This window comes from Chiloscyllium punctatum, chromosome 26 (assembly GCF_047496795.1).
Source record: "Chiloscyllium punctatum isolate Juve2018m chromosome 26, sChiPun1.3, whole genome shotgun sequence".
Taxonomy (NCBI): Eukaryota; Metazoa; Chordata; class Chondrichthyes; order Orectolobiformes; family Hemiscylliidae; genus Chiloscyllium; species Chiloscyllium punctatum.
In genome coordinates this window covers 80104828-80249006 of record NC_092764.1, presented here as the reverse complement: position 1 = coordinate 80249006, position 144179 = coordinate 80104828, and the positions used below count along the sequence as shown (strand labels likewise).

Sequence of the window (144179 nt, the reverse complement as noted above, 5' to 3'; positions counted from 1 at the left end):
CAATACATTACAAAGCCAACCATAGGAGCGATACTGACTGTTTCATGTCTTTTAGCCGACAGTCCATGCTCTCCTGGTGACCTCGCATCAGCTGCATGTCGTAAAGCAGTTTGCTGACATCTTCCTGACGTACTTTGGTTTCCTCACTCTTCATAACTGACACCTAGTGATGGAGAAAGCAGAGACAGAGCTGGTGATGATCTGAACCAAGAAGCAGGAGAAAGTGAGGACTGCAGATGCTGGAGATCAGAGCTTAAAAATGTGTTGCTGGAAAGGTGCAGCAGATCAGGCAGCATCCAAGGAGCAGGAGAATCGATGTATGAGGTATGAGGAGGGTGTGCCAAGCAGGCGAAGATAAAAGGTAAGGAGGAGGGACTTGGGGGAGGGGCGTTGGGAATACGATAGGTGGAAGGAGGTTAAGTTGAGGGTGATAGGCTGGAGAGGGGGTGGGGCAGAGAGGTCGGGAAGAAGATTGCAGGTCAAGAAGGCGGTGCTGAATCTGAGGGCTGGGACTGAGATAAGGTGGGGGGAGGGAAAATGAGAAAGCTGGAGAAATCTGCATTCATCCCTTGTGGTTGGAGGGTTACTTGGCGGAAGATGAGGCGCTCTTCCTCCAGGCGTCGTGTTGCCATGGTCTGGCGATGGAGGAGGCCAAAGACCTGCATGTCCTTGCGGAGTGGGAGGGGGAGTTGAAGTGTTGAGCCACGGGGTGATTGGGTTGGTTGGTGCAGGTGTCCCAGAGGTGTTCTCTGAAACGTTCCACAAGTAGGCGGCCTGTCTCCCCAATGTATAGGAGGCCACATCAGGTGCAGCGGATGCAGTAAATGATGTGTGTGGAGGTGCAGGTGAATTTGTGGCGGATATGGAAGGATCCCTTGGGGCCTTGGAGGGAAGTGAGGGGGAGGTGTGGGCGCAAGTTTTGCATTTCTTGCGGTTGCAGGGGAAGGTGCCGGGAGTGGAGGTTGGGTTGGTGGGGGGTGTGGACCTGACGAGGGAGTCACGGAGGGAGTGGTCTTTCTGGAACGCTGATAGGGGTGGGGAGGGAAATATATCCTTGGGGTGCGGTCTGTGTGGAGGTGGCGGAAATGACAAAGGATGATATGATGTATCTGGAGATTGGTGGGGTGGTAGGTGAGGACCAGTGGGGTTCTGTCCTGGTGGCGATTGGAGGGGCGGGGTGGAAGGTATTAGTAAAGTTCAAAGATGGAGGAGCGGGAAGTTGAGGAGATGCGGAGGAGAGCATTGTCAACCACGTCTGAGGGGAAATTGCGGTCTTTGAGGAAGGGTTCATCTGGGTTGTTCGGTATTGGAATTGGTCCTCCTGGGAGCAGATGCGGCGGAGGCGAAGAAATTGGGAATATGGGATGGCGTTTTTACAGGGGGCGGGGTGGGAGGAGGTGTAGTCTAAGTAGCTGTGGGAGTCGGTCGGTTTATAGTAAACGTCCGTGTTGAGTCGATCGTCCGAGATAGAAATGGAGAGGTCTAGGAAGGGGAGGGAGGAGTCTGAGACGGTCCAGGTAAATTTGAGGTCGGGGTGGAAGGTGTTGGTAAAGTGGATGAACTGTTCAACCTCCTCGTGGGAGCACGAGGCATCGCCGATACAGTCATCGAAGTAACGGAGGAAAAGTTGAGGGGTGGGGCCAGTGTAGCTGCGGAAGATGGACTGTTCCACATATCCAACGAAGAGGCAGGCATAGCTGGGGCCCATGCAGGTGCCCATGGCTACTCCTTTGGTTTGGAGGAAGTGGGAGGATTGGAAAGAGAAGTTGTTCAGAGTGAGGACCAGTTCAGTCAGTCGAAGGAAGGTGTCAGTGGAAGGGTACTGGTTGGGTCGGTGGGAAAGGAAGAAGGGGAGGGTTTTGAGTCCTTCGTGATGGGGGATGGAGGTGTACAGGGACTGGATGTGCATGGTGAAGATAAGGCGTTAGGGACCGGGGAAGCAAAAATCATGGAGGAGGTGGAGGGCGTGGGGGGTGTCCCGAACGTTAGTGGGGAGTTCTTGGACTAAGGGGGACACCACCATGTCGAGGTATGCAGAGATGAGTTCGGTGGGGCAGGAGCAGGCTGAGACAATGGGTCGGCCGGGGCAGTCAGGTTTGTGTGTTTTGGGCAGGAGGTAGAAATGGGCGGTGCGGGGTTGTGGGACTGTGACGTGGGAGGTGGTGGATGGGAGATCCCCTGAGGTGATGAGGTTATGGATGATCTGGGAGATGATGGTTTGGTGGTGGGAGGTGGGGTCATGGTCAAGGGGGCAGTAGGAGGAGGTGTCCGCATTTGGAGGTGCACCAAACTACCACCGCGTCTCCCTTGTCTGCCGGTTTGATGGTGACGTGCAGCCCTCCGCTCCAACCCCAACCTCACCACCAAACCGGCAGACAAAGGAGGCGCGGTGATAGTTTGGCGCACTGATGTATATTGCTGAGGCTAAACGCCAGCTCGTGGACACCTCCTCCTACTGCCCTCTTGACCATGACCCCACCTCCCACCACCAAACCATCATCTCCTGAGGAAGGGCTTATGCCCGAAACATCGATTCTCCTGTTCCTTTGATGCTGCCTGACCTGCTGTGCTTTTCCAGCAACACATTTTTAAGCTCTGAACCAAGGAGCAGCCAACATTTTGAAATGACAGCCACCTTGAGACAAAATATTCATTAAACACAACCCATCCTGACCCAAAAAATGTTGTTTGAATTCTGCTTTTCATTTAAAGCCTGACAAAATACTTCTTCATTTGCTTTGCTCTCCGTAAATGGTGTCTTTTCTTTAAAATAACAACCTGTATTGTAGGGTTGTTCAATTGCAATCAGAGCTGCACTTTGGGTACACCTGCACTTGATCAGTATTTTTGTAATTCATTAATTGTTCGGTGCAGGCTTTAATTGTTGCCCCTCTTCTCATGAAGGCTCCCAACATTCTAAGAAAGACAGAGTCATAGAATCATACAAACCTTTCGGTCCAACCAGTCCATGCCAAATATGATCCCAAACAGAACCTGTTGCTCCTGGCTCATATCCCTTCAAACCTTTCCTATTCATGTACCCTTATCCAAATGTCTTTCAAACTTTAATTGTGCCCACATCCACCATTTTCTCAGTAAGTTCATTCCAACATGAACCACCCCTGTGTAAAACATTTGCCCTTCAGGTTGTCTTTTACATTTCTCTCCTCTCACCTTAAAAATGTGTCCCCTGGTCTTGAAATACTCCTTCCTAGGGCAAATACAACTAACATCTATACACCTCATTATTTTGTAAACTTCTATAAGGTCACCTCTCATCCTCTTATGCTCCAGTGAAAATGCCTTTCTTTACAACTCAAACCTTCTATACCTGACAACATCCTGGTAACTCTTTCCTGAACCCTCTCCAGTTTAATAATATCCTTACTATGACTGGGCTACCAGAATTTGACACAGCATTCCAAAAGAGGCCTCACCAACATTCTGTACAACCTCAACATGACTTCCCAACTCCTATACTCAAAGCACCGAACAATGAAGTGTGTCAAACATCTTTTTAACCATTCTATCTATATGTGACACAAACTTCATTATTTATACAATGTGCACAGTCCACTCAGATATTCCAAAAAGAGTTTTAAAATCAATGAAGTATTTGGAAAGTCAATTGTTACACACTTCAAGGTCCAACAATGAAATAAATATAATATTTGTAATAATGAATTTGTAATTTGAAACAAACATTATGTTGAAATAAACATAAGCATGAATAAAAAGCTCCTGCAGTGACATCAGTGGGTACTACCTGCACTACCTGCCTCTGATGTGCACTCAGGATTATGAAACTTCACACTGTATTCAAACATTAATCTTTTCCTGCAGGGTTAAGGTATTGTCTGCCTTGGGTGCCATATAGTACTCACAGGGTGTCTGTCTCAGTGCCTGATCAAACTAAACTGGATTAAGCCAACCTATTTACACAACAAATGGTGTCAAAGTCACCATCAGACATTTCCCTAAGAGCAATGAGTTCTCCTTCAGTGGCTTCATACAATAACCTCCAATCAGGTATTGCACAAGCCAAAGAGAGCATGGAACTCCCTTTGTCCAGTCTGTCTGTCTTGTATCCAATCCCTGCACACATTCTGGCAATTTCCAATTACCGTAGCTGAATGCCTTCATTGCCATCTTCAGGAGATCACCCCAACCCCACTAATTGCGTTCGCCTCCCCAACATCCCCCACAGCCCTCCCCCCCTCCCCCCCTCCCCCCCCCCCCCCGCCGCCCCAGCGCCCTACTTCTCAATCCCATCCCAATATCACAGTCTCTGTGGGCTCACACCAAGTTCAAACTGCATTTAAATCTTTCATTCCTTCATCTGGAGATTATTCTAACTCATATTTTGGTTCTTCCACCTATCAGTTGAAGAATATCCATGTGTACCCTCTCCCACAACACATTGTACAAGAGCTTGATGCTGGTCTAATACGAATGCAAACTGAGTACTGATTGCTGTTGCTCTGGGGGGTGGGGAGGATTTGGGAGTGAGGGAAATGTCCCACCTTTCTCTTGATGTGTTCCAGTAGGTGCTCCTGACCCCGCAGGAAATACAAGTGCTGGAATTCAGTGTCATCGCGTTCCGGCTTCACCAAACCACTTTGTTCAATATTCACCACCTTCCGGAAACCATCTGGCCAAACACAAGAATAAGAGAATTAAAATTCTACTTAAATGAAATGGCTTTGAGTCTTTAAATCATTTTGTTACTGTTATCTCAAAGGACGAGCAACTCTGCTCCACCGTCCTGTGTCAGTCTGTAATCACTTGCAATGATCAATGCAGTGGAATGACCCAAGGGGTTTTACCTTCTGACTCTGAATCGTGAACAGTTAAGAACCTCAATTTAACCCTGCCCAGACTGTACAATAGTGACGCTGTGTGAAAAATCACTGGCAAATATCTCACTCCAGAATGTAACCATTGGATCAACTTCTAAACTATTGCACATTCGCCTATCATCATTCACTTTCTTTAATTCAATGTGGGGATAAAAATGTTAGATTAGATTAGATTTCCTACAGTGCAGAAACAGGCCCTTCGGCCCAACAAATCCACACCGACCCTCCGAAGAATAACCCACCCAGACCCACTGACCTACTCCCTACTAATGCACTTATCACTACGGGCAATTTAGCATGGCCAATTCACCTGACCCGCACATCTTTGAACTGTGGGAGGAAACCGAAGCACCCGGGGGAAACTCACGCAGACACGGGGAGAATGTGCAAACTCCACACAGACAGTCGCCTGAGGTTGGAATCGAACCTGGGTCCTTGGTGCTGCAAGGCAGCAGTGCTAACCACTGTGAAACTTGAAAGGGTGCAGAAGAGATTCTTAAGGATCTTGCCAAGGTTGAAGAATTCGAGCTAAATGGAGAGGCTGAAAAGGCTGGGGCTATTTTCCCTGGAGCATCGGAGGCCAAGGGGTGACCTTACAGAGGTTTATAAAATCATGAGGGGCATGGATAGGGTAAATATCCAACGTCTTTTTCCCAGGGTAGAGGAGTCCAAAACTAAGGGGCATAGGTGAAAGGTGAGAAGGGAAAGATTTAAAAGGGACTTAAGGGGCAACTTTCTCATGAAGAGAATAGTGTGTGTATGGAGCCAGAGGAAGTGATGGAGATGGGTACAATTACAACATTTAAAAGACATTTGGATGGGTATATGAATAGGAAGGGTTCAGAGGGATATGGGCCAAATGCTGACAAATGGGACAAGATTAGGTTAGGATATCTGGTCAGCATGGATGAGTTGAACCACAGGGTCTCTATCCACGCAGTACATCTATATCTCTACAGGTTTCAAAATTTAACTACAGCTTTAGAGTTAGGCCTTTTAGGAAGTTGCCCAAATTAACTTTTTGTAAAATACTATTTGAACTGTAATTTAAATCCATTCTTAATGTGAATGGGTCCTGGTTGGTGGAGTAAGGAAAGAACTGCGACAGGACACAAAGCACCAAGTATAACAGGAAAGCATATAGAGAGAACATGAAGGATGATGGGACAGACCTTTCCTTGTTTGAAAACAGAAGGATAAATAAACCGAGTGATTAGATGTGGATACAGTTCAGTTTTGATTGACTGAAGGTGAAGAATTAAATACGCTGAAGGTTTTCTGACACAGGGACCATGGTTACCAATTTCAAAATGGTTTTTTTTCAGCCTCACTGAAGCAGGAAAATAGCTTTACCTTGGTACGTTGGCAAACAGAACTTTCTACTCCTGACATCAATCATTTCTCGAGGAAAGAAATATTGTAATGGACTTGTGCAGTACAACTATTACCATGCTGAAAAATCACTTGTTTAACACACACATGGGATGCGGGTATCACAGGCAAGGCTAGCATGGAACTGCTTGGCTCTCTGAGCCAATGTAGAATGCAGTTAAGATTCAAATCACATGATAATGAGCTAGACTGAACTTTTTACAATCATCGACAATACTGAATTTGGTCCTGCCTTTTAATTCTAGGATTTTACTGGATTCCAATTTCACCAACGACCATGATAGGATTCAAACCCATATAGAGTCAAAGAGATGTACAGCACTGAAACAGATCCTTCGGTCCATCCAACCAGATATCCTAATCTAATCTAATCCCATTTGCCAGCACTTGGCCCAAATCCCCCTCAACCCTTCATATTCATATACCCATCCAGATGCCTTTTAAATGTTGCAATTGTACCAGCCTCCACCATTTACTCTAGCAGCTCATTCCATGCACACGCCACCCTCTGTGTGAAAATGTTGCCCCTTAGTTCCCTCTTATATCTTTTCCCTCTCACCTGAAACCTATGCCGTCTAGTTATCCCAGGGAAAATACCTTGTCTGCTTATCCTATCCGGGCCTCTCCTGATTTTATAAACCTCTATAAGGTCACCCCACAGCCTCTGATGCTCCAGGGAAAGCAGTCCCAGCCTATTCAGCCTCTTCCTATAGCTCAAATCCTTGATCATGACTGTAATTGCTATGAGGTCAGCCAGGTGGACCTTACAGAAAATGAGTTCCCTGATTGGACAAGGTTAACAGCTCCAATCAGGGAGACCTGACTGACAGATATAAACAGGAATTAGCAAATTTTGACAAGAGTTGTATCTCAGGTTGAGGTTCTGGATGTAGATTAGATTAGATTCCCTACAGTGTGGAAACAGGCCCTTCGGCCCAACAGGTCCACACCGACCCTCCGAAGAGCAATCCACCCAGACCCATTTCCCTCTGACTAATGCACCTAACACTACGGGCAATTTAGCATGGCCAATTCACCTGACCTACATATCTTTGGATTATGGGAAGAAACTGCAGCACCCGGAGGAAACCCACGCAGACACGGGAGAATGTGCAAACTCCACACAGACATTCGACTGGAATTGAACCTGGGACCCTGGTGCTGTGAGGCAGCAGTGCTAACCACTGAGTGTAGGTTTGCTTGCTCAGCTGGAAGGTTCATTTTCAGATGTTTTGTCACTAGGTAACATCAGTGAGCCTCCGGATGAAGCACTGGTGGTATGACCCGCTTTCTATTTATGTGTTTAGGTTTCCTTGGGTTGATGATATCATTTCCTGTGCTGCCATCATTTGCTATGGTGATGTGATTTCCTGTTATTTTTCTCAGGGGGTGGTAAATGGGATCCAAGTCAATGTGTTTGTTGATGGAGCTCTGGTTGGAATGCCATGCTTCTAGAAATTCCCATGTGTGTCTCTGTTTGACTCGTCCTAGGATGGATGTGTTGTCCCAGTCAAAGTGGTGTCCTTCCTCATCTGTATGTAAGGATACTAATGAGAGTGGGTCATGTCTTTTTGTGGCTAGTTTTCTGCCTGTTTGTTGAAGGTAGTATTTGTTACAGTTCTCGCAAGGTATTTGTAAATGACATTAGTTTTGCTTCTTGTCTGTGTAGGGTATAGAACAGGCATCCTGTTCACTCTGACAACTGGTTCTGTGTCAAGGACTTCCATCATGTAAATAAAGGGTGACTTGGTGATGGGATACTGGTCTCTGTGGAGTTATTTCACTGGCAATGAGAGTGACGGACGATCCTGAGGAAATTCACCCAAACAAAAGTCATCTAGGTTGGGGAAAGCATTTCTGGCATTGTGCCATTAGTTGGGAAACTTGACTTGTTTGATCCTGCTATCAAAGACTAGGCCCAGTACATGGAAAGAATGTCTTACCTTTTTTCTGGGCAAATGGCTTTCGGGCAGATAAAAAGCAATGGGTAATTCTCCTGACAGCTTGTGGGCCCACAGCCCTTTCAGTTATTAGAAACCTAACTTTCCCAGAGGCACCAGAAACTAAAACCATTCAACAGTTGATGGAATGACTTAAGGAATATTACAACCCGGTGGCACAGTGGTTAGCACTGCAACCTCACAGCGCCAGAGACCCGGGTTCAATTCCCGCCTCAGGCGACTGACTCTGTGGTGTTTGCACATTCTCCCCGTGTCTGCGTGGGTTTCCTCCGGGTGCTCCGGTTTCCTCCCACAGTCCAAAGATGTGCAGGTCAGGTGAATTGGCCATGCTAAATTGCCCGTTTCTAATTAGATTAGATTAGATTACTTACAGCGTGGAAACAGGCCCTTCGGCCCAACAAGTCCACACCGCCCCGCCGAAGCGCAACCCACCCATACCCCTACATTTACCCCTTACCTAACACTACGGGCAATTTAGCATGGCCAATTCACCTGACCTGCACATCTTTGGACTGTGGGAGGAAACCGGAGCACCTGGAGGATGTGCAAACTCCACACAGTCAGTCGCCTGAGGCGGGAATTGAACCCGGGTCTCTGGCGCTGTGAGGCAGCAGTGCTAAACACTGTGCCACCGTGCCGCCAATTCTGATACACTATTGATTACACCCGGCAATTTGAGAACTAGGGGAATCAGAATTGGGATTTTTGACTCGGTTAAGATGACTAGCAGAGGCATGTGACTACAGTGTAACCCTTAATGAGGTGCTGAGACCCTGTTTGATATGTGAAATTAATGATACAACCATGAAAAAGTGCCTACTAGCTGAAGTCCAGCTGAACTTCAGACAGGCACTACAACTGGCTTTATCATTGGAGTACGTGGAGCATGTGAGTTGCAGGGTATTCTGACAGAAATGGACATCCTCACCAGTCTGAGTGAGCTTGGGGAAAAGCACTTCTGTAAAGGCAATTGCACAGCCTCACTCAAGACACATCCTGACCGCAGGGACTCTAGGTTAACCCATTGAAAACCCCAAAACAAAGCCAAGCGTTTGGCCAAACAGTTAAAATCTTCTTCAGGATTCAGGCTGACAAGCCATTGTAGTTGCTTCAAATTATGTGGACTCAAGCCAGCAAAAGGGTCCAACTGGACCTGAATTAAGAGAACTCAAGAGGTCAGTATCCAGTTGAGTGCACACCCTGAAAAGCCCTGGTTTGGAACATTTACATTTTATAGCAACATCCAAATCAGAACCAAAACGTTTGGTTGGATGGCCACCCAGTTCAGTGTGGTGGTTACTAGTGCATCTGTTTCAGAGATCGCAGAATGAGTGTTTAACAAAATTCACTCTGGACGCCAACCCTTAAGTTTGTGCGAGACTGAGTATCTAAACCAAGGAACATTTACAGATTAAAGGTACACCTTCAGTTCCAGTCTCAAGTGAGAAGCAGCTGTTTTGGATACCACTGATTGCTGTAAAAGGCTTGGACCCAAGCTTAATAGGGCAAAACCGGTTGAGAGACATTAACTAGACAGGGTCAACATTTATTGACTAGGAAAAGTCTGCCTGACTGAAGTCCTAATTAAGTACCCAGACATTTTTCAGGAAGGTCTGGGGACTATCAAAGGAGCCAAGGCCACCTTGCACATTGACCAGGAAGCAATCCTATGATTCTGCACGGCCCGCTCAGTGCCATTTGCCTCACAGGAAAAAGTAGAGGCAGAAATCAAAGGCTGGAAAGTGTATGAAATTGTACCGATTGTGAAGCCCGACAGTTTGCCTTTGTGGCGATTTTGAACAAACAGTAAACAGATTTTCACAACTGGATAAACACTGACCCTTGCATAAAGGAATTATACGCAAAACCCACAGGCAGGCCTGTCCTTCACGAAGCTGGACATAAGCCATGCGTAGCTGCAACTACGGTTGGATGAGGATTCCCATAAGTATGCTACAATTAATACCCAAAAGGGTTTGTACCAATGTTAAAGACTGCTATTTTGGTGCCAGCCCGTGCAATGTTTCAGCAGACGATGGAGAAAAGTTTACAATGTCACCAATTATCTCGGTGATAAGCTAATAATAGGGAAGACCAATAAAGGAGGACTGAGAGAACATAGACATTGAGCTTAAACGTTTCTCCCAGGCAGGAATATGCCTTAGAACGTAAAATGCATTTTCCAGGCATGCCAGGTGACCTACAAGGGCTACAGAGTCAATCAGAGCAGGTTACACCTACTGGGAGATAAAGTGAGGGTGAGCGAAGGTGCCCCAGCTCCCATGTCTGTACTGGAGCTGGTGAGGTATTATGGAAAGCTCATACATAACCTGGCTTCCATCCTGACACGTTTGCATCAACTCCTAAAAAAGGGGCTTGGAAATATGCGCGTATCCGAACCCTATCTTTCAGGGAAGTGAAGAAACAACTATCCATCTTCAGGCTTCACCATTGGTACGACCCATTCCACAAACTTTCCAGCCTTCTGATTTCTGCCTCTACTTTTTCCCGTAAGGCAAATGACACTGAGCAGTCCTTGCAGAATCGTGGAACAGCTATGAAAGGTGTTGGCACACTGTGATCCCAAGCGAGATCTGGTATTGACATGCAATCCCTCCCTGCATAGTGTCCAGGTAGTATTAGCTCATAGGTGGCCCAGTGGAGAGGAACACCCAATAGCATATACATTAGGCACTTTGGCTGATATATTCAGATAGAGAAGGAAGGTAGGCAGTCATATTTACAGTCAGAAAGTTCCTTTACAGATGTAAATTTGTAATAACAGACCAAAAACTCCTGTTAGGTCGTTAAAGAGGACAGGGGCACACTACCTAAAGCTTCAGGCTGAATTCAGCAATGAGTTTGAATACTAACAGCATGTGATTACAAGTTGGAACACCGTTCGGGAAGCCGAGTAGTGAATGCGGATGTGTTGAGCCACCTTCCGCTGGCAGAAAAACCACCACTGGAAGAGTCTGTAATGGTTTTAAATTTTCTGAAGACTCGTCCAGTCACAGCTGACAATATCAGACATTGCAGAAAGATCCGGACCTGGTAAAACTGAAACAGCTGGTGGCGACGGGGGAAACCAAAGGACCTTTTTGGACCTGGAGAGACCAGGTCACCGTACAGGATGACATTTATTATGTGTGGAAAGAGTGATTGTCCTGAGCAAAGGTCACCTCCACAGACTGGCTGAATTCCACTAGTGTCATCGAGGGGTTTCCAAATTGAAGATGTTGATGACAAGTTATGTCTGGTGGCAGGATTGGACGCAGACATAGGCAGTGCCCAGAGTGCCAACAGGGAATGGCCGGGTAAACCCTACGCCAGTTCTTCCATGGTCTCAATGTTCTTAGTCATTGTGGAAACCCACTGAAAGTGGCTGGATGTGCATAGAGTTCCTTCAAACACTGGGTTAATGACAGAAAGACTGCGCACGTCTTTGCGGATACACACAGACTCCCGGATGTCCAGGCCATCATTTACCAGCAGGGAATTTGCATATTTCCTAAATTTGAATGGCATGCGACACGTTAGGACAGCTCCATCCCATCCATCATCTAATGGTCTGGCAGAAAGAGCAGTCCAAACATTGAAGGCAGGCTTAAAGAAACAGTCGACAGCTTCACTAGATACCAAACTATCCTACTTCTGGATTGGTGGTGCTGGAAGAGCACAGCAGTTCAGGCAGCATCCGAGGAGCAGTAAAATTGACGTTTCGGGTAAAAGCCCTTCATCAGGGATAGAGGCAGAGAGCCTGAAGGGTGGAGAGATAAGCTAGAGGAGGGTGGGGAGGTGGAGAAAGTAGCATAGAGTACAATAGGTGAGTGGGGGAGGGGATGAAGGTGATAGGTCAAGGAGGAGAGGGTGGAGTGGATAGGTGGAAAAGAAGATAGGCAGGTAGGACAAGTCATGGGGACGGTGCTGAGCTGGAAGTTTGGAACTGGGGTGAGGTGGGGGAAGGGGAAATGAGGAAACTGTTGAAGTCCACATTGATGCCCTGGGGTTGAAGTGTTCCGAGGCGGAAGATGAGGCGTTCTTCCTCCAGGCGTCTGGTAGTGAGGGAGCGGCGGTGAAGGAGGCCCAGGACCTCCATGTCCTCGGCAGAGTGGGAGGGGGAGTTGAAATGTTGGGCCACGGGGCGGTTTGGTTGATTGGTGCGGGTGTCTCGGAGATGTTCCCTAAAGTGTTCTACTAGGAGGCGTCCAGTCTCCCCAACGTAGAGGAGACCACATCGGGAGCAACGGATACAATAAATGATATTGGTGGATGTGCAGGTAAAACTTTGATGGATGTGGAAGGCTCCTTTAGGGCCTTGGATGGAGGTGAGGGAGGAAGTATGGGCGCAGGTTTACCCAAACTATCCTAGTTCCTACTTGATTATAGGATACTCCTCAGGCAACTACAGGGATAGCTCCAGCAGTGTTGTTAATGGGAAGAAGACACTGCGCCAGTTTAAATCTGATGTTCACAGACCTGGGCGTGTGACATGTGTGCATGAAAGAAATAGCATCAGGAACACCAGTGTGGGACAGCGGACTCCACGAAGTGACAGAGAGAGTTTATTTCAAGGGACCAAATCTGGTATAGGAACCATGGGAATGGCCATGCATGGGTAAGACACATGGTTGACGTAAAGACAGGTCCAGTGATATCTAAATTTTGGGTCAGTGTGTTGGTCCTGAACAAAGACATGGACCATATGAAAGCTGCAAACTCGCAAATGGAGCAAGAGGGGAGCTAACAGGCTAGTGGGCAGCACGGTGGCACAGTGGTTAACACTGCTGCCTCACAGCGCCAGAGACCCGGGTTCAATTCCCGCCTCAGGCGACTGACTGTGTGGAGTTTGCACATTCTCCCCGTGTCTGGGTGGGTTTCCTCTGGGTGCTCCGGTTTCCTCCATAGTCCAAAGACCTGCAAGTCAGGTGAATTGGCCATGCTAAATTGCCCGTAGTTTTAGGCAAGGGGTAAATGTAGGGGTATGGGTGGGTTGCGCTTCGGCAGGTCGATGTGGACTTGTTGGGCCGAAGGGCCTGTTTCCACACTCTAATGTAATGTAATCTAATCTAATCTAATCTAATCTAACGTGCACTACATGCTGCCTGTTATCCGAGGCAGAGTTGGAGAAACCTGATCCAGGGCTAAAACATCCCAGGAAAAGCTACAGAACAAAAAAAAAGGACCAGCCCACATCCTCAGACTCAGGGTGTGGGGTGAATTAGTGATTGGAACGTCGTCAGCCAAGTGGGCCTAAGAATAGGAGTTCCCTGACTGGGCCTGTTAATCTGGTCCCATCAGAGAACCCTGGCTGACTGATTTAAAGAAGATTGTCAAACATCCTGACACAGAGCTGTCTCCGAGGGAGCTGGACTTTACACGTGTTAAATAAAGGGTTTCTTGGTGACGGGATGCCAGTCAGTTACTTCAAATCAATATATTTCTCCAGTACAGGAGTCAATGATTTTGATCTCCTGTAAGTAGATTTGTCCAGCTCTAATAGGTGATGGTTTCTAGTGGACACAGGTGGCTCTGTTTCAGCAGACAAGTGTCCTTGAGATGGATAGAGGCTGAAGGTAATCACTGTAGAAGGGAAGGGAAAGATCACGGAGGGATTTATAATGGGAATGATCATTTAAAAATTGGAGGCTTTTGAAAACTGGGAGTCAATGCAGTTCAGAATGTGAAGGCATGATGTTTGATGAGAGTTGATACAGAATAGCAGCAAAGAAGTGAAGGGTGAGCTGAAGCCTTCAGCACGTAGACAATAACAGGCCAACCAGGAGACCTTGGGAGGAGATGAGTCAGGAACAGACAAAACAAAGTCTCACTGGTGAATTAACTGAGTGACTGGTGGGAGCAAAAGCTTTACTAGTTAGCTTGGACTCTCATCTTCTGGAAATACATCCTACTTCATCTCAATGCATTGTACCTTATGATTTGCCACAGCCCTGCAAACCCTACTGAGCCAAAACTAGTAAACAGAAGATCAACGCATCACTAAAGAGAAGATTTAGGGTCATGACCTCTCACTCAAAAGGTTCAGAAACACATCCTTATTTGTCCTGATCATCAACCAAAACTCATCCATTGTACATATATTCAAAACCTATTTGTAGGAAGAATGTCATAGTTGGGTCCAACTAATAATTTGGCTATAAATTATAAATATGGAAATGTATGCAAATTATCCCTTTATTGCATAGTACTTAAGCAAACAATATTGGTTCAATGTGAAACATAAGATACATGACAGTCAAAAGACTTTCTCTTCTCATACATCTCATTCGTCCCACATAAGAATTTGTCATTTAGAGTCAAAATCATTGAGATGTACAGCACAGAAACAGACCCTTCATTCCAACTTGTCCATGTTGACCAATTATCCTAAAATTAATCTAGTCCCATTTGTCAGCACTTGACCCATATCCCTTTAAACCCTTCCTATTCATGTACCCATCCAAATGCCTTTTTAAATGCTGTAAATGTATCAGCCTCCATCACTTCCTCTGGCAGCTCATTCTGTACATGCACCACCCTCTGCGTGAAAAGATTGCACCTTAGGTCCCATTTTTAACTTCTTCCCTCTCACCCTAAACCTAAGCCCCCCCAGTTCTGGTCTCCCCCACCCCAGGGAAAAGACCGGTCTATTTATCCTATCCATACTTCTCATGATTTTATAAACCTTGGTAAGGTCTCTCCTCAGCCTCTGACATACCAGGGAAAACACCCCCAAGCCTATTCAGTCTCTCCCCACAGCTGAGGCATTTTAACTTCCATGTAAAATTGGCCTTTTTTTTTGACACATGGTTTTTGAAATTATTTCAGTACGTTTGATGACAAAGATTAAAAATTTTACACTGCAATGAAAGCTCTTTCTCAGTACCAATGCTTGTCCTCAGCAACAGCTGTCTTTATCTGACAAACAGGTTTCATACAATTGGTATTGGCAACTTAATCTCAAAGTGTCTTCGGAGTGAAGTACTGACATTATTGAGCAGATAGAATAACTGCCATGATTAAGACTCATTCAGGTCGTGGGGCATAGTTTTGTTCTTAGAAGGTGAGGCCATTTTACATGGGATATGATGTCACAAGTGTACAAATGAAATTGTGGTGGTGGATTGAGAGCAGTGAGAGAGCCAGCTATGTTTCAAAACAAAAACAAGCAAGAAAGAGGAGTTTGAAACTCTGAATTACTGGGTGAGTCAGGATGGTAGGGACCACATTGCTGTGGAAATCAAGGGAGGTATGAGTCAGAATTTGAACTTCTTCCAGTCTCAAACTTCCAGACAAAAGTTATTCCCACCCACAGTGCGAAAGATGATAACTAGCAAGCGAAGCTGGATGAAAGTGATGTAACTACATTCTGGATGCCGTTCAGGAGACACAAATGGACACAAATGGCAATTCCATTTCACCAGAAGAGTGTCAACACAGACAGCATGAGACAGTGATGAAATCTGGACAGCCTGTCAGAGTGCAAACATTCAACATGCTCAACAACAGACAGCCATATAGCAATTTGTCTCACCTCAATTGTATGTAGTGAATATGGATAACCAGCGATATTGTCACAATCTTAAACATATATGTAGACCCTGCTCCTTCACTGCAGAGAGCTGATGAGGAAGATGTGATGCCCCCAACTGAACCAGAAAACATATCAGCCATCCATCTCTGGTTCACGGTGGGAAGCACGGTGGCCAAGTGGTTAGCACTGCCGCCTCACAGCGCCAGGGACCCAGGTTCAATTCCAGCCATGGGCAGACTATCTGTGTGGAGTTTGCACATTCTCCCCGAGTCTGTGTGAGCTCCCTCCGGGAGCTCCGGTTTCCTCCCACAATCCAAAGATGTGCAGATTGTGAGAATTGGCCATGCTAAATTGTCCATAGTGTTCAAGGATGTGTAGGTTAGGTGCATTAGTCAGGGGTAAGTGGACTGTAATAGGGTAGGGAATGGGTCTGGGTGGGATACCGTTCGGAGGATCGGTGTGGACTTGTCGGGCCAAATGGTCTGCTTTCACACTGTAAGGGATTCTATGATTCATGTTCCACAAAAAGGACAACAGATCAACATCAACAGTTACAATGGTATTAACATTCACCAAAGGAATTACATTCCCCTGTTACAAGAAAATTATCTCCAGAATAGTCAGATATCAGGTCAACAGCCAATAACAATGCACATGCATTCCACCAGAATATCTGCATGATTTAAAGATAGTGTACGTACCCATTGCAGGTGCAGAGATGAAAGAAAGAATGGCAAACAAGAGTTAAAACACTGTTTTGGTTATAAATGATCATTTTTGTTATTGGCCATGTATACTGGGTAACTTGAAATCACAAATGTAAGTACATACAACAAGTTATGTTAAAAAAGGGTGATGTTTAGAAAAAATGCATTGTATCCTCTGATTTTTCCATAGTCATGTGACCCCCGGGGTAAGTTTCGAAGGAGAAAACATCAAAAGCTTCCAATGCAGCAATGACCAGATGAAGGTGCCCAATCTGTGTTCCGTAAATAATCAAAGAATTCTGGGGCCAAACAATAAATACAAGTAGTTCTTATGGAAAAATGAATTTCTTGGACAAGACAGATTATCAAGACATATTAGCAATGCTGCTTATTCCGTTAACTAATCTCTGAAGTATCTCTCTCTCTCTCTCTTTCTCTCACACCAATCCATCTCTCTTCATAAGTCGCCTTTAATTCTCTTCAATTTCATGGTCCTCTCTGTGGACAGTGCAATGCAATCCAAAGTTGTTGTTGAGCACCGAGTCACAAGTAACAAAATTCAGAGTCAGAAGTAGAAAGGAAGATCAGGCAGAAGATCTTGGGCTGGGACAGCAGCTAAGGATTGATCAGAATCAGATGTCATGATCAATAGGAAAGGAGTGAAGACATTTGAATCAAAGAGGTTGTCCAGTAAAACTAGAAGAGGAACTGAGATCAAGCCGCATGAACCTGAAGGAATAATGAACTAGAGTTACAAAATAGCAGATGTGTAACTATGAAAGCAAAGCAGTAAAATCAGTTCCTTAAAGAGGAAATTAAGCTTGTCAGGGGTCAATGAAACCTAACTTGCCAGGTGCAAAGAGAAAGCACGACCACCAATAAACGCAAAGGCTGGGAAGAGCAAACAACTTTGAACTCTGGAAACATATGACGGTGATGATGAAAAGTAAGTAATGCACTACAACCACTAAAGTGGTTGATCAGTTCCAGTTAAAAATAGTCTAGATTCTTGCAGCAACTCTTCACAGGATCAAAGACAACAGCCAAAACATCATCTGCTCTCTTCCACAGAAACTAGCTTCCAGCACAGCCAAAATACTGTAACACCAGTTGCATGCTTCAGAAAAGTACACACTTTCCAACTTAAAATAGTATTTTGAGTAGATCCAGTATGGCAGTGATCTAGGAGGATCACATTGCAGAGCTCTGCACTACAGTGCAAGCAAGATGAACTTCTAACCCGCCCAACCCGGACCATTGTGATACCCTGGAACCCTGGAAAGGTCATGGAGTCCCAGGAAACCGTGGAAAATTAGTTTACTGCGTTTTTGCAGTCCAGAGATACCAAAGAAGGGTGGAGGAACATCCAGCCTGGAGGAGCCTCAGACTTGATTACTTACTGGGCCCTGGTGAATGAGCTCACGAAATCTCACGAGATGTTGGGTGAGCAGATAGAGGAGAAGCTGGCTCTGATCTCTATCATGCTGCAGGAACATGAACAGCAGCTGGGAAACCTGGTACAAAGGGCAGATGAGGTTGAACACAGAGTCACAGCAGTGGAAGCTGATACCAGTTCCTCCAAGGATAGGAGCCAAGCCCCACAGACGCAAGTTCATAATTAGCGTGACCAAGTGGATGATCTTGAGAACAGGGGCAGGAGAAAAAAATAATTGGATCGTCAGTCTGCCTGAGGGTAAGGAAGGTGAGCAGCTGGAGGAATTTGAGGACTGGTTGCCGAAATTCCTTAACTTGGAGGCTGGTTTAAGAGGCTTGAATATCAAGGGGGATCACCGGGTCATGGCGTGGAGGTCAGGTCTGGGTCAATGTCCTCATCCTCTCAGTGCGGTTTCATCATTATAGAGATAAGGAGAAAATCATGAAAGCTTCCAGGATCCAGGGGAAGGATCTGAAGGCCCTAATGTACAAAGGTTCTAAGATCATGTTCTTCCAGGACTTTTCAGTGGCAGTGATCCAGAAAAGAAAACCCTTTGATAGTGTCAAGAGAAGACTGAGGGAGCTCGAGATCCGTACTCTCAGAGGTATCCAGCAGTGCTTCAGATCCCCTTAGATGGATCCGTACATCTCTTTGACATGTCGAAGGCGGCAACAGACTTTGCAGACAAATTAACCTAATCTGAGCAATTTAGTATGCAGAAGTAGTAGTGTTGCTTGGGTATGTCATGTCTTCTTTTTAAAAAAATAGGGGAAGTCCATTTGGAGCTTTTCTTTTCCTTTTTTTAATTGATAATAATTTGGTTTAAACTATGTTTGGCAGTGTTTGAGATGTGCACTTTCAATTTCTAAGAAAGTCACACCAGATGATGGTTGGGGTATTTGCCCCTTTTTTCTTTCTTCATATTGCTATTCCATGGTACATTTACTTTCTTTTCTGCTTGTGTTTGCGGTGTAGCTCAAGTTGGGATGGCTAGATACCGACTTAAGGCAGTTTGGGATGGGTAGTTGCCCCCTTTGGGCAGGGGCTGAATTCCCCTATTCAGCGCCATTGGTGCTTTATATGTTGGGTTGGTTTTTAGTTTTTGTTACATATAATCTTTGATAGCTTTGTAAGTTTGTTCAATGTAGTGGTTTTAGTATATGCAGTTTTTATGTTCGATGGATCATGTGACACCAAGGCTCAGCAATTTGTGGTTCGAGTTCCTCCTCCTTGGAAATTAAATATTATTGCAGAAGGTTATGGCTAATGACTTGTTTAAATGATGTACCTGGAACATCATGGGGAATCACTCACCGATTAAGAGGAATAAGGTACTTTTGAGTCTTAGGAAGGAGAAGATGGATATTGCTTTGTTACAAGAGACACACTTGGATGATAAGGAGCATTTGAAACAGGATGGCTTTGATTGGGTTTCCTTTTCATCATTTAATTCCAGAAGTAGGGGAGTGGCTATATTGGTTAGGAGGAATCTCCCATTTAAGTTACTAGAGTGTGTTAAAGACACACACAGGAGGTTTATAATTCTCAAAGCCCTGATAAATGGGGAAGAATGTGGTGTTTTGAATGTTTGTTTCCCTCCAGCTCCTCCTTTCAAATTTCTGGTAGATGCGTTTTCTAAACTTATCAGTCTTGCGTCCCGGCATATCATTATCGGGGAAGATTTTAACTGTCTCATGGATCCCACAATAGGCAGGTTGCCCAAAGGCCCCCCGATACCCTCTGTACAAACTTAACAATTAGTGGATCTGTGTCTGGTGTTAGGGTTGGTGGACGTCTGGAGGCATCTCCACCCTACAGGTAGGGATTTTACGTTTTTTTTTCCAATCCGCACAAATGTCACACCAGGATTGATGTTTTATTTTCTGACCCCTGTGGCACTCCTGGACTTGGTGACATCTTGTACGATTGGTAATATTACCATATCCAATCATGCTCCAGTATACCTGTTGGTTAAGATTACGGATGTTACAGTGGGTTCGAGGTACTGCCGAATGGATCCCTTTATCCTCAAGGATAATAAGTTTGTGGAGTATTTCTCCAGGGAATTTCAGGCGTTCTGAGTAATTAACTCAGGCTCAGTTTGTAGCCCATCCGTCCTTTGGGAAGCTGCCAAAGTCTATGCCAGGGGGTTAGTTATTTCCTATTTTGCCAGTAGGAAGTGGCAGAAGGGTGAGCAGCAACGGCTCCTCGAAGCACAGTTGAAGGCAAGGGAGAAGGCCTACTTTGACAGGCCCTCGTTGGTCAAGCTACAGAGGATTACAGCACTGCGGTCTGCAATGAATTCCACCCTCATGCAGACAGCAAAGAAGGAGCTAACATTTGCAAAGCAAAGGCTATATGAGCATGGTGGCAGGCCAGACAAATACGTAACATATCTCACCAGGAAAAGGAGTGGCCCTCAGGCTATTACGTCGATTAGGGAAGGGTCTGGGAACCTAACATGCGACTCCAAAAAGATTCAAGTGGCATTCCAGAGATTTTACTTTAAGTTATATTAATCTGAGGGTTGTGAGAAGGGGTGGGCCAAAATTGAATTTTTTTTTTAAGGATCTGGTGCTCCTGGGTGTGACCCCTGAACGACAATCCTTTCTCAATGCCCCCTTATCACAGCAATAGGTGCAGGAGGCTGTGAAACAGCTTCAGATTGGAAAGGTGCCTGGTCCTGATGGACTTCCCAGTGAATTCTATAAGGAATTTATAAACATGCTGTCGGGCCTAATGCTCAATATGTTTAATAACTCATACAGCCATGATTGACTCCCACCATCTCTGAGAGAGGCCAATATTTCACTTATTCTTAAAAAAAATGGAAGGTCCTGGAGGACTTTGCTTCATACAGGCCCATTTCACTCTTAAATGTGGACTTTAAAATCCTCTCTAAGCCTCTTGCAATAAGGCTGGAGACTGTGTTATCTTCTATTGTTAAAGAGGACGAGGCAGGCTTCATAAAGGGCTGCAGATCCTCCAATAGTGTTAGGAGGCTGCTGAATGTAATTCAAACATGTCAACACAGTCAATACAGAGATTAGCAACTTCTCTAGAAGCAGAGAAGGCACTTGACTGAGTTGAGTGGCCGCACCTTTTCTATACTCTGGAGTGGTTTAGCTTGGGTGAAGTCTTTGTAAGATGGGTAAAGGTTCTCTACAGTAACCCTCTCACTGCAGTCATCACCAATGGGGTACGATCAAACAATTTTAACATTTTTAGAGGCAGCCAGCAGGGCTGTCCCCTTTTCATCATTGCTTTTTACGTTGGTGATTAAACCATTGGCAGAGACTATTCTTGGGGATCCCAATATACCAGGTCCAGAAGTGGGGTCAAAATTACATAAGATTTCATTGTACGCAGACAATGTCCTAATTTTTTTTTGTCAAATCCAGCAGTTTCAGTGCTTCGCATTTGGCGCCTTTTCGGGGTACAAGATTAATCTTGCAAAATCAGAGGCTATGCCGATGCATGGTCTTACGAAGGTGCTAGGTCTTGAGGGCGAAGATCGATTCCTATTTAAGTGGTCACAGGGAGATTTTGTATATTTGGGAATATTCATTACTCCAGTTCTGGAGCGGACTTCAAAGCCAATTTTGTCCAATTATTTGACAAAATCAAACAAGACCTTCAAAGATGGGAAGCACATCCAGTCTCATGGTTGGGTCTGATAGCACTTAAGATCAATATCCTCCCCCGTTTGTTATACCCTATATGGATGCTCCCCCTGATTTTCAATAAGCAAACATTCAGGAGGCTGTACAGCTGGTTTAGCTCTTTTAGCAGCCCCTCATTAAGTTAGCTGAACTGCAGCTGCCTCACAGACTGGGGGGAGTGGACCTTCTGGATATTAAAAGGTAGCGAAGCTCGCTTTTATCCTATTGAATGATTGGGCCTGTGGGGACCCTCTTTCAATATGGTTAGACATCGAAGCCTCCCAGGCAAGGTGCCCCAATACTATCTTGCTGTTTCTGGACAATGTGAGGACAGTTAGGGAATACTGCCATAACCCAATAGTTATCTATACTGCTAAAGCATGGAGGGCAAAATATCTTCTCTCACACCTATAGGGGGTATGCCAGGTTTTTAGCCAGGGATGTTAGATTCGGGATTCAAACATTGGGCATCTAGGGGTGTGTCTTGTTTGGGCGAATTTATCTGAAGGAGACACAATGATATTCTTCGAGCAGTTAGCACAGAAATATGAGCTATCTAACAGGGATTTCATTCAAGTTAGAGATTTTATGAAAAAAAAACACTTTTGATTGATCCCGACAAATCCAACATAGAGGGGAGGGTTCTCAGTGCTAAGAGTACACTTTCTGTCAGTACTTTATATCATCAGTTGGAGGGGTGCCCCCTTCGATGAGTTTGATCAACTCTGCAGGGTGTGGGAGAGAGAGCTGGGTGTTGAAGTTTCTTCAGAGGCATGGGAAGATATTTGGGAAAATGCAAGAAAGATATCAATTTGCAAAAGGGCCCATGCTTTACAGTTGAAGATTCTCCACAGGGTCCACTTGGGTCCGGACCATTTGTCAAAGTTAAAACTAGGGGTATCTTCAACTTGTCTCAAGTGCAAGGTCTATACGGGCACTCTTACCCATTATCCCTGGTCTTGTGGTAGGCTTCAAACATTCTGGAGTGCTGTGGCAGGTGAAATGGAGAGGATTTTGGGTGTAAAGGTGGAGAAGGACCCGATCTCTCTTCTTCTGGGCCTGACCAATGTGTTTCCTGCAGATGCGCATAAGAAAAAAACTTTTCAATATCCTCACTTTCTGCGCAAGAAGAGAATATCTTGCTAGGTTGGGTATCAGAAAACCCCTGGGCCTGTCGAGTTGGCGGAAGATTGCTATGGAGCATATCTCCTTGGATTTGCTCACAAGTATGGTACACCACAAAGCTGAGAATTTCTATAAGACATGGCAGCCCTTTTTGGAATACCTGCATACAGGTTTATCTGCCACACTAACAAGGGCTTTTATATAACCATAATGACTGAGGTTTCAGAGTCTAATCTCCAGGGAGGAGTAACTGTGAACGTATGAGTGTCTTGTTTGGCCGAGTTGAGTTATTACTACCTGTTAGTTTATTGTTGGGTATTATTTTAGCTAAATAGTTAGTTGGGTTTTTTATTACATATTTTTCTATATATATTTATACACTTGTACATGAGGGCAGGTTTGGATTTATTTTTACTTGTGTTCTTTGTATCGTTTTGTATTTGTTGTAATATTAAAAAAATCTATTTTCAATACAAATATATTTTAAAAAAATGATATTTCAAGAGCTCTCCATGTAACCTCCATGTATATCACAGGGCCAGCCCTGACTGCGCATTATGATATAGTTGTGTTTTAAAAAAAACTATTTTTGAAGTCATCAATGACAGCTTATCATCTATGACAGATCAGATCTCATGGTATGGCATTGGAAATGACCTCAATACAATGAACACTTCCAGCAAACTCCAAGATTTATTCAGTTAAGTAATGCATCTTAAATCTAATTTGTTTTGCAGACAACACATCCTGAAGCACTGGTAACTGTATTATGCATGGTTCAAATATGGATTATCATCTCTAAATTCCAGCAGCTTTGGCCAGAAGTTTCCTCAGAACTGCCCCCACTCTGCTCCTGTAACTTTGTCAGAATTACAGCAGAAATCTATTGAAATACACAATTGGGAATTCCATCTCCCATTCAACCAAGTTTCGGCAGCAGAATGAGAGACACACAGAGGGAATTACTGGTTCATGTGACATCAAGAGAGGTGATGGAAGAAACAACAACAATTTATCTTTATATAGCATCTTCAATGTTGTAACAACATTTGAAAAGGAGCCATCTATGAAGATATTAAGACAGATGAGACAGAGGGGTGGAGATATTTAGGGAGGTAATTCTAGATTTTAGGGCCTAGGAACGAGAAGGGGAGTAATAGGATTTTGGTACATAGTGAGGTACACCAAATTAGGATTCTTGTTGCAAGTGGATTGGACTTAATGACCTGATTGTGTTGTAACTTCTATGCAATTCTCCAAACCCAGAACCACCCTATTTATGTAAAACCTGGTCACAGGCATATAAATAGAAGGAGGAGAAGTGAAAGAGCAGAACCTGCAACAGAAGTTGAAGACAAAAATTCTGTTTTTTCTGAAATTACGCAGTGTGTTCGGGTGAATTCACTGAGGCAGAGTTTCCAACGGCACCTATGGTTCACAGGTTTGGGGGGGTGGGGGGTGGGGTCACAGAATTGGTACTACGGGTTTAATCCTATTGAGAGTGACTCACCGTTAAGGGTGTCTGAATTTAAACTTCTTCTATTTATTCAAGGATGTTGTCCTGAATTTTACAAATCAGACTTTCCAGTCCTTACAACAATGAGCCGTGGGAATAGGGGACTCCATAGTGAGAGGAACTGACCGGGGTTTTTGTGGCAGCAGGCGGGACTTAAGGATGGTGTGTTGCCTTCCTGGTGCCAGGGTTAAAGACATCACAGACAGAGTGCAAGAAATCCTCAAGGACGAAGATGAAGAGCCAGAGGTGGTGGTACATGTCGGCACAAATGATGTCGGGAAGAAGAGGAGGAACATACTACAGCGGGACTTCGGAGAACTAGGAAGAAGGCTGAAAAGCAGGACGTCCAAGGTGGTTATCTCCGGTTTGCTTCCTCGGGCTGGTGTGGCCAGAAACAGGGAGATAATGGACTTGAACGTGTGGTTGGGGAACTGGTGCAGGAAGCAAGGATTTAAATTCTTGGATCACTGGGGTATGTTTTGTGGTAAGCATAAATTCTACAAGAGAGACAGTTTGCACCTGAATAGGTTAGGGACCAGCATTCTGGCAGGCAGGTTTGGTACTGCAACACAGCTACGTTTAAACTAAGTAGTGGAGGGGGAGGGGACAAACTGGATGTTTAAGAAGGATATTGAAGGGAAAGGAAGTTAAGAAAGACAACTGTATCAATGAGGCAGAAAACTCAATGGGATCATGCTGTAAGGTTGAGTGAAATAGGGGTTGATGGGAAGTGTGAGGGCAGTAACAAATTAAAAATACTATACATGAATGCACAAAGCATTAGAAATAAGATGAATGAGCTTGAGGCTCTTTTGGAAATTGGCAGATGCGATATTGTGGGGATAACTGAGACGTGGCTTCAAGTGGACAGGGCCTGGGAAATGAATATTCAAGGCTACACGTGCTATCGTAAGGACAGACTGACGGGCAGAAGGGGTGGGGTGGCCTTGTTGGTAAGGGAGGATATTCAGTCCCTTGCGCGGGCGGACCTAGAATCAGGGGATGTAGAGTCAGTGTGGATAGAGCTGAGAAATACTAAAGGTAAAAAGACCCTCTTGGGAGTTATAAAGGATGAAATTACGACACATCTGGATAGTAGTAACAGGATAGGTCAGAGTCAGCGTGGATTTAAGAAGGGGAAATCATGCTTGACTAATCATCTGGAATTTTTTGAGGACGTAACTCTGAAGATGGACAAGGGAGATCCAGTAGATTTAGTGTACCTGGACTTCCTGAAAGCTTTTGATAAAGTCCCACATAGGAGGTTAGTGAGCAAAATTAGGGCGCATGGTACTGGGGGAAAAAGTACTAACTTGGACTGAAAGTTGGTTGGCTGACAGGAAACAAAGAGTAGTGATAAACGGCTCCATTTTGGAATGGCAGGCAGTGACCAGTGGGGTACCGCAGGGATCAGTACTAGGACCGCAGCTTTTTACAATATATGTTAATGATATAGAAGATGGTATTAGCAATAACATTAGCAAACTTGCTGATGATACTAAGCTGGGTGGCAGGGTGAAATGTGATGAGGATGTTAGGAGATTACAGGGTGACCTGGACAAGTTAGGTGAGTGGTCAGATGCAGTTTAATGTGGATAAATGTGGATAAATGTATGGTTATCCACTTTGGTGGCAAGAACAAGAAGGCAGATTACTACCTAAATAGAGCTGAAAATGTGTTGCTGGAAAAGCACAGCAGGTCAGGCAGCATCCAAGGAGCAGTTGGGGGGAGGGGAAATCCTCATTTCCCCTCCCCCCACCTTGTCTCAGTCCCAACCCTCGAACTCAGCACCACCTTCCTAGCCTGTTATCTTCTTCCTGACCTCTCCGCCCCCACCCCCACTCCGGCCTATCACCCTCACCTTTACCTCCTTCCACCTATCGCATTTCCAACGCCCCTCCCCAAGTCCCTCCTCCCTACCTTTTATCTTAGCCTGCTTGGCACACCTTCTTCATTCCTGAAGAAGCACTCATGCCTGAAACGTCGATTCTCCTGTTCCTTGGATGCTGCCTGACCTGCTGTGCTTTTCCAGCAACACATTTTCAGCTCTGATCTCCAGCATCTGCAGTCCTCACTTTCTCCTACTACCCAAATGGAATCAATTTAGGTAACGGGGCAGTACAGAGAGATCTGGGTGTTCTTGTACACCAGTCAATGAAGGTAAGCATGCAGGTACAGCAGGTAGTGAAGAAGGCTAATAGCATGCTGGCCTTCATAACAAGAGGGATTGAGTAAAGAAGCAAAGAGGTTCTTCTGCAGCTGTACAGGGTCCTGGTGAGACCACACCTGGAGTACTGTGTGCAGTTCTGGTCTCCAAATTTGAGGAAAGACATTCTGGCTATTGAGGGAGTGCAGCGTAGGTTCACGAGGTCAATTCCTGGAATGGCGGGATTACCTTACACTGAAAGTCTGGAGCGACTGGGCTTGTATACCCTTGCGTTTAGAAGACTGAGAGGGGATCTGATTGAGACATATAAGATTATTAAAGGATTGGATACTCTGGAGGCAGGAAACATGTTTCCGCTGATGGGTGAGTGCCGAACCAGAGGTCTACCCCTTATTTTTAAGCTTAAAAATACGGGGTAAACCATTTAGGACGGAGATGAGGAGAAACTTCTTCACCCAGAGAGTGGTGGCTGTGTGGAATGCTCTGCCCCAGAGGGCAGTGGAGGCCCAATCTCTGGATTCATTTAAGAAAGAATTGGATAGAGCTCTCAAGGATAGTGGAATCAAGGGTTATGGAGATAAGGCAGGAACAGGATACTGATTAAGGATGATCAGCCATGATCATATTGAATGGTGGTGCAGGCTCGAAGGGCAGAATGGCCTACTCCTGCACCTATTGTCTATTATCTAATGCTCCCCTTCATTGTTACTGCTGAAAGTCATTGCGGTAGAGAGAGGAATGAGGGATTCATAGGTGCAGTATTGTTGCTTCTTCAACATTACAATGATTACATAGTCCCTGACTGGCCTTTCAGTCTGAATTTCTTCCTTACCTCGACCAGCAGGTGAGTTAGTGTTCGCTGAATAGGGCCAATTTTTGTTTTTGATAGTTTTGCAATTTCTCAAAAATGTACCCTTGGTAACATTAGCCTTCAGAAATATATATATATATAAAATAAAATCGGTGGCTTATTTATAAGGATTTTGTTGCTACTGTTGCAGAACAAAGTCAGTTTTTCACCTTCCTGGAGTTGGATTCGAGATCTTCACCTGGGGTTTCAGTGAGGTGGGGGCAGGGGTGAGGGGGGGGCAGGGGTGGGGGGGGCAGGGGTGAGGGGGGGTGGGGGCAGGGGTGGGGGGGGCAGGGGTGAGGGGGGGTGGGGGCAGGGGTGGTGGGGGCAGGGGTGAGGGGGGGGGCAGGGGTGAGGGGGGGGCAGGGGTGAGGTGGGGGCAGGGGAGGGGGGGGCAGGGGTGGTGGGGGGGCAGGGGTGGGGGGGGGCAGGGGTGGGGGGGGCAGGGGTGGGGGGGGGCAGGGGTGAGGTGGGGGGGGCAGGGGTGAGGTGGGGGCAGGGGTGAGGTGGGGGCAGGGGAGGGGGGGGCAGGGGTGGTGGGGGGGCAGGGGTGGGGGGGGGCAGGGGTGGGGGGGGCAGGGGTGGGGGGGGGCAGGGGTGAGGTGGGGGGGGCAGGGGTGAGGTGGGGGCAGGGGTGAGGTGGGGGCAGGGGTGAGGTGGGGGCAGGGGTGGGGGGGGCAGGGGTGAGGTGGGGGCAGGGGTGAGGGGGGGGCAGGGGTGAGGGGGGGGCAGGGGTGAGGGGGGGGCAGGGGTGAGGGGGGGGCAGGGGTGAGGGGGGGACAGGGGTGAGGGGGGGACAGGGGTGAGGTGGGGGCAGGGGTGGGGGGGGCAGGAGTTGTGGGGGGGCAGGGGTGGGGGGGGGCAGGGGTGGGGGGGGCAGGGGTGGGGGGGGCAGGGGTGGGGGGGGCAGGGGTGGGGGGGGCAGGGGTGAGGTGGGGGGGGCAGGGGTGAGGTGGGGGGGGCAGGGGTGAGGTGGGGGGGGCAGGGGTGAGGTGGGGGGGGCAGGGGTGAGGTGGGGGGGGCAGGGGTGAGGTGGGGGGGGCAGGGGTGAGGTGGGGGCAGGGGTGGGGTGGGGGCAGGGGTGAGGGGGGGGCAGGGGTGAGGGGGGGACAGGGGTGAGGGGGAGACAGGGGTGAGGGGGGGACAGGGGTGAGGGGGGGACAGGGGTGAGGGGGGGTGGTTCTTCCAAACTTCCACTGACATTTCAGCTGAAATTCTAATCAGATTCAGCAAAGTGATCCTGGGGATAAACCTGGTCCCCAGCACCCCACAGATTAGTTGCCCAGTAGGCAACCACATTGCTGTGGGTCTGGAGTCACATTTAGGCGGGACCAGGTAAGGATGGAATCTCCATTCTCTAAAAGGGCACTGGTGAACCAGATGGGATTTTTGTGACAATCAACAATGGTTTCATGGTCATCATCAGACTCTCAATTCCAGACTTTGATTAAATTCAATTTCCACCATTTACTGTGCTGGAATGCGAACCTGGGTTCCTGCATCCTGGATTAACAGTTCAGTGATAATACCATTACACCCTTGCCTCCCCGCTATTTAACAGGAAGGGAATTAGAATCATGGCAATTAGCTGACAAATCTATTATCACTGGATCATACCTCTCTCTTTTTGTGACTCTTCCTGACTCTCTGTAACTCCACCACTGACAATCTGTGTCAGATTTCTCTCTCTCTCTCTCTCTCAACCCTGAGCTACTGTTGGTCTCATTCTTTGTCTGGATGCGTGCTTTCTATTTAAAATGAAAGCATTCTGTTGCAACTGAGAGACCTCTCTATTCAGAAACTTACTGCAAAAAGCAAGGTAGCAATCCCATTGCGTTTGCTGCTTCTGGGAGCTTCCTTCTCCCCTCTTACTCCCAAACCTGGTCTTTACTCCCACTTCTGTATCTTTGGCTATCATGCTCCTCCCTGTCCTCTGCAGTTAATTACTGCTGTTTGGCAAAGGAACACTGCCTTGCTTAATGGTTGACAGCAGCAGTCTTTCAACAACTCGTGCCTCCGGACCAGAAGCTTTTTAAATGTTTGCTTTTCCTCCTACAACATCACACCTGCAAAAACAGACCTGTCGAAAGGGCAGAGTAAAAACCGAGTATGGCAGATGTAGGAAATCTGAAATCCAAACAGAAATTGCTGGACAAACTCTTCAGGTCCAGCAGCACCTGCGGACAAAAGAACATAGACCTAACCCTGTCTCAAATGAAATCATTTAACTCAAGATTAACTTTGTTACTCATTCCACAGATAGTCAGACCTGCTGAAGGAAGCTGCACATACAGCATTGTGGTCATAGTCTCAACAATGAGGTTAATCAACATTCACAAGCATGGAGATGGGCTGAGAGTCTAGAATAAAGTGTCTGATGTCCCATCCTTTAATTGTCATGCCAAGACGATCCTTAAATTGGAAGATACATTGAGTAGTGGAGAGGAGATCAGGAAGTTAATAAAATAGATGATAATCACAGAGATCTAGTGTGGAAGCAGGCCATTCGGCCCATTAAGCGTGCACCCACCCTGACCCACTCTCCCATCCTCTCCCTGTAACCTTGCATTCCCCAGGGCTGACCCTCCTAGCCTTCAAGCCCCTAGACATTCTGGGCAATTTAGCACTGCCAATCCACCTAACCTGCATATCTTCTGACTGTAGGAGGAAAGCAGAGGAAACCCACGCAGACACAGGGAGAATGTGCAAACTCCACACAGACAGTCAGCCGAGGATGGAATCAAACCCAGGTCCCTGGTGCTGTGAGGCAGCAGTGCTAACCACTGAACCATGCCATCCTGATGGATTGAGTGAATGGTCAAAACCGTGGCACATGGTTAGAATGCAAGAAAATTTGAGGTAACCAGCACTGGACCTAAGAAAGATCCATCAATCTACTTCCCAAATGGTGCATAGATAAGGACTGGGGCTGAAGAAAGATATTTAGGTGTTCAAGCACAAAAATCACAAAGCCAGTGAAAAAAAAAGGTACAGACGTTAATTTAGAAGATGAATAAAATGTTGATCTTTTTTCCCCAGGGGCTGCAGTACAGGAAGGTGGACATTATGTTCCAGCTAGTTAAATCTTGAGTCAGACCCTATCTGGAGAACTGCACTCAGTTCTGGGCACTACATCCCTGGAAGATTATTTTGGCATGTGCAGAACAGTCTTCTGCACCCCGCAATTGGAAGCTGTATCACTTACACATATTGAGCTGCCTCACGAAGCTGGCCATGTTGTTGTGCTTGAAGTATTTGGGCAGTACTTCCTTAGCAAACCTGCCCTGATCAAAGACATGGAAACTAGTCCCACTCTAGAAATAAGATGAAAAAAAAGAAAACACATTGGTCACTTCACGGAATTACAGGGCAATCAAGAGAAACAAGATTCAAATTGAAGCATTAAGGTAAACCATTCCTGCTGTCCTCCCCTTGACAGTGTGAGGATGAGCAAATCCCTGTGTTTGTGTGACAGGCTCCTTCTTGTGTTCCACTGGCCTAAGGAACAGACTGACCAGTAACTTTATGAATCAAATTATTATTGAAATGGTGGGTGTTTTGTGATCTTCTAACCAACAGTCAGTATGTCCTGTTGGAAGGTGAATCGTCCCACTAGCAGTCTCATACATGACCCTGTTGTATAAGTGAAGTGTTGTCTTGATCAAAACCCACATCAGGGTCACATGTGAATGTGACACGGGGGATGGGGGATGGATTTTAAAAAGACCGTTGGTCACACATTGAGCTTTTACTACTCCAAATAAGATACAAGATTGGCCACAATATCTGCTGAGACTTCATGGCCTTAAAGAGACACTTTGCATTTCCCACACATTCGCTGTTAGCAGAAGAATAATCCATTGTGTACTGCAGTGAGGATACTGATTAATCTTTCTAATTCTACTTGTGACAGTCCCCATATGTAAACACAAATACAGAAGGTAATGTCACTAAGTGACTGCATTACCCGATGAAGGATTTAGCAAGACTGAAGAGGAGAGCCTCTGAAAGGCAAAAAAGTAACCACAGGAAACATCAAGAGGAACCTGAAGAAAGCTTTCAGCTCTGACAGAATGTACTTCATGAAATCAGTTCCACTCAGCATTATATTGTATCTATAATGACGCATCATCCTGTTGCCATACATACATTTGGAAAAGGCTGCAAGTTCCAGTTTTTATAACTAATGACAATCTACTGCCAAACAAAGACATTTTGTGATGTTGGGAAAGTTTATTTCAAGATTGGCAGCTGTTCAATCTATATATAAAAATGAATAAAAATAGTATACATTCAGTATGTATTATTGATATATAAATAATTAGGAGATAAATGTAAATTATAATGAATAGCATACAGCATATATATTAATGACATTTGGACTAGGTGGTGAGATAATGTGCAGCTATGAAATATTCTTACATACTGCTTGGTGAAGGCTTAGTGAGGAAGTACTATTTGATACTGAGACAAATGGAGCGCAAGGTTCTCTGATTTGATTTCTATTTGTGCCATTAGTTGAAAATCAACTGACTGGACACTAAACATGACCCTGGTAACCATAGATAGGAACAGAGAAAGAAAACTCCCAAGTCAGTTTCTCAGTCTCAACACTATCTCCATGTCACAAAGTACATTTGCTGTGATAGTGAAATAGACTGACCAGTGAGGAATGACAAATTGAATAAGATATTGCAGGCTTGTCAAACGACTTCCCCAACACAAGTCACTGCTTTCAGGAGAGAAGCAGCAAAGAACAAAGGTACATGGGAGTTTTGATAGGCGCGAGATAGTGCTCTCTCTAAATAACTCACCTTTCCCAGCACAAAAACTCAAATACAATAAAAGTAGTGATTTGTGGTATCAAAACAGAATGTAGTCAAAGCTACACAATTATTGCCAGCCACTACCTCGTCCAGAGAAATAAAAACTGCAATGCTTCATGAACCCACCACAGCATCCAATAAGATCACAGCTGATCGACAGCAATTTTGAATTCCCATGCTATCCCCAGATTCGCTGATTGACAGTGGACACTAAGACCTTCAATCTCTGTTGAATATATTCAATGACTGATAACACACAGCTCTGTTTGGGTGAAACCTTTTGAAGATTGTCAAACCTTTCAGTGTTAAATGATTGACCTCTTATTCTGATGTTTAGTTTTAGAGTCTCCAGAAGGAAAAACATCATCCCAGCATCTACAATTGTTCGTTTTTCCCATTAGCAATTTTATGTGTTTCGATCGTATTCTTCTAAACTCGAGTGAATGTGGACCTGATTTGCTCATTATCCCAACATTGGACACTCTGGAGGCAGGAAACATGTTTCCGCTGATGGGTGAGTGACGAACCAGAGGACACAGCTTAAAAATACGGGGTAGACCACGTAGGACAGAGATGAGGAGAAACGTCTTCACCCAGAGAGTGGTGGCTGTGTGGAATGCTCTGTCCCAGAGGGCAGTGGAGGCCCAGTCTCTGGATTCATTTAAGAAAGAGTTGGATAGAGCTCTCAAGGATTGTGGAATCAAGGGTTATGAAGGTAAGGCAGGAACAGGATACTGATTAAGGATGATCAGCCATGATCATATTGAATGGTGGTGCAGGCTTGAAGGGCAGAATGGCCTACTCCTGCACCTATTGTCTATTGTCTATTCTACCCGGTCAATCTTTGTTGACTCCCCACTCAGGCAAGTAGATCTTTCTCAGGTTAGGAGATCAAAACCATACTCAATATTCCAGGTATATAGTCTCATCAAAGTCCTTTACAATTGTGATAAGACTTGCTTAGTTATTTATTCCAAGCCCTATGTAAGTAAATGTAGCGTTTCTACTACCATTTCTTTACCTGTTGTTTGGTGTAATTGGAAGCTAACTTGGTCGTTTGAGTACAAGGTCACCCCATATCTCTCTAAATACCAACATTATAAATGATTTGGATGTGAACATCATAAGTTTGCAGATGACACAAAAATTGGTGGTGTAGTGGACAGTGAAGGTTATTGCAGAATACAACAGGGCTGTCATCAGATGGGCTGATGAGTGGCAGGTGGAGTTTAAATTAAATAAAATGTGAGGTATTGAATTTTGACAAGGCAAGTCAGGGTAGGACTTATACATGTAATGATAGGGCCCTGGGGCATTGCCAAATAAAGAGACCTTGGAGTGCAGATTCATAGTTCCTTGAAGGTGGAGTCACAGGTAGACAGGATAGTGAAGGTGGCATTTAGTATGATTGCCTTTATTGGTCAGTGTATTGAGTATAGGAATTGGGAGATCATGTTGCAGCTGTACAAGGCATTGGTAAAGCCACTTTTGGAATACTGTGTTCAATTCTGGTCTCCCTGCAATAGGAAAGATGTTGTCAGGATTGAAAGGGTTGAAAAAGGCTTCAACCTTTGAATGGGTTTCCAAGGTTGTTGCACAGTTGGAGGGTTTGAATTATAGGGAGAGGCTGAATAGGCTGGGGATAGTTTCCCTGGAGCATCAGAGACCGAGGGGTGACCTCATAAAGGTTTATAAAATCATGAAGGGCCTGGGTAGGGCGGATAGGCAAGGGGCGGCACGGTGGCTCAGTGGTTAGCACTGCTGCCTCACAGCGCCAGGGTCCCAGGTTCGATTCCAGCCTTGGGTGACTGTCTGCGTGGAGTTTGCACATTCTCCCCGTGTCTGCGTGGGTTTTCTCCGGGTGCTCTGGTTTCCTCCCACAGTGCAAAGATGTGCAGGTCAGGTGAATTGACCATTCTAAATTGCCCGTAGTGTTAGGTGCATTAGTCAGAGGGAAATGTTTCTGGGTGGGTTACTCTTCAGATGGTCAGTGTGGACTTGTTAGGCCGAAGGGCCTGTTTCCACACTGTAGGGAATCTAATCGGTCTTTTCCCTGGGGTGGGGGAGTCCAAAACTAGAGCGCATAGGTTTAAGGTGAGATGGGAAAGATTCAAAAGGGACCCAAGGGCCAACTTTTTCAGCAGAGGTAGTGCACATATAGAATGAGCCGCCAGAGGAAGTGGTGGAGGCTGGTACAATTACAGAATTTCAAAGGCATCTGGATGGGTATATGAATAGGAAGGGTTTATAGGGATATGGGCCAAATGGGACTAGATTAGGATATCTGGTCAACGTGGATAAATGGGACTGAAGACTCTGTTTCCATGCTGAACAACTCTTACTATTAGGAGAAAGTGAGGCCTGCAGATGCTGGAGATCAGAGCTGAAAATGTGTTGCTGGAAAAGCGCAGCAGGTCAGGCAGCATCCAAGGAGCAGGAGATTCGACGTTTCGGGCATGAGCCCTTCTTCAGGCCCTTATTCCTGAAGAAGGGCTCATGCCCGAAACATCAATACTCCTGCTCCTTGGATTCTGCCTGACCTGCTGCGCATTTCCAGCAACACATTTTCAACTCTTACTATTTCCCAATCTCACCTTTTAAAAATTATGCTTCCTACTTAAGTGGATAACTTCAAATTTCTGCCACACTGCATGATGGATTCTTCAGGTGTTCAGAATAATGCACAATGGGGAATAAATACTATCTACCCAGGCTCCCAAACCACATTTTAAATTTATTGTCATTAACGTAAAGATATGCCCAAAGCTGCTTTACAAATAGGAAAAAGGAAACAGATGTTAAACGAGGTTCAGATAGATCAGGAGGCAGGACTGAAAGGTTGGTTGGAAATGGGTTTTGAGGTTTTTGTTAAAAGGGTGGAAAAGTTGAAGCAGGAAGTTTCAGGATTAGGACCAAAGCCTCTGCAAATCTGTCCCCCCCCCCCCCCCCCCCCCCCACCCCCACCCCCACCCCCACCCCCACCATGGGGGCTGGCCGGGGAGGGGGTTTAAGGAGTGAGCTTGCCAAAGAAGCAGGACAAGAATGACTCTCCAGCAGCACTGGACAGAGCTGTTGCTCATTCAGCGAGACAAGAGTTATTGTCTATAAAGTGTAAGTGTACAGGGGTTTGTTTGTTCAGCAGGATACCATGTAATGTACAGAGCACTGGTCATTCAGCAAGGAAGAGACAACCACTACATAACTGGAATTCTTGTATAACTGTACACAACTGCTGTTAAACCTAGCAGGACTAGAGTAGGTATCGTGGTAGTGTGTAATGTGAGGTTAGTCAGTGAGGTATGGGAGGCCAGAGAATACTGTCCCATTGTCAAGGCGTCATTGTCCTTCATTTCATTTCAGGGCAGGATTTGATGAAATGACTGACCACAGTATAACATCCTACAGCATGTAAGATTTTGCACTAGGGTTAGCTCAGTACCTCTGACTCAGTGCTGGAACTTCCAAATTTCACTCCACAAGACTTGAGCAAAAAATACAGGTTTATACTACAGGTGGAGGTAAAAGATTCGGTGGCACTTTTCAGAGAAGAGATAGGGAGTTCTGCCTGGTAGCTTAGACAGCATCTAACACTCAACCAACATCAGAAAATTAAATCAGAATGATCTGATTATTTAACTCATTGTTGCTCATGGGGTCTTGTTGTATAGTAGTGATCCTCCATATATCCTACATTACAATGGAGCTACAATTCAAAACTACTTTATTGATTGTGAAGTGTTTTGAGACGTCATGTGGCCTTGTAAAGCGCTTTAAAAATGTGAAAATACATTTCTCTTTCCAGATTTCCTGATCACCACCACCTTAACTGGCAGGGTGCTTTGTAACCACCTTAAAATGAAAGGCATGTCTAACTGATTTTGGTGCAAGTGGCCAGCTCACCAACACAGTTCAAAACGACAGTCGGAATGAAAGTGCTGATCTCTGGAGCACAAGGAAGTGCATTGTAAAAGCAGCTGTTACTGTAATTGACTGGTCCAAAACCCACTCTTTGCCATTCCACCTTGCTTTAGTTCAAACCCAAAGACTATGCAGTTAATTGCCCAACTGGGAAGTCCCTTCACTTTGAAGAAGGCAGAAGAGAGGTGGAGATTAAACCATGTCACTAAAACTAAAGTGTTAACGTCGGCAAGATCAAAATACACGGAGTCAGCAAAACAAAACAATATCCACCACAACTGCCTGCGATTTTAGTCAGCTTTTCTGTGCTAAATCATTGCCTGTAACTGGTTCGCATTTAGTTCAATGGACTTGTCGCTTATCACACAAAGACACTTTCCCAATAACGTGGAACTAAAATTGGATGCTGCACACGTAAAGTAAATAATTTTTTTTTGGACTGTATCGCTGAAATTCTTGCCAGCAGTAGACTGTAATCCATTGCAAGTGTTACTGTGACCTTCACTGAATACAGACTGTGATAGCCTAACTACTTAGATAATTACTTCTTTATGGTAGCCTGGAACCGTTAGGGAAAAATCAGGACAATAAAAGTATTTTATCTCTCAGAAGAAAACTAGTCCCAGATTAGTTAAGCCAGTATTTGGACATCAAGTAGTGATTTCCAAGTGATAACATACAGCACCTTTAATGAGGATAATATTCTGACAGGAAACAGTCCCCCATTATAACACAAATCAGCATTTACAATCCAGAAACAGCACCTTTAAATATATTTAATAGCTCAATCCATTTAACAGCCTTCTAAAAGTCTGTTCCACCGAAGATGTCCCACTGACACAATCATGCTCCTCACAACAGTGGTTCAGTGAATGCAGCAAACTGATAAGTCACATTGAGAGCACATACTCATGGTTCATTTGAAGCTAGAGGGGCTCGTTTACATGCCATTGTTTTCTGTTTTAGTTTAGAACCTAAACTATAATCCATTCCTCACCTTACAGTCTAAGTTCCAAAATCAAAACTGCCAAAGTAGCATCTATGCCCATTTCTTTGTTTCCTACTTTGATGCATTTTGCACGCTCAGTCAGTACTGGAAACGAGACACTGACTGACCACTTTTTGACCATTGTTGGCATCTTCAACTTGAAGGTCAAGTATAATTATGAGATGTAAAGTACCCCTTATTCAAGGCAGACAAGTCAGATAACTGGGTGGTATCGCTGAAGATTAATAGTACTCACTAAACAATCAGGCTTTGTTACATGGCATGTCCAAAGATCACCTTCTCCAGCTTACACTACAATCTTTTAATCGTGTGAAGATAGTTTGAATTGTAAAACTAAGAATTTTTATCTATTAGTGTATGTTGGGGATTCGATTTGACAGAGGACATTTATAACTTTGCCTATACAAAGTGTTTCCAGACTCAGAGATACAACCACCTTTGGGGAACTGAATGAGTTGTAAAGGAAGGTTTAATGAACTCGTTCTTTTGAGATGTAAAAGTGGCAAATTCTAAACTCCACAGATTAAAGTGGAAAGTTGTGCTAGTTAAAAATACACATGTGCAACAAGGTCATTTTGACATTTTGTACCTCCACCCCCTTGCAAAACATAGGGCTTTAATATTCAAGTTTCTTGGCTTGTTTAAGATATTTGAAGCACTCAGATGAATTAAACCTCAATAATGTCTGTTGTCTAAGCAAATTAAACAATTATGAAATCCATAACCAATTACTCTGGGCAGGGGATGAGAAGTAAAATGATCTTTTAAAAAAAAACACATGATACCTACAGTATCCATCTGAAAAGACTTAAGGACTGATTTGGAGGAAAGTACTTGCGTTATTGCAGTTCTTGTTGCCAGGCCAGATCAAAGCCTCATTTTTCTTTTAATTTTCTTTTGCAGCAATTTCATTATTTTAAAAAGATATATCTGGGATCCTTGCAATATGTTTTGCGACTTAAAATTGAGGGGAGCCATAAACAAACAAACAGGGAAACAGTGAAAAATATTCACGAAAGTAGGAAATATATAAAACAGGCCTGTTGTTAGGATGTCAAATTTTCAGAAATAATCGAAAGTATATGGAGACAACAGTGCGAAAAAACAAGCAAAAGACAGAACAAAAAAAAAGGAAGAGTGAAACTCAAAAAGAATTAGAGATTGCAGGGCAGGCAGGAAACCCCCAATTTAATTTCTAAAATTACACTGTACGTGTAACACTATAGAAGGGAAGCATTCACTTTTTCAGTTCTATTCTCACTCCTGTTTACCTTCATTTTTTGAAACAAACAATCCTAATATAAAATAATGCCTTACTGTCTTAACTCAACTGAAATATTTCAAAGTACTTCACACAATGCACGATCTTTGAAATGCTGCAACTCAAGAAAACCCGTAAGAACGTACAAAATAGAACTGGACCATTCAGCCCCTCAATCCTGTCCCACCATTCAGTCAGATCATTGCTGATCTGTATTTTGAATTCTACATTCCTATCTGACCCCTGATAACCCTCAATTCCTCTGTCTAACAAGAATCTAATCACCTCTGCCTTAAAAATATTCAATGAACACACTTTCATCACCTTCTGAGGCAGAGCGTCAAAGCTTCTGAAAAAGTTTTTAAAAAATGTCATCTTTGTCCTGAGAGGGTGACCCTTGATCTTTAAAAAAAAAATGTACCCCTTAAGTTCTTGACTGACCCACAGGGGGAAACATCACCTTCACATCTATCTTGACAAGACCAGGATCTTATGTACCTCAGGCAAGTCACCCCTTACTCATTTAATGTCCAATGAAGACAAGACCAGCCTGTCCAAACTGTCCTCAGAAAACCTACTCAGTACAGATAAAAATCCAGCAAACCACTTCTGATCTGTCTCCAATGCATTTACATTTGTCCTTAAGAAAAGAGACCAAAGTGGAATACAATAGTTGAGATGTGGTCTCACCAATGCCTTATTTAACTGCACCATAACATCCTTACTTTCACATTCACTTTCTCTTGGAATAAATAATAACATCCCATTAGTCTTCTTGATTACTTGCTGTCATTGCATCCTAATAGTTTGTAACTCATACATCAGAACAGCTAGATTCCTCTGTAACATTTTCCATTTAATCTAGTTATTTTAAAAACAATCCTTCCTGCCAAAGCAACTTCACATTTTCCAACATTATATTCTATCCACCAGATGTTTGCACACTCTCAACCTATTTGCATTCATCATCAATTTCTTATGTTCTCTTCACAACATATCTTTGTGTTGCCAAAGAGTTTAGTTACCATAACATCACTCGTCTCAACCAAAGCATTGATGTAAATTGTAAAACTTTGAGGGCACATCACAGACCCCTGTGGGACCCCACATTAGACAAAGACCATGTATGTATACTGTTTTCTGCCAGCCAATCTTCTATCCATGCTAATATGTTACCCCCTCCATTAATCCATAGATTTTATTTTCTGCAATAAGCTTTGATCTGGCACTTTATCAAATACCTTCTGGAAATTCAACTACAGTAAATCTACAGGCTCCCCATTATTCACAGCACGTTACTCCTTCAAAGAACTTCAGTAAATTGGTTAAACATGACTTTCATTTGGCAAAACCATGCTAAGTGTTAGAACTCACATGGCAGTGAAAAGTTTACAAAGTTGCTACTTTTGGCACCATCTTAGGTACAATGACATAGGATCTTAGTAATAAATTAGAAACTAAAGAAAAAAATTAGCATTTCAGTGCTTCATGGCAACTTAAGAACAAGGTACCCAAGTACAAAATCTTAATAATAAATCAGAAACATTCAGAATGCCTGATTACACTGAGATTTTCTAAGTGCACAGCAATAATCTGTTTAAAGATCAATTCTAAAATGCTTACCATGGCAGATAACTGGCCTTTGGTTCCTGTTTCTGCCTTCTTCCATTCTTAATTGGAGAGGATAAATTTGCTCCTTTTTAGTCTGATGGTAGCTTTCCCAAAACAAATGGAACAAAATATTTCCATTCTGTAAATATGTTTCTCAGCCTTCAACATTCCAGCTTGAGGACTGGCTTCTAATTATTTGAAAACTGACTCGTGACACAACCAAAAATATTCCCCAAATATGATAATTAACAGTTATAATCACAGATTTGACCTGTTCTCACTGCAGCTGCACACTCTGTAATGAACAGTTCACTTCCTGATGACCAAAGGCACACCACCACCTTGTCATGAGTAATGCAATATTCTCCATTTAAATAGGTAAGGGGCAACTCCAACAATGTCCAAGAAGCTCAAAACCATCTGATGAATCAGCAACCCATCCACTGGACTAAAGATTCACATGCGCCACCTTGAGCACAACACAATTACAAGGTGTTCTGTCGACAGGATGCACTGCAGTACTTCGCAAATCCACAACTTGCACGACCTAAAAGGACACAGTCTACTGATGCATAAGGTAACCATCACCTACAAGCTACCCAGCATCTTGACATGAACATGTACTGTCCATTGTTCTTTCAATATTGCCAGGTCAAAACAGTGGGACCCAATATCAGGAGGGGACAGAGACCAAGAGAGAATAGGGAGCAATGAAGACAGGTGGAGAGAGATAGGAAGGATATAAGGCTTGATTGAATGCAAAATTGAATCTGGTCACAGGATGAAGAGGGATTCTCACCATACAGCCTGTCTAGAGGGACACTCTTCATCTTCTCAAGGGCAACTAGGGATGGGAAATAAATGCTGCCATCAGAAGGCTTGTTCACTCCAACTTAATAGAAAAACCTACAAAGACCTAACATCTGAGCCTGAGGAGCAAGAAGGAAGCTGATTTTTCTGCTCAAACTTTGGATCTGTTTCAGTTCTCTTCTCTTATGTTTGCAGCTTTTACCCTGCTTCAATTTGGGTACTTTTCCCATTTGAATGTTTTTTTAAAATTTAACTGGCATCTGTTGTCTGAGGTCTGAGAGGAATGACTCACATCGCTGTTGTTCTGGTCAAGCTTGTTGGCTTGAGATCATTGGTTGCAGTCAATAGGAGGAGAGGGCCAAAAGGAGACACTAACCTGTGAATGAGTATTGTTCTGGAGCAGCGTGGGGTTGAGGAAGGGATTGGAGAAGCCAGGGCTAGAATTCTAACAACTGGAAAGACAAACAGGGAAGACTGGAGACAAGCCACTGCTATCACTATGCTAACAGATACAGCAGAACGTGGGAGTGTTTGGATCTATCAGTGTGGTTCAAAAAAGAACAAATTTACATCTTTCACATCCTCAGGCTGTCTCAAGAAACATCAGAACCAATATAAGCATTTTTGAAGTCAAGTCACAACTGTAATGCAGGTAAACAGTTGGTAACAAAGGCAGAGATGACCTGAAGCTGGACAGGAGACTAACAGAAATCTCAAAGATCACGTGAAAACAACTTTGACGTAACTTCTCTGGGGCTTTGATTTGGTTTGCTGTACATGTTCTTCACATCAGGCCTCACAATAAATCAGACTAGGCCCAAGAGCTGGGAGTACATTGAGACTGTGAGGTGATTAGAAGTGAGAAAGAGTCGATGTTTGTGGGACTTGTTACAGCTTTATTTTGGTGACTTACTGGATGCCTGTGAATGAGATGATAAAACATTTGTTTTTAAGACGAGACAGTGGGCTAGGTCACTGTCCGTACGCCAGAACAGTTTGGGCATGACGATTGCATGATGGTTCCTGGGATCTGGTTGATCCCCGAGATCTGATTGATTCCTGATGATATAATTTCAGGAATAACTAGTTTCTTGATTTACAGAGATTCATAGAGATGTACAGCATGGAATCAGACCCTTCGGTCCAACCCATCCATGCCGACCAGATATTCCAACCTAATCTAGTCCCACCTGCTAGTGCCCAGCCCATATCCCTCCAAACCCTTCCCATTCATATACCCATCCAAATGCCTCTTTAATGTTCCAATTGTACCAGCCTCCACCACATCCTCTGGCAGCTCATTCCATACACGTACCACCCTGTGTGAAAAAGTTGCCCCTTAGGTCTCTTTTATATCTTTCCCCTCTCACCCTAAACCTATGCCCTCTAGTTCTGGCCTCCCCGACCCTAGGGAAGAGACTTTGTCTATTTATCCTATCCATGCCCCTCATAATTTTGTAAAACTCTATCAGGTCACCCCTCAGCCTCTGATGCTCAGGGAAAACAGCCCCAGCCTGTTCAGCCTTTCCCTGTAGCTCGAATCCTCCAACCCTGGCAACATCCTTGTAAATCTTTTCTGAACCCTTTCAAGTTTCACAACATCTTTCCGATAGGAAGGAGACCAGAATTGCATGCAATATTCCAACAGTGGCCTAACCAATGTCCTGTTCAACCACAACATGACCTCCCAACTTCTGTACTCAATACTCTGACCAATAAAGGAAAGCATACCAAACACCTTCTTCACTATTCTATCTACCTGCGACTGCACTTTCAAGGAGCTATGAACCTGCACTCCAAGGTCTTTTTGTTCAGCAACACTCCCTGGGACCTTACCATTAAGTGTATAAGTCCTGTTAAGATTTGCTTTTCCAAAATGCAGCACCTCGCATTTATCTGAATTAAACTCCATCTGCCACTTCTCAGCCCATTGGCCCATCTGATCATGATCCCATTGTAATATAAGGTAACCCTCTTCGTTGTCTACTACACCTCTAATTTTGGTGTCATCTGCAAACTTACTAACTGTACCTCTAATGCTCGCATCCAAATCATTTATGTAAATGACAAAAAGTAGAGGACCCAGCACCGATCCTTGTGGCACTCCACTGGTCACAGGCTTCCAGTCTGAAAAACAACCCTCCACCACCACCCTCTGTCTTCTACCTTTCAGCCAGTTCTGTATCCAAATGGCTAGTTCTCCCTGTATTTCATGAGATCTAACCTTGTTAATCAGTCTCCCATGAGGAACCTTGTCAAACGCCTCACTAAAGTCCATATAGATCACATCTACTGCTCTGCCCTCAATCTTCTTTGTTACTTCATCAAAAAAACTCAATCAAGTTTGTGGGGCATGATTTCCCATACACAAAGCCATATATAGTGCCATGTGGTAACCAATGAGATAACCATCAGCCCAGACACTCAAATTGCTTCAAATCAAAAACGCAGCAGGTCTGCCAGCATGATAAAAGTAGCAGATTTAATGATTCTGGACCCAGAGACCCTTTTTCAGAATAGATGTGTCTACTTATTTAATGATTGTATGTGACATTTGAAATAAAAAGGTCCATTTGATTCTTCAATTCCACACCTAGTTTCTTGTCTTACATGGGACAGTAAGAGTGTTACTTTCTCAAGCGAAATAGCCCAAAATCAGATCAATTCACAAGAGGCAGCTTGCAAAGAGAGTATCCCCAGACTGAGATTCGACCAGCTCACGGGGGCCTGGGATTACTGCAGAGCGGGGATAAGGAGCGGAACAAAACCACAACATCGGTCAAATACCCTCGAACCAAATGGAGGTGTGGCTTCCGTTCTACGTTTAAAAAAAACACAAAAGCCTTCTCGAAGTAGCAGTAAACTGAATTCCTAAAACAAAATAAAGATTTCAAATGTGGTCGAGCTTTGAACGACCAGTAAAAAGGTAAAAGTAATGATTCCCTGATGGGAGAGGTTAATATTTTAGTGGGAGGGGGTGTAATAAGACTTGCCCATTGCCCCTGTAAGGGATGGATTGATTCCCACTCATGTCAACGTGTTCTCCTCTCTCCACACTCTCTCGCCCCATCCACCCCCTTTCTCCCGAGTGCACAGGCTCCGGATCTCACCTCACTCCAGCTGATCAGTTCATTGCTCTCGGGGTCCTCCACCAAAGTCCACAACTTGGTGAGGAAGGCGGGCACGTTAGCGCTATATCCATCCATGAGCCCAGCGCACAGTCCGATGGGCTCCTCATCCCATCCCAACCCAAACCAACTGGCCCACAGCATCAGCAGCTGACCCTGAGCGGGGCACTAGCTGCACAACATCATCTGACACCGAGCTCCAGGATCACACCATCCAACCCTGACAACGAAGTACAATCGCCAGCTGACACTGACCCGTTTACACCCCACAATGACAACAGGAATGCCCCCTCTTCCTACACAGTCACCCGGACGTTACAATAGCCCCCAGTATAAACACTGCAGAGAGTTCACACAGCGCTGGATCCACATACAAAACACAAGCAAACGCTGCGTTTCAGTTTCACCCAACCAACTGACAGCACAACAGCAAAGGACCTCAAATACTTTAAGTGGTTTCACCCAATATTACCGTATTTCTGCTAAATCAAACCACCCTCAAATTCATGGTTGCAGTAAAAACCCATTTAAGTCTTCCATCTTCAAGCAGGGGAAGCTTGTTTGTGCAAATTATATTACCAGGCCATCCTATTTTGGTTATCTTAATTAGCCAATTAAACCAGCCAGCTTTTCACAAAATGGAGCCTAGTGAAAGCTGATAAAATGGGGTTCACTCTAAACACCCCTATGCTGAACTCTTCACAAATGTTCAGAAATCTTTAAAATCCAAAATGAGCACAATAAGTTAATCAATCCAGGCTTGATCTGAGAAAGCTCACTCCAGTGCAGCCAACAAAGACAGCACCACTCCAATATCAGCATGCCAACTCATACAGGATAGCTCTCTCTCTCAAACTCTACAGTCCTGCATTTGGATAGCGCCACCACTGGTTATTTAACAGAAGAACTGCAAATCAAAACACCAGAAAAATTTCCACCCAATCTTTGAGATTTCTACCAGTTCTCCTGTCCAGCTTCAGGGTAGCATTTCACTCAAATGGGAAAAGGTTAATTTGTTTCTGCCAGGAATATGGGGAAATGGACAGTTATTATTGTGGGTGTCAGCTGCTCCCTTTGATCCTACTGTTTTCCCACCGTGCCTCAATCTTGCCCCTTTTAGCATCACCTCCACTTAAATAGAAGATTGAGGCCAACCATCAATATTAGTCTGAGGTCCAGGCTTGGACAGCAGTAGCAATAGGGAAACTATGGCTGGTGGTATCATTGCAGTTAATCCAGAGACCCAGGTAATGTTTTGGTGACCCATGTTCAACTCTTGCCATGTATTGTGTTAAATTCAACACAAATCTAGAATGAAGATTTTAAGATGACCATGAATCCATTACTCATAGTCAGAAAAATCCATCTGGTTCACTAAGGTTCTTTAGGGAAGGAAATCTGCCATCCATACCTGGTCTGGCCCACATGTGACTCCAGACCCACAACAATGTGGTTGACACTAAACTGACTCCAGGCAATTAGGGATGAACAATAAATGCACACCTAGCCAGCAACGCCCTTGTCCTGTGAATAATTCTTTTTTAGAAAAAGCAGCTTCCTTGTCAAGTTTAACCTGATGGAAAAGAAATTGTGGACTAGATGAGGCCCAATTTTAAACTTTCTGTCCATTACCTTGTGAATCATAGACTGAAGTGTTTCTCTAAGCCAGGTGAGATAACTTTGGCTCTCCTCTTCAACATGACTAAAATGCCACTGTTTAACCTCAGTTTAACCAGCACTTCCTCACCACCACATACAGCTGGAACATACCTTCAACAGACTGATGTGTTTCTGATTGCTATCTGCTGCTGCTGAATCGCCATCAAGTCAGTTCGTGAATCTGTTCAGAACTCTGCTGGCCATTCAGATTAGCTGGGCCACCATACTCCTGATGTCCACAGTTTGCTAACCTCCCCATCTCTATTACCAAGGTTCGGAGCAGTAAGATATTGGAATGCCTCAGATCAGATCTTAACCCATTCACTTTACACAGAGTTAAGTTGTTTTCCAACTCGCAGATTGTCAAGGGAAATATATTCCTTCATTCATTGTTCCTTCAATCAGTGTTCAAATTCAATGTTCCTTCATTGTCATTGGATCAAAATCCACAAATACTTTGAAAAGATGGGACAGAAATTTGGCTGAGTAACAGGAATCAGACAGTAGATGTTAATGAATGCTTTGTGGGCTAAGGGAAGGAGTTCTTCAGGGGGTCAGTATTGGGACCAGGGTGTATACTTTTTCGGAATGGAGAGAATTTCCAAGGATTTGCTCAAATTTTGGGGAATGGGTTCGAGAAGGAGGCTGTTAAATTTCTTCTGAATGGGACCACTTCAGGTGTTGCTTACTGAACACTCGTTTTACCTCAACAAATATCAGCAGGGCTGAGCAACACAATGTTGAGGTCATAAATATTATTGCCCGCAATGGCCTGAACATGAACAGACGCATGGTGTCCAGGGTTGTATGACATCATGATGTCCACCTCTCCATCATCCAGCATATATACCCCTGACCCTGGTCACCATAAGCAGCCCAACCATTTTCTTCCATTAGCAGCTTGACTCTGTATTGGTGGAGGTACAGATTCCGGAGTAGTGGCTCCCAGATGACAGCATGGTGAGGGAGAAGCTCTGTTGGGATGCAATCAGGGCCTCAATATGTATGTGAATAAGTCACAAAAGGTCATAGGACAGGTTGGGAGAGCAGTCAAAGCATCCAGCAGCATAGGCTTTATTAATAGGGGCAGAGCGTACAAGAACAAGGGAATTATGTTGAACCCATATATTAATTTAGCCTCAGCTGGTGTATTGTGTCCAGTTTTGGGCACTACACTTTAGGGAGGATACAAAGGCACCAGAGGCAGTCCAGAAGAATTTTATAAGAACAATTCCAGGAATTAGGAATTTCACTCATGAAGACAGATTGGAGAAGCTGGGACTGTCTTCCTGAAAAGAAGACTGATAAGAGATCAGGATAAAGTACTCAAAATCACAAGGATATATGGGCAGAGTAAATTGGGAGATCTTTCCACTCTAAAGAATTGAGAGCAAGAGGGAACAGATTTAAAGTTATTGGTAAAAGAAGAAAAAGTGATCGAAGGAGGAACTCTTTTCCACAAGTGAGTGGTCCGGGTCTGGAATGTACTGCCTGAGCCGGTGATGAAAGCAGGTTCAATTCGGGCTTCCAAAAGGCAATTGGACTACTATCTAAAAGGAGAAAAACATGTGCGGTTACAGGTGGGGGAATGGCACTAGGTTAGTTGCTTATTTGAAGAGCCGGTGTAGACACAGTGGACCAAATTGTCCCTTTCCTCAGTGTAAAAAATGAGTGACCCTAAGCTGTCCCACTCTTTCCCCCTCTTCTTTAAATACAGGCCAATCTTGTGAATGAATAGCAAAAGCATTTCAAAATGTAAAAAGGGTGGAGAATCCTCAGTTTTAACAGCGACTGCGCTCAACATCAGCTTCTTTGGATAGCCAGCTCAGTGAAGCAAATTCTTACCTGCGTTGTCTTCCTGTGTAAAGATGGGATCCCCATTGATAAACAGGCGTGTTAGTATAAACTTCACAATGCATCTTACTTAAGCAACCCCATTGTAGAATGGTTCATAAATCCAGCAGATACAACTGACATGGGCGAATACACCCTCTGTATTAAGAGCTATATTGTATGCAAAAAAAAAACATTCAAATATATTTAGTCATTTTATTGATACAAAGTATATTCATAGATAGAGATATTCCAGCATCTTCAGTGCAGACAAAGAAAAGGCTGTCACCATATTGAGAGTGTCTAGATTGAGTGGTACTGGAAAAGTACAGCAGGTCAGGCAGCATCCAAGGAGCAGGAGAATCGACATGTCGGGCAAAAGCCCTCCATCAGGAATATTGATAGTGCCTTGTATTAATTCAGTCTTGAGATTAAAACATTAATAACTTAAACAATCAAATCCAACAGAACAAAAATGTCCTATTTACACTTAAAGAGGCCCAATCCAAAATCAATGTCGAAATTAAAATAATTTAGCACAGTTCACTGAGAGATATTTATATAATAGGTGCAACAAATGTGCTACGTACCAAAATCTAAATGATTGGGAACTAAGGAATGACTATCTCTTCAAGGAAATGACAAATAAAATCTGCAGGAATTCCGCAGGGCAGACTCCTGGGTCCAACCATTTTAGATGCCTCATAATACTTCTCCTTCAAATCATAAAAAATATATGCACAAGAGCACATAGTATGTGAAATGAGATGTAAGCATCAATAGAGGATTGGCTAACTGACAGGAAACAGAGTGAGGAAAGTATATCATTTTGAGGTTGGTTAACTAATTGATGGAGTGCTGCATGGATCCATGTATGAGATCTCAACTAGTTGCAATCTCCATTAATTACTTGGATTAAGGGTCAGATTACACTATTGTTGACAAATTTACTGACAATTGAAAGATAGATCAGAAAATAAACTGTAAGAAGGATACAAAATGCCTGCAGAGACATGTAGATAGGTTAAGATAGCAAAACAAAATGGCAGATGGCGTAAAATGTGGGAAAATGGGAGGTTGTCCACTTTGGCAGGAAGAATAGAAAAGCAGAATATTATTTAAATGGAGAGAGACTGCAAAACACTGTGGTACAAAAGGTCTGGGTAGGTATTGATGACATTGGTGTGACAGCTGAGACAGCATCTGGACAGTTTTAGTCTTGATGAAGGATATATGTGCATTGGAAGAACTTCAGAGACAGTTGGCTAGACTGATTCCTGGTATGAAGGAATTGTCTTTGAGATGGTTGGGCTGACACTCGCTGGAGTTCAGAAGAATGAAGTGATCTTACTTAAACATGTAAGATTCTGAGAGGGGAAATGCTGAATGTTTCCTCTCATAGAATGAGGGGAGTAATTTCAAAACAGGGCAATTGCCATTTAAGATTGAGAGAAGAAATTTCTCCTTGCCTCAAAGGGTCATTAGTCTTTCAAATTCCAAAGGGCAGTAGGAGGAGAGCCATTGAATATATTTAATGCTGAGTTCAACAAATTTTTGATTAATAAGGAATCAATAGTTCAGGGAAATAGGTAGGCAAGTGGAGTTAAAGCCAAATCAGATCAGGCATGATCTTACTGAATGATAGAACAGCACGATGGGGTCAAATGGCCTATTCCTGTTTTTATTTCTTATGACAAGGTCAGAAGGATGTTGCTAATGAATGTACGAGATCAAACTCCCAGTCTTGTCCCCAGTGCAGCAAGACCTGGACAGCATTCAGGCTTGGACAGAAAACTGGCAAGTAACATTGAAGCCATATATGGTGGGAGTAACTATGACTCTTTTAGCCTCGTCTCCTTTGGGAATCTTGCCTGGCTAGTTACCGCTCAGTAGTTTTTACACAATTTTGTCTGCTGTAGCAAATGGCATTCCTCCTCGAGGTTCCTGCTGGAAAGAGCACTCCTCTCAGCTATTGGATGGCTAAATATGACCTAGAAAGATTGCGAGACGGCTGTTTGGTCTCTATGGATCACAACTCTTATCCTCCAAGTATCATACACAAAAAAGACTATACAAGATGGAGACAGTTAAAGACTCTCATCAGTCCCGTAGGGATATGTCTTGGAAGAAAATAACCTCCCGGCAGGCTTAGTGGTAATGACCTGTGGAAAGTGCAGATACCACATTAGAAGAGAGTCCATCTCCACCCAAACACAGGAGATGGCAGAGAGACCCACTGTATGCATCCCCATTAACTGTGTGAGTCAAGGTTGGGTCAGGCCGATAGGACCTAGAGTGGCCATAGAAGACACAAAGCGTGTCGTAGAAGACAATGTGAGGGCAGCCCACCCCATGGATCAGGTTATCGCAACTCAAACCTTCTACTACAGAAGATACAACAAAAGGGCTAACAAGATATATGAGCTATTGGACACTGAAACATCTGAGATGACGACTTATATCGATCCAGTCATAATTGAGCCCTCATTTGACAAAACAAGGAGGTTATGATCCACTACCCTACAGATGGTCTGTTTTGTGTAATCTGTAACTCCCTCCTTCCAACCATAGGGGCATTTAGACAACATTTAGTCAAGATACATCAGGTCAAGAACATTCTTAAAATGCAAGAGCAAAGAATATCACGCTATCGAATGTCACTACATGAAATATAATGGCACTGGCCCTTCTAAACTATCAGGAGCCTTCACATGCTCAGGATGCAAGTTAACATTCACATCTAACACTGGCCTTGGCCAATACAAATGCAATAAGCATGCAGAATATCACAAAGAGGAGCACCTAGAGTGCCTCAAGACAACAGCCAGACCAGGAAACGGATGGAAGAAGAGATAAACCTTGTCCATTAGTTGGAACAGCAGTATGCAGGTTGCACCTTTATCAACAAAAAGATAGCCAGTACCCTAACTACAACACACCTCAACAGATCTCGGACAAGTGTAGGACACTGCAAAATAGCAATGTGGGACCCCAAGCCACAGTGACCAAACCTCCAGAGACCATCCTGACAGAAGACTCTGAAGACAAATCCTCAGGTGTCCAACAGCAAAAAAAAAGGGTCAGACTGCCCACCTGCACTCCTAAACACCAAGATTCGGATGACTAAATTACACAGAAGACAGAAGTGGGAAGTGGTGTATGGACGCTGTGGAGATCGGAGAGGTGCTAAACAAATATTTCTCATCTGTTTTCACTCAGGAAAAGGAGAATATTGTAAAGGAGAAGAATTAAATACAGGATGTTAGACTAGAAAGGATCGAGGTTAGTAAGGAAGAGAAGTTATCAATTCTAGGAGTGAAAGTAGACAAGTCCCCTGGGCCAGATGGGATATGTCCGAGGATTCTCTGGGAAGCTAGGGAGGAGATGTTGGAGCCTTTGGCCTTGATCTTTGAATCATCATTGTCTACAGGTTGAGTACCAGAGGACTGGAGGATTGTAAATGTTGCGCCCTTGTTCAAGAAGGGCAGTAGAGATTACCCAGATAATTATAGATCAGTGATCCTTATGTCTGTTGTAGGAAATGCTTTAGAAAGAATTATAAGAGACAGGATTTATAATCACCTAGCAAGTAAAAATTTGATTGTAGATAGTCAACATGTTTCGTCAAGGGCTGGTCATGTCTCACAAACCTCATTGAGTGTTTTGAGAAGCATGTGGATGAGGGTAGGGCAGTTGATGTGGTGAACATGGACTTCAATAAAGCCTTTGATAAGATACCACATGGTAGGCTGTTGGAGAAAATGGAGGGGCATGGGATTGAGGGTGATTTAGCAGTTTGGATTAGAAACTGGCTTTCTGTAAGAAGGCAGCAAGTGGCGGTCAATGGGAAATATTCAGCCTGGAGTCCGGTTACTAGTGGTGAGCCATAAGGATCTGATTATATTAGATTAGATTCCCTACAGTGTGGAAACAGGCCCTTCGACCCAACAAGTCCACACCGACCCTCCGAAGAGTAACCCACCCAGATCCATTTCCCTCTGACTAATGCACCTAACACTGTGGGCAATTTAGCATGGCCAATTCACCTAACCTGCACATCTTTGGACTGTGGGAGGAAACTGGAGCACCCGGATAGAAACCCCCACAGACACAGGGAGAATGTGCAAACTCCACACAGACAGTTGCCCAAGCATGGAATTAAACCTGGATCTGTTTTGGGACCACTGGTATTTGTCATTTTTATAAATGACTTGGATGCAAGCATAGGTGGATGGGTTAGTAAGTTTGCAGATGACACTAAAGTCAGTGGAGTGGTGGACAGTATGGAAGAATTTTGCAAGTTGCAGGGGGACTTGAATAAACTGCAGAATTGGGCTGAGAGATGGCAAATGAAGTTCAATGCAGATAAATGTGACGTGATTCACTTTGGTAAGAATAACAGGAAGGCAGAATATTGGGTCAGTGGAAAGATTCTCGATAGTGTGGATGTGCAGAGGGATCTTGGAGTCCATGTACATAGATCCCTGAAAGTTGCCACCCAGGTTGGTAGTGCTGTTAAGAATGCATATGGTGTGTTAGGTTTTATTGGGAGAGAGACTGAGTTCCAGAGCCGCAACGTCACGCTGCAACTATACAAAACGCTAGTGCGGTCACACTTGGAATACTGTGTACAGTTCCAGTCGCCCCATTACAGGAAGGATGTGGAAGCATTGGAAAAGGTGCACAGGAGATTTACCAGGATGTTGCCTGGTCTGGATGGAAGGTCTTATGAGGAAAGGCTGAGAGACTTGGATCTGTTCTCATTGGAAAAAAGAAAGCTAAGAGGGGATTTGATAGAGACATACAAGATGATCAGAGGATTAGATAGAGTAGATAGTGAAAGTCTTTTTCCTAGGATGGTGATGACAGCTTGTACAAGGGGGCATAACTACAAATTGATGGGTGATAGATTTAAGACAGATGTCAGAGGCAGGTTCTTTATGTAGAGAGTGGTAAGGGTGTGGAATGCCCTGCCTGTCAATGTAGTTAACTCAGCCACATTAGGGAGATTTAAACAATCCTTGGATAAACACATGGATGAGGATGGAATGGTGTAGGGGAATGGGCTTAGATTAGTTCAAAGGTCGGTGCAACATTGAAGGCCGAAGGGTCTGTTCTGCACTGTACTGTTCTATGTTCTATGAAATGCACATCAAATTATGGTTCTGGCCCTGGCAAACTAACTGGGGCGGCCTGTTGGCTCTGCATTTCCCATTGCACGGTGGCTGCTTTAGAAGATCATTGCTGGTGCATTGGCCCGGGATGTCCCTAGTCCCTTCACCCTTAGACCCTTTGGCTACATGGAATTTCTAAAACATCAACAAGTGACATTAAAACTTGATTACGGCAAGTGTTCAAAATTGCAAAGCAGTGAACATCACAAGAAAGCAAGAATCCAACCAGTTCCCTTTGATGTCCATTCCCATTGCTGAGCTCTCCACAATCAACATCCTGGTGCTAACTATCGACTGAAAACTGAACTGGACCAAAAGCATAAATACTGTAGCTACAAAAGCAAGTCAGACTCTCGGAATTCAAGGGAGTAACTCATTTCCGACACCTCAAAGCCTGTCCACACTCTACAAGGCACAAGACAAGGGTATGCTGGAATTTTCCCAATTCTTTGAATAAGCGCAGTTCCAACAACACTCAAGAAACTCAACACCATTCAGTACAAGGCAGCCCACTTGACTGGCACTAAATCCATCACCTTAAAAATTCACTCACTGCATTAGCATGCAGATAGATCTGTATTATACATAAGATAAACTGCATCAACTCAACTAAGCTTCTTCAAACAGTACTTTGCAAAGCCCTATCCTATACCACCTAGAGAAGGAAGCACAGTAGATCCATGGCTTAAAATCCTGGAATTCCTTTCATAATGGTATTGTGGGTGTAACTGGACCAAATAACTAGTGGTTTAAAGAGGCACTCACCAACACCTTCTTAAAGGCAGCTAGGAACAAGCAGCAAATGCTGGCCTTGCCACAGACACCCACAATTATAAAATAATAACATCATCAAAACAGATGTGTCACATGCAGTAGTGAATCATTAATGATATTGGAGTGTTCTAATCACTGCATTCACCACTTGCATCATTACTGACTAATGGAATTGTAAAACATTTTCTTTATCATTTCGCATCCCAAGGCACTTCACACGAGTCTAATCAAACAAAAATTGATACTCAGCCACAATAGCAATATTAGGGGAGCTGACCAAAAGCTTGATCTAAGAGGTAGGTTTTAAGGGGCATGTTTGAGGAGATGGTGCAGTAGAGGTGCAGAGAGAGAACTCAGGTAATTAAAAGCATAAGCCACTGGTGAAGCAATTAAAATTGGAAATGCACAAGAAGCTAAAACTGGTGGAGTTGAGGGACTTAGAAGGGCTAGTGGGCGAGAGGAGGTGACAGAGGGAGGAAAGAGTGAAACCCTTATTTGTGGATCAGCATCCTCAACTACAAACATGTCCAGAATCACTGAATCCCCCACTATCAACATCCTCGCAGTTACTATTGACCAGAAACTCAACTGAAGTCGCCACATAAATATTGTGGCTACAAGAGCAGGTCAGATACTAGGAATACTGTGGCAAATAACTCATCTCCTGACTCCCCAAAGCCTGTCCACCATCTACAAAGCGTAAATCAGGATTGTGATGGAATACTCTTCACTTGCCTTGATGGGTGCAGCTCCAACAACACTCAACCAGCTGGAGATCATCCAGGACAAAGCAGCCCACTTGACTGGCATCACACCCCCAGGCATCCACTCCCTCCGCTACTGACGCTCAGCAGCAGCTGTGTGTACTATCTACAAGATGCACTGCAGAAGTCCACCAAAGGTTCTTCAGCAGCAACTTTCAAACCTACGACCCCTTCCATCCAGAAGGACATGGGCAGCAGATACATGGGAACACCACCACCTGCAAGTTCCCCTCGAAGCCACTCACCATCCTGACTTAGAAATATATTGGCGTTCCTTCACTGTCGCTGGGTCAAAATCCTGGAATTTCCTCCCTATTGGTATCGTGGGTCAACCCACAGCAGGTGGACTACAGTGGTTCAAGAAGGCAGCTCACCACCACCTTCTCAAGGGCAACTAGGGACGGGCAATAAATGCTGGCCCAGCCGGCAATGCCCACATCCCATGAATGACGATAATGAAAAGACTGGCAAACAAAACTTCAATGTTCTTCATGGTAAAAAGAACACCTCACGGCATGATGCTTCTTTCTCAGCATCAAAGGTTGTCAGTGCATAAGGAGAATGTGGAAAGATAACCCAGGGAGATTTTCACTGGGACAGCAGACACATAAGATCAAAGAAAACAGCTGTGTGATGGAGTAAGGCTTTTCAACTGGTCATATCCCCATTATACCAATACAAGAGAACTTTTCTAGTTTTGCAAGGCTCCACCTTGGTACTTCCTGTACAAGAGAATATTCTTGAGTCTAGTGATAGAAATTAAGTATTTTAATTTTACTAAACAGAGAAAAAGAAGCCTTTGCATTTAAGAGTCATGAAGTGACTTTAATTCTTATTGCAAAGTTATAGAAAAAAAACAGCTTATAGATTTCGGCTTTTCGTTCGGCTCTCTGTACTGTTAACAGTGATAATCAGGAACAATACATTTTACAAAACTGAAGATTGTGGCAGTGCTGACTGTATTCACAGCTCTGCTAACACTTCCAAAAGATCACCAAAATAAACTTTTCAAAAGATAATAGTGTCTTATGTTTTTGAAAAAGAAAGTGACCTTTTTTTAAAAAAAGTACCGCCAATGCCCACACCGAGACATGCAATTTCTGGACACTGCTGATGTGGGTCCGGACAAATCCTTGTACACTTCAAAATTAAAAGTTAATGAGAAAGGCAAAGATGCCAGGTGTATAAGGAGAGAGTGAAACTTTGAAATATGTAGTTATAAATACCACAGGAATTTAATCTAGTCACATCTTTGTATTAAAGTGGCTCGGAACTATAGAATTGAGTGATGCAGCAATCTACCTGGCAACCCAAGTGCTGGTTAGGTCTGTTTTGCCGTTTGTGTTTTATACTGTCCTGCCCCTCTGCTTTCCTTTATACCCTCTGAAGACTGTTATGTGAAAGAGGCTTCCCATCTGTACAGAAACCAGCTCCTTAGTTTCCAAACCAGCTGTCCTCCAGTGGCCTTGTAAAGGAATACCAATAGTGAAATTAAAATATGCAATTTATGGGCCTACAAAAAAAAGGCTGTGCAGGCCCAGTGTGACCTTGGGGCCTTGGGGCACAATGTAATTTCTTATTGAGATCCAAATGCTCTGATGAACTCAAATGGTTTGGTGTGTTTAGAAGGTTCAGGAGAGAGTTTGCTTACTGAACAGGATGCCAGAGTGTAGAATGGGCCTGACCAGAGACACTACCATGTGTCTTTACATGGGTTGGGATTAGGAGACAATTGTCCATCAGTTGTTGTGCACTACAATGTTTTTTAAGGCTGTTTGTTTTTCAGAAGCTGTAAATTTTCCATTTGCTAATGCCTTTCATTCCATCACATCTTTTTGTTTCAAGTTGAGACCTTTCCATTTTCAAAATATTGAGACCTCTCCTTGGAGGGCACCCTGTAAAACAGGGCCTGTGCATATTCTTCAGGTTGAATAGAACAGCATCAATAGATGATTATTCACTGTCAGAAGACAACTTTGGTCATGCAGCTCAACTCCCAAGTTCATCGTAGAATTGCTGGGAGCCATGGGTGTGGCTCTTTGGAGGTTTTCAGTGTGTACTTGCAGAGTCTGGGACAGTGGAGAACGAAAGCTTGCACAACATCTACGGACACCACACAGTAGCAATGAATCTCTTCCAAAGACAAGCAGCAAGATGCCAGTCTCATCAAGGCCCGGTTCAGTTCATCAGAGGACGTTGTTTGCAGAACAATCCTTTTTAACGTGTTGTGATAGTTCTGAGAGATAAAGTTGACTTGCTCCACCATAAACGTAAAGGTGCTTAATTCTAGGCTGGCCACTGGGATAGTAGGCTGCAGGATTTGGGGTATTTTCTTAGCAGGGACTGTATGGTCCAGCTCGATGTCCACAGAAAGAGTTGGGTATCTCTCTGTCAGAGCTTGCCACACATCAGCTGAGATAGTTGGATTGTATTTATCCATGCGCTCGCAGTGTAGCTGAAGGAGTTTGAATGGCGGACGCTTGGCATTCAGGAGCTCAGCCACGACATTTTCTGTCAGGCTTGCATAAAACAATCCCAGAGCAGACAGGTTCGGGCAACTCCTCAGGGCCTCCTGAAGGGTTTCAGAAGTCACCTTACATACAAGCGTCTTATTGTTGATGAAGAGACTCTCCAGAGAGGGACTTCTGCTGGTGACAATTTGGACAATGCCATCATCCAAAGTGAACGGCATTTCTCGGAGGTCAATGTGCCGGAGATGTAGATAGGAGGCTGCTTTAAATACACTTTTGACACTTTGCAGCAAGTCTTGCCCGGAATAGAAGTAAGGGTTTTCACCAATACACACAACGGAGAGGCCCAACAGATCCGTTGCCGATTCCGACAAGTTGTGTAGAATTTGGATAAAGTTCTTGCGATTTGCTTCTAAAGACTGATTGCACAAGATCTTCAGATATTTGATATGACACTGGAACCGATGGCACGCACGCACATTCTGATCATTTTCCGCTCCAGAGTCACACCTGATAGCAAAAGTACAGCAAACAGTCAGTACAAAGATACCACGTGAACAATGCACAATCCAGAGACAAAATGGTGAATTAAATATCATCCTGCTGTAAGCCTAGACTACATCATCCTAAGACTATGTGCATTTGGTGGCTGCTCTAGCATTGACTGCTGTGAGCAAGGATCAAATTGGAGCTTAGTAAGGATTTAATCATCTCAAAAATGTGGTTATAGAAGATAGCAGTGTCATTTCAGGATCATGCACAAACACTGATCCAGCATGTTGGATGTGAACATGGAATGAAAAAGGATTAAATGGAGCCACAGATACAGACTTCACTTCACCCAATGAATACTCCAACTTTTCCCTCTGGACTGACACCAAAAAGCACATAATTAAACACAATAGCCACATGTACCTAGAATGATGCAGCCTTTCAACTCATCATACCTGTGCTAGCCCCTGAATGAGCTATCCAATTAACACAGTTCCCGGTTTCTTAACATTATCCATTATTCCCTTGTGAACAGTACAATTGAATTTGTTTCCACCATCCGTTCAGACTGTGAATTAAACAGTTTTCCTTTCATGTTGCCTCTTACATTTGTTTCCATCGTTGCTGATCCTTCTCCAATTGGATGCGGTTTCTTCAAATTTACTTTATCAAAATTGTTCATGATTTTGAACACCTGTCAAATCTCCCCTCAGTCTCCACCGCTCAAAAGGTAATATGTCAAGTCTCCACTGAAGTCCCACATCCCTGACGGCATTTTGAGTACATCTCTTCTTCCAGCTCTCTAAGTCTTTGCTACACTTTCTAACATGCACTGGGGTTTAACATTATTTTACAAAAGTTTAACCCAAATTGTTGCACAAGCACTCTATTCTTCTAATTATAAAGCTAACTGTGCTGTATACCTTCTCAATCTGAACAGCCACTTTCAAAGATCTGTGAACATACACCAACAAGCCTTTTTGTTTCTGCAACTTCTTTAAAACTGTCCCATTTGTTTTAACTATTTTCCTTGTTCTTCCTGTCAAGATTTAACAACTTACACTTCTCTGTATTAAATTTCTTCAGTCCATTTAACCAGTTTGTGTGTCATACTGAAGTCTGTCACTATCCTGCTAGTGTTTCCAAATAAACCTATTGGATTATAGCCTGGGGTTGTGTGATTTTTAACTTTGTACACCCCAGTCCAACACCAGCACCTCCAAATCAAGATTATTCATCTCACTGACCACTACATTTTCAAGTTATGATTCATTTCTAAACTTTTAAAATACATCCAACATACCGAAGTTTAGAGAAGTGCTGACCCCTGGGGGACAGGATGGTACATTTCCCTTCAAATAACTGTCATGACAGTTTTGAAAGTGGCTGTTCAGATTGAGAAGTATACAGCACGATTAGCTTTATAATTAGAACAATAGAGTGCTAGCTAATATTGTATCCACCACAGCTACTGCTCTTGTAATCACACATATACATTTTGCCAGTAATTTTATTATGTAGTACTTTACTAAATGCCTTTTGAAAGTTCATACACATAATGTCAGCTGTAATGCTCTCATCAACATTCTCTGTTGCTTATCAAATAAAGCAAGACAGTCAAATACAATGTGCTTTTAAAAGTCTATACTGATTTTCATTTTATGTTGTGTAGTTTTCCAAGTCACTTCAAGATCCTGGATTATAATCAGTGTAAGTTTCACCACCACTGCATTAGCCTAGCTGGCCTGTATTTGCTGAGCTCATCCTTCTCTTGTCTAGCGTTTGCAATCTCCTAGTCTTTTAGTAGCTTTCCCATATCTAAAGGGGCAAGACCCTATGCAATTTCCAACCTTACTTCCTTCTGTAAGCTAGGTATTTCCTATCTATTCTGGAGAATTTTCTATCAGCACTACCAATCTTTTAAGTACTTCCACTTTAACTGTTTCATCTTGTCTAGATTTCTCTATCAGCCTCTGCTTTATTGACAACTTCTTTTGTGAATGTAGATACAAAGTGCTTAGATAATATTATAAGCCTCCTTTATCAGTTTCATTTTAAATACCTTATTTACAATTGGCACAGAGCTCTAGCATTGGATGCCTTTTGTCCCTCATGGGAATGTATTTAGTCTGCACCTGAACTAGCTCCTATTTGAAGGTCTTCCACTGCTCTTTGACTATTTTTGTTACCCGCCCTTTGTTTCCAATCCACTTGTGTCAGATCTTTCTTCAAATCAATACCAGCTATCCATCAGTTGAGTACTTTCACATGAGATTCTTCCCTGTCCTTATTCATAACTATTCTGGATATATTAATATTGTGACCACTGCTTCCTAAATGCTTCCCCACCAAAATATGCAGGACTCTATCTACTTCACTCTTTGCCCCATACCCAGGTCATATTAGGATGACTAAAGTCTTCTATTAACACCATTCTAAACTTTTTGAAGCTTTCTGTAATTTATCTGCTGATGTGCCCCAATATCTCCTTCCCACTACTCAGTGGCCTACAGCAAAGTCTCAATTGGAGGATAGCCCCTATTTTGGTCCTTAAAGTCTAACCAAATAGGTTTGTCATTGAACCCTCAGAGACATCATCCATTACTTTAATGGGTATTTTAATCATTACTTTAATGATCCCACCTTCTCAACCTTGCCCCTTGCTTGTGGCATAGTAACCCTCAGGTTAAAATTTACCACCAGTCATCTCCCTGGTCCTACAACAGCTTTTTACCTGACATGATAATCCCTTGTGTAACTGCGCTGATGGCTCACTGACCTTATTTGCATGCATTCCAAACAAGTCTTAATCTGCTCTGCATTTCGTTCCAGTCTGAACCCTCCTATTTCTGAACTACTCTTTATTCGTGTGCTGTTTGTCTCTTCTACAGCTCTATAGACTTGGTATTTCCTCGTTAAGTTTACCTGACGTTACTCGCACTTCATTTAAAAATATTCCCTTTGGGAGCAATAAATGATGTGGAACTTGCAAAATTTCCCAACCGGAGCTCTCAAGCTGCACTTCTGCTGTTTGCTGAAACATTCATCAACTTTTTTTTAAACTTTCAAAACTTGCAGAACTTCTTAAGCCAATCATCTGCCAAACCAACTCGTTGCATGCTTTTACAGATAAGCTTTGAAACGCAGAGTGGAGTCTAGTGAAATTGTCCTTACTTTACTGCATTCCTAAAATACACCCTGGAGGTAAGATCATGTAAATCACTCCATTTCACTGAATAGTCACTCTCCTTTACATTGCCACCAAACAGCGTAACTGCAATTTCCCTGGTTTATTTCACTTTCCTCAAGTCTGTAATTTTTAATGAAAAATGTCCACACGATGCCCCCATCACACCCATTTTGGTTACCACTCACCTGCACACAGCAAATTAAAAAAAAATATTTTTACAAGAACTTTTTTGAGCTCAGCAATGCCAGTTATATTAAGGTGTGACAGTTTCAGGTCCTTGAGGCTAGAAAGCTCAGGGTAGATATTCCAGACCAAGCAGAGGGGACCAGGTCACGGTGTATACATTGCACACATCTTTCCTAGGCAAGAGTTCCCTTCAAACAAATGTACATTCACCTTAAGGCTGCCCCAGGCACAGGCAGTATGTTAACTTGCAGGTGTGGGTGGATCAGAGAGTTGAAGCAGTAACTCCTAATGTTAGTTGCAATCAAAACAGCAAAACTAATATTTGCATTGTTGAACAAAGAAATCCACAGTGATTCAGATGGATTTGAAAATGCTGCCTTTGATGTGCTGCTACGCAAGGTGTTTTGTGCCATGGGTCACCTCAAGATGCCAAATATGACTCTGTGATAACAGTCCCATTGCCAAGTTGGAATATGCCAGTTCTCTCTCTCTTTCTATATATATATATATATATATATATTCACTGTTGCAGTTTCAGTGAAAAAGCTGCTTTTTTATAGCTGGTGTTTTGGGCAAAAAATTTCCAGGTTTCAAGGTGATACTGAGGCATCAGGTCAGAGTCAGATCTTCCTAGAGGCTGGTCAGTACCTGTCGAACCTACCCTTCCAACAGCAGCAGGTAGCCAATTGACATTATCCTGTGCCCATCTTCAGGCTCATTGGGGTCAGCACTGGGATATACCAAGGGGGTAGATGTGTCCATCACTGACAGCAAAGTCTAGTAGGAGCCTGGAGGCTGTCAGCCACTGGCGTGGCCTAGGGCTGCTAGGCCTCCATCACCAAACTCCCTCTATCCTGAGCTGCAGCTAACAGCAGACCACAGTTGCTGCCAATATTTTAAGTACTTCCTCTGAAGTGGCACAGAACTACAAGATATAAGAACAGGAAAGGAGCATAGAGCTCAGTGAACCTGCTGCATCTTTCAGTGCAACAATGACTCACTTGAGACATCAACTTTCACCCACTGTCCATTTCCTTTGATTATGTGAGGAAATCAAAAATCTGTCTATCCCACTCTTAAATATCATCTTCCTCAACTTTCTAGGATAGAGAATTCCGGAAATTGAATGAAGAAATCTTTCCTCATCTCAGTTTGAAATGATTGACCCCTCAGCCTGAGCCTGCGCCTCTATGTTCCCCAGTCAAGTGGAAACAGTTTCTCAGTGCCTACTCTGTGAAGCCCCTTCAGAATTTTCTATGTTTCAATGGATCATCTCTCATTCTTGTAAACTCGAGAATATAGACCCAATTTTCTCAGTTTCTTAACAAGACAATCGTCTCACTCCTGGAACCAACCTAGTGAATCTTGACTGCACTGCATTCAACACAGTTATATCCGTCCTAAAGGTGTGTTGATTTGACCATCTCCACTCTTCCATCTCTAAAGTTTCCAAGAACACAACAAAACTTGTTCTGACCTGGAATGCCTTATCTAAAAGGGTGGACTATGCAGATTCAATTGTCACTTTCAAAGGTAATGGGATGCAGATTTACATTTCAGGACTATGGGGAAAGAGCAGAACATTGGACAGTTTTTATCAAAAGTTGGCGCAGATACAATGAGTTGAATGGCTTCCTCCTGTATTCCATCTCTCCATATTTTATCCATTTCGACTAAATGACTACATATAACTAGCTAGAACAACTAGGTAAATCAAATGCCAGGGTCCACTAATCCCCAGCCCTTAACTCAAAATCCATGCCCCAGCAATGTTATTATTCAACTCCAATGAAATATTCATGCCCAGCACTGCAAGGATTATTTGCAACAGGTACTATAAGCAATGGCTACTAATCACCAGACAGACGAATGCAACAGAATATCTACTCACCTCACTACAGTGTAATACCACACAGCAGGAGAAGTAACAGCCTCTGCCCATTTTCTGCAGACTTGTGAGGCTGAGTGCCTTTCACACACCAACAGGTAGGAAAATATCAAGGCCAAGACCTCCTCAGGGATTTCCATTCATTTGGTTTAGTCTTCCTGCTTGTTCAACACAAACTTGACTTTTTGGGAGGTAACAACGGTGCACGGGAGTGCCTTAAACAAAAAGAACATTCATTACTGCATAACTGTTTCCCAACCATGTCTGAACCTTATAGAAGACGTTCCACAGAGTAAGAAACTAAGTCTGCACAGACAATTTCATCAAGTCTAAAACACCCAGGACTAAGCAATACCTACTAAGAGCAGTTGGCAGGTTTTAATTCAGTTGATGGGTGCTCTACATTCCTAGCTGACAGGCACATTGTTAGACTTGAACAGCATTTTTGCAATCTGCTGGAGTTGTCCTGACCCTATTCATTAATCTTGTGACTCTTCCAAGAATGTTATCCACTGTTGAATCTGATCCTATATGAATAAAATGTAATAAGTACCAGACATAAATAACTCAAAGCCAAAAAGGTAAATGGTCTTACTTTATCTATGCTCATGTGACATATTTATTCTGATGATGAAATCGAGAATGTTTGTTGCAAAGTTGGAACTTCGCCCTTTGTGATTGGCTACTGGAAAACCAGAGATGTGATCTCATGATCTTCTGACTAAAGTTCATCAACAGGGAGTGTATACAGATTTTCTGAAAATGGGCCCAAAGAACAAGTTTCCATCCTGGTAGCACACATTCAGGAAATTACACATTGACCAATTTCAGTTCAATCTATTCCTAAAAGATTAAGATTAAACATCATCAAAAATCCCTGTGTGCTATCTCTCCAAATCCAAGTGGCTGCACTGTAACGTGACCCCTTTGTAGTTGGCAAGTTATTATTTTATACCATCCAAATTTAATTTAATATAAATACAGCAGCACAGAATAGCATCTGTGAAAAGAGAAACAGAGTTAATAATAAGTTAAATAAAAACAAAACATGCGGATACTGGCAATCCCCAGCATTTTCTGTTTTTATTAATGAGTCAAAAAGTGTGGTGCTGGAAAAGCACAGCACCACACCTTTTGACTCTGATCTCCAACATCTGCAGTCCTCACTTTCTCCTGTTTTTATTAATGAATTAGATCAGGTTACATCAGACTTTTACAAGTTTGTAGCAGAATTAAGCATCTAATGTCTGAGTTCTGAGGCAAGGTCGCTGGACCCGAAACATTAACTCTGATTTCTCTGCACAGATGCTACCAGGACTGCCGAGTTTTCCCAGCAATTCGTTTTTATTTCCGATTTCCAACATCTGCAGTTCTTTCTGTTTTTATTAAGCACCTAACCTTGTTAGTGCTTGGTAAAACTAACAGCCACTTCTGGCGTCTGTGTGCATGGGCAGCTAAATGCAGAAACCTGAAAATTACTGTCAATGATAACTGGCCTCTCCAAAGCCCGTTGTGCCAAAGTTTTTATTTATTGCATTAATACAGAAATCACTGTGAAGATGTCAAAATAAACTAATTACCCGCGAGTATTACACTTAAGGTCAATGAAACATTTAAGTCTTGTTCAACCAAGATCAAGTACAATTTAAATAGTTCCCCATAATTAATTGTTGAAACTCATTCGTACTGAAAAATTAATAAGCATGATGTTTCATTCCCCAAGATTAATTATTGTGAATTTTAAGAAAAAGAAATATAGTTTATTTTAAATTTCGCCTTTAACCCTGCATATATGTTACAGCTTTTATATTATTCAAGATAAAGTAATTTTATTTCTTTTCCTTTGGCTTTACCGTTTGCAGTTTGTGAGAATTCTTCGATTTGAATGGTGCTGCATATCACAAACCCCTCCTGAAAATACCAAATTCATACTAGCAGCAGAAGAGGAAGACTGTACCTCCAGACCCTGTAAAAACTTGACAGCGTCTGTTCTTAAGCTCAGCTGCAAGTACCATCTACTGCTACATCTGGGTTCATTTTTAACAAACAATTGGGTTTACTCAAGTTCTTATTATGTCCACTTTAATTCTACACATCGACTGTCAATCAGACCAACTTTCAGGTCATTTAGAATAGTCCTACTGTCGCGGAATTCAGAACTATCAATTCAGCAATATATCTTCCTTCTCAATAGAAGGTAAATGGCACACACCAACACTACAAAGCCAAATTCAGTTCAATAGCTCCATCAGACACCGTTTAAACAACATCCCTGATAAAAACCTTGTTCTGAGGTTTCAGTTTGCTCCACCCTTCCAGATATTCAGAGCGGCCAACACATTCTTTGTGTATTACAAGTTTTTTTTAAACACTTTGACATTCTGATTGGCATGCTGGCTTGATCCTGGCTCATTTTGAACAGCAACCATGGCCTCTTCTGTGCACACATGTTGTCGGAATTAGATGGCTCCTCTTTGGTTAATTTTACTGCTCGGTTTGAAACACCTTTCAGTATCACACGTGGATGTGGATGTCTCGATCTCCACTAGAGGTCAGTAAATCTCTTCTCCAGCTCTCCAAAGCCAACTTTGTATTTCAGCATGGATTCCAGATATCTTCCTGTCTCAGAAATTACTTAATAACTGGATTTCCTTTAAGTATAAAGGAAACTCTATTTTTTTTTTTGACAGAGTATGGAGTCCATCCCATGCACACAGCTCATCTGAAATGTTTCCATATCCAGGAACCCGGGTGTCACTTCTCCAGGTGGCAGGTCAGCAAATTGCTTACCATCATTTTGAACATTTTCAGAACTCGCTCCAATCCTGACTGGATTTAATTTAGCATTCCAATTACTTGTGCATTTCCAAACCAAATGGCATTACTTCAGCATTGTCACTCTTCCCTGACAGTGTGGAACTACTGGACCTCCTTAATGTGTCACCAGGAGACATTTCCTCATCGCCTTCACAGACAACTTTCTAGTACTGCACATTATTCTCGGAAACTCTTTGAATCAGGTGGTTTGCAATCACTTTCCAAACCATTTAATTTCGTCAAACTGGAAACAAAAAGTCAATTTTCAAATTAGCCACCATTTTTATTCTTTCTGCTTGATAGGTGTGTTTGTGTGTGTGGGGAGGGTGATGGTGCAATTACCTCATTTTGCTACATTGCAAGAATTTGATGCAAAATGGTACCAATGGAGTATGTGTGATAGTTCATGGAGGCCTGTCTTGTGCCTTGCTCATGCACCTACAGTGTTATGTAACCAGATCTGAGAGAGAGAGAGAGAGAGAGAGAGAGAGAGATGCCAAAGGTCCCCCTAGACTATGGTTAATTACTTTATAATATCCCATTAATTTTTGTATATGACATCCTGTCCTGGATTTCTTTTTGATGAGTCATTTTGGCAGGTTTACTTTTGTAATTCTATTGCTGGTTTGTGCCCAACCTTCTTCACCTCATCCGGACACTTGTCAAGATGACCATCTTATGGAACATCGAGTTTTGTCTTCAGGAACTTGCCAAGGAAATTATATTGGGACAATCTGAACCCGGTCAATTCTTCATTTGCAGTACTGAAGTAAAGGTCTAGCCTCAGAGAGTTGAATGTCAATGTATTTAATTACTTCTTCTTTAATTCTTCATGTCATCCTAGTTCACTTTGATACTTTTTCATTTGCATTGCTTCACAGAGTTCTCCAGTTGCTGTTGTCCTGGTCACCCTTAATCTAGCCTCAAGTATTAGCCATCACACTTGTAAAATTCGCCTAACTTTATTCTAAAGTAGCTCTTGCCTTTTGACATATTTTGCTTTTTGAAAATTATTGTGAGCTTTGCTGATTTCACAGCAATGTTTCCTCTGAACAATCGTGTAAAATTCAATTCTTTGGGATAATGATGGCAGTTGTTAGTTTCATCAGAATACTTTGTGTGGCTGAAAGTGAGGACACTGTTACCTAGTTTTTTCATTATGACTTTCTTTCGTTATTATTGAAGATGTCCAGTTTGTCCAATGTGTTAACGTGGACCCCCTGGACATGTTATGACACATAATGGGACATGAGCCTAGACCTTTCATTTGATTCTTGGATCTAGTGCCTTTGAACTGTTAATTGTGTGTAATTACACACAGATAATGGGACTTATAACTGAGAGGTATGTGTTTTCATAAATATAGGAGCAGACTGAAGCTTAATCTTCACATAAAACTCTGAACACTCACTCACAGTCTCTCATCGCTCTTCTGCTCCCACAGCTTGTTGGCTCTCCATACCCTTTGACCACAGCAATTTTTAAAGTCTCAGTAAGGACCACATTGAGAAAAACTTTGGGAAGCACTCTGCTAAACCATACAGGGGTGATTAATGAATCTATATGAGGCTGATAAAAGATATTAGTGAGAAGTTTAAAACCTGTACTTTAAAAGTAAGTATGAGAGGACGCCACAATGTCTAATTTTAACCATCCACTGACAATTGACTTACATAAGGTAGGTCCCATGTATCTGAAGGTTAGGACAAATATACACTGTCAAATTGGCAACTAGATTTAGTATCTTGACAATGATACCTAGAAAGGACAAAAGCGCTATCACTGAGATGATGATGGGGAAATGAATATGAATTAGATTTGAGCCACCAGGTAACGTTCTGACTGATCGTGGAAGCTAAGTTGCCAATGATGAGTTACAAGACATGGGTGAACACATAAAATTTGTGGCCCCAAATACAGCACTTGGAAGTCCTTTCAGCAATGGACTTTGTGTAGGAAACATGCTGTGACCAATGAAATCCTGCATAAAAGAATAATTGACTAATGCGACTACAATTTGAGAAATATCCCAGCATGGTCCATGCAAAGAATTAACTCAAGATTGTTGAAAGATATCGTTGCCATTGATTAGATTATGGACACAATCCAAATTTGCTTTCATGTGCGTGATGATCCTCCTGTTTTAAAAGCTACCATTAGTTACTGTTCCTCCTGCATGTTTGAATGCTTTATTTAAAAGGGCAGGCTTCTTCGGGGCTGGGATCCTTGGGAAAAAAGTGGCACCCACTCAGGAATTGTTTGAGGCCATCCAAAAGAGAGTTCACTTCAGGAACTTTCAATTGGCAGCCCTTCAAAGTAAGGAGGATGCTAGCCATAGACAGAGGACAGACAGACAGAGAGACGGATGTAAGAGAAAACGGTGCAGTTAGTGCAAGTTACAAAAATAATTTTAAAATATGTAATTACTCAGTTGTTGATTAGTCCACAGTAAATGAGGGATTGTGTGCCTTTCTTGAATTTTCTTTTGGCTCTTGCATCTTCAGTCTCCATTATTCACCCTCTTTGAAAACTTACTGCTGCTTTGTCAAGCAGGTCTCACCCTCATGGACATGCCTTTCCAGCACAGAGGGCAAAGCCAATCTTCTTCAAGTGCTTTGAGAATATTGGGTATGATCGTCCGAGGACAGCTAAGTGTATGGCTAGAGCTTTCTCAGGTATTGGCAACATATCACTCGAGTTTGGCCGGAGTGCCGGAAGGACTTCGTATCTGTCTACAGCTACTGGTCAGTGTTGACATATTTGAGCAGTGTCCCATAGTGGACAACGTATTCTGTGTAGGATGTCTGTGCTGATGGTTGCTGACTAGGATATGTGGCTACTGAGTGAGCTGAAGTGATCAACCGTTGCTGCCAGTGATCCTCAGTGATTACTCGAGGTGGATTTGGAGCACGCCCTGATATTGTCTTCTTGCCATTCCGATTCAACTGTAGGGCTCATTTTGGGACTTTGACCAATTGAAGACTGGCCCAGAGGTTTCCTGCGTGCACAGTAAGATATAACAATAAGCTGCACACTGGAGGTCTTCGTCTGCAAGATTTCCATTTTCACTTTCAGCCTTTGAGAGCTTGAGAACAATCCCATCAAGTTTGTGTTTAGTTCAGACGCTGGGTGAGAGGGCATCCTTGACCATGGTTGGGATTGTCACTAGGAAGCTGGAGAAGGCGGTGAGTTCAAGAACACATCGATGGGAAGGGCATCAGACTCCAGTCTGTCACAGAGAACAATGGCAGTCATATCATGTTAAAAAACTGCACAATCTTGATGCATGTCCATGGACATTGCTCCTAGAGACTTTCACAATGGACTGAATTGAAGGCCTTTGACAGTCTAATGAAAACAGCTTAGTTTTGCTCCTGGCATTTCTGTAATTCCATGAGATCCAGGAGAGTCACTGAGCATAGAACTAGGCCCTTCAGCCCACCATGTCTACGCCAATCAACAAACACCAAACTACACTAATGCCACTTTCTTTACCTGCCTTGGTCCACAGCCCTGGCATTTTAAATATTCATCCAGGTGTTTCTTAGCTTTGAGAGAGTACGCTTCCAGTATTCTCTCAGGTAGTGCAGTCCATGTATCTACCAACATCTGGGGGGAAAAATTCTTTCTCATATCTTCCCTAAACCACTTGCTGCTCACCTTAAACTTACAGCTTCTAGTCTTCGACATGTCTGCCATGGGAAAGAGATTCACCGACTTACGCTGTAAGTTTGTTTACTTCAAACAGAGCTGCCCGCCCCCCGCCCCCCGCCCCCCACCCCGACCCCAGTGCCCAAACCCCGCCCCCCCACCCCAGCCTCCTCTGCTCCAAGGAAAACAAACCCGGCCTATCCAGTTTCTCCTCATAACTGAGACTTTTCATCCCAAGCAACATTCAGATAAATCTCCTCTACATGTTCTCTTGTGCAATCATGTCCTTCTGACAGGGTGGTAATCAGAACTGCACACAGTATTCCAACTGTGCCCTAACTAACATTTTATGAAGTTGTAACAAGATTTCCTTGCTCCTATATTCTACGTCCCACCTAATAAAAGAAAGCATTCCATATGCCTTCTTCACCATCCTGTCTACCTGTGCTGACACCTTCAGGGATCTATGGACCTGTACACCAAGGGCCCTTTGTTCCTCAGTACTCCATAGGACCTACCATTCATTGTATATGTCTTTCCCTTATTAGACCTCCAAAAATTCCACACCATGCACCTGTCAGAATTAAACTTCATCTGCCATTGCTCTGCCCAATTTACCAGCTGATCAATATCAGACACTAGCCTGAGACCATCTTCCTCATTATCAACAACATCCCTAATTTTCACGTCATTTGCAAACTTACTAATTATACCTTCACCATTCACATCCAAGTTGTTAATGTAAAAACAAACAGCAAAGGTCCCAGTACCAAGCCATGTGGTACAATGCTAGTCATTCAATTACAAAATAAGCCCTCCATCATCACCTTTGCCTCCTACTGTTAGGCCAATGTTTAATCCAGTTGGTCAACTTACCTTGAAACCCATGGGATCTTAACGTCTGTTCCAACCCTACACATGGGACCTTGTCACAGACCTTACTGAAGTCCATGAAAATCACATCAACTGCACTACCTTCATCAACATATTTAGTCATCTTTTCCAAAAAAAAACTCAAAACGTCAGACCAGATATTTCTCTAAAAAATCCAAACTGATTAATCGCTGATCAATGCCTCCATTTCCAAATACTGATTCATCCCATTCTTTAGAGTTTTTCTAATGATTTCCCTACTGGTTATGTCAGACTAAATGGTTTGTAATTACCTGGTCTAATACTGCTGCCCTTCTTGAACAAATGAACCAGATTAGCTATCCTCCAGCAAGGTATTAAATATCACTGCCAAGACACCAGCAAACTCTCCCTTGCCTCCCACAGCAGCCTTGGGATTTGTGCACCTGTAAGCCTGTTTAAAAAGTCTAATATCTCCTACTTATTACTCTTAACATGCTCCAGAACCTCACCAATCAAACCTGAGATCCCCGGTTACAATGTTTTTTTGCCTTTGTGAATACAGATGAGAAGTATTCAATTAAGCCATCATCTACATCCACTGATTGCCCTTTTGGTCTCTAATAGATCCCACTGTTCCCCTGGTAATTCTCCCACGCTTGACATACAAAAAACCTTGACGATTTTCTTGCTCTCACCGACCATAGATATTTCATGGCCCCTCTATGCCCTTCTAATTTCATATACTCCATACTTTTGAAGAGCCTTCTTTTTTGAGGCACTGCATATGACATGTATATCCTTTTTTTTCCTTGACAAAATGCTCAATATCCCTTTAAATCCAGGATTCCCAACACCTGCTGCACTTGCCCTTTACTCAAAAGGAATACACTAACCCTGTACTCTCACTATACTATTTTTAAAAGTCTCCCGCTTTACAAATTAGACTTAAAATGTGAGTCGCTGCTCCCGGTCTATATTTGCCAGACCCCTGTCTAATGATACTGAAATCTGTCTTCCCTCAACTTTGACACAAAATGTTCACCCACTGAAATATTAACCATTTGAACGGCTTCATTCCCCAGGATTAGGTCTAGCGCTACAGTTCTGGTGGGACTATCTGCACACTGGCACCAAAAAAAAAGGCCTCCCGCAAGCATTTTAAAAACTCCTTCCCATCTGATCTTTTCAGACTAAGGCAATCACAATTAATGTGAGAAAACAATGAAGTTCCCTTCAATTATAACCCTGTTCCTCTCACGCCTTTCTGTGATTTCCTTAGGTTTCGGCCCCTGTAAATTCCTCTGACTGCTGGGAGTTGAAAAGTGTGATGCTGGAAAAGCACAGCAGGTCAGGTAGCATCAGAAGAGCAGGAGAATCGATGTTTTGGCCAAAAGCCCTCTGATCTCCAGCATCTGCAGTCCTCACTTTCTCCTGACTGCTAGCAGTCCTGCTATATAATTCCTGCAAGGTAATAACCCTTTTTTTTTATTTCTAAGCTCTGTCCAGATGGTCTAATTTGAAGACCTTTCTACAAAGTCCTCCCTCATTACTGCGGAATCTGTTGAACGGTAAAGATCAGATCTGTCATGCCTTGTAAATGCTCTGAATCCACGATGGGATTCTGACAGAAAGGTGTCTGCAACTGCAGGTAATCCAGAAGACTGAGACAATCTTGGCAACACGGAGGTCTCCTGGGAGCCCTGCTTCATCCCAGGTTTGCTGGAAAACTAAGCATACACTTTGCACAATTAAGTCTCTGTCGAACATGCACACCTCAGCTGAGATACCAACCAGAGCTGCAAGCTGTTCGTTTGGGCTTATGCAATGGCTCGGTGAATTTTGTCCAGGGAGGTTCAGTAAGGTTCTATCAGGCCAATGAAAGCAGATGGTGGTCTGAGCCCATTCAGACCCATGCCAGTCTCGGCTGCTGACAGGTTCATCCTGCTTCAGGCAGCATTGAGGCTCCTCTCAAAAACTTGACTCTCCCATAAGGGACCATGAAGAGCAGAAGCCCTGGTAAGACATTAATCATTACGGCAATCAAACTGTTAAGATTCATTCCTTGCAATTAATCAGAATGAACTGCCAAATCTTTCAATCTGAGCCACTCACTAGAAGCAAACAAGATGATTTGTACAGCAAGTGCTCTTGTGTTATTCAATCGGGGTCCTGAGGAAGACTACTCAGATTGTAGCAATGTGAGATTACTTGATGCAGGTGATACAGCGCACACACCCAAAGGCTTATTACCAGATAGCTACTTGACTAACATGTAGACCAGAGAGTTTGAATGGATGGAGCGAGACGATAATGTGGAATATTCAGGAAAAGCAAATGGTCATTTTAATGATTAATTGAAAGTTCAGGATGACGACTAGGAGTATGGTCACAAACAGGCAGAATGAGGCAAAGACAGGAGAGTAAACAAACACTAATAATGGGTGTTGATATGACTTTTGCTAGAGAAACGCTCTATCTGCTTTCAATAGTGGTAAATACGGACGATTGAATTTTAACTTCCATCATCTGATTGTTATGCCAGAGACCACAATGGACTCAAATAGTTTTAGAAAGGGCCAAAGATGGCTACAATGGTAACCTGATCAGAGATTGAGGCAAACCTTGGGAGACCCATCTGGAGCAACTAGTTGGCAATGAAATTACCTTTTGTTATTGAAAGAATTCAAAACCAGGCAACTAATATAATTTTGTTTAGATTGACCAAGATCAAATGACAGAAGTTGGTCAGTGCAGGGAGGTGCAATTTCCACCACAAGACCGTGCCCCTCAGTATGAAATCAAAATGGCAGTCAGGGAAAAGGACCAGCTACAGTGAGGAAGGGAGCAGCCCAAGTTAAGATCAGAAGGAAGGAGGTAAAGCGGGGACAGAGGGAAAGTAACTTCAGAAAATGAGACTGGAACTGCTAATACAATTTGAGAAAAGAGGCCTTAGAAGTAAAGCAATGTGAAAGCAAAATGACATGCAGCAGGGTAACTAAAAGTGAGGACTTGCTAGAATTAAAGATCACTTGGAGTTTAATGAGGTACCACAAGAAGGCTAACTATTTGCACTGAAAAAGGCTTATAATTGACACTTTCGGGGCAAAAGCAAGTTCAGCAGGAGCTTTGATGAATGGCCCAATGATATCGATGTTAGAGTAGACTCTCCCACAGTGGGAAAAGGAAATGGAAATCTTCGGTTGTTTCGGAGCCCTTGGTCACGGCAGTGTAGATCAGTCAATGTGAAAGTTCCAATTCTTCAGGATGACACTTTTCAGAGGGAAGCAATGCTGAAACAATTCAAAGAAGCAACAGATACTGGAGGAAAACCATGGAAATGAAACAATTTAGGCTGGCTCAGTGGTTAGCACTGCTGCCCCCCAGCGCCAGGGACCGGGTTCAATTCCAGCCTTGGGCGATTTCTGTGGGGAGTTTGCATATTCTCCCAGTGTCTGTGTGGGTTGCTTCCGGGTGCACCGGTTTCCTCCCACAGTCCAAAAAGATGTGCAGGGTTAGGTGAATTGGCCAGGCTAAATTGCCCATAGTGTTCAGGGATGTGTAGGTTGGGTGCATTACTCAGGGGTAAATATAGGATAATAGGGTAGGGGAATGGGTCGGGATGGGTTACACTTTGGAGGGTGGGTGTGGACTTGTGGGGCCAAAGGGCCTGTTTCCACACTGTAGGGATTCTATATTAAAAAAATGCATCAATGGCCTGAATAGTACTTTCAGGTTGTGATGTGTTTCGGTTACCTCTGTTTCGCTGAATCTAGACTGTGTTTTGCTAAAAACAAAATTTTACTTTGGCAACAAACAAAGACAAAAGACAAACCATTCCAGCTATTTTCTTCACGCAACAGCAAAATACCGTGGTTGCTGCAAATCTAAAGTAAAAATAAAGCCTGGAGAAAGTCAGAAGTTCAGACAGTTCTGGAATGTTTCCATCTTTTCTTGTTGGCATCTTCAGGATGCAGGTGATTGTTTTTTAGATGGGATTGCAGAATTTGAGAAATGTTATAAAATTCTTCTGTTTTTATTCATTGACAAGATGTGGCCAACGCTGGCTGCACTAACATTTAGAGCTGATTCTTAGCTGGCCTTTAGAAGGTGGTGGTGAGCTACCATCTTGAATCACTGCTTAATGTAGGTGGTTCCACAATGGCCTTAGGCAGAGAACTCTAAGATTTTAACCCAGCGACACTAAAGGGACATCAATATATTTCCTAGTCAGGATGGTGTGTCATCTGGAGATGAACTTGCATGAAGTTGTGCTCTTGTGTAACTGCTGCCCACATCCTCTCAGCTAGTTGTGGTCATGGTTTTAGAAGGTGGTGTTCAAAGTAGTCTTGGTAAATTGTTGCAGTGCAACTTACACTTGTACACACTGCTGCTGAGTGTCGGTGATGGAGGGAGTGAACGTTTTTGGGTGAGATGCCAATCAAGTGGCTGCTTTGCCCTGGATAGTATCAAGCTTGTGTGTTGTTGGAGCTGCAATGATTGAAGCGAATGGAGAGAGAATTCCATCACACTCCTGACTTGTGCCTTGTAGATGGTGGACAGGCTATGGGGAGTTAGGTGAATTACTCGCTGCAGGATCCCTCGCCTCTGACCTGCTTGTGTTGCCACTGTGTTGACATAGGAGATTCTGTGATGGTAATGCCATTGAAGTCAAAGGGTGACAGTTAGATTCTCTCTTGCTGGAGATGGCCATTGCCTGGCAGTTGTGTGGTGCAAATGTTATTTGTTATTTATCAGCCAAAAATTGTGTATTATCTAGGTTCTTTTGCATTTGGACATCACTGCTTCAACAACTGAGGAGTCACAAATAGTGCTGTACATTGTGCAATCATTAGCAAACTTTGCACCTTATGATTGACAGAAGGCCATCGATGAAGCAGCTGAAGATGTTTGGGCCCAGGATACTGCCCTGAAGCACTTCTGCAGAGGGGTCCTGGAGCTGTGATGTCTGACTCCCAACGACCACAATCACCTTCCTTTGCATTAGATTTTACTCCAACCATTGGAGAGTTTTCTCCTGATTCCCATTGACTCCAGTTTTGTTAGATCTCCTTGATGCCACACTTGGTCAAGGCAGTCAACTTTCACCTCACCTCTGGAATTCAGCTCTTCATCCATGTTTGAGCCAAGGCTGTAATGAAAGCAGGAGCTGAGCAGATTATTGCGAAGCAAGTGCTGCTTGATAGCATTGTTGATGACACCTTCCATCACTTCATTAATGACCAACAGTAGACTGATAGGGCAGTAATTGACCGGGTTGGATTTGGCCTGCCTTTTCTGTACAGGATGTACCTGGGCATTTTTCTACATGGATCAGATAGGTGCCAAGTCATGGAACAACTTGACTAAAGCTATGGCATGTTCTCAAGCACAAGTCTTCAGTGTTATTGTTGTCAGGGTCCACAGACTTTGCTGGTATCACATGGAGTGAATCAAATTGGCTGATGACTGGCAACTATGAAGCTGGAGACCTCTGCATCAAGCCAAATCAGATCATTTACTGAGCACTTTCGGTTGAAGACTGTTGCAAATGCATCAGCCTTATCTTTTGTACTGATTCAAATAGACTTTAAAATGCAGGTGTCAAGCTGCGAGACTTGCAAATACACAGATTTAGAATTAGAGTCATAGAGATGTACAGCATGGAAACCGACCCTTCGGTCGAACCCGTTCATGCCGACCAGATATCCCAACCCAATCTAGTCCCACCTGCCAGCACCTGGCCCATATCCCTCCAAACCCTTCCTATTCATATACCCATCCACATGCCTCTTAAATGTTGCAATTGTACCAGCCTCCACCACATCCTCTGGCAGCTCATTCCATACACGTACCACCCTCTGCATGAAAAACTTGCCCCTTAGGTCTCTTTTATATGTTTCCCCTCTCACCCTAAACCTATGCCCTCCAGTTCTGGACTCCCCGACCCCAGGAAAAAGACTTTGTCTATTTATCCTATCCATGCCCCTCATAATTTTGTAAAACTCTATAAGGTCACCCCTCAGCCTCCAACGCTCCAGGGAAACCTCAGCCTCTTCAACCTCTTCCCTATAGCTCAAATCCTCCAACCCTGGCAACATCCTTGTAAATCTTTTCTGAACCCTTTCAAGTTTCACAACATCTTTCCGATAGGAAGGAGACCAGAATCGCACACAATATTCCAACAGTGGCCTAACCAATGTCCTGTACAGCCACAACATGACCTCCCAACTCCTGTACTCAATGCTCTGACCAATAAACGAAAGCATACCAAACACCTTCTTCACTATCCTATCTACCTACGACTCCACTTTCAAGGAAATATGAACCTGCACTCCAAGGTCTCTTTTTTCAGCAACACTCCCTAGGACCTTACCATTAAGCGTCTAAGTCCTGCTAAGATTTGCTTTCCCAAAATGCAGCACCTCACATTTATCTTAATTAAACTCCATCTGCCACTTCTCAGCCCATTGGCCCATCTGGTCAAGATCCTGTTGTAATCTGAGATAACCCTCTTTGCTGTCCACTACACCTCCAATTTTGGTGTAAACTGCAAACTCACTAACAGTATCTCTTATGCTCGCATCCAAATCATTTTATATAAGTGACAAAAAGTAGAGGACCCAGCACCGATCCTTGTGGGAAATAGTGAGGAAAGAGATCAATCTGAGACAGGTACAGATGAGAAAAGAAGTGAGTCAATCAGGGCAGGCAGGGACAAAGCAGAGGACAAGATAGGACTGATAAATGAAACTGCATTTATTTCAATGTAAGAGGCCTAACAGGGAAGGCAGATGAACTCAGGGCATGGTTAGGAACATGGGACTGGCACATCATAGCAATTACAGAAACATGGCTCAGAGATGGGCAGGACTGGCAGCTTAATGTTCCAGGATACAAATGCTACAGGAAGGACAAAAATGGAGGCAAGAGAGGAGGGGGAGTGGCATTTGTGATAAGCGATAGCATTACAACTGTACAGAGGGACGATACTCCTGGAAATACATCCAGGCAAGTTATTTGAGTGGAACTGATAAATAAGCAAGGGATGATCACCTTATTGGGATTGTATTATAGACCACCTAATAGTCAGAGGGAAATTGAGAAACAAATTTGTAAGGAGATCTCAGTTACCTGTAACAATAATAGGGTGGTTATGGTAGGGGGTTTTAACTTTCCAAACATAGACTGGGACTGCCATAGTGTTGGATAGAGATGAATTTGTTAAGTGTGTACAAGAACATTTTCTGATTCAGTATGTGGATGTACTGACTAGAGAAGGTGCAAAACCTATGCTACGCTTGGGAAATAAGGCAGGGCAGGTGACTGAGATGTCAGTGGGGGAGCACCTTGGGGCCAGCAACCTAATTTTATTAGTTTTAAAATAGTGGTGGAAAAGGATATACCATATCTAAAAGTTGTTGTTCTAAATTGGAGAAAGGCTAATTTTAATGGCATTCGGCAAGAACTTTCAAAAGCTGATTGGGGGAAGATGTTCGCAGGTAAAGGGACGGCTGGAAAATGGGAAGCCTTCAGAAATGAGATAACGAGAGTCAGAGACAGTATATTCCTGTCAGGGTGAAAGGAAAGGCTGGTAGGTATAGGGAATGCTGGATGACTAAAGAAATTGAGGGTTTGGTTAAGAAAAAGAAGGAAGCATATGTCAGGTATAGACAGGATAGATCGAGTGAATCCTTAGAAGAGTATAAAGGCAGTAGGAGTATACTTAAGAGAGAAATCAGGAGGGCAAAAAGGGGACATGAGGTAGCTTTGGCAAATAGAATTAAGGAGAATCCAATGGGTTTTTACAAATACATTAAGAACAAAAGGGTAACTAGGGAGAGCATAGAGCCCCTCAAAGATCAGCAAGGCAGCCTTTCTGTGGAGCCACAGGAGATGGGGGAGATGAGTATTTTGCATCAGTGTTTACTGTGGAAAAGGTCATGGAAGATAAGGAATGTAGGAAAATAAATGGTGACATCTTGAAATATGTCCTTATTACAGAGGAGGATGTCTTGAAATGCATAGAAGTGGATAAACCCCCAGGACCTGATGAGGTGTACCCTAGAGCTCTGTGGGAAGCTAGGGAAGTGATTGCGAGGCCGCTTGCAAAGATATTTGTATCGATAGTCACAGGTGAGGTGCCAGAAGACTTGAGGTTGGCTAACGTGGTGCCACTGTTTAAGAAAGGTAGTAAGGACAAATCAAAGAACTCTAGACCAGTGAGCCTGACCTAGGTGGTGGGCAAGTTGTAGGAGGGAATCCTGAGGGGCAAGATGCACATGTATTTGGAAAGGCAACGACCGAATCGGGATAGTCAACATGGCTTTGTGTGTGGGAAATCATGTCTCACAAACCTGCTTGTTACTTCTTCAAAAATCTCAATGAGGATTGAGGAGGGTAGAGCAGTAGCTGTGATCTATCAGTAATGCGTTCGACAAGGTTCCTCATGGTAGACTGATTAGCAAGGTTAGATCTCATTGAATACAGAGAGAACTAGCCATTTGGATACAGAACTGGCTCAAAGGTAGAAAACAGAGGGTGGTGGTGGAGGGTTGTTTTTCAGACTGGAGGCCTGTGACCTGTGGAGTGCCACAAGGATCGGTGCTGGGTCTACTATTTTTCATCATTTATATAAATGATTTGTATGTCAGCATAAGAAGTTTGTAGATGACACCAAAATTGGAGGTGTAGTGGACAGTGAAGAAGGTTATCTCAGATTACAACGGGATCTTGATCAGATGGGCCAATGGGCTGAGAAGTGGCAGATGGAGTTTAATTCAGATAAATGTGAGGTGTTGCATTTTGGGAATGCAAATCTTACCACTTAATGGTAAGGTTCTAGGGAGTGTTGCTGAACAAAGAGACCTTGGAGTGCAGGTTCAAAATTCCTTGAAAATAGAGTAGCAGGTAGATAGGACAGTGAAGGCAGCATTTGGTATGCTTTCCTTTATTGGTCAGAGTATTGAGTACAGGAGTTGGGAGGTCATGTTGCAACTGTACAGGACTTTGGTTAGGCCATTTTTGGAATATTGCGTGCAATTCTATTCTCCTTCCTATCAGAAGGATGTTGTGAAACTTGAAAGGGTTCAGCTAAGATTTACAAGGACGTTGCATAGGTTGGAGGATTTGAACTTTGCTTGAATTAAATTAAATCTTCATTAGTCAATTCCACTCCAGGGAACACCTGCAATTTAAGGTTGAACAGGCTGGGGCTATTTTCCCTGGAATGTCAGAGGCTGAGGGATAACCTTAAAGAGAGTTATAAAATCAGGAGAGGCATATTAGAATAAATAGACAAAACCTTTTCCCTAGGGTGGAATAGTCTAGAACTAGAGGGCATAGGTTTAGGGTGAGAGGGGAAAGATATAAAAGAGATCTAACGGGCAACGTTTTCACACAGAGGGAGGTACGTGTGGAATGAGCTGCCAGAGGAAGTGGTGGAGGCTGGTACATTTGCAACATTTAAGAGGCATTTGGATGGGTATATGAATAGGAAGGGTTTGGAGGGATATGGGCTGGTTGCTGGCAAATGGGACTAGATTAATTTAGGATATCTGTTTGGCCTGGACTGTTTGGACTGAAGGGGCTGTTTCCGTGCTGTACATCTGTGACTCTCTGACTTGACAAAGTAGATCCTGAGAGGTCATCTCCAACCCGTGGGGGAGTCTAGAATTAAATGACAGTTCTAAAAAAAATAGTGGTCTTGCTTTTAAGTTCGAGATGTGGAGTAATCTTTATCTCAAGGGTAATTCTTTTCCTGAGGGAACAGAGGGTACATCATTGAAGGTATTCAAGATTGTTATATTCAACTTGGATCAACTGGGAAGTCAAGGGTCATGTGCAGCAGACAGGAAAATGAAGTTCAGACAATCAGATCAGCATCATTTGATGATGCAGGCTCAGGTAATTAAATGGCCTATTGCTCTTTCTAATCCTTGTGTTCATATGTTTTGTGAAAGGTCCACTTTCTTTCACAGATACCGGCACCCTCTGCAGATAGAAGCTCAATAAATGAAGATGCTCTGATTTTGGTTCGGAGTTGAGCAAGAGTTGGTTGAACAGACAGTCTTGGTGGAAATAGTGAGATGAAGAGCCAGGGTTATTAACAACCTTGAGAAATTTATCCAAGGACTCTTGGATAGTTTTCATTTTCTTTTGCCGGTAGATCTCTCTGTAGCAGTTAACATGCTCATTGATCGCCCTGTTCACTTTGGCGCTGCGTTCTCTGTTTGGGTCACCCTCAGTGAAGATTTCCAATGCCTCTTCAATGACCTGGAAAGCCTTTGATAATTGGTTTGCTAACAGAACCAGCGGGGGCACCATTTCAGTGCAATCTTCTTCTTTAGTTTGTTGACTCTTTAGTTGAATTACATTTTTATTAGTCAATTCCTCTCCATGGAACACCTGTAATTCCACCCACTCAGCCTCCTTGACTTTATCAAAGCCCATTTCCCTTGCTGAAGTCATGACTACATGCTGAATTTCAGGGACAGCGTCACGAGATCCTCTGTGGTTGCTGGCAGACTCAGTCTTCTCCTCTTTGGAGATGTGCCACAGAGAATGTAGATGCCCCGGTAAAGCCCTGTTCCATCAATGGTGAAGGCTTGTTTCGATGAGTAACCATCTTCTTCAAAATTTATTTTCAAAGGGGCAGGGAATACATCAGCCCCTTCAGGACTAGTAATAGCTACTTCACCGCTCACTTTAATGTTATGCAAACAGGAACGTCTCTTGAAGCGCCCGATACAACTTTGACTAGCAGTGAAACTTTCCAACTGTGAACCCGCACCTTGCCCATTCTGCAAGTCGTCATACAGGCTTCTGGCTTTTGCCTGGATGACCATCAAACTAAGAGACACCTTGGACAGGTTTTGGTCTTTTATCCAGACTTATGAGTGTCTTTCCATGCTCGCCATGATGCTGCTTCTGGTCCAACATATCCTGCTGGCACTTACTGGTGTAACACTTAGTGCACTGTGTTTGATTTTGTCAGCATTACTACGAATTGTTCTCAATGACGTAGGGGGCAGCCCAAGTGCTCTGCCGATCGTGACTGCTCATTCTCCAGCCTCAAACCGTTGTAAAACCTCTAATTCCATTTCCAATGTGATCGGTTTCTTTTCCATAGTACCTAATTGATTACCATCAGTTGCCAGCTGTTTTTGATTCATGTTTAAGAGCGAACAGGAACACTAAGTCACAAGCTTGGAAGAATCTTAGACAGATTTCCAATGGCTTCTCTGTCTCCAACCGATGCAAAGCTGAACAAGGCCACACTCAGGGCTCAGAATTGATCAGAAGATTAGAAATTCAGGTTTCTGAAGGATAAGTATTGTACCCTATATCTTTCACTCACAGCTCTTGAGCAAATGCCTCTCCCACCGACTTTAAGTGGCCTCTCTGCTTCATCCGATACAAGTCTCCACACCATCAAAATTGAGGCTCTAAAATAAGGATTTCAGGGTCAGGAAATAGGCCTTCATTAAAAGTGAGCAGTCTACAAGTTTCAGCTTTATTCCTGAAAACAATACACAGTCAATATAGCATTTCTACATAGTGTCTTGTGCTGCAGTTTTCAGGAAGAGTAGCTGATACCTCAAATGTCTCTCCTCACGCTCACTCTAAGATAGCACCAAACAGTTCACACGATACTACACAAGGTACTGCAGAGACAGTAATGTTCAGAATGCAGGTCAGCACTGTTAGACCCACAATGTTAAAGCAAACAACAATTTAAAGTGGGGACTTACTGAAACTTTAAATCAACAATTCCATTTATACAGTATGTTACTCTAGTCTTGGTTGATAATGTTGCCACATCACAGAAAGATGACGTTATGTCTAAAATAAAAGGTCAGAGAAATTGCAAAGATTAATTGGTCAGTTGAACTGCTTGTAGACTGGACCACATTAAATTTGATACATTAGAGTGAAGTCTGAAGAAGGAAAAGCTGTCAAGTAGAGAAGCTTGTAAGGGTAGAACATAAAGTCACTCATTTTCAGATAGATATTAATCTTCTAGTGCAGCTAGATTCTTAATATCTCATTTTGGTGAAAACAGGAAATATTGCCCCTTAGTTAGGTAAGTTAAGAAAATGAAAAAAAAAGTTGTTAAAAGTACAGTGGCTGCCTAAACAATAGCTTTTGCGGAGGTACCAGAAAAAGAATTCTACTTGTCAAATATTTTAAGTGAGATTCACTACATGACTATAGTGAAAATAGTCATGAGTCCATTGAATGTTTTGGAGGTAATAAGTCATTATGGGATAACATACACAAACTGAGAGAGACAACAGATTGCAGATGTACCTTGCTAGTCTGAAAAATACGCTGGAGCGCACAAAGATATGCAAAATTAAACGAATAGATGTAAGTGATCAGCAGATTCTTTTACACAAAGAAGGTCTAGCTAAGGGGCATCTCACAATGTCATGCTCTGAAAAGAATATGTAGGTCTTTAATTTGTTTTGAAAATTTGACTGCAACTGGAAACAGTAATTTTTGTTTAATCAGAGAGAAGGATATCTCAATTGTATGCAAATGCTAAGGCATTAATTTGCCATATAGTTGTGCTGCAATTAAGTGCAACAACAGGCTCAGCGGTAACACACCTAATTCTACATCAGGAGGCTCTATGCTCAAATCATGCAGGGCCTATTGCAATTCAGGCTCTTGTATTTTATATCAGGACAGGCCTTATTGTGTGAGGATATTCGTGCATGTTGAAATTTCAAAAACAGCATTAGTAGATTAAAATCCTTTTTTTTAAGAAAACCCTCTGAGCCAGAGTCTCTAAGCTCAAGTCTTATCTACCCCAGAGGTATTAATTTTATTTTAGTGAATAGAAGATTAAAATTGTAGTGGCTAGGTTAGGAGGTGGACATTTGTAATGTGTGACTTTGTAAATAAAGTTTAGAAACAAAGACTGGTTCTAGTTGTATCCTTCATCATCTGACTTTCTGGATTAGGACACTAATCTCCTTTCTCCATTGGAGAAATTAATGTTTTCAAACAGATACAAAGGAAACTGTTTTCACTAAGTGAAATAACAGTTGATAATTTTGCACAAAATCGACATGCAACTCAGATGGAAACAAGCTGCAGTAGTGCAGTTTGTCCAGCAGGAATGTTCAAGTGAACATACAGGTCAGGTATCACTAATAGAATTGAAGAAAAATGAATTTTAAAGCACAGAAAGTGACCTTTCAGCCCATTGTGCCTATTTTAACTCTGATAGAGCAGTTCAAATTGGGTTCAAAGCTCAGCTTCTCCACATAATCCTGCAAATTCAAGTACATGCCCAGTTGTCTCTTAAAATTCCTAACAGAAATTCATGTCTCTCAGTTACTACAGTCCAGATCTTTACAATACAAAAATACTATCCCAAATTGTCCTTAGTATTTTTATCAATTATTTTTAACATATAACCTCTGGCTTGCAACACACTGGTCAAAAAAAACAGTTTCGCCCCATTTTGTCTGTTAAAATGCCTCATGATATTGAACAACTCTTGTAGGTTTCCCCTCAACCTTTCCTGCTGCAAGACCACTTCCAGCTTTTGCAACCTTGATGTAACTAAAGGTTCTAATCCCTGTATTATCCAGGGAAATCTCATTTGTACTGTCTCCACAATCAGGACATCCTTCCAAAATTGGATTGCCCAAAATTGTACGATACCAATGTCCCATGAATGAAATAAAAAAAACACAAGTTTCTTTAATTTTGTATGCTTCTAATTTCTGAATAAGTCTGGTGTGTTTTTTGATAGCTTTTACATAAACCCATGACATTCCCTCCAATCTTCTTTGCTAGTTAATGAAGCAAGTCAATCAGATTAATCAGACACAGTTTGCCTTTAAACAATGCATGCTTTAACAATCTATGCTACCCCAAGTGAGAGCTCATTTTATTGACAGTGATCTCTCAGTTTTCCCACAATTAACATTAGGTTGACTGATTTGTAGTTACCTCTCCACTTTTTTAGAAAGGTTTTTCTAAAGCTGGTGAAATTGCTTAGTGCTGCTGTCTGTAGACAAGCAAACCCCTTGGAAAAGAAGTGTTTCACTATCTCTCTGCCTGGTTCATAGTTCAAGTTGTCTCACTGTTTGGGACTGGGTTGGATTGTGAGCAAGGCTTCTCACATTTGGAAGTGACTAAATCCCTGCTTTCACCATTGGTTTGACCATTCCTGAATTGAATTTTTAACAATGCCATGCATATCCATGATTGCATTAAACTTGGCATCTTCCTACCATCATACAGTTATTCCAATCAATGATTTTTACATTGTCACCATATAAGATTAGATTACTTACTTAGTGTGGAAACAGGCCCTTCGGCCCAACAAGTCCACACTGACCCGGCGAAGCGCAACCCACCCAGACCCATTCCCCTACATTTACCCCTTCACCCAACACTTTGGGCAATTTAGCATGGCCAATTCACCCAGCCTGCACATTTTTGGACTGTGGGAGGAAATTGGAGCACCCGGAGGAAACCCATGCAGACACAGGGAGAATGTGCAAACTCCACACAGTCAGTCACCTGAGGCTTAGAAAATAAATTCAGTAAAATATCAATGACCAGATGTGTGTCCTGAAATTTTATGTTCAATTTGGTTGTGGGGGGCTGTATTTACATTAATGAAACAAAGTTTAGGGCAATTAAACTAAAAAAAAAACTTCTTAAGCCCAAGTTACTCACAGCGACTGACTGTGTGGAGTTTGCACGTTCTCCCCGTGTCTGCGTGGGTTTCCTCCCACACTCCAAAGATGTGCAGGTCAGGTGAATTGGCCATGCTAAATTGCCCGTAGTGTTAGGTAAGGGGTAGATATAGATATAGATGTAGGGGTATTGGTGGGTTACGCTTCGGCGGGGCGGTGTGGACTTGTTGGGCTGAAGGGCCTGTTTCCACACTGTAAGTAATCTAAAAAAAACTGACTCTGCAATGCTGACCATTAAAATTATACTAGAATCTGAACAGTCTGATTCAGTAATAATTATACTGTTTATAGCTGCAGTCAAATAAACCCCACAAGTGCTGACATTGGTATTTCTTGAAAAGAAAATCTCACTTCCTTTTCTCCGCTTTTTTTTTACATTTCGTGTCAGCTTGGGACAAAGCGTTTCAGCCTCGAAGTTAGAAGTGTGCTGGACCAAGTCCCATCTTTAAGTAATCTAGGCTGAGACTCAAATGCAGAACTGATGGCATGCAACCCTGCCAGAGGTGCTCTCGCTCCTACTGAAACATTCAACTGCCCAGAAGAGTTGTATTGGAGTCGAAACGTTAGCCGTGTTCTTTTCTCCGCAGATGCTGATTTGTTCCGTCACTTGCTGTTTTTATTTTAGATATCGAGCATCCGCAGTTGCTTGCATTAAAATAACACATCCGTGTAAGTTGGTGGTTTATGGTCTTGCTTGCTCCTGTGGACAAAGGCTGCTGACTGCACTGTCAAGGTAACTCACTCACTGTGAGAATGAGAAGCCCCTCCATGCTGCACTGGAACAATTTTGACTCTATGAAGTGTTTCAAATATGCAAATTCTTTCCTTCCACTTTCCTCCTTCATTCTCACTCCTCCCCTTCTCTACAAACCAATTCCTTGTCTGCCTTCCCAGAACTTCAGGCAGGATTATGGAAAAGGTGCAGAGCCCATTCGCCTTTCCCTCCTCTTTTTGCCTGTCTGCCTCACTGTGTTGCTTTCTCTCCCTGTTCATTCATGTTTTTGTATTGACGGGTCCCCTTGCATTTTCTTACCTCTGTCTCCCAGCGAGGGGCCGGGAGGACTGGCACTGGGTGAGACCCTCAGTAGCGCCGCGGGCCGCCGCCTGGGGAGCAGCCGCAAGTGAAACCTCCAAGCCGGCAAGGGGCGCACGAGAGCACAGGCCGAGCCCGCACTACGCGTGCGCCCAATATCGGTCCCACAACGCAGCGAGACGGAGGGAAGTATTGAGCGGTTTCTAAGCCGCTTTGCATTGTGGTTGCACCGCCCTTCCATGACTGCATCTGTTAACCTACTGAGGTGAAAAACCTCAGGCCGTTTCCTGCTCAGGTGTTTTGAATGCCAAAGTGTAAGATCGCCCCGATCCACTTTTTGAACTTGCCAAGGGGACTGACAGCTCCAAATAGCCTTTCGGACGAATATTAGACGACAATGCGGAACGGGAGTCACGTTGTCAGAGTGACTGAAGTGCGCAGGAGCAAAAATAATGTGACGTTTAGCGGAAGTGCGCTGGGAAGAGAGTGAGGAGCTCGCGGTAGGTAACCGGGGGGTCACCGACTGACCTGGGGGGGTTACGGTGGGGTAACCTAGCAACCAGTTCCTTCGGTACCGACTCCTCGTCTCGGTTTTAGCAAAATCGTTCACTCGTTTCTAACGGCAAGGGACTAGAAAATGGCGAGACAGCCACTGGGGGAGGGGGATGTGCCTGATGTTTTTGTACTTCTCACTGTCACCAGTTACCAGTATTTACCTCCGGGGTAGGGTGGTGCAGTGAAGGAGAGCTTACATCTTTTCTGTCTAATTTAGTGGATACTTTTTAATAAGGGATAGCATTACAGCTGTGCTGAGGGAGGGTATTCCCGGAAATACATCCAGGGAAGTTATTTGGGTGGAACTGAGAAATAAGAAAGGGATGGTCACCTTATTGGGATTGTATTATAGACCCCCTAATAGACAGAGGGAAATTGAGAAACAAACTTGTAAGGAGATCTCAGCTATCTGTAAGAATAATAGGGGAGTTATGGTAGGGGATTTTAACTTTCCAAATATAGACTGGGATTGCCATAGTGTTAAATGTTTAGATGGAGTGGAATTTCTTGAATGTGTACAAGACAGTTTTCTGATTTAGTATGGGAATGCACCTACTAGAGAAGGTGCAAAACTTGACCTACTCTTGGGGAATAAGGCAGGGCAGGTGACTGAGATGTCAGTGGGGGAGCACTTTGGGACCAGTGACCATAATTCTATTTGTTTTAAAATAGTGATGGAAAAGGATAGACCAAATCTAAAACTTGAAGTCCTAAACTGGAGAAAGGCCAATTTTGATGGTATTAGGCAAGAACTTTCAAAAGCTGATTGGAGGCAGATGTTCGCAGGTAAGCCTTCAAAAATGGGAAGCCTTCAAAAATGAGATAACAAGAATCCAGAGAAAGTATATTCCTGTCAGGGTGAAAGGGAAGACTGGTAGGTATGGGGAATGCTGGATGAATAAAGAAATTGAGGGTGTGGTTAAGAAAAAGAAGGAAGCATATGTAAGGTATAGACAGGATAGATCGAGTGAATCCTTAGAAGAGTATAAAGGAAGTAGGAGTATACTTAAGAGGGAAATCAGGAGGGGGAAAAGGGAACATGAGATAGCTTTGGCAAATAGAATTAAGGAGAATCCAAAGGGTTTTTACAAATATATTAAGGACAAAAGGGTAACTAGGGAGAGTATAGGGCCTCTCAAAGATCAGCAAGGCGGCCTTTGTGTGGAGCCACAGAAAATGGGGGAGATACTAAATGAATATTTTGCATCAGTATTTACGGTAGAAAAGGATATGGAAAATATAGACTGTAGGGAAATAGATGGTGACATCTTGCAAAATGTCCTTATTACAAAGGAGGAAGTACTGGATGTCTTGAAATGGTTAAAGATGGATAAATTCTTAGGACCTGATCAGGTGTACCCAAGTACTCTGTGAGAAGCTGGAGAAGTGATTACTGGGCCTCTTGCTGAGATATTTGTATCATCGATAGTCACAGGTGAGGTGCCGGAAGACTGGAGGTTGGGCAACGTGGTGCCACTGTTTAAGAAGGGCAGTAAAGACAAGCCAGGGAACTATAGACCGGTGAGTCTGACCTCGGTGGTGGGCAAGTTGTTGGGGGTAATCATGAGGGACAGGATGTACGTGTATTTGGAAAGGCAAGGACCGAATCGGGATAGTCAACATGGCTTTGTGCGTGGGAAATCATGTCTCACAAACTTGATTGAGTTTTTTTGAAGAAGTAACAAAGAAAATTGATGAGGGCAGAGCAGTAGATGTGATCTATATGGACTTCAGTAAGGCATTCGACAAGGTTCCCCATGGGAGACTGATTAGCAAGATTAGATCTCATGGAATACAAGGAGAACTAGCCATTTGGATACAGAACTGGCTCAAAGGTAGAAGACAGAGGGTGGTGGTGGAGGGTTGTTTTTCAGACTGGAGGCCTGTGACCAGTGGAGTGCCACAAGGATTGGTGCTGGGTCCTCTACTTTTTTGTCTTTTCCATAAATGATTTGGATGCGAGCATAAGAGGTACAGTTAGTAAGTTTGTAGCTGACACCAAAATTGGAGGTGTAGTAGACAGCAAAGAGGGCTACCTCAGACTAAAACAGGTTCTGGACCAGATGGGCCAATGGGCTGAGAAGTGGCAGATGGAGTTTAATTCAGATAAATGCGAGGTGCTGCATTTTGGGAAAGCAAGTCTTAGCAGGACTTATACACTTAATGGTAAGGTCCTCTGGAGTGTTGCTGAACAAAGAGACCTGGGAGTGCAGGTTCATATTCCCTTGAAAGTGGAGTCGCAGGTAGATAGGATAGTGAAGAAGGTGTTTGGTATGCTTTCCTTTATTGGTCAGAGTATTGAGTACACGAGTTGGGACATCATGTTGTGGCTGTATAGGACATTGGTTAGGCCACCGTTGGAATATTGTGTGCAGTTGTGGTCTCCTTCCTATCGGAAAGATGTGAAACTTGAAAGGATTCAGAAAAGGTTTACAAAGATGTTTCCAGGGTTGGAGGATCTGAGCTACAGGGAGAGGCTGAACAGGCTGGGGCTGTTTTGCCTGGAGCGTCGGAGGCTGAGGGGTGACCTTATAGAGGTTTACAAAATTGAGGGGCATGGATAGGATAAATAGACAAAGTGTTTTCCCTGGGGTCGGGGAGTCCAGAACTAGAGGGCATAGGTTTAGGGTGAGAGGGGAAAGATATAAGACACCTAAGAGGCAACTTTTTCAAGCAGAGGGTGGTACGTGTATGGAATGAGCTGCCAGAGGATGTGGTGGAGGCTGTTACAATTGCAACATTTAAGAGGCATTTGGGTGGGTATATGAATAGGAAGAGTTTGGAGGGTTATGGGTTCGGTGCAGGCAGGTGAGACTAGATTGGGTTGGGATGGGATATCTCTGCATGGATAGGTTGGAGTAAAGGGTCTGTTTCCATGCTGTACATCTCTATAACTCTATGACTAATAGTTTGTGTTCACTGTTACGTTTTCAATTTGATATCTGGCTTCATTATCTTAGATTCATTAAGTGTTAGATTCTTAAAGGTTTGTGTCACTTTTTGAAAGGAGTGGTTTGAATTTATCTTCATTGTGTCTCAGAAACATTCTACAGTCTTCGCTTTGTAATGCAATTACCAGAGCAGAAAATTGTCAGCCATTTTGCACACCGTTGTGTCCCACGAACAGAAATGAGAGAAATGTCTGTTACCTGTTCATTTTTGGTGAAGAGAAGAATGTTGGTTAAACATGAATGCACTTGGTCTATAGATTAGTACCATTGCACCTTTAGTATTCACTGAGGAGATATGAGGTGATTAGTAACTTAACTGAAGGAAGGCACTACTGACAAGGTAGTGTAGCTTGTGTACTGAACTGAAATGTCAAATCAGATTATGTGCTCAAGTCCTGGAATGGAACTTGGTGGATTACATTTCAAAGAAGTCCGAGAATTGACAACTGAGTCAACTTAAAAATGACAGAGATGACAAGAAACAAAATATTGCAGATGCTGGAGATCTGAAAGAGAAAAATATAGTAGCATCTGTAGAGAGAGAAATAGTTAATGTTTCAAGACCAATATGACTCCTTTCATCTGGCGTGTCACAGATTTGTTGGCTTACTGGGTGAATAGAGAGTGGTAGAATGCAGACTTGTTTCATCTTGACACCAGTGCATCTTTAATCTTGCCTATTCAAGTGGAGGTCAGTAGCAATGTTACCGACACAGTTGTTACGAAGCACCCTAGTAGCTCATTCACTGTAGCTTGGGTAGAGACTACTTTTCACACAAGGTGTTTGGAGTTAAAATGTAAATAACACCCAAAAGTGAGATTGTGATTTCAGAGTCATTATTTATTGTCCATGACACTACTGGTCCAAAATAATACAAAATAATACATGGCTTTGAAAAGGTGGATGCTAGAAAATTGTTTCCGTTAGGCGAGGAGACTAGGACCCGTGGACACAGCCTTAGAATTAGAGGGGGTCATTTCAGAACGGAAATGCGGAGACATTTCTTCAGCCAGAGAGTGGTGGGCCTGTGGAATTCATTGCCACGGAGTGCAGTGGAAGCCGGGACGCTAAATGTCTTCAAGGCCGAGATTGATAGGTTCTTGTTGTCTAGAGGAATTAAGGGCTACGGGGAGAATGCTGGCAAGTGGAGCTGAAATGCGCATCAGCCATGATTGAATGGCGGAGTGGACTCGATGGGCCGAATGGCCTTACTTCCACTCCTATGTCTTATGGTCTTAAAAGTACTCGACAAATTCCTTTTGGAGGGAGATGCTTTCAGGACTGATTGACTTACATTAGTTCATATAGTTAATGGCAAATTAAATTGTTTATTTAAACATGTCTGCACTTGTCGATTGGTTTACTCACTATCAGGATATGAGAAAGATTGCTGTCTGATCATTCATGTCCTGAAAGAATGCGAACAAGCCCATTTTTTGCTTGATGCACAAATTTACTTTTTTATTGTCTATCTAGTTAACTACTAACTCACTGGGTGCCACAAGTTAGAAATGCCGTAAGATTAGCTTTTCTATATAATTTGCAAGCTCTTCATTTAGTACCTTAATTGGGAGTCCACTCACCCTGAGACTGTCTACTCATCAAGAAAGCAGGTTCACCACTTTCAAAATTATGTACTGGTCAACAGTAGAATCAAAAACAAAAGAGGCAACATTGACCATGGGCTCCACAAATGTCCAGACCTTTTCACTAATTACATTGAAGGTCATGAGCCAATGCTAATTTGATGTTCATTTGCAAAGGGGATCTCTCTGACTCTGTTTGAAATTATTTTGTGAAGGACAGACCTGCTTTGACAATAACAATTAGCATTAGAATCTGGAGATATTTTCCCGCCCACATGATTTGATGTTTCTCAAGGAAGAGTTATTCACCCATAAAAGATGATGTACATATTGTGGCACATTGGGTGGTGATGCTACCTCTGAATCAGAAACTGCAGGTTTGTGTCACTCATAGACCTGATGGCAAAGGAAAGTGCATTCACAATCTGACAAAAATAGGTTGAACATCAACTGGTGAATCTTTCCATCACATGCCAATGACATACCATAACACTGGAAGTGATTCCTGGTAAGCTATATACACTGGGAGCTTCTTCTATGATTGTCCATAGCTCCAGACTACAACATATGTATAAAAGTGCACATTGCCATGACAGCTCAGAATCCTTGGCGCTCAGTTGGCTTCATAGTCAGATTAGTACCAACAGTTTGGAGTTAAATTCCCGCATCATCGAATACTGCCCTCCAAGGCAATTCTCACACAGCCTATTTGATTTACACCAGAGCTCAGGGTTTGATTTCCCACTTGGGCTGTACTGGATTCGAGACATATCTCATTGTCATGTCTGTGGCAGAGGTTGTTTTGCTGTGGATCAAAAATGCCTTTGGACAGAGAACTGAAGAAAAATGGAAAGTATAATTTTATGTTGTTTTTAGAGAGCTCGGAATGAATGTTTCAATGGTTTTCAATTCAGGGTGCTAAATAATAATGTGTCATTCTATTGGTCCAGCAGCCACTTGGAGAGCTGGGAAATACAGTCAATGATTCTCCACTATTTTGAGTCCAAGGTGTCATTATTTTGAACTAATGGCAAGCAAAGACAGAACAGATGGAGAACTGATGTGTGTACAATTAGGCCTTTTCCAAAGTGTTATGAAACTAATTACTTGATTTGCCACTCTCAACAAGAGGTCAATTTAAATGAAATATTTGATGTCGTTTGTGATGACAATGGTTGTGAACTAAGTCCACATAACCAAATGAACCATCGTTCAGACAAGCTGATATGTAGCAGCAAGCAATGGGTTTAGTTCCATCCTCATACTCTGTTTGGCATTTATACCAAGGATCTGTCTGGGTCTTGCTGCTTTTCGCCTTGGACTGCTTCAATAGCTGAGGAGTTGTGAATGATGCTGAACATTGTGCAGTTCGAAGAACATCCTACTTCAGACCTTATGGTTGAGGGAGGGACACTGAAGCAATTGAAGGTGGTTGGGCTAGGACACTAACCTGAGAAACACCTGCAGAGATGTCCTAGAATTGAGAGGATAGACCTCCAACAACTTCAATCATCTTTTGTGTTCGATATATGATTCAACCAGCAGAGAGATTTGCCCCTAATTCTTACTGATTTCAGTTGCCACAGTTGGCCAACTGCAGCCTTTACCAAGGCAAAATATGTTTTTCCCTTTCACTTCAAGTTGAATTAAATTTAAATGTTATGAATTCAAGCAGATAAAATGTGTGGAAAACACAGTGTGCCTTATGGTTTAGTTACACCGTTCACAGCAAAGTATGCAGAAGAGTCATTACTCAGAAGCTGCAGTATTGCTTGGCATCCCCAATTGCCCTGGAGGAGGTGGTGATAAGCAGCTTCCTTGAACTGGGGCAATCCTTGGGGCGTAGATGCACCTCAATGTTCTCAAAAAGGCAACAGGAAAGGACTGGCAACTTAGAATGTTGTTGCGTGTCACTGAGAGACAAAAGTATGTACATAGGCTGAAATACAGTGGAAATACTTAGAGCTGAATAAAATGCAATTAATTTATTACATGCTTAAACAAATAACACACACTTTTAACTATTAGAGATATCTTAATCACTGTCTTTCACTACCTTGGTTTCTGTAACTAACCCCAAACATTATTACCGGGGCGAGTTGGCAGCTGGCCAGGATGAAACTCTGCTTGACTTCTTCACCAAACCTCCTGACATAGGATACCTCCCACACTCCCACAGTGTTATTCTTCGAAGTTCTGCTGAACAACGCATTTTTCTCAGGCTCGTTATACACAGGTCTCTATCCCAGGTGTATGCCTTATTTGGAATTGTCTGTGCACGTGACCAATCCCGAATATTTTGTCCAAATGTATGTCTTATTTGGTAGAGATGACAGTTATTGATTTCCTGCCATTTTGGCTTTTAGCAGACCTGAATGACTCAGTGTAATTCCACTCACATAATAGCCTATTGTGAAACCTCTTATCAATTTCTGTTATCTTTAGCCTTATCCAACATCTTCCTCCTTTTGGTCCAAAAATTTACCTGAACTTCATCCCTATTGGGTTTACTATATCTTAGAGACAGTGGTAAACTTTGCCTCCTTATGTTATTACATTTGTGTTATTTTAAATGCCATTTAGGTTATTGTACTTATCAAGCCATAGTCATAAATATAGAGAAAGTTACAAATCAGTTTACAATATCTTATTCATTTTCCTTTTGTTCTGTAGCAAACACACATTATTAAATGCTTTCCCCATTTTGCAAGGTACGTACAATGTCAATGACAGTGAACGAATAGTTAAAAAAGATGCAATTAATTAGCTATACCTAGATTATTCTTACTCTGTAATCAGCAAACATTACAAAATCTCTTCCATATGAACCACCTTTTGGTATCTGAGACCAATATCTGTTGTCAGTCCCTTCCATTTCTTAACTTTCCGTTTTAATAAACAAAAATGACTATTGCAACATTAAATATAAAAATTGCAGTACAACAATCACACGACATAATTCTGATACATGGATGGACCTGTGTTTTCATCCCCAATCCCACGTTTTATTCTAGAAACTTGGAGCCTGCAAGTCCCTATCTGCCTTTTCTGCATGAGTTTTAATCTCCTTATGCACAGCCCATTTATGGATTACTTGCTTTGCCTTGAAAATGATCTTCACCCAGCCTGCAGTGAAGTTTGGAATGGACGGAAGTTCCATTGCTATAAATTTTCGTCTGTATCGTTTTGGTGGATGGATCAAATTATGCACAATTTCTCATCGGTTTCTGGCTTAAACAGAATTTGGCAGCTCATGGTTAAGTCGTGATTTGGAGGTGCTAGTGTTGACTGGGATGTACAAAGTTAAACACCACACAACACCAGGTTGTAGTCCAAGAGGTTTATTTGGAAGCATTAGCTTTCAGAGCGCTGCTCCTTCACGTGGTTGTGGAGAATACAACCGCAAGACACAGAATTTATAGCAACAGTGTGATGTCACTGAAACGATACATTGAGAAAGACCTAGATTGTTTGTTAAGTCTCTCATCTATTAGAATGACTATGTTGGTTTCAGTTCTTTCATATGTAAATCCCAGAACTTTGTTTAAAATTACATTCTCAAGTGAACTTTAACAGTAGGTGCCATGTTGGCCCAGATAAAGCATTGAAGGTGTGAGGTGCCCTGTGTGAGGCTGTCTGTGCCCCAATGTTCAGACTGATTCTATTTCTAAAAAAGGGATTTATAGAATCTTACATGGATTTGTGCACTTTTGAGCAAAATGAAACTTAGTTCTGCAAGTACAAATTCATCCCACGCACTTTGTGTGTGTGTATGTGTATGTGTGTGTGTGGGGTGGGGGGGGGGGGGGGAAGGTGCATGTGTGGATGTGCGTTTATATGTGTGAGCGTATGAGAGAGAGCTTGTTTATGAGAGAGGGTCTGCGTAAGTGTATGGATCTGTAGGAGTGTGTGTAGTGAGGTGGGGTCACCTGTCGTGTGACATGAACCCAAGGTCCTAGTTGAGGCCATCCCCATGGGTAGTGAACTTGGCTATCAGCCTCTGCTCAGCCACTTTGCGTTGCTGCCTGTCCTGAAGTCTGCCTTGGAGGTTGGTCACTCGAAGGTCTGAGGTCAAATGTCCCGGATCACTGAATTATTCTCTGACTGGGAGGGGAACACTCCTGGCTGGTGATAGTTGTGCAGTGTCCATTCATCCATTGCCATAGCCTCTGCTTGGTCTCACCAATGTACCATGCCTCAGGGCATCCTTGTCTGTAGTGAATGAGATAATCAATGTTGGCCAAGTCAGATGAGTACCTGCTGCATACGTAGTGGGTGGTATCTGTGTTGGCACTCTGACATGCCTTGCAGCGTCTGCCATGACAGGGTTGTATGGTGTTGTCCTGAAAGCTGGGCAGTTTGCTGCAGCCAATGATCTGTTTGAAGTTTAGTGGTTAAAAGCGAGAAGTGAAGGCACAGGGAAGGTCTTGGTCAAGACATGGTCATGCTAAAAGATGAGAGACTTAACAAACAATCGAGATCTTTTTCGATATATAATTTCAGTTGCATCACACTGGAAACTTTGCTATAAATTCTGTGTCTTACGATCTTCTACTCCACAATCACCTGATGATGGAGCTGCTCTCGGAAAGCTTGTGCTTCCAAATAAACCTGTTGGACTATGACTTGGTGTTGTGTGATTTTTAACGTGGTTAAGTTAGAGGTATTGCTGATTGCCACATTCTGTCCATCTAGGTTTACAATGTCCTTCCTTTTTTGATATACTGAGGCTGCATGGTAACATTGTTGGTGTCTCCCCCTAAGGCATATTTAAGAAAATGTTTTCTATCCTGCCAGTGGATAACCAATGAGCAGTTCTCATAAGACACACATCTATACTGAGTTAGCCCCTCTTTGATCATTTCTTCCAAACATGTCCAGTGGTTTCCCCCTTGATGGCATCGGGACAAATCCATCCCACTTTTGGATCTCACTAGAACTATAGCATGAGTTGGTGGATTACTTAATGATATCCAGGTTCCTTCATGGTATTTACCCATATTATGAACTCTCTTTAGGGGTGTGTCAGATTGCTTCATATACCCAAACATGGGGGCAATGCACCAATGCAAAGCTGACCTTTATTATCATCACAGGTGATCAAGACTTTGTTGGTCAGAGTGAAGTGAAGTGCAGTAAGGACGTCTTCTCCCACACCCAAGTCCTCAGTTGCTCATCTGACATCCAGTCAGGTATTCCATGAGCATCAAGTTGCAACATATTTGTGTTAACCGTAGATAGTAGCCAGCTAGTATATGTTGAACAAAATGCTGTTTTATTAACGTGGGTCATCTCACAAGCTGCCTTCTTGGTAATTTCTTGAATTGATCTCAAAATTTTGATGGTGCTTAGGGCTACGTGTGCTGCTTGCTGTCCTATTCAACCCATATTTCTTGATCCTGGTATTCCTGGAGGGAACTTAACTGAGCGTCAATTTCTGCTATGTCAAGGGTGTTAACAGTGACCACCCTTGATACGTACCGTAGCTCCCACTAACTCTGCCAACTCTCTCTTCTTCCTTTTTCTCTTTCTGATGTAACTTCACTCTGACAAAGTTGTTTCCGGGCTATGTGGTCAAAGAGCTGTCAGGTTGTGTTATTGTACTAGGATGGCACCTGTGTATCTATTACATTAAACACGACCTGTAAGTGTCTATATCCTGGTATTAGAGTAACTATTGCTTCTATTTCTTCTAAAACTAACCCTACTGTCCCTGTGTCACTGTGATTCACTGCGCTGTAGCTCTGAGGTGGTTCCGGGATCATGATGGTAGTAGTTGATGGGCTATCTCTGTACAATGTGAAAGGTACCTGCTCATGGCATCTATTCAAATTGTTCCCAACCTCCCAGGGTACATTTGACTTTGTGGTCAGTGTGGGCTTGTACAGAACTCTAATCCACTCAACTGAGTCGTCAAATACCACAGGTTTCCAATCCTTTAAGGCTTACTCTTGTCTCAGACCATGTACAAAAAAAGTATCACCACCTTTTTGCCCAGCCAAGCCATTGCCTGGAGGAAGGGGAGAGACCCAAAAAGCAATTAAAAAGACCCACATCTCCTCCCAACAGGCCAGTGGTGCCATGACATTTGTTTGAATACTTAAAGTTTTGTACTTGGAGTCGATCGCCATCATCCCCTTCCCTCCATAATACAAGCCCATAATCCAGTGGTTGCACTAATCGCAATTCCAAGGAAAATGATGATGACTATTGATTCTCCCATGTTTGTGTCTTAGAGTCATAGAGATGTACATCATGGAAACAGATTCTTCGGTCCAACTCATCCATGCCAACCAGATATCCCAACCTAATCTAGCCCTGTTTGCCAGCACCCAGCCCATATCCCTCTAAACCCTTCCTATTCATATACCCACCCAGATGTCTTTTAAATGTTGCAATTGTACCAGTCTCCACCACTTCCTCTGGCAGCTCATTCCATAAATGCATCACCCTCTTCATGAAGCAGTTTCCCCTTAGGTATCTTTTATATCTTTCCCCTCTCATCCTGAACCTATGCCCTCTAGTTCTGGGCTCCCCCACCACAGAGAAAAGACTTTGTCTATTTGTCTAATCCATGCCCTTCATGATTTTATAAACCTCTATAAGGTCATCCCTCAGCCTCTGACACTCCAAAGAAAACAGCCCCAGCCTATTCAACCTCTTCCTATAGCTCAAGCCTTTCAACCCTGGCAACACCCTTGTAAATTGCTTTGAACCCTTTCAAGTTTCACAACATCCTTCCAATAGGAAGGAGGCCAGAATTGCATGCAATATTCTAACAGTGGCCTAACCTACTCTCTTCCTCTATTTTATCACGTTGTCTTAGTTTCCTGTGAAATAAGCAAAGTTTCTGCTCTTATTTACAGTTTATTCCATACCTTTTTATAATAGATATACCTGTAGATGGGACGGCACAGTGGCTCAGTAGTTAGCACTGTTGCCTCGCAGTGCCAGGTTCAATTCCAGCCTCGGGCAACTGTCTGTGTGGATTTCGCACATTCTTCTCGTGTCTGTATGAGTTTTCTCCGGGTGCTCCGGTTTCCTCCCACAGTCCAAAGATGTACCAGTTAGGTGGCTTGGCCATGTTAAGTTGCCCGTAATGTCCAAGGATGTGCAGAGTAAATGGAGTAGCCATGGGAAATATAGAGTTACAGGGACAGGGTAGGGGGATGGATCTGAATGGGATGTTGTTCAGAGGGTTGGTGTGGACTCAATGGGTCAAATGGCCTGCTTCCACACTGTTGAGATTCTATAAAAAGTTTCCTAACTCTGAGGCATCATATTATGTATAAATGATAATAATTATCCTGCCCCAGTCAAATGGTTTTAACTGGTTAATATGATACCAGCCACTCTTGTTTAGGGCTGTTAACATTTTGCATACTGATGAACTTGCTTTGTCTTTCACTTCATATGTTTCTGCAAATCTAGGGACCAGAAAGGATGTTGTTTGATGTATAAGTATCATTACCCATTGCCCCACCTGCAGGTCCATAGGCTTTGTCTTGGAGTCAAAGTGGACCTTCCCGTGTTGTTTTTTTCCTACCCATATTATTTGCATCTACATAATTCACTTCTTTTACACTCTCAAGCACTTATCTTCCATTATTCCATCTACTTCTGGCTCAGATAGGTCTAATCCTAACAGTAGCTCCCAGCCACACATCTCTGGATCCATTATTAACCTACACAGGGTAAATCCTGTAAAGGAAGCACAGTCAGCCAAGTGGCCTGCTGCTGCACCATTTTGGCCAACATATTCTTCAAAGTTTAATTCATACTTTTGACTATCCAGCTGGATTGGGGCCTACAGGATATATGGAACCTTTGTTTTATACCTAGCAGTGTCATGACATTCTGCATCACCTGGGCTGTAAAATGCATCCCTTGATCTGATTCAATACTTTTTTTGGTAAACCCCAACCAGTAAAAACCTTTTCTAACAGGACCTTTGCTGTGATTTTAGCAGATATCTATTCAAGTGGGAAACACCTCTAACCATTTGGTGAAGGTATCTACTATCACCAGGATCTACATATAACATTGGTGTCCGTATATATCTTGGTACCATTCCATCATCTCATTCCTTCCTCTCTCTGGTACTGTAAAGTTCCCTTCACACCGAACCGAACTCCCTTTTATGTGTATGCCTTTTTGGGTCCATTCTATTTCTCTGACTCCTTCCCTTCCCATGCTTTTTGTAATTCTTTATCTTTTCTTGGTTCTCTTGCTAAATTGATTGGGGCCACTTCTTTCTCTTTCTGTGCTCCTATTTCCTCAATCTGCTATTGCCCTGTATTTGACTAATTTATTTGCCTTTCTTTTTCACTCTGGCGATAACTTAGAATGAGCTTACACTTTCATTACTTCATTTTCTTTCTCTTTCACCTTTTCAAAGATGTCCCACTGCAATGGGGTGAACCGTAAGACCTTCCCATCTGCTGACACAAAGCCTCTCACCTCCCACAAAGGTAAGTATTCCATTAGACTATTGCACATGTACATACTATCTGAATAGATAGTATATCCTGGAGGCAATTTATCTGGGTGACTGACCATATATGCCACTGCTGCCAACTCAGCTGCTTGAATACTCATTATTTTTGGCAGCTTGAGGGCTACAATACCCACTTCTCGTCCTTGCTCATCTTCCATATAGATGCCACACCCAGTTCTCCGTTCTCCATCCTGTACAGATAAAGAGCCATCAACAAGGTTTTTAGGGGTGATTTGGCATTCCCTTGCAGTTCTCCTATTTTTATCTCTGTCTGTCGCTGTAGTCCCTTTGTTCTCTTCACCAGCACTCCTTCCTTTTCATTTTGATACAAATGGTCCCATGGGATCATTTGCAATCAACATCTGACACTCATGGGGTGCCCCCTGGTAAATTAAGTCATCTGCTAACATGGTAGTACTTTTAACCCTTGTTACATCTATGTTTCTTCCTTGTAATAACGGCATCCATCGAGCAATTCTGGTTTGGCTCAGTGTGCCATTGTTAATACATACACCCATTCAGTTGCTGCTGGATGGATGTTCTGTCAAAATTGTCAATGGATGCAACCCTACAATGTACGTAAAACTTAGCCCAGAGCACCGCCAATAAATGCCTTTCACCTGCAGCGTACCCTTACTCTACTAGCAGGAGTATATTGCAAGGCATAGGAGAAAGTGCGGATTGCAGATGCTGGAGATCAGTCGATAGCATGGTGCTGGAAAATCGCAGCAAGTCAGACAGCATCTGAGGAGCAGGGGAATCAACATTTCAGGCAAGAGCCCTTCATCAGGAATGAGACTTGTGTGCTGAGAGGGTAGAGAGATAAATGAGAGGGCGGGTGGGGCTGGGGCTGGGGGGAAAGTAGCTGAGAGTGCAATAGAGAGATGAAGCTGGGGGTAATGGTGATATCATTCACCATTGCCCCCACCTCCATCTGCCCATATGCAAGGCATAGGCTATTGGTCTCAACTAACCATGCATCTTTTGCAATAAGACCACTGATATCGTGGAGTCTGTTGCAGTCACCTCCGAGGAGAATGGTTCCACTGGATTGGGGGTTTTTAGGAAAGCAGCCCTCACCAAACCCGAATGAAAGCTACTATTGCTTGTGTGTTCTGGCTTCCATTCCCACGGGAAGCTTTTTGTTAGGAACAGTAGTGGTGCTGCCTTTATGGCAAAACCGACAATATGGTCTACAATATACAATCAAGCCCAAAGATGATCTTAATCCCTTCACATCTGTGGGGAAGGAAGTCTAACTGCTGTTTTGATCCATTGTTTGTCTATCTCTCTTGTTCCTGATGTTAACACCACTCCTAAGTACAATACTCACTTTCTGCCTCATTATCTGAGCCTTTTTCAGATTCACTTTCAGCCAGCACTCCTTTAGCAATTGTGACAATTATTCAGGAGCTTGTAATGCTCCTGTTTGGTTCCTGTTTGCAAAAGCAAACCATCAGCACATATCATGCAGTGAGGCCTAGAAAAATTCCGGCATCCAACTGCGACTCCTCTTTACACCTCTTGTTCTACCAGGCTTTACACGATCTTTTCTGTACCACCATCAGCCTGCTTGGGGAATCCATAATGCCTCTGGGATTTTGGGTCTGGGTCCTGTAAACACACTTCCCTTTGCGTCTGTCCACAGCCATGCTTATGTTTGGCAAACTCCTCCTGGTTTTGTCCAATATTTCCTTGTACTATTGGGTCCTCCCTCACGTCAGTAGAACTGATCCACATTTCTCTCACTGTACACACTCTCTCCTTTTATACTGTCAGGGATTTGAGCAAAAAAAACTGTTCATTCACCATATCATAAAGTTTACTAGGTCAAAGTCCTCTGGCCACGCAGTCACTTCCCAGGGTATGCTGTTGATTTGCTAGGAGTTTATTAATACTATCGGATGCGTCAACTCTACCACTCCTATTTGTATATTTAAGGGGCTGGTCACTTGTCCTACTTGAGAATGTCCCATAAAAACCACTCGTGATTATTTATGTCTCTATTTTCCAATTGTCACTATTTACAATAGATGTGTTCAGGGTAGTGTAAGATCCCCCGCAGTGATAGGGAGGCCTCCAAACCTGCTATCCCTTAGGGTCTCTGGAACAAGGATCACTCTGACTTGCCTGTAGCCAGTTGTTTGAACACAGGCTCCTGCTCGTTTGCCCACTTGTCTGTCCTTGGCATGCTGTCGTGTTCCAGTGAATCGCAGCACAAACTGGAGAAACAACATCTCATCTTCAGAATCGGCACTTTAGAGCCTCCTGGGCTTAATATTGAGTTCAACACCTTTTTAAGTTCTTTTAGCTTGTTATCATGTTCCCGCCCTCCCCCCACCCCATCCCACTTACTATCCTTTCAGAGCTGGCAGGAGACACACCATTGTGCTACCATTCCCACATTCTGATCACTTAAGTTGAACTATCAACATCTTTTTTTCACCAGCAGCCCTACACTCACTGCCCCCAGTGCCTCTCCTCCCCAAAACTATCGCATAAATGCTGTACTCTCTGCACTTTACTTCAGTTCTGATGAAGAGTCATCCAGACTCATGTTAGCTTGCTCTGTCTCTATGGATGTTTTCTGACCTGCTGTGATCATTGTTGTCTTCAGTACAGATTCTAGTATTGGCAGTAATTTTTTCCTACCACTTGTTGCCTGAGTTGGTTTCACACTTTTCTATGGCACATGCTGGGGTCCCTTGAATGGCAAGGATTGGACGTGCGTCTGATTTGCTCTGCCGCTCTGAGGGTTTGGGCAATCTCTGGCATAGTGCCACGATTAAAACACTTCCGTGAGCCCCCGGGGCTCCTACCACTCCTTGCTGCCAGAGGTGGGGCTCCTCGTCCTCACCCATGTCCCCTTCCTGTAGGCCAGTGGGATTGGTCCTTCTCTGACCATTTGCCTCGGCGTGTGTTGTTGTTGGAGGGCTCATGCCTTTCTTGACTGCTCTGTCCCATGGGACACAAGTGTATGGACCCACCGATTGTCAACAGGTGCAGCCAGCATTTTGTCAGTCTAGCCCTGGGCCAATATGCTGTAGAGTACTCACTTTGCAGGAAATGCAGTTGGGTTTTCTCTGTCTCCATTTTATTCAGGCCTTTCACTGGATTCCCTCTTTTAGCTCCCTTGGCTGTCAATACAGCCTCCTTTCACTAATCTAATGTTCCCCCTTCCACCTTTTGTGGCCCTGGCAAAGCTGAATGTATAATAGGATAGAAGCACATCAGTGTTAGTTTCTTTGCTCCTCCACCTCATTATCTAACCCGTGTGTGGTTCGCTGCTTGTGGGTAGCTTGGACCAGCTCCCGGGGGTCATTTCCAGGCTGACAGTCTCCTATACACTTGACTATATCTCTTTTAGAGACTCAAAAAAAAACTGCAGATGCTAGAATCCAAAGTAGACAAGTAGGAGGCTGGAAGAACACAGCAAGCCAGGCAGCATCAGGAGGTGGAGAAGTCCGACGTTTCAGGTATAACCCTTCTTCAGGAATGGAGGGGAGTTGCAGATAAAGGAGTGGGGCAGAGTGGAAGGGTTAAGGGTGGGGAGAGGGACAGTGTTGGGGTGGTAGGTACAACCAGCTAGGTCAATAGGAGGAATGAATCGGAACTAGGCCAAACCAGGCCGTACCAGATCACTTATCACTACCTCACCACTCCACCCCTCTCCCCACCAGAAGCCTTCCCCTGCACCCCTCCCACCTTTATCTGCACCTTCCCCTATTCCCCCATCTCCATTCATGAAAAAGGGTTATACCTGAAATGTCAGTCTTCCCCACCTAATGCTGACTGGCTTGCTGGCTATACTTCTTAGCTGTTGAACATTATAAAGGGTGGTTATTGTGACATATGGAGGTGATTATTACCCTCCCAGTACTGTGGCCTGTTGTCTCTGAGTGATCAGGGAGGCTATGAAGGCTTGGGACTTTCTCCTGTCCCTCCATCCAGACGGTGTCCCCATTCTCCTGGGTTGTCCTCTTTATATCTGGCCACATCATCAGCTAGCCCTCCCCAGTCACCGTCACAATCTTCTTCTCATTTGTCCTCAGTTAGGCTATAGGTGCACATGTTATCCCTCTTTGTGCAGATAACTGGCTCTGCAACTTCTCTAACTGCTTCGTACAGTTCGTATGCTCGCCTGAGGTTCTTGCGCTGACTTATGCCCTACATTCATAACTGTTTTCAAATTGCGACACTGTGTTTCTTTACCTCTTCTCTCTGTGTATGAGCCCTTATAGTTTCCTCTTCACTTTTTTTTCTCTCTTGTCAGTTTCTCACACTGCATTTGATACTGATTCATTTGCATAAGGTTTGCATCTCTCTGGCATTATAAATTCCTCACCTTCTCAGTCAGTCTCTTCATCTCTTCTCAAAGCTCACTACCTTTGTTCACAGCTTCAGTGTCACTGCTGGCTTTCTGCCCAATGTGCAACTTACTGCCAATACTTTCTGCAAAGTGCCTTTTTCCTGTATCATCTTATGTGTGCTCCAGACAGTATCCCCATGTGTTCCTGTACTGGTTCTACCATTGTACTCAGTATTTCAGCCATTTCCCAGCCATATCCTGTTGGAGTACTCCTTTCCAGACAGAGTCCCTTGGACCCACTATTCTGTGTTAGCACCAACTTCTTTAGTGAGCCCGTTATTCTTTTTAAGTCTTTCTCATTACCAAACTTGCAACGTCTCCTTCCTCGACCTAACTTACTCCAGCAGAGTGTTGGAAATCAGAGGTTACTCAGACCAGCATCTGAGTAAATTAAAGCTACTTGTTACTGATGCCCTCGAGATGTCAAATTCTGTTTCCTGTATCTGAGAGACAACAGTACATATGTAGATGAATATACTAGGAGCTCTACAAAACACAATTTATTAAGTATTTAAACAAATAATGCACACTTTTAATGACTAGAGATATCTCAGTCACTATCTTTTGGTACCCTGGTTTGTGTAACTAACCCCAAATGTTATTACCCAGGAGAATTGACAGCTGGCCAGGCTGAAACTCTTCTGAACAACTCCTGATGTAGGGTACCTCCTGCAATGTTATTCTTCGAAGTTCTGCTGAGTAGATTATTCCGGTCAGGCTTTTCAGACACAGGTCTCTTGTGTCAAGTGTGTGTCTGATTTGGACTTATCCATGCAGGTGACTAATCCTGAATGTTTTATCCAAATGTAAACCTTATTTGGTAGAGACAGCAGTTACTTGTTTCCTGCAGTCTTGGCTTGTGGTATGCCTGAATGACTCAGCGTAATTCCACTCACACGACAGCCCATGGTAAAGCCTCTTATCAGTTTGTTATCTTTAACCTTATCCAACAGAAGGAGATTTGATGGGGGAGCTTGCAAATGCAAACATTCCCATGCATACACTACTCTCTGCCTCCAGGTAGGAGATTCTGTTAAAGGCAGATTGCCAAATTGCTGCAGTGCAACTTGTGGACAGACCATACTGCTACCTTTGTGTAGGGACTGGATGCTTGAGATGGCAGATAGAATACCATTCAAGCAGGCTGCTTTGTCCTAGATAGTGTTGTTGGAGCTGCATTCATTTGGACAAGTGAGTATTCCTTCACACTGCTGACGTGTTTTTTTTCGAGAGCTGACAGGCGTGGAATAGAACGCTTGGAATAGCAGCTACTCAGAGGGTCTGAACGCATCGATTGTGTGCCGACACCTTTCCCTGCATTAACTTCCGGCTTTGGATGTTACTGTCACAAACGGACCTTGGAGGTCTGAGCAGAAGGAAACCAATTTAGAGGGAATGTAACAAGAGTTTTAGATTCGTCGATATTTGGAACGAGTCTCAGACTGAAGTCCAGGAGCTCAAATTGTTCCTACAGGGAGAGAATGGAGTCCCAGGATTCTGTGGCATGTCTCTGTTGGTACTATTTTCAGCAAGAGAGAGCTGAGTGATGCCAACCCAGGGCCGGAATCCCATTGAATCAGTGGTAAAGCCTGTGGCCATCTGTGTGTATAATCTAGCAGCAAGATCACCTTCAGTTGCTATTGTATAGGAAACTGAAATATATGCTGGATTTTTCTGCTTTTTATATTCAAAGAAAACGCTTGATTCTTTTCCATTTAGCTAATCGGGTATTTGGTATTCTGATTATTAAGTTTGGGTTGCAGTTATGTTTTTAAAAGAAAACATTTGGACGTTGAGCAGGTTTGCTGAGGGCAATGACAGATGACATCAAATGCAAAATCTGGAATTATTTTGATCGACTTAAGACCTTTTTTGATTTGATATATTATTGTCATATGTACCTAAGTACAAAGAAAAGTTTCGCTTTGTAGTACAAATCATAACAAACAAAGGTAATTGGACAGAGGGAGGAATACAAAGTTACAGTTGCAAAGATGTACAAAAAAGCAAAATCAACAATAGATTTGAAATTTGAGAGGTCCATTCAGAAGTCTGATTACAGCAGGGAAGAAGTTGTTCTTGAACCTGTTGGTATGTGTGTTTAAGCTTTTGTATCTTCTGCCTGATGGAAGAGGTTGGAAGAGAGTATAAACTGTGGATGTAGATTTGCTCACTGAGCTGGAAGGTTCAATTCCAGATGTTTCGTCACCCTACTAGGTAACATCTTCAGTCGGCCTCTGAGTGAAGTACTGTTGATGATTTCTATTTACATGTTTGGGTTTCTTTGGCTTGGTGATGTCATTTCCTGTTCTTTTTCTCAAGGGGTGGTAGATGGGGTCTAACTCGATGTGTTAGATTGCCAACCAAAAAAAATCCAAACATGTAAATAGAAAGCAGGAATCATCAACAGTGCTTCGCCTGGAGGCCCACTGAAAATGTTACCTAGTAGGGTTACGAAACGTCCCGAAATGAACCTTCCAGCTCAGCGAGCAAACCTATGTCTAGAACCTCAACCTGAGCTACAAATTTCTCAAAACTTGCTAAGAGTATGAACTGGGTGTACAAGCAGGGAATCTTGCGTCATAAAGAGGAGATCATGTTGAGTGACACAGTTCTTGCAAATATATCGTTGGTGAGAAGGAGAAATAAAAGCTGAATTTTTCCCGCTCGTAGAATGGCAATGGAATGTGGTCCTGTTGGCTGAAATCACAGATCAATGTGGTACTGTCTTCCTACTAGTAGGTGGTGCTGTGACTCTGTAAACGCAGGTATGGTGACCAGACAATCTAGCTAATAATAGGTTGTTTTGTTTCAAAGCCTTCACAGTAGCTCCTACCCTGCTCCATACGACGGCCGTTTTAGAAACAAGACTGGAGTTTTTCCTCAATATAAGATTTATGGTGTTTTCTTCTGGGAAGCGAGGATTGTACCAGCAATACGATATCACCTGGAGGGAGGGGGAAACTGCTGTACAGGAGAAAATAAAGACCGGTTCCTGCACTAGCCAAACCGGTCGATAGCGTGTTGTTATATAATGCCTTAAATTTAGCAAAACTTCAGAATGCATTTCCCACAACCATGAACCAACAACATTTGACTCCAAGCCACACGAAGCAATATTAGGACAGGCAATCATAAGCTTAATTTGGTCTGAGGTTTAAAAGAGTGTTTTTAAGGAGGAATGTGAGCCTGAGGTTCAGAAAGGGAATTCCAGGGTTTGGCCCTTTGATCACTAAAGTTACAGTGAAGGAAACGAGAAACATAGCGACTGCAGTTGGAAAAAGGATGCAAGTTTTGAAGTCAAAAAAGACGGGAAGTTCTGTTATTCCTCAGGGCAATGTGTAATCAGTGTGGAAACCTTTGTGGGGATATTTTGGTGTTTTTCAATATTTGGCCATTTGTGTGGGTGTTGGTTTCCTCCATAAAGAGGGGGCTGATGGTAAGTGTGCAATATGTAGGGCTGTCTGTCTATAAGATGGTGGTTAGAACATAGAAAAGTACAGCACAGAACGGGCCCTTTGGCCCACGATGTTGTGTCAAAGTTTGATCCTAATGTAAAATATAGTAACTTAACCTATACACCCCTCAACTCACTGCTATCCATGTACATGAAAAGTAGTTGCTTAAATGTCCCCAGTGACTCTGCTTTCAGCACCACAGCTGGCAACACATTCCATGCATTCACAACTCTGCGGAAAGAACCTTCCACTGACATCTCCTTTATACCTCCTCCGAATATCTTCAAACTATGACTCCTCATACTAGTCAATCCTGCCCTGGGGAAAAGTCTCTGGCTATTGACTCTATCTATTCCACTCATTATTTTGTACACCTCGATCAGGTCTCCTCTCTTCCTCCTTCTCTCCAGAGACAAAAGTCTGAGCTTATTCAACCTCTCTTCATAAGGCAAGCCCTCCAGTCCAGGCAGCATCCTGGTAAACCTTCTTTGCACCCTCTCCAAAGCCTCTGTATTTTTCCTACAGTAGGGTGACCAGAACTGGACACAATATTCCAAATATGGTCTCACCGGGGGCTTGTAGAGCTGCAGCAAAACCTCGCGGCTCTTAAACTCGATCCCCCTGCAAATGAAAGCCAAAACACCATATGCTTTCTTAACAGCCCTATCCACTTGGGTGGAAACTTTGAGGGATCTGTGTGCTTGCACACCCAGATCCCTCTGTTCCTCCACACTGCCAAGAATCCTGTCTTTAATCCTTTATTCAGCATTCGAGTTCGACCTTCCAAAATGCATCACTTCACATTTATCCAGGTTGAACTCCATCTGCCATTTCCCAGCCCAGCTCTGCATCCTGTCTATGTCGCGCTGCAGCCTGCAGTAGCCCTCGATACTATCGACGACACCTCCAACCTTAGTGCCATCTGCAAATCTCCGAACCCACCCCTCAAACTCCTCATCCAAGTCATTTCTAAAAACTACAAAGAGCAGAGGCCCAAGAACAGAGCCCTGCGGGACCCCAATCAACACTGACCTCCAGGCAGAATACTTTCCATCTACAACCACTCTCTGCCTTCTGTCAGCCAGCAAATTCTGAATCCAGATAGCCAAATCTCCTTGTATCCCATACTTCCTGACTTTATGATTGAGCCTACAGTGAGGAACCCTATCAAATGTCTTGCTGAAATCCATATACACCACATCCACTGCTCAACCATCATCGACCTGTCTTGACACATCCTCAAAGAACTCAATAAGATTTGTGAGGCATGACCTGCTCCTCACAAAGCCATGCTGACTGCCTTTAATCACACTATGCTTTGTCAAATAGTCATTAATCCTATCCCTCAGAATTCATTCCAAAACGATGCTGACCACAGACGTGAGACTGACTGGTCTATAATTGCCACGGATTTCCCTATTACCTTTCTTGAAAAGAGGAACAACATTTGCCTCCTCCCAATCCTCCGGTCCGACTCCCGTGGAGAGTGAGGAGGCAAATATCGTCACCAGCGGCTTAGTAACCTCCTTTCTCGCTTCCCGGAGCAGCCTAGGATAAATCTGGTCTGGCCCTGGGGACTTATCAGTCTTAATGTTTTCCAAAATTTCCAGAACATCAACTTCATCAATCTTGATCTGGTCAAGATCGTATCCCAGCTCCTCTAAGCTTTCGTTTACAACAAGTTCCCTTTCCTTGGTGAAAACCGAAGCAAAAACTCATTTAGGGCTTCCACTGTCTGCTCAGACTCCATACACAAGTTCCCTCTGCTATCCTTGATCGACCCTACCTACTCCCTCAACATTCTCTTATTCCTCACGTATGAGTAAAATGCCTTTGGGTTCTCCATATTCCTTCTTGCCATGACTTTTTCATGCCCCTCCTGGCTCTCCTCAGTCCATTTCTGAGCTCCTTTCTAGCAAGCCTGTAACCCCTAATTCTGGATTAGTGGTGCTGGAAGAGCACAGCAGTTCAGGCAGCATCCAACGAGCAGCGAAATCGATGTTTTGGGCAAAAGCCCTTCATCAGGAATAAAGACAATGAGCCTGAAGCGTGGAGAGATAAGCTAGAGGAGGGTGGGGGTGGGGAGAGAGTAGCATAGAGTACAATGGGTGAGTGGGGGAGGGGATGAAGGTGATAGGTCAGGGAGGAGAGGGTGGAGTGGATAGGTGGAAAAGGAGATAGGCAGGTAGGACAAGTCTGGACAAGTCATGGGGACAGTGACTGAGCTGGAAATTTGGAACTAGGGTGAGGTGGGGGAAGGGGAAATGAGGAAACTGGTGAAGTCCACATTGATGCCCTGGGGTTGAAGTGTTCCGAGGCGGAAGATGAGGCGTTCTTCCTCCAGGCGTCTGGTGGTGAGGGAGCGGTGGTGAAGGAATCCCAGGACCTCCATGTCCTCGGCAGAGTGGGAGGGGGAGTTGAAATGTTGGGCCACGGGGCGGTGTGGTTGATTGGTGCGGGTGTCTTGGAGATGTTCCCTAAAGCACTCTGCTAGGAGGCGCCCAGTCTCCCCAATGTAGAGGAGACCGCATCGAGAACAACAGATACAATAAATGATATTAGTGGATGTGCAGATAAAACTTTGGATGTGGAAGGCTCCTTTAGGGCCTTGGATAGAGGTGAGGGAGAAGGTGTGGGCGCAGGTTTTACAGTTCCTGCGGTGGCAGGGGAAAGTGCCAGGATGGGAGGGTGGGTTGTAGGGGGATGTGGACCTGACAAGGTAGGTCATGGAGGGACCTTTGCGGAAGGCAGAAAGGAGTGGGGAGGGAAAAAGTGGGGTCTTTTGGAGGTGGCGGAAATGTCGGTGGATGATTTGGTTTATGCGAAGGTTGGTAGGGTGGAAGGTGAGCAGCAGGGGCGTTCTGTCCTAGTTACGGTTGGAGGGGTGGGGTCTGAGGGCGGAGGTGCAGGATGTGGACGAGATGCATTGGAGGGCATCTTTAACCACGTGGGAGGGGAAATTGTAGTCTCTAAAGAAGGAGGTCATCTGGTGTGTCCTGTGGTGGAGCAGATCCGGCGGAGGCAGAGGAATTGGGAATACGGGATGGCATTTTTGCAAGAGGTAGGGTGGGAAGAGGTGTAATCCAGGTAGCTGTGGGAGTCGGTGGGTTTGTAAAAAATGTCAGTGTCAAGTCGGTCGTTATTAATGGAGATGGAGAGGTCCAGGAAGGGGAGGGAGGTGTCAGAGATGGTCCAGGTAAATTTAAGGTCAGGGTGGAATGTGTTGGTGAAATTGATGAATTGCTCAACCTAATCCCCTAAAGCTGTGCTAGATCCTTGCTTCCTCCACCTTACGTAAGCTGCCTTCTTCCTTTTGACCAGAAGTTCCTCTGTTCTCGTCATCCAAGGTTCCTTAACCTTACCCCTTCTTACCTGTCTCAGAAAAACAAATTCATGAATCACTCGCAACAACTGCTCCTTAAACAGTCTCCACATGTCTATTGTGCCCTTTCTGTGGAACAATTGCTCCCAGTCTGTACTTCCCAACTCCTGTCTGATAGCATCATAATTTCCTTTTCCCCAATTAAATATCTTCCCTCAGTAATGCTCCTTTCCCTCTCCAAGGCTATGCTAAATGTGAGGCAGTTGTGATCACTTTCACCAAAGTGCTCTCCCACCAGGAGATCTGACACCTGTCCTGGCTCGTTGCTGAGCACCAAATCCAAAATGGCTTCTCCCCTTGTCTGTCTGTCCACAGACTGAGTAAGGAAACCCTCCTGAACACACCTGACAAAAACAGCTCCATCCAAACCATCTGCACTTAGGAGGTTCCAGTCGATATTGGGAAAGTTGAAATCTCCCATAACAACAACCCTGCTACTTCTGCATTTTTCCAGAATCTGCCCGCCTATGAGATCTTCAATCTCTCTACTGCTATTAGGTGGTCTGTCGTAAATCTCCAATGCGGTGGCTGTTCCCTTGCTGTTCCTAACTTCCACCCATACTGACTCAGCAGAGAAACCTTCCTCAACAAACTTCATTTCTGTAGCTGTAATGCACTCTCTGATTAGCAATGCTGCACCCCCTCCTCTTTTTCCACCCTCCATGTTCTTTTTAAACGTTCTAAACCCTGGAACATCTAGCAACCATTCCTGCCCCTGTGAAACCCACGTCTCTGTTATGGCTACAACATCGTAGCCCCAAGTACTGATCCATGCTCTAAGTTTGTCATTCTTATTTCTGACACTCACTGCATTAAAGCAGACACACTTCAACCGATCCCTTTGTTTCATCACGTGAGAAACCTTCTTGATAGATTCAACACATTCTGTCACTGCCCCATCCACAACTGACCCCCCTCTCAGACATGTGACTCTGATTCCCACACCCCTGCCAAACTAGTTTAAACCCTCCTGAATCACACGAACTAATCTCTCACTCAGGACATTTGTGCCCCTCCTGTTCAGGTGCAACCTGTCCTTTATGAACAGGTCCCACCTTCCCCAGAAGGTATCCCGATGTTCTGGGTATCTGAAGCCCTCCCTCCTGCACCGGCCTCACAGCCACGTGTAAAGCTGCATTCGCTGACTGTTCCTCACCTCACTTTCTCCTGCCACCGGGATCAAATCTGAGATCACTACTCTACTCGTCCTGCTCTTCAGCTTCCAACCTAACTCTCTGTAGTCACTTTTCAGATCCTCAATCCCTTTCCTGGCTATACCATTGGTGCCAATATGTACCACAATTTCTGGCTGCTCCCCCTCCCCCTTCAGAATCCTGTAAACCCAATCGGTGATATCCCAGACCCTGGCACCAGGGAGGCAACATTCCTTCCGGGAGTCCCGTTCCTGACCACAAAACCTCCTGTCAATCCGTCTAACTATTGAGTCTCCTATCACTAGCGCTTTTCTATTTTCCCCCCTTCTTCCCTTCTGAGCTTCAGTGCCAGAGACCTGACAACTATGGCTTTCCCCTGGTAGGCTGTCCCCACCAGCAGTATCCAAAACGGTATGCTTATTGCTGAGGGGATCCTGCTCTGATCATCAGTTCCCTTTCCTCCCCTTGACAATAACCCAGCTGTCCTTATCCTGTGTCTGGGGAGTGACCACCTCCCTGTACATCTGCTCGATTCCCCCCTCAGCCACCCACTTAAAACTTTCCCAGAAGTCCTTTGCTCCTCCCTCGCACCTCTCAGGTTCTCTCAGATGTAATGATAAATGGAGCTGAGGAAAACGTGACCTCACCTGGCAGTGTGCCAGCAAGAAGCTTTTGACATGTACAGTTGAGGGAGTTAACATTCTGTGCAGTAAGACCTGGGATTTGATACTGCCCCCATCCCTCCCTTCCACCCCCAACACCATGGTGCAAAGGACCAGTCACTTACTGCTTTCTGAGGCTGTGGACAGTACATTGGGTGGTATGAGGGTTGGCTGACTGGACTGTTTTCCTGATGAGGGCTGGTGAGTTGCTGCACTGCCTTGTCAGGCAACACAGAGACCTTTTATCTGCAGATTTGGGAGTACGCAGTGTGGCAGTCACAGCTGGACTGTCAAACCCAGGCACCAAGTGTGGGAGGCCGAGGATAATTAACAGAGCTGCTTTCTGAAACAGAAATGCCTACAATAAGTCAGGCTCGATTAAAGGTATAAAGAATATGCCACAGCATTCAGGAGAGGGAGTGGGAATTGTAATTAGTCTGCTTATTCAACCGAGAGCACTTGTTGTGAAAGGTGGAGGAACAGTTGGCTGTCGAAGGCTTTCACATTTAGTTACCGGATGTACCCAGAGCAGGAAGGGCCTGTGGAAATATCAGGTGTTGAATGAGCCTGAAAACTGAAACTCAGAGCTCCAATGTGCTGTGCTGGGATTTGAACTTAAATGTTTTTCATGGATTCTTACAGCACATCCTGTTCAGACCATGGGTTTAGTGAAGGCCATGGGTACATTTTGGCTGTCGTCATTAGTGTTCCTTATTGCCGTTTACCGTAAGACCATGTGGAGTCGGAACAGGAGGAGGCTGTTTGGCCCCTAGAGCCTGCTCCACCATTTTAAAGAATCACAGCTAATCCAACATTCCTGAGTTTTCCCATAACCCTTGGTTACTTACACATTGGAGTGGTGGAGGCTGATTGGCAATGGTGAGTCACTGATCTTTCACTCCACAGGACTTGATTTGAATTCAGTCTGGTCAATCGGATATTCTTCCTCTGTTTCGGCTCTTGTGGCGTCCGGTTGACTGGAGAGTAGCAGATTGCTCTTAGGGATGGCTCAAAAAAAAAATCATGTAACATATGTTGGCACTAAATCTCACTCAGTCTATTTAGTCAGTGATCCAGGAAAGTTGCTAATGGCAATTGTAGGTGAGTCGTAAATTCATACAACACAGAAACAGACACTTTGATCTAATTTGTCCATGCCGACCAAGTTTCCTAAACTAAACCAGTCCCATTTGCCTGCATTTGGCCCATATCCCTCCTATTCATGTACCTGCCCAAATGTCTTTTAAATGTTGTATCTGTACATTTCCTCTGGTAGTTCATTCCAATGAACACACCACCCTCTGTGTGGAAAGAGTTGACCCTGAACTCCCTTTTACCCTTGCTCCACCCCCTCCTCACCTTAACCCAATGCCCCCTAGTTCTGAATTTCCCTGCCCTACAGAAAGGCCTTTGCTATTCACCTTATCACTGCCCCTCATGATTTTACAGCGTGAGGTTAAGCATTCTCTTGGCTTAATTTAAACCTTTTTTTTGCTTTATTTCCCTAAGTAACTGGTATTAATATGTAATGCTCCAGTGCACCAGTGTTACACTACTTTGTTTCATTTTCCTATCCCTGATCTGACCAAATTGTTGCAACTGTCTCACAGTTCTGAGGTGGCATTCCCTTCAATAATAAGGTTCAATTTCCTCAGGGTCTTCCTGCAAAAGTCTGACTGGCGGTGTGCTTACCTGAATCATTACGGCATATAAAAAAGCGACTGGGTTTGACCAAACTCGGACATTAAAATAGTAAGCTTGTGACAGCACAGGAGAAGGAAATCATCCGGTCCAATGTACAAGAAACCTGTTTTTCAAAATGTCAAAGTGGATTCATTTCTGATATTGTGTCCATGAGCATCAGTATATTTAAAAAGTAAAAATAAAGAAGTGGTGAATTGGGAGGAAAATATCCTCTCGACATCAGCTACACTCAATCTCCTGATGCTGCCTGGCTTACTGTGTTCTTCCAGCCTCCTGCTTGTCTACCTTGGATTCCAGCATCTGCAGGGTTTTTTTTGTCTCTAACCACGTTCAACCTATAAGCTATATATAGAAGCTAAATGAGCATATGGCCATGTATACTTGTGACAGAGTTTAATCAGTATGCCAGTCCCTTTATTTCATTTATGTCATTTGATCTAAGACTCAGATCAGTTGTCAACTCTTGAGCATTTTTTTTTGTCAACGCTTGGAGCTGAGTTGGGAAAGGATTCATATTTCTCTGTACGTGAAATACTTTTAGTGACCGATGCATGTGTTTTGATCCGCACTGTATTCCCCTGTTGGTCAGTGTGTGCATATATGTAAGAGGTAGCCACGCTGGTTTCAGTGACCTCTCTGTTTTGTCTGTTTTGCAGTGGCTGAGGATGGATTCTGTAGCTCCGGCCTGGGTGGGCAGTGTGTTTCTCTTCATCCATTCCGATGAAATGGATCTTTCAGCCATGTACAAGGAACCCCAGCTACGCCTGAAAATTTATAAAGCCCTGAAACTGACACTTGCAGGTAAGTTTCAACCTACAGGTTGTCCCTTACATTGCTGACCTTCATTTCCCGTGCCAGTTATTAGCAATAAGCTGGACTGCAAACTGCATTTCACTGGAGCGTACTGAGTATTGTAAATGTTGCTAAGAAAAGGACTAAGAGGTTCATTCAATGAACTAAAAATAATCCATCAATCAGTCCAGATATGACTCCACTTTCTAAGGAGCTTTATTGAGAAAATTAAACCATCAAAATATGTCATATAATAGATTTTTAACATCTCACAAATCTTTGTTTCAGCTCGGATACCTAAATTTGTTAAAGCTTATGTTGTTAGAGTATTGGATCCCACGAACTATCTACCCCATTTCCAATACAACACTCCAAAAAGCCTATGCTGATGTGTACAACAAGCAGTGTTGTATGAGGGGGAGGGAAGGTTGTGATTGGTTTGGCTTTTTTTCTCCATTACTCTGCATGGGGCAGCACGGTGGCTCAGTGGTTAGCACTGCTGCCTCACAGTACCAGGGACGCAGTTTAATTCCAGCCTCTAGCAACTCTCTGTGTGGAGTTTGCACTTTCTCCCCATATCTGCTCAGGTTTCTTCCCACAGTCCAAAGATGTGCAGGGTAGGCAGATTGACCATGGGAAATACAGGGACAAGGGAGGAGGGTGAATCTGGGTGGGATATCCGTTGGAGAGTTGATGTAGACTTGTTGGGCTGAATGGCCTGTTTCCCCACTGATATTCTCCACTTTTCTCTGATATTCTCATCATGTCCACAATTTCTATGTTTGTTGAATTATCTGAAGTGAATACGTGCTAATGATTGATGAGGTTGTGTCCACAGACTTTCATTCCTTGATATAAAACATTTTTACCCATTTGAGAAACATTAAAAAGCAACATTTAATGGGCACTAATTCACCTGAATATGTAGGTAGCACATTGCCAAATGTGAGCTGTGGGACATGTATCCAGGAGTGCGAACAGGAAAATTAACATTGGTGGTTTGTGCATCCCTGTTGACATCTCCCTTTTTACTTGCAAGACATGGAATCTCCTGAGAGAAGTGGAAAGTCAAGTAAATTATATGTGAGAATTTTCCCCCTAACATCTGTAGACATTTGGAGCTTACTGAGGAAATGAATCTGGCCCTCGTTAACGTCATTCATTACGTTCCTCTCAGGAATGGTGATCGATGTCCCAGGAAGAACAAGTCCAGCTTTCCATTGAAGAATTTGGATGAAGTGGCATTGCCATATGAGTGGGCAGCCCATTCCAGTGTTTGCCATTTACTGGGACAATATCCAAGTCATGATGTGTAACCCAGTGTGTCTTTTTTATCAGTTGAGATTGTGACACCCTCCCCATTTCCACCCCCCCAAAACCCACCATCCCTCCTAACCTTCAAACCCAAACACTATCATCATGTACCCTTAAATCAGATCACCTCAGAGTTTACACATCTCTTGACATATAAAGACCTGGTTCTGAGCCCATCTAGGTGATTAAGATTTCTTAAACTAAGATTCAACCTCCCTCCAACCTTACCCCAAGCTTCAAGATCATCGCTTTGTGAGGATGCCAAATTTTGAAAAAGAAATGGGCAGAAGGAAGACAAATAATGAAGAGTTAAGGGCATTTTTCATTTCAGAGTATCATACAGCTTGGTCCCAGAGCTTCCTGTGCAGATTAATAAGCTGAGGCCTCAGAGGGACGTCGTGCTGTCAAAATTTTGACTTGCAACAAAAATAGGAGTTATAATTAATTCTTTAGACAATCAAAGGAAGAAACAAGGGGTTGGAAGATAGAAGAATGGTCTTTAAAAAAAATGGCAGATGGAATTTTATATCAGTAAGTATGAGGTGATAATTACTTTGTGACAGTAATTTTTTTTTCTGAAAAGAAATGATGGCCCATTAGAGACAGCACCTTGAATTGTTAGTGGAAGTGAAATAATCCTGTCAAACTCTAAATTTAATCATGAAGTGTTAAATGTAAAAAACCAAAAGGTCATGATGAACTTGTGGGAAAAGATCCGAGGAGAAGGAAAGATCTTTATTCTTCAGCTATGAAGAAGGACTTGGTAAATTGCAATTTCTTTAATCACTGGTCCAGATGTTACTGGGTAACTTAATTGACATTTGTCAAGCTGTGAAGAATATGACTGGGTAGATGTAAATAATTGGAGAGGGGTAGAGATACACCTTTGTGACCTCTAGATTTGACTATGCCAAAATGTCTTGACCAGCCTGTCATTTGTCCTCCTGCCCATATCTGAACTTACACCCAAATCTTGTTCACCAATGACTTCTCTATTCAGTGACCTATATCCTGATTAAATAGTGCCTTTTTTTTAACTTTGTTCAATCTCTTTCTTGTTTTCAAACCTCTCATGGCTCTTGCCTCTTTATACCTCATCTTCTAACTCCATAACCTTCTGGGATATCAGTATGCATCAAATTGTGGTCTTTTGAGCATCCCCGACATTAGTAACTCCCTTTCTTGGCGACCGCGCCTTCAGATTCTAAGGCCCTAAACTTTGAAATTCCCTCCCTCTGCTTCTCCATCTCTCTACCTCTTTTCCTCTAAGAGATTCCATTTAAAAACTACCTGTTTGAAGGGCAGCACGGTGACTCAGTGCTGCTGCCTCACAGCGCCAGGGACATGGGTTCGATTCTACTGTTCGATTCTCCTCCAGGTGCTCTGGTTTCCTCCCACAGTTCAAAGATGTGCAGGTTAAGTGGATTGGCTATGGTAAATTGTCCACAGTGTCCAGGAATGTGGAGGCTCAGTGGATTAGCAGGAAATGCAGGGTTACAAGGATAGGGTAGGGGAGTGGTCTGGGTGGGATGCTCTTCAGAGGGTCAGTGTGGACTCAATGGACTGAGTGGTCTGCTTCCACACTGTAGGGATTCTGAGTGCCTCACCTTTCCAATATCTTTGTGTCTTGCAGCTGTATTTTGTTAGACAATGTGCTAATGAAGTCACTTGGATCTTTTACTAGATTAAAGGTGCTCCATAAATACAACATGTGGTTGTTGTTAAATATGAGGTTTAGAACAGAAAACAAGAGGAAACCTCTTCACACAGAGTTATGAGACTGTGGAATTCACTTGCAATTTTACTGTTTTGTGATAGAAATGTAAATATTCAAGTTTAGACTCAAAAAGTTATTGCAGGAACGTGGGTCCAGGCTGAATAAATGAGATTGAAACCACTTAATCTTTGAATAATGTGAACTGGTTGGGCCAGACTTTGCTTTCATTTTATAACTTTTATACGTTACTATCAGCTCAATGAATAAAAACTCCTTTATTTACAATTCAATGAAGCAAATTATATATGCATTCACCCTACATTGTGGGAGTGTCTGCATGGTTAATAATATCATGTAATTTTTTGCAGATGCCGCTGGCAGTTCCGGAGGTGTCGAAATCCTGAAAATTTACGGCAGTGGCTTTGGACTCGAGCTGAAATTTACAGAAGAAAGGAAATGCAAGAATTTTCTTCACAATTACAGAAATGACAAACTCCAGCAGGCTTTAGTGTACCATTTCAGAAACCAATCAATACCCAACTTCACTTGTAGTACAGAGCTTAAGGCTGGCACAGTGACATTGGATGACATCCTGGAAAATCCAGAAGACTGTCTGAGGCATATCAAAGAGAACGAGGTGGGTGTAGAATCCTACCACACAGAAAGGGGCCCTTTGGTGTATCAGTCTTGTATCAGCTCTTTTAAATCATCATTTTAAGTTCTCTGCCCAAATGTAGGTGCAATCCACACTGTTGCATCCTCTATCAGGGTCAAGGCCTGAATCCACTCCAACTGGAACAGAAATGAAACCCCGTACTGTTGGCACCAGTCCAATCCACACCAGCCATCCAGGCAACTGAGACCATTATTACCTTGGTCCAATATGTGCCTTTACGTGCAGGATGTAGTCTGAACAGTGGACAGTGATTGGAGAGATCCCAATTTCCTTTCCATCACATGGCTGATCAAATATCACTCTCTTGCTGCCTGGAGTTGGCATGCATTAGAATGATTCACAAGTAATAGTCACTCTGCAGCTTCCTTGGCCATCAATTTCTGGAGGGGGGCTTGAACTTGGACCTTCTCACTCGGGCAGGGAATCTCCCCAGTGTACCACCACAAGGCGACAACTTATTTTTAATGAGCTGTCCCATTTTGGCCCACGTTCCTGGTGACTCTGCAAATGAGTTCTCTTTGAGGACATTTCTAGTTGCCTTTTGAAAGCTCTAACACTCTTGTCTGTCTCTGAAAAACACACGACATGAGAGCATTTATCCTCACTTCCCTTTGGTTTATTTTCTAATTATTTTAAATCCGTGATCTCTGGTGATCAACCCCATTTACCAGAGAAAGCAGTCTCACCTCTTTGATCCTTCAAAACCAGTTATAACTTTTGAATGTTTTTATTATGCCTTCCCTAAGGACAGCAGTCCCTGTTCCTTGAATTTTTGTATTACGTGATTGAAGCCTGGCATCCCCCATAAGGTCCTGATCAATTTTCTTTTTACCCCCATCAAGGCCTTGTCATGCTCCTATGTTATGGTGCTCAGAATTCTGCACAATATCTGAGCTGAGACATAGCCCTAGATTTATAAAGGTTTGCCCTGATTGCCTTGATTTTACGTTCAATTTACCTACTTACCATAAATTTATATGGATGAAAAGGCTGATGCATCTATCAGCTGGGGCCAAGTGTAAATAGTATTACATCAAAGTCAGAAAATCCCATTCTGGAGACACATGTAGGAAACCTGGACTGACACTCCAGTGAAATGAATTCTACATTTTCAGAGATGCCATTTCTCAGAAGAGATTTCCAGCAGGATGTAACTGAACTATTGGTACTCTTGAAAATTGCAAGGTATCTCTCTTCACTATTTATTCATCAATCAACAATAATAAAACAGGAGATCTGGTCATTATCCCCCTGCTATATGTGACACCTTGCTGAATGCAAACTGTCACATTTAAAATGCTTCGGCAGTGATTATTCTTGTTGCTTAATAATTTTGAATCTGCTTTCTGTCCCTCGAGCGCGTGGTCACACCAACTTTAAATATCTTGGACCGCTGTAGTGTTAGTTCTAATTTTTATACAAATTTTATATTTCAGCCTAACCACCTCCGTGACGATGAAGTTTCCAGATTGGAAGAAGACATCAGACGACTGGTCCTCGAATATAGTTCAAGCTGCCAGAGCTCCGAGACACACTGCAGTGTTAATTCAAAAACCCCAACAGCAGCCTCAACCCTTTCACCAATCTCACCACCTTCAATCTTGCCATCTTCAATCCAAGCCAATGGAAGCCCTTTGTACTCGACTGACCGTTTTGAATTTCAAGGTGTTTTATTTGGTGAGTGCTGAGCTCCAGGTGTGCAGTTACTGGAAATGACCTGCAAAAGAATGAAGAGCCACAGCTATCATTCTGACTTGGTTGGATTGGCACGTGTCAACGATCCACAGGACTTTTATATGCTATTTTCTTTCTAGTGCCCTGTCCTTCAATCTTGGTTTTATTTCCATGTATGCATATGTTAGTCTAAATTAGCTACTCGCGACTGAGCTTTGGAGAGCATCCTTGGTGATTGGGGTCCTGAAATCCAGGCGTCAGTATTTTCATGTGTAGTGTAGTGACTGAGAGAAAGAGCTGCTCCTTAGCTTTGATGTTGGGCTGTATGTTTTAAATATGCTTTGATTTTTGGAGGCATGTCTGTAACCGTGTTCAGAAGTATTTTCTTTCATGGTTGCTAAACTCACTAAACTAACAAAGTTAGGTTAGGTATTCTTTAATGGATGTTATCAAATTTTCAGCAAACATCCAGAATGTAGAAAATGCTTCATTAGCACTCCATACATCATCTTAAACATTCACTCCTTTCAATGTTGGCACAACATGGCTACAGCCTCTAAAGCCTCTATTAGATACCCCGTAGCAAGTCAACAAGGGTTCTTTGGCAAATCCTTCAAACCTGCCACCTCTGCAGTCTCAAAGGGTGAGGGTAGCAGATGCATGGACAAAGCAGCATCTCCAAGCTCTCCTTCAAGTTGGTGACAATCCATTACTGTTACTACTTCATCTTCAAAACCATAACTGCCCTCTAGATTAGATTAGATTAGATTCCCTACAGTGTGGAAACAAGCCCTTCAGCCTAACACGCCCACACCTACCCTCCAAAGAATAACCCACTCAGGCTCATTTCCCTCTGACTAATGCACAGCAGCTCTCTATCCCCCCTCCCATGAGAACATTAGAGATTGGGGCAATGAACGCTTACTTTCTAGGCAACACCCTGATCCTCTGAATGGAATAAAGAAGAAAACAAATGAGCGAATCCACGCAAGTTATTTTTCTCCTTTTTGGTCAGTCTCTGTGTAGCATGGTGAAGGCAACAGGCACAGGATGTGAACTAGTTTCAAGGCTGTTGTGAATGCTGTTTTGAGCTTGCAATAGGAGTAGAAGTGGGGGAATTAATTTATTGCTCTGTCTTTGGCCTGTCTGAGCACAGTATCTGAGTTAAATGTACGGTGCATCTGCTGTAATTCAGTCAGATTCTATAAGCAGTCTGCATCTCGTATGAACCAAAATCTGTGGCTTTACAGATATCATTTTGTGATAGTATGCTCCAGAGACTACCTTTCTCATTGTAACTCTGCAAGTCTGACACAGTTATCTTACCACTTTATTAGTTGGCAAATAAAATGTAATCTGACCAAAGCACGACAGTTAAAATTAATCCTAGATTTATTTCCAATAAATGATTAAACAGTAGCAGTGAGACATGGTAAGCGACTTGAAGTTCTACACTAAAGATATATCGGAAACCAGAAGAGGTGAATATCTGAGTTCCTGACTTACCTTTCACCAGACTGAAAGCTATAGAAACTGTCTGAGCAGAAGTGGTAGCATTATGGTGTTGGTCGCTGTTTCTGCCCAGATGTCAGAGCTAACACTAGCACATATTAAATAGCTGTTATTGTGGAAAACGCTGTTGTATTATTTTTAAGAGTGTCTGAAGATATGTTTCAGCAAAACATTTTGCACATTTTCGAGCAAAGGTAACTTTATTTGTCGTATTGTACAATTTAGACTTTATCTAAATAATTTAGTGGTGCCTCAGGCTGAGGGCCATAAGACTTTTTACACTTTTTTCATTCCATTTCGTTATAGTCCTCAGAGTTGTGAAACTAAGTGTTGTCAAGAAGGTTACGTCGTCTGTCATCAGACTAAAAATGTATCATGTTATATATTTTGGATTCTTTTATATTGTTGCAATAACCAATTGATGATTTTTCCGTTCAGCTGAATTTCCTTTTATTTCTGTGCTCTCACAAACTTGATTGAGTTTTTTGAAGAAGTAACAAAGAACATTGGTGAGGACAAAGCAGTAGATGTGATCTATATGGCTGGCTCAAAGGTAGAAGACGGAGAGTGGTGGTGGAGGGTTGTTTTTCAGACTGGAGGCCTGTGACCAGTGGAGTACCACAAGGATTGGTGCTGGGTCCTCTACTTTTTGTCATTTACATAAATGATTCGGATGCAAGCATAAAAGGTACAGTTAGTAAGTTTGCAGATGACACCAAAATTGGAGGTGTGGTGGACAGCAAAGAGGGTTACCTCCGATTACAACAGGATCTGGACCAGATGGGCCAATGGGCTGAGAAGTGGCAGATGGAGTTTAGTTCAGATAAATGTGAGGTGCTGCATTTTGGGAAAGCAAATCTTAGCAGGATTTATACACTTAATGCTAAGGTCCTAGGGAGTGTTGCTAAACAAAGAGACCTTGGAGTGAAGGTTAATAGCTCCTTGAAAGTGGAATCGCAGGTAGATAGGATAGTAAAGAAGGTGTTTGGTATGCTTTCCTTTATTAGTCAGAGTATTGAGTACAGGAGGTGGGAGGTCATGTTGCGGCTGTACAGGACATTGGTTCGGCCACTGTTGGAGTATTGCGTGCAATTCTGGTCTCCTTCCTATCGGGAAGATGTTGTGAAACTTGAAAGGGTTCAGAAAAGATTTACAAGGATGTTGCCAGGGTTGGAGGATTTAAGCTATAGGGAGAGGCTGAACAGGCTGAGGCTGTTTTCCCTGGAGCATCGGAGGCTGAGGGGTGACCTTTTAGAGGTTTACAAAATTATGAGGAGCATGGATAGGGTAAATAGACAAAGTCTTTTCCCTGGGGTCAGGGAGTCGAGAACTAGAGGGCATAGGTTTAGGGTGAGAGGGAAAAGATATAAAAGAGACCTGCGGGGCAACTTTTTCACACAGAGGGTGGTACGTGTATGGAATGAGCTGCCAGAGGATGTGGTGGAGGCTGGTACAATTGCAACATTTAAGTGGCATTTGGATGGGTATATGAATAGGAAGGGTTTGGAGGGATATGGGCTGGATGCTGGCAGGTGGGACTAGATTGGGTTGAGATATCTGGTCGGCATGGACGGGTTAGACCGAAGGGTCTGTTTCCATGCTGTACATCTCTATGACTATGACTCTATGTTACCTGTCTTGAATATTGGACACAGGGAGTTTTTAAAAAACTATTGTTCCTCTCACTTTTTATTCCTTTGTTTGGTGGGGGTGGGGGTGTGCCTCTAGCTTTATCACTCTTCCCCATAAGTGGAATTATTCTCCATGTCCGCTCTGGCAACACATTTCAATAGCTGAGAGATTACTATTAGACAACCTCTCCATTTTTCTCTTCTCAAGGGAAAAAGTCCCCACCTTGTTCATTCTAGGGACCAAAGATGAGCTTACCAACATCCACGTTGTTAGTTTCCCTTTTTGATCCAGAGTGTTGAGGTTCACGTTAGCATTTCTTTTTTCAAGAAAAAGACTGGATAGACTGGGGTGTGAGAGGTGACCTCATACAAGTTTATAAAATAATGAGAGATGTAATTAGAGTTGATGCTAGTTGTCTTTTCCCGAAGATGGGGAATTTCAAGACGAGGGGGCATGTTTTTAAGGTGAGAGGAGAGAGATTTTACAAGGACCTCAGAGGCAAATCTTTTACATGGAGGGTGGTTTGTGTGTGGAATGAACTTCCTGAGGAAGTGCCCTCTCTGTGTCAGCCTCTCCCTGCCAGGCCAAGGTACAGTTACAAAGTTGAAAAGACAGTTGGATGGATACATGAGTAGGAAAGATTAGGAGGGATATGGGTCAGGAGCAGACAGGTGGAAATAATTTAATTTGGGATTATGTTCAGCATGGACTGGTTGGATGGTAGGGTCTGCTTCCATGCTGTATGACTCTATGATGAAATCTACTGATGTTGTGTTTTGCTGCACTATGCATTGGGTTACCCAGGTGATTGGCACATTCTCCCTCTCTGGCGCCACCAAGTTTCTCATTGGGAGCAACCCATCTTATATGTAATAAAACCGATTTTAAAAACAATTGAATTTGAATCACCCAGCTTCAGAAAAACGAATCAATGTCTTGTTTTTTTTTCACGCTAGATGACCGTGTTTTAACTTCGCAAGATCATTTCACCTTTGCCAAAACTGTGGGTAGGAAGTGGAAGGAGGTTGGCCGCTTGTTAAAGAAAAGCTGCCGAGGTCTTCGGGATCCTGCCATTGACAATATCGCTTTTGAGTACGAACGGGAAGGATTGTATGAACAAGCATATCAACTGCTGCTCAAGTTTATGCAGTGCGAAGGGAGGAAAGCAACAATGAGTAGGCTGGTCAAGGTTTTGGAGGAAACTGAACTGGTGGGAGTTGCTGAGCAGTTGCTGGACACCTCGAGTAGTTAAGAAGGAAGTGACTGCATCCTAAGGAAAGTTGGAATATTTTATGGTGAGGTGTAAAACTGAAGGGAAATTGTGGGAAGGTAAAGAGTTTTATTACTTGTATTAAAATTAATCATTTTGCCTGAGCAAATGTATTTTTTAATCTGACAGAGGCAGTTGGAGGCAGTCCACTTCCTTCAGAATTCAAAGACACTTATTTTTTTAAATAATCTCTGAATCTAGTTCTCATCTTTGCATATGCATATTTTAATACATGCTATGTAGTATTTTCCACATTGATTTGCAAGCCAAAATCTGTATTAATTATGAGATAGCACAAGTATTTCTTTAAGTAATCAAATATTTTCAGAAATGCTTATTTTGAGTCTTTTTAACGCTTAATGTTATGAAAAATGACTAATTTGAGATCTCCAATGTAAACTTTGGCATGATTTTATTTTATCATGACAGGAACCAAATTTGTTTTTTGTTTGTTCTGAATTTGTCTTAAATTGTATTGGTCCCCTTTTTACGTGCTAACACGAGCTCATCAGGTGAAAATCTCTTCTGACAATGTTGAATGGGTTTGAGCAATTCCTGGTGAACCTCTGCTTGCAGCACAGTCTTATCCCAGAATCAGCATCCGATCAACTCACCTCTCGTGCCCTCTCTGTGTCAGCCTCTCCCTGCCAGGCCAAGGGAATGATCTGATGCGATTGGGGGTTGATCGCATTGATCGGTGTAATTGTAATTGTTCTGCAGGTTTTCCTCTACAGTAGTTCTAGGCGTGGTAGTTGTTGATGTGGGGTGATCGAAGTGTCCCATGACCTCACTTTGGGTGCAAATGTTTAATTTTCTCTAAAATAACATCTTTCTGTCTCTCCCCTACTAATTAGAGCCCGCATTCAAAACATCTAAAGTCTGAGTTCTAGCAGCACCTTTGTCCTTAAGCAGGCCAGACTCTCCCTTGGATGTAGATTAGATGGGGCAGCTTGCAGTCTCAAATGTATGACTTAAAAAGCAAATGCAGCATCCCCCTGAGACTTGTACAATAGCAGCCACTCCAGGAAATTGACATATTTTGTCACCAAAAATCAGTGACTTTGACTCTGATCATCGAAAAAGAGCAGGAAACACTTGAACTCTCAATTTTCAATGCTTATGGGTCTGGATAGACAGACCTGTTCAACAATAAAGCTCACCCAACAAACAGTTCTTGAAGAACTTTTAGCCTCTCTTCTTTCGATACTCGATGAAGCATGGTAATGGTCATTCTGTAATTACTGGTAATGATTCCAGTGGTAGTTACATCTTGTTTATTGTGTTACTGTAAGGCAGCCCCTGAGGCTTTTTTGTTAAATGACTGGTAAACATTTGCCAGCAGATTGACACAGGAGACTAAACCCTAGTGTGTAATCCTGAGCTGTTTCTATTCATTCGTGTGTGTAAGAATCTCCAGTCTAGAGGGCACCATGACAATCTACTCTTACTTTGCATGATAACTAAAACTCAGTAGTTACATAAAACTGACTTCATTTGACCTTCTCTCTTGGGAAGTAATTTCTCCCTGCCCTTTGCTTCTGGTCAGAAACCATCTGAGGCTTGGGGCAGCAGACCTTTTGGTGAGTCAGGACATTGTTGGTTTCTGTCCCGCTCCAGGGAGAGACATAATGCAGGCTGACCCTTTAATGTAATACCAAGGAAGAGCTGCACTATGTAAGTTTCCTTCTTTCAATTGAGATTATAGAATCATAGAACCCCTACAGTGCAGAAGGAGGCTGTTTGGCCCACCAAGTTTACATTGACCCTCCAAACAGAAACCCACACAGACCCAGTCCCTGACTGTTGGAGGAGACCAGAGCACCCGTAGGAAACTCACATAGATTTGGAGAGAATGTGCAAACTCCATACAGATAGCTGCACGAGGCTGGATTCGAACCAGGGTTCCTGGCACTGTGAGTCAGCAGTGCTAACCACTGAGCCACGTGCCACCCTTAAGATATTAAGCAAGGTCTCTAAGGGTCCTCTAGCATTATTGGTGGTAGAAAATGGAAATTTTTCTGCTGTCCTGTTCAATACGTATCCCTCAGCCAAGATTGCTAAAACAGTTTGTTTAGTCCTATTCTCATTGTCATTTGTGGGAGCCTACTGTGCTCAATCTGACTGCCACATTTCCTGTATTGTAGCAATGGCCATACTTTTAAAAATAAAACTTTATTGGCTGTTTAGTACTTTGCAACATCCTGAGGTTGTCAACAGTGCTGTGGAAATGCACATCATTTCTTCCTTTGGACATATTATGTTATATCAGTTGGTTGCCTGTGCCTTTGAGATGTATTAGAAAAGACAGTCATGACTGTGCTCCAGTTTATCCTTCGCTCTGAGATGAAAGCTGTTTGTGTTCTGACCTCTTCAATGACATCCAGAATCTGTATCAAACGTTCATTATACATCGATGAAAACTAAAGCTGTCCCTGCTTCAACACTGTCTTGACCCCAAATAAATTAGGACTCTGTACAACAACAAAGTGACACATTCTAGCTCCAGGCATCTCATGGCATTTCTCGCTCAGTTTGTCAACTACGTGCAAGTTTTCAACATTGACCCCAGACTGTTGCTGCCCAAACTTATTTTTCAATGAACCCAAAATAACATAACAGAAAGTAGACCATTGCTCTGGGCTGGGCCTCGATCCAAATCCCAAAGGGGAAAGGCCAGTGGCCTTTCTTTTGTCAGTTTATTCATGGAATGAGGGCATTAGGTGTCAACCACATTGCTGTGGGTCTGGGGTCACATGTAGGCCAGACCAGGTAAGGATGGCAGTTTCCTTCCCTAAAGGGCATTAGTGAACCAGATGTTTTTTTTCCAATAATCAGCAATGCATTAATGTTCATCTTAATTAGACTCTTAATTTCAGATTTGTTTTATTATTAAATTCAAAGTCTACCATCTGTTGTGATGGTATTCAAACTCTGGTCTCCAGAACACTATCTGGGTCTTTGGCATAATAAATCCAGTGATAATACACAAGGCCATCACCTCTCTGTTTAGTGTCCAACTGTTTAAAGACATACCTCTAAGACATTTGATGATTTAGTTGGAAATTTCAAATCTTTGTCTTTATCCTTTTGTGTTAATTGTATGAGCTTCCTCATGTTTGAACTGGATGTTTTTTATAATCATTTGTTCCTATTCAAACTGTGCTGGTTTATAATTGTCTATTTCTTCCTTGTATTGTCAGTATTTAAAGTATTCATTTGAGGCTTCATCTCCAAAGCCAAGTTAATGATAGTTTTGGTATGCATGTTGTCAGTTGGTTTGTCTCATGGTAAAATGACAACTGAAAAGTAGGTGAATCATTCCATGTGTTCTTGACTGAAGGACCCCATACAGTATTCAGGAAATGCCTCAAACACACAAATCCACGTGCATGGCATATACATCTTCATTTTTGCTGCTTCCTGCTCTCGTTGTTCTAGAGTTTTCAATGTGTCTGCTGTTACATATCGCTTAGTGCTGAATCAACTGTGCAAATGCACATATTCTTTTATACAGAATTAAACAAATTTTGATTTATCAGATGGTAAATTGGAGCAGTTTCGTTTTGGCATTTCACTGTTAAAACATTGTCGTCTACCGGAGAGAACCTATGTTCAAAGTTTCACACTATCCAGACCCCTTGATCAGATCACTGCCTGTAACTCTGTCTAACCTAACCTTGACACCAACTTTCAGTATGATTTGACTTAAAAATAGTGTCAAGGATCTCCAGATGTGTGTGGCCATCTATGGTGGTCTCTTCCTCCAGCAATAAACTACAGGATCTCTGTCTGTTCTTCCATTCACTTTATTCCCATTTGTATCAGTGGTGAATCAGTTGCACTCTGCCCACAGAGTCGAAAGCTTCAAGGTTCAAGTCCCTGTCCACAACTTGAGCACAAAAGCCAAGGTTGACACTCCAGTGTAGTACTGAGGGAATGCTGCATAGTTGGAGGCCCCATCTTTCAGAGAAGACCTTAAATTGAGGGCCTGTCTGCTTATTTTGGGCGAAGCCAAAAAATCATATTATACAATTGTGAAGATCAGTAAATCAAGAACAAACATAATGATTTAAGCAAGTATTGAATGAGATAAAAAGGAACCAGACTTTGAAGACAAGAAAGGAACCGTTGGCAAATTAAGCGGATTTAATCTGGGAAATATTTAATGGTGGACTTGAGAGGCCACAGAAGGCAAATGGGGAGTATGTTCACATGCGGCGTCCATGGTGAATAGTGAGTTTAAATTAAGTGGGAAACCTGAATTATTTGTAGAGCAGATAATTAAAATGAAAGCCAAGACACAATATAAGAAAGGTAAATTAAGGCTGAGAGAGTAAATTAGGAAAAATGTATACCATATATGCATGGAGTGAACACATTAGTTGGTAAGAAAGTCTTTAAAATTTGCTGCATTGCCATTAAGAGAACACGACCTTGAAGTAGAGAGTGAGGAAATGAAAGGGATAATGAGTAAAATTTATTTTTTATCTGTACTTCTCTTACAGGAAGACAAGCTTTATGAAATAACATAAAGATTACTTTGGCTGGGGGTTCCGGTGACCATTACTCTTCCTGGTCTGCATTCTCACCAGCAAAAAGCAGGGGAAGCAAAGACAGAGGGAGACTCCCAGGATTAGTCTACTACAAGTTCTCTTAGAAATACAAGATAAAAGGCAGACCTTTAGGGATGCAGGACAAAAAGGGGCAATCCTTTGAAAGATGAGACAGTTGGCCACCCTGTTCTCTCTCACAGACTATGCTTTTATTTAAAAAAAGAACTACGATCCGACTTGTTGGGAAAAGGAAGCTTTGAAGGATCGAGGGCCTCCATCTCTCCTTGCTCGACGATGCTCACAATCAGTACCTTGTGACTTAAACGTGACAGTCCAACTTGGTAAATTTGTCTCTCCTTCAGGCAACGTATCTTGACCAATATCACAACCATGGTTATGTTATTCCAATAAGAATGATAGGAGAAATATTTAATATATATCACCATGCTTGTGAACTTGCCAAAATGCTTCAATTACAGTTAATTATTTCAAGGTGCTGCAACAATTTTATCTACATCAAGGTTTCACAATGCGATGAATGTCCAACCCATTATTTTTGTAATGTTAGTTGAGAAGAGAATGTTGACTGCATCTGCTGACTCAAATACCAGGATGATTTCCAGAGTTTTATAATTGGTGCCATAGGATTAGCAACATCCACCTGAATCACTGCAATAGGCCGCCCGCCAACTTTATTATTAGTATTGTCCCTGAAGGACTAAAAAGCCTAGCAAGACCTAACATATCCAGTTGCAATTCTATCATTGACTGTGCATCAAAGGAAGCAATGGAATGCCATGGTTTGGTCATGCTGATTGAAATCATTGATATACTACAGCTACTGAATAATAGCAAAGACCCTTTATGACTCCCAGCTTGTTGGCACTGATAGCCACTGAGAAAATGTGGGTGCTGTAAACCAGCCACTTGTCATTAGCTGACCATGCAACAAATATTCATCTACTCTTCCTTTAACTATGCAACATTCTTAGTCTTCATGGCCGTCTGTAACAAAGCATCCCATGCATACCTCTTTTTTTGTTGTGGTGAAACTTTGTTGCTGACTGACCAACCAAAGGGATAGTTTTTTCCAACTTTCCCGTTCGAATCACTTCCTAATGTTAAATACCATTACTAAATTTCTACTTTGTCTCTGCTATTCTAGCAAAATAACTTCCCATTATAAAGGTGAAAGGTGCAGAATGAAGAAAGGTATCTTTCTTTGAAATGATGTTCCCTCACCAACCCCCCTAGCTGGCTGGTACAAGAATTGAAAATACGACAATTTCTTCTGCATTTGGACTTGGGGTAAATTGTTGGTGTCCTGAAGAAGAAGCTGTTCTTTGCTGTGTTCTTATTCATTATCTGACCTGAGAATGTATGTTGAGAGCGTGATTGAAAGGAACTGCATGCCTCACCTGACTGAGGATTAATCTCTTCCATTAGTACTCCTCTTTCACAAGCTGAGTATCAGAAAATTGTTCATATTGAAACCTTTCCTCCAGAATTATCCAAAACTGGATTTGCCTGTTTCTCACGTTCCCCCCAGTGTTTCAATCTCAGCACTGTACATTCCTTACTCTCCCATCTTGTCCATCCCCTTTTATTGAAAGCTCCCCACTAGCTCTCTCTGACCTTGAACAACTTGCTGAGCTACGTTTAGCCACTTCCTCCACAGTAACTCAGTTCAGAATCTGCAACTCAATTTCAAACATATGGTGACACAGCAGGGGATTGTTATGTTTATATAGAAATACAGCTCCAGTGAGGTGGGCAGTTGGACTGTGCTGCTGATGTTCAATAGCTTATAATGCGTTCTATAGTAAGCAATATAGGCCACATGGAAATAAAAGAACTTAGTATTAAAATTTGTGACAAAGAGGGAACCTTGGGAAAGATAGATGAGCTCTGATCCATGGAAACTGTTGTCTTGCCACCATCTGACATTGTACAGACAATGTAAAACTCACACTGGGAATCACATCATTAATACTGCTTGATTTATGTTGTCTGTTTCTATACCCTTCACAGCAATAGGGACTCAGCATAATACAGGACAAAGAGAATTCAGCCCCATGTAGAGTTTCAGGAGAGTAAAGCTATGCTGGATGGTGTGTACTTTGTGCTAGGAATATTATAGGTAAGGCAGGTTAATTCAGGACATGATTATCACAATTCCACGTGTCAGTGTTGTCATCACAGAGACATGGTTGAGGAGGAGCAGGACTAGTAACTCAACATTCTGTGTGCATTAGGAGTAGGTTATGGCAATAAGGATGGACAATATCTTGGAAGGGTCTTCAAATGACGCACAGTTTAGGAATTAAAATGGGCACTATTATAGTCCCCAAACAGTCAGCAGACAATAAAATTCACTGAGGTATGCAAAACCAATAATAGGGCACCAATAATAGGAGTTTTTAACTTCCCCAACATTAATTGGGCTCGTTATTCTGGAAAGGGTTTAAAGCAGGCGGATTTCCTGAAATGTATTCAGGAGAGTTTGATACATAAACATCCAGAAAGTTTAATAATGGAGCCTGCACTGCTGGACCTAATTCTGGGATCAAGGATGGACACATGTTTGAATGGTTGAAGAGCTTCAGAGCAGAGGAAATGACCTGGGAGTTGCAGTGGGAGAGGGACTCCCTGAGATTCTTGTAGAGAGAGGAGGAAAACTTCTTCAAGGCAGGCATCCTTGCAAGAGGATTCGCAGTAGGGTTAAAATCAACTAGGTAAAACAATGACTGCAGATGCTGGAAGCCAGATTCTGGATTTGTGGTGCTGGAAGAGCACAGCAGTTCAGGCAACATCCAAGGAGCTTCGAAATCGACGTTTTGGGCTTTTGCCCGAAACATCGATTTCAAAGCTACTTGATGCTGCCTGAACTGCTGTGCTCTTCCAGCATCACTAATCCAGAATCTGGTTTCCAGCATCTGCAGTCATTGTTTTTACATGTTTGAATGGGCAGTCAGGGAGTGTTTTAGTGATAGCAAACACAGCACAATATGATTTCGGTTTGTTGTGGAAAAGGAGTAAGATGGTCTGGCAAAATAGGTTTTGGATTGGGGGGAAGGTGGGTTTTATTTAAAATAAGTTGGGAACAGCTACTTGGCGGGGAAATCTACAACAGAACAGTGGACAGTGCCCAAAAAGGTAATGGGGAGACTACAGACCTAATGTTCGATTTAGGGTGACATTTAGGACAAACAAGCCAAGAACCTTGGATGTCCAGGCATATTCAGGACTGCATAAGAGAGATTTTTAGCAGTTATAAAGGGAGCAACTCAATAGAGGCTGTAGTGGAGTATAGAAAATGCTGGTTGGAGGTGGAATCTTAAGAAAGCAACTTGGAAAGAAAAAGGGGGCATGAGAAAGCACTTTGTGTGTAAAATTAGGGACAATCCCAAAATATTTTATAAATAAGGGACAAGTAGACCCCGTAAGCAACCAAGGGGCATTCTATATGTAGAGACTTTATGTAGGAATACTTCACACTCCACCTTCATTTGGAAGGAGGGTGATGTAGAATTTGGGGAAAGGGGACTGAGGTTCTCGAGCAGATTTATTGTTGTGGGGGGGGGGGGAAGCGGAGGGAGTTTGGATGTATTGGAGGTGTGTGTAGGCTTAAAATTGGATAGATTGCCAGATTTGATGTGTTGCATCCCAGATTGCTGTGGGAGGTGAGGGAGCATATTATAGGAGCTCTGATCCAAATTTTTAATTCCTCTTTGGCCACAGATGCCTGAGGACTAGAGTGTAGCTAATGTTCCACCTTGCAAGAATGGTGTCAGGAATTACAGACCAGCAAGTCTCATTAGTGGTAGGGATACCATTAGAGAAAATTCTAAAGGATGAATTTATCTCCACTTGGAAGGGTGTGGTTTGATAAAGGATAGTCAGCGTAGCTTTGCCAGAGGGAGGTCATGCTTGTTATGGACCTGACCAAACTCCCTCAAAATATATTAAGAAGGTAGTCTGGACTCAAACTACTATTTATTTTAAAGGTAAGTTTAAGGCATTGAGTTCCAGATGCAATTTGATTGATCAAACTACTAACTTTACACAAAATGCACTTTATTTTTACACTAAAGTTAAAATACAGACAGAATAAAAAATAAAATAATTGGCTTAACTATATTGGAGGGATATGGGCCGGTTGCTGGCAGGTGGGCCTAGTTTGGGTTGGGATATCTGGTCGGCATGACGAGTTGGACCGAAGGGTCTGTTTCCATGGCTATGACTCTATAATAAAATAATATATATTAGCAACTAATTAACTGTTCCAATGTAGTGACATCTCAGAAACATATCCTTGGCAAAAGCAAATTCAGTAAAATAAGTTGTCTCACATGCAATTCTAGCAGCAGGAAGGGCACCCCAGCTTTTAGCTGTAACAGAGATGAGTAAGAGCCTCCACATTGAGCTTCAAGACACCAGCCATAACTGCTACTGAAAACTAAAACTAAAATCTTGGTTCTGTGGGAGCTTAACCACACCCATTCAGGCTGCTTCTATTGTTCAGCTGTAAAAATAAAAATCCAAGGCCTCCCAAGCTGTTTACTTTATTGGCTTTGGAGCAAACTGCTCAATACCTCTGACTTGATCTTTCTTCACAAAAAAAAGGACAGAATACACCTTTTAAAGATACAGTACTGACACATGCTCAACAGATTTGATTTAATTTTCCGAGGAGCTGATCAGGTGTGTAGATCAAGGAAGTGCAGTAGATGTGGTTTATAATTTCATCAAAGCCTTTGACAAGATCACACGTGGGATATTAATAAAGGAGGTAAAAGGTCATGGGATCCAGAGTAACTTGGCAAGTTGGATCTGAAATCGGCTTAGCGGTAGGAGACAGATGGGTTGTGGGGGTAGGAAGCTGTTTGTGAGATTAGAGGCTGATGTCCAGTGGTGTACGACAGGAATCAGTGCTGGTTTATATATAAATGTTGTAAATGAGATGTGGGGGCAAGAGAGGCTAAGATGATAATATTGATTAGATGGTAATAGTGGGGAAGAAGGTCTTGGATTATAGGATGGTATAGTACGGTTGATTAGGCCATAGCTGGAGTATTGTGTACAGTTCTGGTCACCACACAATAGGAATAAGGTGATTGGACTCGAGGCTGAAAAGAAAAATGCTTTTTTTCTTGAAAGCAGAGAGGTTGATGGGAGTCCTGGTTGAGGTGTATACGATTATGAGGGTGGACAGAAAGCAGCTGTTCCCCAAAGTTGAAGGGTCAAAAACAAGGACGCATCATTTTAATGAAAAGGACAGGAAGTTTAGAGAGGATTTGAGGAAAGATGTTTTCACCCAGAGGGAGGTGGGAGTCCAGAATGCACCGAATGGGAGGGTAGCTGAGGTAGAAAACCTCACAACCTTTAAAAAGTGCATTTGACGAGCACTTGAAATCTCAAGAGCTGGAAAGTTGTATTAAGTGCAGATTCGATGGGCCAAAGTGCCTCTTCTATGCTGCATGACTCCATAAATCGATGACTCAAATGTACTCTCCTACAGCAGTGGGCGGATGGAAAATTTCAAAAGGAGCCAAAATAAGTCAGTGGTGAAAGTCAAGGTATATAGTCTCCCCCTGTGATAGTGCATGGAACTCGGACAAAAATAAGTATGTGCTACAGGATATCAAAATAAGAAAGATGAAGATATAGAAAGGTCAGGGCCACGGGAAATGATATATCAGAAGGCTAAGGGCAAAGTAGCAACAGGGGAAGGAAAATAGAACCTCAAAGGAAATGTAAAATAAATTGGACTGTACAGGGAAAGGAATATACACAGCGCTAATGAAGTATTGAGGAGAAATAACGGAACTGCAATCCAAGGGGGACCTGTTGAAAATGAGGAAATAGTTATCAATATGAATTTGGAACTTCTGCTTGTGAGGTAATGACGCTTGTTAGAACGAGAGATTATTCATGACTATTGGAATAGTTGAATCGTGCCTCTGTCACTGTGTGGGTGCTTGACCTGGCAAGTGATGGAGAACAGTCAGAATGCTTTTGATGCTGTTCCCAAAAAAAATGGTTAGGTTAAACAACAGAGGGTATTTTTGATGGTCTAAGAAATCAAATGCTTGACCTGAGAATTTGTTTGCTTTTTAGATCAATGAATGAAGTTTCACAAAATAATTCTGAGTTGGATTTGGGTGGAACAATTGATTGGTATCAGAAAGGCTGCAGTGCTCCCTACAGCTTGAATTATGGCTGGCCTAGGTTCAGTTGTGTGTAAGATCATAGAGTTATTGAGATATACAGCATGGAAAGAGACCCTTCGGTCCAAATTGTCCATGCCAACCAGATGTCTTAAATTAATCTAGTCTCATTTGCCAGCATTTGGCCAATGTCCCTTTAAACCCTTTGTTTCATGTACCTATCTGATGCCTTTTAAATGCTGTACTTATACCAGCCTCCTCCAGCAGCTCATTCCATGCATGCACCACCCTCCGTGTGAAGTGTTCCCCCTTACATCCCTTTTAAATCTTTCCCGTCTCACCTTAATCCTATGCCCTCTAGTTTTGAACGCCCCTCCCCTCGAGAAAAGACCTTGGCTATTCACCCTATCTATACCCCTCATGAATCTATAAGGTCTCCCCACCACCTCAGCCTCCAACACTACAGGGAAAATAGCCCAGCTTATTCAGCCTCTCCCTATAGTTCAAGCCCTCTAACCTCGGCAACATTTTTATAAATCTTTTCTGAACCCTTTCAAGTTTCATAACATCAGTTGTAGGTAAGACTGGTTTCATAGATAAGCATTACGTTTCAGTGAGATTAAGTAACTCAAGCTGAGGTGTCTCCCTATAATTCTATTTCTCCCCTTTCTGAGAAGGTTATTGACAAATTGCTGAGATTTAATTTTACAGCAGATAGTTGGTGTCCAGGTCCTCCCCTTAATTGTCAACATTCATACACAGGACTTGGTGATGGATGTAGGCAGTTTGTCCAGCTGTAGATGGCAAGCTTTCCAAGCCTCCTCCTAGTAGGAGTGAGTCACTCAGTTAATTTTCCATTTTAACAGATTCAAGAAAGAGGATTTTATGTTGTGTAGAAGGTTGTGTCCCTGCCTCTGAGCCAGAAGCATTGGATTGAAGTCCCATCCTTGACTTGTTGGTCCTGCTGATGCTATAACCAGACAAGCCAGATAAATCATTTTTGTTTTGCTTTGCTTAGTTAGTTAATGTGGTGGTTATTCACTGAAACATATTTATTTGAGGCAGCAGACATTCTTAACAGCAGACTAGGCATTTATTACACAGAAGAACAAAAACAAACCAACCAGTTTATATATAAATAACATGAAGTTGTGCAATCATCAGCGAACAATGTTCAGCATCATTCATAACTCCTCAGATACTGAAGCAGTCCATGTTCAAATGCAACAATATGTGGACAATAGTCAGGCTTAGACTGATAAGTGGCAAGTAACATTTGCATCACACGAACGTCAGGCAATGACCAAATCCAACAAGAGACAATCTAACCACCATCCCTGATATTAAGTAGTGTCACCATCACTGAATCTCACAGTATTATCTTCGTGAGGGTTGCCATTGACTAGAAACTCAACTGGACTCACCACATTAACACAGTGGCTAAAGAGGAGGTCAGAGGGCAGGAATACTGCAGCAAGTAACTCCCCTCCTGATTCCCCAAAGCCTGTCCACCATCTGCAAGTCACAAGTCACCTGTATGATGGAATACTCCCCACTTGACTAGATGGGTGCAGCTCCACCAACACTCAAGAAGCTTGACACCATGTAGGACGAAGCAACCCACCTGATTTGGCACCACATCCACAAGCATCCACTCCCTCCACTACTGACACATTGAAGCTGCAGTGTGTACTATCTATAAGATGCACTGTAGACATTCACCAAAGATCCTTAGACAGCACCCTCCAAATCCACGATTACTTCCATCTAGAAGGACAAGGACAACAGATATATGGGAAAACCACCACCTGCAAATTCCCCTCCAAGACACTCACCAGCCTGACCTAGAAATATATCACCATTCCTTCACTGCTGCTGGGTCAAAATCCTGGAATTCCCTCCCTAAGGGCATTGTGGATCAACCTACAGCAGATGGACTGCAGCGGTTCAAGAGGGAAGCTCATCAGCACCTTCTCAAGGGCAACTAGGGACGGGCAGTGAATGCTGACCAGCCAGCAATACCCACATCTCACGAGTGAATGAAAAGAATTGCAGTTAGAAAGATCCTAACACACACATTGAACAACGTTCCAAACAGTTTGCCAACACTATCTGATGGAGAGTCCAGTCTAATGAAATTATACCTCTGTCTCAACATTTAAGTTAAATTTCAACTCAACCGATTTCTTCTTGTTTCCCTGTCTTGAGATGTAGGGATAGTTTTTCGATTCCTCTTTGAATCCGAGGGCGTGAACTTTTTAAAATGCTAATGGCTGAAACATCTTTCCCCCCAATTCCAACCTGAATATTTCAAACCCAAATTCCCTGGTTTGAAGTTTGACACATGAGAAAAAGCACCACAGCTGCTATAATAGAGACAATGGTGCTGGAAAAGCTCAGCAAGTCAGGTAGCATCTGAGGAGCAGGAGAATCAACATTTCAGGCAGGAATCTCTGATGAAGGGCTTATGTCCAAACATCGATTCTCCTGCTCCTCAGATGCTGCCTGACCTGCTGTGCTTTTCCAGCACCACACGCTCGACTCTGATCTCCAGCATCTGCAGCCCTCACTTTCTCCATGGCTGCTATGGTGACTGGTTCCCACTGAACTGAACTGAACCCTGTTAGGAGAGAAGTGCAAACTTGATTCCACTCTTAATTCCTATCACCAAAAATACCTGGTGTTTCTGAACTGAGCTGAAACAATGTTTTAATGTGTTTATGACACCTAAAATTATAGCCCAAAATATGAACACTTTATTCCATGAACACCCCAGAGTTTCTCCTAAACCCCAAAAAGCAATTGATATCTTTATTAATCTGCCACATTTATTTCACAGAATGATCCTCTCACCTTTTTCTACTCTTCCATTTATGCAGAAGTTTTCCTGATGCTACATCTGAATGAACTAACTACGATGTTAAGGAAATGCTTCCATGGACTCTCCCTTCAGCAGGAACCATTTTTCTCATCTATTCCATCAAATACTTTAATAATCTTTAAATACCTCAAATAGATCGCCCCTCGATCTTAGTCTTCAATCCTCAAGGAAGTACAAACCTGATCTTTTCAACCTGACCAAATTATTTAAAAGCATCTGACGTGCACTCCCTCCAAGTTGCCAAAGTGCTGGGAATTCTGATTGTATTTGCCTCCAATTACAATCAGCCAACCTCCATCTCCACCACCTGTTTATGTCTTCAATCAGGTCATCACCACCAAAACAAAGTAAAAAAAAATGGACATCTGGGCCTAATATTACAAGACGCGTCCTATGCATTTTGAAGGATCTTAATAATTAATCATTTTGACACAAAGCAAGTGAGGCATTGAATTACACATTGTTTCACTGTGGTTAGTTGTGATACAATTCTAAATAATGAACTATTGTTTCTTTCCAGCTGGTTCCATTGTTCCATGTCTTTGTTCTGATTTGGGCTCTTGTTGAATTGTGTTCTCAGCAAAAGGACAGTTTCCCAGATAGCCAGTTTCCTCAAATCCAATATCCCTGCTGTTTTGTGTCCAGAGTAGAAGAGCATGCAGAGGATGGAACATTGCTGTTTACTTACAACAAATCATGCTGAAGACTACAAGGAAGGATCATTACATTCTTCTGTGTTACATTAATGATGATGGGCTGCTATTTGAACTAAAACTAATACAATTACTTGCAAGTGAGTTTATTCTTAGAAGGAGGAATGCATAATAAGCCACTGGAGATACAAATACTTAGCAAAAATTAAAAATAGAATTGGTATACAAAGGATTTAAGTATCTTTGGAGCATTGTTCTTCTGAAATCTGTTAATGTGCAAGACTATTTGAAACAAGTGTTTAAAGCTCCTGTTGTGATGTTATTATTTCAACAAGGTGATATTTCAGTCCAGTGTCAAGTTCATGGTTCATGTTTGAAGGCCCATGCCTGGCATAGATGGAGAGGTAATTGCCTAAAACAGCTCTCCAGTCACATTTACACTAGTCATCTGAATGCCACCATCTTGGATGGGGTCCTGACATAAGCGACTTGAGCGCCTGCCTGTTTCAGCTGGAAGGCCACATATAACAAGTGAATCAGGGTCCTATTCAGACAGTGCGTCCCTGCTTTAAGTCACACTCTCATTGCCATTTTACATTAGCATGCTTTTCCTTTTGTCAGGCCTTCTCTTCCAGAAAAAAAAGTTCCATCTTCACTTTAAAATTGGTGCTGTGGGAACTTTAATTCGTGTTCCACTTCAGATTACATTTGATTATCTACAGTGTGGAAACAGGCCATTCGGCCCAATAAGTCCACACTGACCCTCTGAAGAGTAACCCACCCAGACCCATTTCCCTCTAACTACTGCACCTAACACTATGGGCAATTTAGCATGACCCATTCACCTGACCTGCACATCTTTGGACTGTGAGAGGAAACCAGAGCACCCGGAGGAAACCCACGCAGACATGGGGAGAATGTGCAAACAGAATGTCACCTGAAGTTGTAGGGGCTGCTACATTTGACTGATCCAAGATATTAGTTACATTCAGAACTGTCTCATAATTGGAGTGAGACCTGTTGTATGCTTTCAGTAAGTCACGGAAAACAGGTCAGGGCTCACTAAAGAGCAGTTCCCAGTTACTTGAAAAAGACGACAGAGTGAGACAGGGGCAGCGTCCATTCAGAAAAGCACTTTGAATCTGTATGCTAGGAAGATCACCGATCTGAGCAGTCGGAATTTGGGAAGAACTTTCGGGAGTCAGTTTGTGCGTGATTGACAGTATTGTTGGGACTCCATGAGAAGCCAAGCCCAGTTGGATTAGTCCTACAACTATCTGTTCCATAAATGTTACAACTTACACTGACAGCTGGCTCCTTTTGCAAACAACTGAAAGAGAGTTCCTCGCAGCACAGACGCAGTGAGTCATGGGGTCCAATAGGGTTATCACACCTGGTGAAGGGACACAGCTCACATTATGATGCACAATGTCACAGTATGTGATAAATGGTGCATAACCAGGCAGTACAGAATCCGCAGCACAGTGATTCAGTGATTACCATTGCTACCTCACAGCACCAGGGACCCAGGTTCGACCCAGAGTGGAGCTCAGGAAACAAACCCAGGGCAGTACAGTTCTGTTGAATCCCACTGTTCATGAAAACCCTGGAGTTGTGTAGGAGTGCAGCGTTCAGAATTCAGGGCAATGCAGCCCCAGGAGAGGAAGCCAAACCACCAGAGTGTAAGTGGTTGTTGAGGCAGTCCATGACAGAGCAGCTGTTAAGGGAGTTTCAAGACTAGCCCATCCAAAGTAAGGTGTTTAATTGGGATTTGGTGACCTGCAGTGTCACTAAGGTCTGATAACAGAGATTCTTAAGAAACCTGTGTGATATAGCTCAATCGCAATTGTTCTCAGATGTGTGGTGTTTGACCACCATTTGTCTGTTAACCATATTTATCTTTGCACAATCTGAACCTTCCTTGTCAATAATCTTTGCATGTTGGTTTAAGTTTTAATTATAAAAACTTATTCTTTATTGAGTAAAGTAACTTATCTGACCTGTGTCCAGTGCTAAATCACATTCAGTCTGAGAATGTATAATATATAACATATCATACATCACCATTCTGGTTAAATTTAAAATGTGTTTTGAAGCGTGGAGGAGTGGGGTGCACCCAACCCTAACAATACTCTGTACTGAAGCCACTTTATTTTCAAAGAGTTTTCTACTGACTCCTTGACTTTTTTCTTGACTCAAGCTGATGTTAATTGTGATTTGATATTTCTACTGCACACAGGTGAGGTTCAATGTCTTTCCTTGTAACAAGTTTTGTACAGTCGAAAACCCTTTGGGTGGCTGACTCCCGTGTACGTAACAGGTAAGACAGAGGAGCAATTTTGAAGTAGCTTATTCCACACTTAGAGGCATAGAATCATAGAGATGTACAGCATGGAAACAGACCCTTCGGTCCAACCCATGCCGACCAGATATCCCAACCCAATCTCATTCCACCTGCCAGCACCTAGCCCATATCCCTCCAAACCCTTCCTATTCATATACCCATCCAAATGCCTTTTAAATATTGCAATTGTACCAGCCTCCACCACATCCTCTGGCAACTCATTCCATACACGTACCACCCTCTGTGTAAAACGGTTGCCCCATAGTCCCTCTTATATCTTTCCCCTCTCACCCTAAACCTATGCCCTCTAGTTCTGGACTCTCCGACCCCAGGGAAAAGACTTTGTCTATTTATCATATCCATGCCCCTCATAATTTTGTAAACCTCTATCAGGTCACCCCTCAGCCTCCAACGCTCCAGGAAAACAGCCCCAGCCTGTTCAGCCTCTCCCTATAACTCAAATCCTCCAATCCTGGCAACATCCTTGTAAATCTTTTCTGAACCATTTCTACTTTCACAACATCTTTCCAATAGGAAGGAGACCAAAATTGCACACAATATTCCAACAGTGGCCTAACCAATGTCCGTACAGCCATAACATGACCTCCCAACTCCTGTACTCAATACTCTGACCAATAAAAGAAAGCATGCCAAACGCCTTCTTCACTATCCTATTTACCTGCAACTCCACTTTCAAGCAGCTATGAACCTGCACTCCAAGGTCTCTTTGTTCAGCAACAGTCCCCAGGACCTTACCATTAAGTGTATAAGTCCTGCTAAGATTTGCTTTCCCAAAATGCAGCACCTCAGATTTATCTGAATTAAACTCCATCTGCCACTTCTCAGCCCATTGGCCCATCTGGTCCAGATCCTGTTGTAATATGAGGTAACCCGCTTCACTGTCCGCTACACCTCCAATTTTGGTGTCATCTGCAAATTTACTAACTGTACTTTAACTTCATGCTGCAATTCCTGCTGAATGTGACTCAGAAACGCTCAGTAAGTGATGGTAATGAACCTGGTGAAAAGAAGCGGTCAAGAAAAAGCATATTTTTAGCTGTGAAATCAGATGTTTTAAAGCACTTGATGCAGGAGGTTGAGCAGTCAGATTACTAGAGTACATGAGCAATCCCTTATGAAAGTGAGAACAATCTGTGGCGACGCTCTACCATGTGAGCACCTCAAATCCTTGGTGAGAAAGTTGGCGCAACAGTAAATTCTTCTCCTGAGTCAAAATGCCCAGCATGGAGGCTCTATATCTCTCAAAGCCACATCCATTGAAATGCTTTAGGAATGGCATCAATCACTTCTGAAGATGTCAAAGATCTTCCTCAACTCATGATGACCAACTAAAATGGGGGAAGGTCTGTTTGGGAAGGCATTGATATAGAGAGACTTCATCAGACTAATGCAAAGTTTAGATTAAGGCAGAGGAGAGAGTGCAATTCATCTAAATGCTTAAAGCAACATCTGGCCACATGTGGCAGAGTCTGGAGATATTGGACATATCAACCATCTCAGAATCTACCAAACCACAGTGGAAGTAAGTTATCCCCATGTCAGACTTAAGAGAAACTTGTGAACATCGTCTAATTTAAATTTATGCAGTATATGTTATGCTCAGAGAATTGTTTCAGTTTTCTGTGGGAATCAATGTTTCACTTGAAGTTGTTTCACCTAAAGTCCTGAAGTTTAGGAACACAGTCACAACTTTAACTGAGAACTTACTGACTGCAGTTACATGGTACAAGTGGATTTGTGTAACAGGCATGCTCTGCCTACCTGTATCAGATGTTGATCAGACTTTCCAACAATTCACTGAAGGCCATTCAGAAAACTATCGAGGATGCTTTTTAGTGGAGCCAGGAGAAGCAGCATTTTTCTGCTTTCTAGCTTCATGCTCAAGATACCCAGATGTCAAATTGATTCAGATGTCATCGTTTAACAGCTTAGTGACAATTGTTCTCCTCCCATTGTCTGTCTTTTGTATACTTTCAATTAACGTAACCTACTGTGCCTTTTCCTGAGCTGAGGGCATTGAGGATAATTTATGTTAGACATAGACACCAGTTTTCCAATGAATTAATGGGGAACATGCCAGTAATTTTAGATGTGGTGGCCATGATGACTATCATCGATTATTGTAATAATCTATTTGGTCATGAATTTCCTTTAAGGAAGGAAATCTGCCAACATCATCATCATCATTACCTGTTCTGGCTTGCACATAACAAAAGCAATGCAATTGACCCATAACTATCCTCTAAAATGGTCTGGGCAGCCAGTCAGTTCAAGGGTACTTAGGAATGGGTAACAAATGCTAGCTTTGACAGTGACACCCACATCCCATGGAAACAGATAAAAAGGTTTCTGAGTCAACAGCCAATTGATTGAGCAACTAATAGCAACTTTGTTCAGGCTTCATATCCCTCCTAAGGCTGAACTGAGTGCCATTTCATTAGTGCCTTAGACGAAGCTACTGTGCCATGGTGTACCTACAGATGAAACAACATAGAGACAGAAACTCTGACCTCTATCTTATAGCCCCATACAGAAAGGCAGCACTCACCTCATAGAGTCATACAGATGTACAGCACGGTCCAACTCACCCATGCTGCCCAGATATCCTAAATTAATCTAGTCCCATTTGCCAGCACTTGGCCCTTATCCCTCTAAACCCTTCCTATTCATATACCCATCTAGATGCTTTTTAAATGTTATAACTCTACCAGCCTCCTCCACTTCCTCTGGCAGCTCATTCCATACCCTGCCTGAAAACATTGCCCCTTAGCTCCCTTTTAAGTTTTTCCCCTCTCAACCTAAACCTGAACTCCAGGGTTCATTGTACGAAAGCATGCCCTTGGGAGGGAGTTTGATCTCGTGTAGCATGAATCTGGAGAATGTAGTGCACTGTTCAGGATGTCCTGAACATCGTGACTCAGTTGAACATGCTTTCCTGACAGGCTAGACATCCCATTTGAAGAGCAGGTTCATTAAATCGACTTTCACAGGTATTTCAACAGCACATTTAACCAATTTATCTGTGGTTAATACATCCACAAAATACAAAGCTTTCCATATTTATCATGTGCTCTTCCCATGGGACAAATCTAATGTTATAATTTACCAGAAAACATTTGTCAAAACATTTAGTGAAGGTTTAAGATACACTGGTTGCAAACTATCTTCAGCCTAACAGACTTAATCAATAAGAGGCCCTGAACACCATCATGCTCTCCACTTAGCCACACGACATGAAGAAGATCTTTGATTCCACTATTATGAACTGTATCAGTAATATTTTATGACAATCAATATTAACTGACTCATGTATATTTTACTTATTGATGTTGATGGTAATAGGTCATTAACAATTTAAGCTGCCCTTGG

The 144179-nt window shown here is 43.1% G+C and overlaps 3 protein-coding genes across 11 annotated transcripts in view; 1 reads left to right on the top strand and 2 right to left on the bottom strand.

The window, feature by feature from the left end:
* The window catches only part of hsf4 (heat shock transcription factor 4), a 68972-nt gene extending 24800 nt beyond the window's left edge, over window positions 1–44172 (bottom strand). For 4 of the 6 annotated variants that reach the window (XM_072547786.1, XM_072547787.1, XM_072547791.1 and 1 more), the window contains exons 1-4: window positions 43755–44172; window positions 30415–30523; window positions 4524–4651; window positions 39–163 (exon numbers count right to left, since the gene is read on the bottom strand). In XM_072547786.1, the coding sequence (XP_072403887.1) occupies window positions 39–163; window positions 4524–4651; window positions 30415–30523; window positions 43755–43916 (524 nt within the window). In that variant the 5' untranslated portion in view covers window positions 43917–44172. Of the gene's footprint in view, window positions 1–38; window positions 164–4523; window positions 4652–30414; window positions 30524–39846; window positions 39939–43754 lie in introns of all 6 variants that reach the window. The other 2 variants (XM_072547788.1, XM_072547789.1) reach the window with 2 other exon arrangements.
* A 10608-nt stretch (window positions 44173–54780) lies between these two features.
* On the bottom strand, window positions 54781–85394 carry fbxl8 (F-box and leucine-rich repeat protein 8). 2 transcript variants are annotated; one of them, XM_072547784.1, is made up of 3 exons: window positions 85283–85394; window positions 62207–62418; window positions 54781–56957 (listed from the first exon to the last, which is right to left on the bottom strand). In XM_072547784.1, exons 2-3 carry the CDS (start codon window positions 62341–62343, stop codon window positions 55979–55981), a joined length of 1116 nt encoding a protein of 371 aa, XP_072403885.1. In that variant the 5' UTR covers window positions 62344–62418; window positions 85283–85394; the 3' UTR covers window positions 54781–55978. The 2 variants fall into 2 exon arrangements, with proteins under 2 accessions (XP_072403885.1, XP_072403886.1); XM_072547785.1 differs by lacking the exon at window positions 85283–85394 and adding an exon at window positions 71318–71428.
* Window positions 85395–85678: 284 nt separating this feature from the next.
* Window positions 85679–127974, top strand: LOC140453218 (tumor necrosis factor receptor type 1-associated DEATH domain protein-like). Of its 3 annotated transcripts, XM_072547781.1 has the most exons (6): window positions 85685–85782; window positions 86510–86623; window positions 114258–114402; window positions 117793–118061; window positions 119537–119777; window positions 123875–127974. In XM_072547781.1, exons 2-6 carry the CDS (start codon window positions 86573–86575, stop codon window positions 124168–124170), a joined length of 1002 nt encoding a protein of 333 aa, XP_072403882.1. In that variant the 5' UTR covers window positions 85685–85782; window positions 86510–86572; the 3' UTR covers window positions 124171–127974. The 3 variants fall into 3 exon arrangements, with proteins under 3 accessions (XP_072403883.1, XP_072403882.1, XP_072403884.1); XM_072547782.1 differs by lacking the exon at window positions 86510–86623 and having other exon boundaries at window positions 85679–85782; XM_072547783.1 differs by lacking the exons at window positions 85685–85782; window positions 86510–86623 and adding an exon at window positions 87292–87358.
* The last annotated feature ends 16205 nt before the right edge of the window (window positions 127975–144179 follow it).

Excerpts from the sequence above, each read along its gene's own strand:
- fbxl8 (XM_072547784.1), bottom strand. The coding sequence starts at position 62,343 with ATGGAAATCCCTGAGGAGGTCTTGGCCTTGATATTTTCCTACCTGTTG. Across the intron at positions 56,958-62,206 it reads TGGTATTACACTGTAGTGAG|GTGTGACTCTGGAGCGGAAA; the intron begins GTGAGTAGATAT and ends TTTTGCTATCAG.
- LOC140453218 (XM_072547781.1), top strand. The coding sequence starts at position 86,573 with ATGGTATTAGGCAAGAACTTTCAAAAGCTGATTGGAGGCAGATGTTCG. Across the intron at positions 86,624-114,257 it reads TTGGAGGCAGATGTTCGCAG|TGGCTGAGGATGGATTCTGT; the intron begins GTAAGCCTTCAA and ends TCTGTTTTGCAG. Across the intron at positions 119,778-123,874 it reads ATTTCAAGGTGTTTTATTTG|ATGACCGTGTTTTAACTTCG; the intron begins GTGAGTGCTGAG and ends TTTTCACGCTAG.